At 44.7% G+C, this 144179-nt stretch overlaps 1 protein-coding gene, 2 long non-coding RNA genes and 1 other non-coding gene across 9 annotated transcripts in view; all 4 read left to right on the plus strand.

Moving 5' to 3' along the window:
- The window catches only part of RAB11FIP4 (RAB11 family interacting protein 4), a 211044-nt gene extending 196371 nt beyond the window's left edge, over positions 1-14673 (plus strand). For 4 of the 5 annotated variants that reach the window (XM_028711385.2, XM_028711404.2, XM_028711415.2 and 1 more), the window contains 4 exons: positions 124-261; positions 1334-1492; positions 1682-1825; positions 5200-14673. In XM_028711385.2, the coding sequence (XP_028567218.2) occupies positions 124-261; positions 1334-1492; positions 1682-1825; positions 5200-5316 (558 nt within the window). In that variant the 3' untranslated portion in view covers positions 5317-14673. The remainder of the gene's footprint in view (positions 1-123; positions 262-1333; positions 1493-1681; positions 1826-5199) is intronic. The other variant, XR_013391779.1, reaches the window with a different exon arrangement.
- Positions 14674-25431: 10758 nt separating this feature from the next.
- LOC144326895 (uncharacterized) lies at positions 25432-35760 on the plus strand. Of its 2 annotated transcripts, XR_013391778.1 has the most exons (4): positions 25432-25781; positions 27305-27432; positions 34653-34801; positions 34959-35760. It is a non-coding gene; the product is annotated as an uncharacterized LOC144326895 (long non-coding RNA). The 2 variants fall into 2 exon arrangements; XR_013391777.1 differs by lacking the exon at positions 25432-25781 and having other exon boundaries at positions 26159-27432.
- On the plus strand, positions 27416-27487 carry TRNAT-CGU (transfer RNA threonine (anticodon CGU)). The gene has a single exon. It is a non-coding gene; the product is annotated as a tRNA-Thr (tRNA).
- A 19683-nt stretch (positions 35761-55443) lies between the features above and the next one.
- LOC114592824 (uncharacterized) lies at positions 55444-102253 on the plus strand. Its single transcript, XR_013391780.1, has 2 exons — positions 55444-56557; positions 101187-102253. It is a non-coding gene; the product is annotated as an uncharacterized LOC114592824 (long non-coding RNA).
- Positions 102254-144179: the final 41926 nt, after the last annotated feature.

Below are 144179 nucleotides of genomic sequence, written 5' to 3' on the forward strand. Positions count from 1 at the left end.
CAAGCCTTCTCCCCTCTGAATTGACACCATTCCAGGAGGCCAAAGACAAAATATTTCTCCTGAATATACAGAGTGACTCTTGGGTTGTAGGCAGCTTGTAACTTCTTTCTTCGTTTTCCCCAGGAGAGGCAGCGAATGTCAGACCGATTGGAAGACACCAGTCTGCGGCTCAAGGATGAGATGGATTTGTATAAAAGGATGATGGACAAGCTGAGACAGAACAGGATGGAATTTAACAAGGAGAGGGAGGCTACTCAGGAGGTAGGTAACTATTTTTAATGGGGCAGGGCTAATATTGCCCGTGTGAAGGGGTAAATAAAGACTGGAACTTCTTAAATAGAAATTGGTTGGCATCCAATTTCTGTCTCAGGAGACAATGGAAGTGTGTGCCTTTGGGGATGAAGTCAAACTGTTGGAAGCTTACAGCGTATGCAGAAAGAGATACAGGACAGACATGTTTTGTTGTAGCTAGGGAGAGGAAGGCGTCCAGTTGTGCTACTGCAGATACACCATGGCATTGCTTCTCTCTACACTCCCCCCAGAGGTCCTTTCAAAATTGCTCCTTCAGGTATACTGGGCCGAGGCTGTTTAGGGCTTTAAAGGTTGGCACCAACACTTTGAATTGTGTTCAGAAACGTACTGGGAGCCAATGAAGATCTTTCAGGACTGGTGTTATATGGTCTAGGCAGCCAGTCACCAGTCTAGCTGCCACATTCTGGATTAATTTCCAGTTTCCGAGTCACCTTCAAAGGTAGCCCCACATAGAGCGCATTGCAGTAGTCCAAGCAGGAGATAACTAGAGCATGCACCACTCTGGTGAGACAGTCCGCAGGCAGGTAGGGTCTCAGCCTGTGTACCAGACAGCTGCCCTGGACACAGAATTGACCTGTGCCTCCATGGACAGCTGTGAGTCCAAAATGACTCCCAGGCTGTGCACCTGGTCCTTCAGGGACACAGTTACCCAATTCAGGATCAGGGAGTCCTCCACACCCACCTGCCCCCTGTCCCCCAAGAACAGCACTTCTGTCTTGTCAGGATTCAACCTCAATCCGTCAGCTGCCATCCATCCTCCAACTGCCTCCTCTCCAAAGGCTCAGTTTGAAACAAGCCCAATTCAGACAAGTGAATTGATTCCAGGCGCATGCATGTGGAAAGGGTTCTATCTCTATAGCAGGAAATCAGGAAATGGGTTGTTTTTTTCTGGGTGTGTTGTTGTTTAGTCCTGTCAGGTACATTTTTAAGTTGTCTGTTGGCTGTGTACCGCCAGATTCCGTTCTGTATGTTGGCTCAACAAATTGTACTCTCTGTGTCCTGTTTCTTCCACCCCATACAGCTAATTGAGGATTTGCGGAAGGAGCTGGAACATTTGCAGTTGTACAAGCTAGAATGTGAGCGGCCTGGTCGAGGGAGAAGCTCTTCCTCCAGCTTGAGCGAATTCAATGCGAAGACGAGAGAGGTGGAAATGGAACATGAAATTAAAAGGCTAAAGCAGGTGAGGTGTCCTTGGGGCTGGAGTGAGGGAGAGTTAGAAACCTCCATCCCTCTTTCAGGAGGAGCAGAAGAAAGCAACTTTTTCATTGTTGCAATGCGGAAATATCCACAATGGTATGCTGACTGATGTTTTCATATTCAGCCTGATGCGAAATTTACTTCTTTTCTCCTCTCCTTCCTCTCTTGATAGGAGAATCATAAGCTTCGTGACCAGAACGATGACCTTAACGGGCAGATTCTTAGTCTTAGTCTTTACGAAGCCAAGAACCTTTTTGCGACACAAACGAAAGCCCAGTCGTTGGCCGCTGAAATTGATTCTGCCTCCAGAGATGAGGTAAAGTGTGAAAAAGAAATAGTTTGCAGCTGATTAAGTGAGTGCGCTGGCAGAGCATGTGTGTGCGCATCTACACACACACCACACACACACACACATCTGTCTAGTAATAATAATAATAATAATAATAATAATAATAATAATTTATTTATTTATACTCTGCCCATCTGGCTGGGTTTCCCCAGCCACTCTGGGCGGCTCCCAACAGAATATTAAAAACACGATAAAACATCAAACATTCAAAACTTCCCGAAACAGGGCTGCCTTCATATGTCTTCTAAAAGTCAGATACTGTAGTTGTTTATTTCTTTGACATCTGATGGGAGGGCGTTCCACCGAGCAGGCGCCACTACCGAGCAGGCCCTCTGCCTGGTTCCCTGTCATCTCACTTCTCATGGGGAGGGAACCACCAGAAGGCCCTCGGAGCTGGACCTCAATGTCCGGGCTGAGCGATATTAGTGGTAAGATTGCAAAATCTTGAGCAGACAAGATACTGATAGAATTTTGAAACCAGTTTTCTAAGCACTGCCCAGATTTCTGTGGGAGGCTTGCTTTGAAACATTGGTTGGTGTAATAATAATAATTAAAAAAAACAGGGCCTCCTTATCATGAAAGGTGGGCAGAATTATTCCAAAGCTGTTCACCTAAATTAATAAGCAAGAGGGGCGGTCCTGCCACCTGACCTTACAAATGCACACAAGGGCTGGGACTTGGTGGGAAAAGGTAGAGGAGGGAGATCAGTCTTTAAAGCCGCAACAAAGCGGTGATCAAAAGTGGGCATTTATATCCAGCTTAGGGTCCAGGCAGATGATCTTCTGCTTGGCTTGATTAGCACTTGGTCACTCTTATTCCTTTGGCCGATAGATTGGACCAAAGTGTCCTTTCCCCCTCATTTATGCAGTCAACTGGCTGTTGGAGCAGAGTGTTCTTTCTGCTGGAGGACAGGGGGAGGAAGAGCCTTGCAGCTGCCCCTTCTCTAGCCAACAGACGGGACAGCCTGCTTAGTCTCCCCTTGGTCATTGTATTCTTCCTGGATGGCTGGGGGAGCAGCCTCCTCGTGGTCCCGAGTGCGGAGTGTGCTGCCTTCAGCTCTGTAGTCACTGGGCGATGTAGAATCGTTGAGTTGGGTCATCTAGTCCAACCCCCTGCAAAACTGGAATCCTACCTGCAGCCACCCCCAGGTGGACTCGAACCACCAACCTTCTGCTTAACAGCCAGACACACTGACCCATTTGAATACAGAGTTAGCAGCAACTGACACCAGCGTTGCACAGCCTTTTGCTAGATTCCTTATGGTCCATTGGTACAGATTACCGGTAAATTTATAAAGCAAGAATGCACAATCAATGAGTTTTTGACGAGTCAGAGCAAACTATAAGAATTCCTGGCAACCAGCAGGCATCATTTGGTCTGCTAGGAAATAACCATGATGGACCATGATCTGTCTTCTCCTTTGCTATATAGAGCAACTGTATTAATATTTCTGTACCATGAGGAACCTTTGCTAAACTAAGCTTTGACTTCTAAGAGAAACTGAAATATCTGTAAAGATAAATAAAAAGCTTTTTTTTAAAAAAAAATTAAAAACTTTTTCCAGTTGTATTTTATTCAAGTGAGAATATGATTTGACATTTAGGGAGTTATGGTAAAGGAGCTTTTGCAAGGGGACAGGGATCAAAAGCTGAAGATTTGCGAGATTTCTAAGGCTTATGAACTCCCAGAGTCTCTAAAGGTAAAGTGCAATAGATGATACAGACATGCTGTAGCTGTAGCAAACAAATAGTGTGCTGAAAATAAGAAAATCAAGATAGAATTTTCTTTCCTGTGCATTGCAGTGTCTTCCAAACTTTATTTATGCTGTGGTCTAAACCACTGAGCCTCTTGGGCTTGCCGCTCACAAGGTCGGTGGTTCAAAACCCTACGATGGAGTGAGTTCCCATTGCTCTCTCCCAGCTCCTGCGAACCTAGTAGTTCAAAAGCACACCAGTGCAAGTAGATAAATAGGTACCGCTGTGGTGGGAAGGTAAACAGCGTTTCTGTGCGCTGTGGTTTCCGTCACGGTGTCCTTTTGTGCCAGAAGTGGTTTAGTCATGCTGGCCACATGACCCGGAAAGCTGTCTGTAAACAAACGCCGGCTCCCTCAGCCTGAAAGCAAGATGAACGCCGCAACCCCATAGTCGCCTTTGATTGGACTTAATATGGTTGCTCTTGTCTGTCTGCTGCCTGTGTTAAAGTATCCAAACAGGTAGTTAGCTTCATGTCCTTCTTCATACTATACACATGGTTAAATCAGGGAATCAACTTCCCAAAGATGTAGTGTTCTCTTAGAATGGCAATGGCACCCACCTGAGAGGTTCCGGAGAGTTCCGGCTGGAAAAAAGCCCTGACACTTTCCCTCATCCTCCCACCCTTCAAAAAACAACAAAAAGGTTCCGGGTTGAGGAGGGAGAGGGCGCAGCGCCTCACTTGGAAGGGGAAGCGCTTCACCCTTTAGGGCTTGGACGCTTTGGGAAAGAGGACAGAGCTGGCTTTTGACTAGCCTGTATTAAGTTTCCGTTCATGCCCACCTCGCCACCCCTCAAAACTTTTGTGCCTTTCCGCTACTTTGTGGTCTCCCTTTCTCTGCAAATGCACAGCAAGAAAGAGAGGAACCTGTGGCAGAGCTAGGTAAGGGTTGGTTTGGTTCAGTTCTCATTGGGGGGCAAATACATGGGGGAAATAAGAGTTGGGTTTGGAAATATGAGCCTCAACTGCCTTTTTAACCACCTGACCTGTTTGATTCACTAATAGGTGGGAGTGGGGTGGAGGGGAGAGACCAGGAAATCTCCACACCATCCCCTCCCCTGCCTGGTCTATAAGACGCACCTAGTTTTTAGAAGCGGAATGCAAGGGGAAAAAAATATTTAAAAGGAGCGCTGAGCAGAGCCTGTATGCATCCCAGGCTCTGCTCAGCGCTCCCTTTCACGAGCCACGTGGAGCGTGTGTGCAGCGCTTGCGGGCTTTTCCCCAAGGAGGGAAAAGCCCCCAAGAGCCACACACATGCTCCGCGCGACTCTTGGGGGCTTTTCCAGGAGGTAGGGGAAGGGGCAGAGGGGCTAAGCCAGAAGCTAGAACAGCAAGAGGGAGCGCTGCGCAGCGATCCCTCTCGCTGTTCTGGCTTCTGGGATAGCTGCGCATCCTGCATTCGCTCCATAAGACGCACACGCATCTCCCCTTACTTTTTAGGAGGGAAAAAGTGTGTCTTATAGAGTGAAAAATACGGTAATCTCCATTAAAATAAGCTGGAGGCCAAAGTGTGCCTGATCGCTCAGTAGCTCGGGGTCTTTATGTCATGTCGCAATGGAGGTTTTTGACGTAGTCCTTCCTCGTTTCAGCTCATGGAAGCCCTCAAAGAACAGGAAGAGATCAACTACAGACTGCGCCAATACATGGACAAGATAATCCTCGCCATTTTAGACCACAACCCATCCATCCTGGAAATAAAAAACTGAAGACTTGGAGCAAGGAAGGAGAAGCAAGTAGAGCCTTGCATCTGATGGGATGCTGTTGGATCCAAATATCACGCTGCTACTGTAAATGAACCTATATATATATACATATATATACATACACACACATATACTATATATATATATATATATATATATATATATATATATATATATATATATATATTCTCTCTCGTGTGGATGCACAGGACGTGTTTATATGAGGTTTGGTACACCTTGTCTGTGAATCATAATTTGGCTCGGTCCGTTTTTCCCCATGCACTTTCACTACGACTTGGGGGTGGAGAGGGGGAGAAGAGACTGTTACGGGATTGTAGCGAAATAACCACGTACGTAACTGGATTTGCACTGTTTTTAGATACTGGACACACACACAAGAATGACACTACCTCTAGATGTAAGGAGAAAAAGACAATGTGAGCATATCTAGTGCCCATCCTCCCTACCCCAAACAACGCGCAGTTCCATGTCTTTCCACCCCTTCCTCTTGCCGGAAATGTGTAGCAGGTCCAGGTTCGATTCACAAGCACTGATTGTCTCCCCTTTTTGCCAGTGTTGTGCTACTTAAGCTACAGGAAGGTCAGTGCTGCCAAAAAAGAATGTATGTATGATACAGAAGGGGAAAGAGTATAGAATTTTTATTTTTTAAACACACATTTGCCTCCTCTCTAGAAAAAAAACCACTCAATGCTCAATGTATACATGGTTATGAATCCTCTAGGGCAGCTGATAGTATTACGCAGAGCCATGTGTCCAAGCACGTAATAAGGCTGCGGTTTTGCCAATGTTGTTCTGAGCTTCGCACCTCCAAAGCTGTTTTCTGAAAAAGCTTTTTCTTTCCCTTTTGCATCGAAATTATCATTGGGCTGCATCAAGGGCTGCTACTGGAGATTAGACTGTTTGCTGCACCAGGCAACAAATGCAAGCTGCTGACTTTGGTCACATGAAACTCACTGTGCTTTCCCTGCCTTAGCAGCCGCTGTATTAAAATGTGGGCTTGGCCACCCACTGAAGGCTAGTAAGTTTTCCCAGGGTGGGGTGAGGCTGCGTGCTTTGCAAATAGAAATCAACCAACAGGAGATTTTGTTGCTACGGCTGCTTTAGATCTGGGCAAACCTTTCCCTGCTGATTTGTGCCTATTTACAAAGCCATTCAAGGCGCAAATTAATTTAAGGAATGGGGGCGAACCTACAGATGCTTCATTTAACGGGCATCCAAACCCTTGCAGAAAGACCTGTGACTGCAGTGAACCATGTGCTTCATTGAAGAACATTTTTTAAAAAAAAAAAAAATTCTCTGAAACTTCAGGAGCATCGCTTCTTTATACACAACATTTATCCAGCTTGATGGCTCTTGAGCTCAGCTTTTTTGTGAGTCGCCAGACATGCAGACACTTGTGGTATTGATTCTGGGTGTGATCACTCTGGGAAAATCAGGATTGATCACCTACACCCCTATTGTGTGCCATCTAAAAGCCTTCTCAAGCTCACTCTGGCTTTTCCTTTTCTTTTTTCACTATTTCATGTGGGGTAGGGAACCTGGCACCCTCCAGTTGTCATTGGATTCCATCTCTCGTCAGCCACAGCCAGCATGGCCAATGGTGAGGGATGACGAAGGGTACAGTGTAGCAACATCTGGAGGTTCTCCACCCCTAATTTAAAACCACGGCTTCGCAGCGTGGTCATCCATTCCCCCCCCCCATTCTATATCCAAAGTAAACCCATACAAATGTTACCTTCGGGATGTGGGGAAAATTGGTAGCGAAATAACACCATGTTCCCAGACCATGGGGGCTATCATTTTTGGCTTGTCCAACTCAAAAGATGCCTTGTGACAGCTGCTTCACAGATAACACATTAGCTGCATGGGCGCAGCATGTCTGTTGTTGAATTTGATAATCAGGCACACACATGTATTAGAGGGGTGGGGTTTGAACTCAATCACATGGGTTTCCTGCAATTTCCTACTCAATAGTGGTTTACATGCAGAAAATACAGAGTGTGTAAAAAACATCTGCAAGACTTGGGTGATGCTTGTATCTGTTAGCACCTGTTGCGTATTCATTCCCTAACTGATCACAGCCTTCAGTTCCAAGTCAAAAAACAGACTTGGTGGCGCTGTTTTGTTTTCGTTTTGTTTTAAAAAGGGAAGTTGGGTGTGTAGACTTCTAAGGTCTGTAGCTACCGAAAATAAACTGGAAGACAGAATCTCTTGGGTATTAATCATTTTAAAAACCACTGATCTATATCTAGCAAAAGTGTTTTGCAATAAAACACTCTCAGCCCCTCCGCCCCTCACTTTGATTTCTAGATATAAAATGGTTCTGTGGAAATCATGATCAAAATTCTTCTGTGGTCTCACATTTCATGTCCAAACAAGTATTAGCTTTTTGGGCAACCATACATTTGTCAAACAACGGTATATCTTCTTTTCTTTTGAGAAAGAGATAGGAATGCAATTCATAAACAGAATAGGGGGTGAGCTATCTGAGAGTTAGGAGTCTGCATGCGTTTGACATGCCCATGGTGTTTATTTTACTCTTGTGAAATCGTACGTCTCTCCCTACACCTTGTGAAGCAGCCTTCTTCCTATATTTGATGTCCTCCCAGATGTTTTGAACTACACCTCTCATCATCCTTGACTGCTGGCTATGCTGGCTGAAGATGATGGGAACTGGACGCAAACAACATTTTGGAGGGTTGGGAAAGGCGGCTGAAGAGAAAGGCTTGGAAATGTGTTGACTGCGTCTGTAGAAGATTCATGATCCAAATAACGCACTGGGGTAACTGACACACCTCTAAGAGTAGGGTGGTATTTTGGTGCTTTGGAAAAACTCCCTCGCCTCTTTCCACTGCCACCAATGATCTTCCCTATAGGTTCATTGCATCTGAGACCTGGGTGTGCCCTAGAGTACAGTGGTACCTCGGGTTACATACGCTTCAGGTTACAGACTCTGCTAACCCAGAAATAGTGCCTCAGGTTAAGAACTTTGCTTCAGGATGAGAACAGAAATAGTGCAGTGGCAGCGCAGCAGCAGCAGGAGGCCCCATTAACTAAAGTGGTGCTTCAGGTTAAGAACAGTTTCAGGTTAAGAACGGACCTCCGAAACGAATTAAGTACTTAACCCGAGGTACCACTGTAATCTCTTTTTTTTCTGACGGATTTTATTACAACTACACCCCAGAGCTGTTTGGTATCAAATCTCCTTGATATCAAGCAAATCTTGCCAAACATCCGGGACGAATTCAGCCAGAGTAGTGATACGAAGTAATCTAGAAAACAAACCAGGTTGTCTCCTTTGAAAATATGCCTCTATATTATTATTCGTCTGGATATATCTAAAGGAGATTCAGTCGTTTCCTCTGAAATGGGATGACCAATTAAAATTATTCTATATGAAGCATTCATGTATGCTTCTGTAGCTCCTGCCTTTGGGTTGCCTACAGATTTCTCCCACTTGATGTTGTGATCACATACACCAGCTTTTCTCAACCTGTGGGTCCCCCGATGTTGTTGAACTACAACTCCCATCACCCCTAGCTAACAAAGCCAGAGCTCAGGGATGATGGGAGTTGTAGTCCAACAACATCTGGGGACCCACAGGTTGAGAACCGCTGATATACACCAATAGCAAGCTACCTGAGTCCCCATCCTTATGAAGCCAAAACAGCACCATCTAAACACAAGGGGCAGGGGCAGGCTTGAGGGAACCCCAAAGTTTACAGACATTTACAAAGATCTTTAGGAAGCAAACTCTGAGGAAGAATGTCCAGTGCATCTCAAGTGAGGACTAAGCATGCGCAGAGGGTACTGAATGTTGATTTACGGTCAGGGATGAAAATGGGGAGTTTCTTGGGGAAAGGCATGGCTGACTGGAACCTTGAACAGGAGTGCGCCACGCAGCAGCTTCCTATTGCATGTCCAACATGTAAGGGATCAGTTGCAGTTGATTGAAGAGATGGGGAGGTGGATGAATGGGATGGGAATCGTGAGAGACCAAGAAGAGTATTAGCAGAATCAAAACAGGAAGCCACCGAAATTATCCATAGCACTGGAAAAAGGAACAGGATGGGCCATGGTAATATTGGTGACAACAGAGCAAGAAGCTCTTAAAGTCCAGTGGATATTTATGGTGGTTCCCACCGCAGTGAGAGTAATAATAATGGGATGATAATTATGCCAGCTCTTTTTAATTGCATTGCCGGCTGAACTTCTAAGATCACCTCTCCGTTTGGCACGTGTAACTTTTGAAATGCGCTGACGTTTACTTCCGCCATGCCACTGCTGTCTTTTTAGTTGCGGTCATGGCAGAAAGCAAAAAAAGTTTGCTGAACTACATCTCTTCCCCCCCCACCCCTTTGTGGTGTGTATTATGGGGATTTACAAAATCATAATGGGACGCGGGTGGCGCTGTGGGTAAAAGCCTCAGCGCCTAGGGCTTGCCGATCGAAAGGTCGCCGGTTCGAATCCCCGCGGCGGGGTGCGCTCCCGTTGCTCGGTCCCAGCGCCTGCCAACCTAGCAGTTCGAAAGCACCCCTGGGTGCAAGTAGATAAATAGGGACCGCTTACTAGCGGGAAGGTAAACGGCGTTTCCGTGTGCGGCTCTGGCTTGCCAGAGCAGCGATGTCATGCTGGCCACATGACCCGGAAGTGTCTCCGGACAGCGCTGGCCCCCGGCCTCTTGAGTGAGATGGGCGCACAACCCTAGAGTCTGTCAAGACTGGCCCGTACGGGCAGGGGTACCTTTACCTTTTACAAAATCATTAGCATCGACTGCAACCACTGTTAATATCCTTTTGAAGGCACAAAAGTAATTAGCCACCGTGTGTGGACAGCAAGAAAAGGGGGTTGGTTTAAGTATCACATAATCTTATGACCATTCACCTTTTTAATACATTGGCATTCAAGGGAAGATAAAAGGAATGGTGGAGTATTGCAGGTGTTTGTTAGTTTGAACGTTACCGAAGCTTTCGCCTTTGCAAGTCATTCATTCTAACAACGCATGCAACATTTCTTCTGAGCGGTTTGATGCTTATTCCCCAACATCGCCAGCGATTGGACTTTGATAGCACAGGGTTGCTTGATTTCATTGACATAGCTTTTACAGGATGGAGGTAGAGAGAATCTGAACGTTTGATTCCGTACGGGTTTGAGCAATGGGTCATTTATGCTTTGTTTTCAAAGTTGGAAGAACCAGGCATGTTGAGATTTGTGAGACAAGAGACGGAGAAGTTGGAAAGACACCGAGAGAAAGTGCTGGTTTTGGCCAGGGCAGAAAGCGATAGGTTGGAAACTGCTAGATGAATTCTAGCATCGGGAATGCTGCGTTGCTAGAAGTATGTAAACAAGTTTGGATAAGCATGTGTCGGGGGCAGGCTTGGGTTAGAGCAGGGTCTCCAGCTGTTTTTGGACTACAACTCCCATCATCCTTAGCTAGCAGGACCAGTGGTCAGGGATGATGGGAGTTGTAGTCCAAAAGCAGCTGGAGACCCAAGTTTGGGAACCCCTGGGTTAGAGGATACGTGATTCCTAACAAGGTGATGGATGATTACATATTTGGGTCTTCAGCCCAAATACTTTATATTCCAGGCAATCTTTAAATGAAACTTTGTAAGTGATGTGCCAATGCTGTTGTGTTTGTTTATAGCTATTGATGTATATGATGTTGCACAGAAATACGTTTGGGTTTTTTCCAAGTGGCTATCTGAATTTCTTAAACCGACCATCTTTGTTATATTCTAGTGCCTTTGCCTTAGTGCAGCCGTTTTGAAAGAGTAGATAGAGCAAGGATGGGACACCTTGGACCTTCCAGATGTTGCTGCATCACCTCTGACCATTCCCTGTGTTACAACATCTGGGGGAGACCACAGGTTCCACATCCTTGGGGTGGTGACACCTGAAAAAAGAAAGAGAGAATATTCTTGTTTGTGTGGGAGCTTTAAAAAAAAAAAGTTTGAGATGTGCTAATGTATGTACAAAACACCTGAAAGGCAAATGTTGATAAATGTGGAGTCCAGGAACCATGAGGAGTAATTGGATAATCTGTTGTAATCTGTTCCAGCCCTTTTACCAAGGGAGAGTAGGGTTGGCCAGTGAGTTTTGTCATTCCCCCACCCGCATAGGATGCCTTAGGCCAGGCATGGCCAAACTTGGCCCTCCAGCTGTTTTGGGACTACAACTCCCATCATCCCTAACTAACAGGACCAGTGGTCAGGGATGATGGGAATTGTAGTCCCAAAACAGCTTGGGGGGCCAAGTTTGGCCATGCCTGCCTTAGGCTGTAATCTTACATCTACTTAGCTTAGAGCAGCCTTTCTCAACCTGCGGGTCCCCAGATGTTGTTGAACTACAACTCCCATCACCCCTAGCTAGCAGGGCCAGAGCTCAGGGATGATGGGAGTTGTAGTCCAACAACATCTGGGGACTCCAGGTTGAGAACCGCTGGCTTGGAGAAAGCCCCACTGAATTCAGCTGGACTTACTTCTGAGTAGGCATGTATAGGATTGCACTGTTAGGTAGGATTCCATTTGCTGGCTGACTGTTAACCCGTCAAGTCCCATTCACTTGGCTGTATGTGTGAATTGGCTCGGATTAAGCCCTTGCATATAACTGCACACGCCCACATCAGCACTGTCACATCAAAGGAACGGATCTGTCCAAGAGCCTCTGTTGTCAGAGACCTTTTAAGGTACATTGCTTCTAATCTCAGAGAGGAGAAGCCATAGTTGCCTAGGTCATTTCTCCAATCATTGGCATGAACCAGCTAATCCAAAATGATGGCAAGGGGTTCTCCCTGCCTGGCTTATCAATGTGTGGTGCAATCCATAAACCAGTTTGCAGTGAAGCTGTCAGTATAATCTACTTACAAACCTAAGTATGCAGTCCAGTTGAAAGCCTTGGGCCTCACTACTGGGCCATACCATGACCCAGCTGTGGTCCTGCCATTACTAAAAAATGTTGAGGAGGGAGAAGAACCTGCCCCCACGCAAAAAAAATGGAACGACTTTCCATCATATTTCCAGAGCCTTCATGGGCTTGTTTGACTGAATGGCCTTTTTTTTTTTTTTTGTACTGGGACACCTGTTGTGCCAGTACCAGTTATGCATTTCCCCCCAGTGCCATGCAAAATAGATGAGGTCTTGATTTGATAAGGAAAGGACTCTAGCAGTTGTCAACAAAAGCAAGCTGTCGCATGATCTAGCGTGTTGAAAGAATTCTGCATTTACTTAACCAATGCAGCTGGCTGAAGCTGTCCTTTTTGCTTTTCTCAGACTCTTAATCCTTGTCTTCATCTCCCCAGCCAACCCCAAGTTCCACTGACCTTCAAGGCCTAAGAGCTTGTAAACTGCAAAAAGAATAGCTACACCTGTGAGCAGCAAAAGGTTGCCACTGGTATGACAACAGTTTGCAACCCAGCCAGAGTCTTTGCAACCCAGACACATCCATCATATTGGAATTTCCATGGGAGTCCTGTTGTTGACTTGGTATGAATGTTAAGGATGTCACAGGGTGGTTAAGGCAACAATTCTGGATGGAAGTTGGAACTCTGGAATAAAGGATGTCTAGCAAGTTTTTCCGCAGGAATAATATGCAGCTGTTAAGAACCCCAGGAAGCAATATTAATCTCTAGGGCTGCCATACGTCCAAGGGGAATTTCTGAAAGGCGGTGCTGGACTTTGAAAAATTGCGGAGGGTTTTGGCGTTTTTGTAGAAAATTTGGGGTCTTTCAGGGTGTCCTGGTTTTTACTTTTGGAAATACGAAACCCTCTTCATCTCAGACAAGAGATATTCATGTAATGCATTTGTGTGGCCAAACCAGCTCATTGATATTCCTCTGTCTAATGCATTTTGAATGTGTGTGCGTGCATATAAACTACAAATGTCAAAATGTGAATTTTAAGTATGAATGTTGAATTCTAAAATTCAAAATGCGAATTTTAGTTTTCAAATATTAATGGGGAAACTTGACAGCCGGAAGCCAACCTTGCACCAGAGTTTTGGGACCTGGGCAGCAAAAGTCAAATTGTAGTAATAAGTATTTAAGTCCAAAATCCATAGTTCAGCAGTAAGTCTTTATTAGGTCCAGCCGTAATTTTGTAAAGGAGTAGCAAGTTTTTGAGTTCTTCAGAACTTCTCCATCAGGTAAGTGTTCTGGAGAACTTGAAAGTTTGGCGATAATTTGTGCACCATTTTGTTTGGTCCTGATAAAAGTTTACTGCCAACGACAGATTTGTGAGTTTTCAGTTATGGGCCAGCAGAGCTACCCTTTTTGCTTTGGAAGAATTTTAAGGCATATCATTCGCTTGAAAATTGCTGCCCTTCCAGACCAACCGATTTTGGGGAATCCATCAGATTCTGTCACTGTGCAAACTTCTGGTTCTTGTGAAGATGTGAGCGGTGCGGCACGACTTATGCACTGTGGAGAAGGACCATTCATGCAGCCAAGCACTTCTACAAAAGCCGAGAATGGGAGGGATGCTGCAACACCTCCATTCAACCGACTGGACTCATAACCACGCCTATCATCTGTGTAAATCCCTTGGCTTTTATCACTGCTCACTCTTCCTTGTAAAATTAACATTCTGCCCATCCGAACTAGCAAGACAGGGAAAATAGCTTCGACCTGCGCCGACATGCTAGTATGCTACAAGGCAGTACCTACGTTGCACTTCCAGTATGTTTCAGTACGGATAATATACTGAGAATTACTGTAAACTTTTTATTGTGGGAGCCATTAGTTTTGCTTTGTTGCACAGATTGTACTTACAAGTTAAGGGTTGGGGTTTAAAAAGAAAAAATTGTTTTGCATGACTATAGTTTTTAGTATTTGTGCCTTTAACTTGCCTGTCATGACTGTGTACAGATACCTTTCCCGCCCCCCTTTGATCATCTGTTTGCAACGACTTTTATATATTTTGATGGTCTTTTGTTTGTTTCTGCTCATTCTTATTCCTCCTGGCACCTGCCCCCCGCCCCCCACAAATCTATTGTAAATGTGTATATATAAAATAGAACTGGATTTGTATTTCACGTGCCTCAATAGGATGTAAAAAAAAAAGAAATGATTCATTTTGTACAGATTTTTCTTTAGCACTAATTCTTGTCCTGAGTATTTAGCAACTTAAAAATAACTAGTTGACTGTCTTATTTCTGAATTGTTGTGTTGAATGGAAGGAGTAATTCTCTTGTCTTTTTGAAAAAGCAGTGTGTGCGTGCCACACAAACACAAACACACACACACGTTGTAATCCTTCCTGGTTTGCTGTTATTTATAATGAGTTACATCTATTTTGTCCATTCTTAGAGTCTGGAACAAATTAAATTGATGGCTTACGCAAACATGCTGTTCATTCGCTTTTAAGAAGGGGTTATCATCTTCCTCCTTTCAAATGAACTGGAGTGGACACTTCTGCAGAGATGCTTCCTATTCCATGCCGCTTATTCTCAGCCTTATCCTGTTCCACACACCCCACCTGCAATATGGGGTTGACAACACTCACCTAGCTTGAAAGAATTGCTAATATGTGAAGTGCTCCCGAGAGCTTGATGAGTGCTTGTAGCCCATAGCCTAATATTATGTGGCCTGTAGCACGCAGCAGACCCACCTCTCCGAAAATCTCTTCCACCTCTGTTTTTGCATGTGTGAAAAGAGTCAGGGAGCGGAGGAGATGGGGTAGCACAGAAGGAAGGCGATGGGATGGCACAGGTAATAAGGGGCAGGGAAAGGGAGCGGCACACTGTGTGTGTGTGTGTGTGTGTGTGTGTGTGTGTGTGTGTGTGTGTGAAATATACTCGGAGTCGAGTGTGGATTTCATGCTCTTTATTCAGCTCATAGTGGGAGGAGGAATGAAAGTTCCCCCAAAGTATCTGCTTCATATACATTATTAACACAATGGGCTGCACGTGATTGGCTAATTCCGGAATTCTCCTGTAGGCCAATCAGGTTGTGGATTCACTTCCACCTGGAGCTGGATCGCGTGGCTCCTGCAGACCAATCATACTGCTGCATTGTTCTAGGACCAATCAGACTGCTGCATTCTGAATCCTATTGTTCTAGGACCAGTCAGACTGCTGCATTTTGGATCCTGTTCAACTCAGTACATAACAGAGAGAGAGAGAGAGAGAGAGAGAGAGAGGTGGAGCATCAGAAAGAAAGAGGGATGGTGCGAAAGTATAGAAAATTACTGCTGCAACCTCCACTCACTTTGTCTCTAGCTCTCCCTGCCGCTGGCATGTGGCCCAGGCAGATTATCCCCAAGGAAATGTACCCTTGACAGAAGAATACGACTCCATCAGCATTAATTGCTGCATTAATTCCATCCGCACTTATTGGAACATAAGAAGTTGCCTTATACCCGCTCAGATTACCTATCCAAGCCCATCATTTGCTACTCTGTGGCTGTGGCTTTCCAGAGTCTCAGGTAGAAAGAGGTATTCCCATACCTGAACTTTTTACCTGCAGAGGACAGGAATGAATGAGAGCCCTTCATTACGTTAAGCATAGACTCTGCTCTTGCGCTAAAGGACAGCCCTCTGTTTCCCAAACTTGGGCCTCCAGCTGTTTGGGGACTACAACTCCCATCATCTCCAGCTACCAGGACCAGTGGTCAGGGATGCCCAGTTCGCCCAGCTACAAAGGGATAATATACACAATATGGAAAATGCTACTTCAAGACTCTACAAAATCCCTTTCCCCCAAATCCCTCACCCCAGTTTGCCCAGTTTGGTATTGGGGACACCTGGCTTGACAGTACTGTAAAGATAAAGGGACCCCTGACCGTTAGGTCCAGTCGCGGACGACTCTGGGGTTGCGGCGCTCATCTCGCTTTACTAGCCGAGGAAGCCGGTGTACAGCTTTCAAGTCATGTGGCTAGCATGACTAAGCCACTTCTGGCGAACCAGAGCAGCACACTGAAACACCGTTTACCTTCCCACTGGAGTGGTATCTATTTATCTACTTGCACTTTGATGTGCTATCGAACTACTAGGTGGGCAGGAGCAGGGACCGAGCAATGGGAGCTCACCCCGTACCCGGAATTCGAACCACCAACGTTCTGATCGGCAAGCCCTAGGCTCTGTGGTTTAACCCACAGCACCACCCACGTCCTGCCAGTACTGTAGTACAAGTGAAAAGGATCTAGGGGTCTTAGTAAACCACAAGCTTAACACGAGTCGACAGTGTGAAGCAGCAACCAAAAAAGGCTTATGTGTTCTATCTGGTGGCAAGCCCCACTGGCGTAAAAAGTGTGTCAACGTTTCCGAGCACAATTCAAAGTGTTGGTGCTGACCTTTAAAGCCCTAAACGGCCTCGGTCCAGTATACCTGAAGGAGCGTCTCCACCCCCATCGTTCAGCCCGGACACTGAGATCCAGCACCGAGGGCCTTCTGGCGGTTCCCTCATTGCGAGAAGTAAGGTTACAGGGAACCAGGCAGAGGGCCTTCTCGGTGGTGGCGCCTGCCCTGTGGAACGCCCTCCCAGCAGATGTCAAAGCAATAAACAACTATTTGACTTTTAAAAGTCATCTGAAGGCAGCCCTCTTTAGGGAAGTTTTTAATGTTTGATGCTGTACTGTTTTTAATATTCAGTTGGAAGCCGCCCAGAGTGGCTGGGGAAACCCAGCCAGATGGGCGGGGTATAAATAATAAATTATTATTATTATCAAGTCCAAAGTCCAACAGTCAGGAAACACAGACCAGAGTCAAACCCAAACCACAGTCCTGCAGAGATCCTAGAACAGGCTTCCTCAACCTCGGCCCTCCAGATGCTTTTGGCCTACAACTCCCATTATCCCCAGCTAGCAGGACCAGTGGTCAGGGATGATGGGAGTTGTAGTCTCAAAACATCTGGAGGGCTGAGTTTGAGGAAGCCTGTCCTAGAACATGCAAGCCAAGGCCAATCAGCACGGACCTTGCAGGTGAGCAGAAACAGCACCTCAGCTCTGCTTCCTGTTTGTACTTTGCATGCTGATTGCAGCATCTGGGCTTGATGAAGCAGGTGACCCTCACCTGTCCTGAGCCTACTCTAGCTGAAGAATAACACACCTCATCCCCAAGCTAGCAAGCCCAACCTTTGGCTGTGGGCCCTTGCCTGCCTTAGCCTCCTAGAGTGTACCTCCTGCTGCTCCCTGTGCCTCACAGCCCACCTTGTTCTGGCCTGAGACCAGCAGCTGTGAGTCTTGCCGGATCTTCCCCCTGCCTGGATTAGGGTGGGCTGTCTTCCCGGCCTACCCATGGTGTGCACAGGAAATCGAGTTCACGAGATAATGAAATTCCAAGAGATCTCTCAAGAGAGAAAAACGCAAGGTTTGATGGAGATCTTTTCCAGCGACCTACTTCTCAAAGAACATCACCTCACCTCTGCGGGTCCCGTACAGCTAAGACAACAAATGTTGCTGAGGAGGTAAGAGTTCCTGTGCTCTCATTAGAGTTAGTAAAACACATGTTGGGGAGGGGTGAGCTAAAATAGGAGACGCATTTTGTGTAAAACTTTGCCTCTGGGAAATTGTACCTGCACCACATTCTAGCAAAATAATTCTCTCTCTCCCCTCCCCACCTTACAGAATGAGGGCGGTGAGTATTGCCCTCATTCTGATTTGATTTACAGTGCTATCTCGGGTTACATACGCTTCAGGTTACATACGCTTCAGGTTACAGACTCCGCTAACCCAGAAATAGTGCTTCAGGTTAAGAACTTTGCTTCAGGATGAGAACAGAAATCGTGCTCCGGTGGCGCAGCACAGCGGGAGGCCCCATTAGCTAAAGTGGTGTGTCAGGTTAAGAACAGTTTCAGGTTAAGAACAGACCTCCAGAACGAATTAAGTACTTAACCCGAGGTTGAATTTGACTAAACTGCGGGAGGCGGTGGAAGACAAAAGTGCCTGGCCTGCTCTGGTCCATGGGGTCACGAAGAGTCGGACACGACTAAACAACAACAAACCACTGTATTTGCATCTAACGAAATTGTATAGATCGGAATAGCTATACCATTAAAACTATTCAGACTGAGAGCAGTTGCTTTCTGTCCTCAATTTGATTTGGCTTTGCAGCCAAATTTTTTTAGTTTGGTGACAAGCAGCTGTATGAAAAGCTCTTGATCAAAAGCTGTAAGGTTCCTGATTTTGAACAAGCCTACAGCTGTGTGCATGTAGGCTTCCTGTTTAGACCTTCCGCCAAATGTAGCTGGGAGGCTGAGTCAGCAGGCTCACTGTCACAGGGCATGGTGCCAGAGGGTGTCTCCCCATTCTCTCCTCCACACTTTATCCCTACACCCTGTGAAAAGGGTGGATTCAGAAACGTACTTATTGCATATGCAGCAAAGCTGCAGATCAAGGGAAGAAGAAACCACAAACAGGCTGAAAACACTGCGTGATATAGGTAAGCAACGCAGATTTTACAGTAATTAAAACTCTGTCCATTTTTTCCTCCAATAATTTTAGTGGGTTTCCATTTCACATTGCTCTTCAGCTGTGCTCAGTGACTATCAAGGTCTACTAGCCACAATGGCTATATTTTACAAACAGTGTATGTTTATTTTGCAGTGGTACCCTGGTTCTCAAACTTAATCCGTTCTGGAAGTCCGTTCCAAAACCAAGGTGTGCTTTCCCATAGAAAGTCATGCAAAATGGATTAATCCGTTCCAGACTTTTAAAAACAATGCCTAAAACAGCAATTTAACATGAATTTTACTATCTAACGAGACCACTGATCCATAAAATGGAAGCAATAAACAATGTACTGCAGTCACACAATCAGTAGCTGAACTGGGTTCCACACAGTCACAAAAACAAAACAAAAAGAGCCGCAAAAACAGACCGACCTCAACGTAACACTCATAACGGAAGTGTGTCACTCAAATTAGAAGCGTAATACTCAAAATGGAGCACATTCAGCTTCCGAAAAAAGTTCACAAACTGGAACACTTCTGGGTTTGCAGTGTTCCAAGTTGTTTGAGTACCAAGGCATTTGAGAACCAAGGTACCACTGTACTTTAAAGCCCAGTCTCAAATCTTCCATTCTTGGGCAAGGTGATTGAGCGAGTGGTTGCTGAACAACTCCAGGCACGCCTGGAAGAAGCGGACCATTTGGATCCCTTCCAGTCGGGATTCAGGCCTCATCATGGGACTGAAACTGCCTTGGTCACACTGGTTGATGATCTCTGGCGGGCTCGGGACAACGGTGAGAGCTGTTTCCTAGTTCTGCTGGATCTCTCAGTGGCCTTTGATACCATCAACCATAACATCCTTCTGGACCGTCTTGAGGGGCTGGGAGCTGGGGGCACTGTCATACAGTGGTTCCGCTCCTTCCTCCTGGACCGTGTTCAGAAAGTGGTGGGGGGGATGAGTGTTCAGACCCCTGGGCTCTCACTTGTGGGGTGCCTCAGGGTTCTGTCCTCTCCCCCCTGCTTTTCAACATTTACATGCAGCCACTGGGAGAGATCATCAGGAGGTTTGGGCTGGGTGTTCATCAGTATGCGGATGATACCCAGCTCTACCTCTCTTTTAAATCAGAACCAGTGAAGGCGGTGAAGGTCCTGTGTGAGTGTCTGGAAGCGGTTGGAGGATGGATGGCAGCTAACAGATTGAGGTTGAATCCTGACAAGACAGAAGTACTGTTTTGGGGGGACAGGAGGCGAGAAGGTGTGGAGGATTCCCTGGTCCTGAATGGGGTAACTGTGCCCCTGAAGGACCAGGTGCGCAGCCTGGGAGTCATTTTGGACTCACAGCTGTCCATGGAGGCACAGGTCAAATCTGTATCCAGGGCAGCTGTTTACCAGCTCCATCTGGTACGTAGGCTGAGACCCTATCTGCCTGCAGACTGTCTCGCCAGAGTGGTACATGCTCTGGTTATCTCCCGCTTGGACTACTGCAATGCGCTCTACGTGGGGCTACCTTTGAAGGTGACCCGGAAACTACAACTAATCCAGAATGCGGCAGCTAGACTGGTGACTGGGAGCGGCCGCCGAGACCATAGAACACCGGTCTTGAAAGACCTACATTGGCTCCCAGTACGTTTCTGAGTACAATTCAAAGTGTTGCTGCTGACCTTTAAAGCCCTAAATGGCCTTGGTCCAGTACGGTATATCTGAAGGAGCGTCTCCTCCCCCATCGTTCTGCCCAGACACTGAGGTCCAGCTCCGAGGGCCTTCTGGCGGTTCCCTCACTGCGAGAGGCCAAGTTACAGGGAACCAGGCAGAGGGCCTTCTCGGTAGTGGCACCCGCCCTGTGGAACGCCCTCCCATCAGATGTCAAAGCGATAAACATCTACCTGACATTCAGAAGACATCTGAAGGCAGCCCTGTTCAGGGAAGTTTTTAATATGTGACATTTTAGTGTATCTTTCATCTTTGTTGGAAGCCGCCCAGAGTGGCTGGGGAAACCCAGCCCGATGGGCGGGGTACAAATAATAAATTATTATTATTATATTATTATTATTATTTCCAAATTGCTTAATGTTTTAAAAGCCTCTTAAGTGGTACACACTATATGCTATTTCCAAACAACATCCAGCAAAAGAAAAAACACCACCTAAAACTAACCAAACAGCAGTATATAAACATATAAAGGGGAAGATTTGACGCTTTCTCCCCCACAGACAGTTTTTGATCTGGGCTTCCACTGAAATGAGGCTGCACTTTAAGTAGTATTTTAATCTTGTTTTTAAGTTGTATTTTAATCAATTGTTTTTATACCCGGTGTTAGCCACCCTGAGTCTGGTCTTGGCCAGGGAGTGTGGGGTATAAATAAAATAAAATAAATAATAAATAATATAAACAAAGTAAAACAAAGATTTGAAGGAGTCTTGCACACGCACAAAATTGTGGTATTGGAGGAGACATGGAGGAAAACCAAAGGTTTGGAATACAGTGGTGCCTCGCAAGACGAAATGAATCCGTTCCACGAGTCTCTTCGTCTTGCGGTTTTTTCGTCTTGCGAAGCACGGCTATTAGCGGCTTAGCGGCTATTAGCGGCTTTAAGAAAAAGGAAACAAACTCGCAAGAACTCGCAAGACGTTTCGTCTTGCGAAGCAAGCCCATAGGGAAATTCGTCTTGTGGAACAACTCAAAAAACGGAAAACTCTTTAGTCTAGCGAGTTTTTCGTCTTGAGAGGCATTCGTCTTGTGGGGCACCACTGTAACAATAACTTGGGTCCTGCTTGTAAGTTTCTTGCAGGCATCTGGTTTGCGACTGTGAGAACAGGAACGTGGATCAGATGGGCCTGGGGCCTGATCCTGCAGAGCTCTGTTAGATGTTTCAAAGTGGGAATCTGCTGCGCCAGCGACTGACTTTTCCCAAGATAATAAATTTGGATTGCACGCTTCCCCGCCAAAGTGCCACTGAAAGTAGCAGGGCTCCAACAGCAGCATTAAAACATTAACCTACATAGTTAAAAGACAAGCCGATAGGAATAGCAACACACCTTAACAATATATGTCCTTATCAGGCAAGTAGAATCGATTGCTGTGCTGCTGTTGCCGGTTTTTCATTTTTGCAGAGATTAGGGTAACTACCAACACCCAGCAGATCAGCTTGTGTGAATGTTTTCCTCCCTCTAAAGTAACCTGCCCTTTTGGAGTGTGATTAGATTTGTGTTTAAAATGCTAAAGGTCACTAAGAGGAAGTAAAGTCAATAGTGAAATGTGGCTGAGTGTCACCTGCCCGGACAGACTTCTTATTTTAATTGGCAACATTAGCATTTAAAACATTTCCTCAAACAAGCTGAAAAATGCTGGGCCAATCCCCCTTCTCCTCCATATATTTTGGCTACCCATGCAAGATCGCACCTCTTTATATTTCACATTAATCCGTACGCTCCAATATTTTTCTGATGAAAACAGGACATCCTCTTCCATAATAATTATTAGTATTTGGCTGAGTTGCCTCACATAACTCCATACCCTCCAAAATTTTGCCAGTGAAAATAAGGACGTCCTAAGGAAAAACAGGACAGTCTGGGATCAAATACAAAACCAGGATGGCTTATGTAAATCCAGGGCTGTCTCTGGAAAATAGGGATGCTTGGAGGGTCTGTTAACTGCACATTGCTTTGAGATTATAGCTAGGGGATTATAGCTAAAGGTAAAGGTAAAGGGACCCCTGACCATTAGGTCCAGTCGTGGCCGACTCTGGGGTTGCGGCACTCATCTCGCTTTATTGGCCGAGGGAGCCGGTGTACAGCTTCTGGGTCATGTGGCCAGCATGACTAAGCCGCTTCTGGCGAACCAGAGCAGCACACGGAAACGCCGTTTACCTTCCCGCTGCAGCGGTACCTATTTATCTACTTGCACTTTGACATGCTTGCGAACTGCTAGGTTGGCAGGAGCAGGGACCGAGCAACGGGAGCTCACCCCGTGGCGAGGATTCGAACCACCGACCTTCTGATCGGCAAGCCCAAGGCTCTGTGGTTTAACCCACAGCGCCACCTGCATCCCTGGATTATAGCTAGCTTCACACTGAAATCCTCGGGATGCCAAACAGGCAAGTTCACATATATATTAATAGGGTTTCATAGCTACACAAGTTATTAACTGATGGGATTTGCCTGTTCCCAAAGTCCTGTTACAAATAGGCCCTTTGCCCTGCCTTATGCCCAACACACACACACACAGGCTCTTATGTGTAAGAAATATTTATCCAAGCAGGTCACAGTTTAGGCTTGGCAGCGAGTTCAGAGTTCGAGAGTCATGATCCTGGAGTTCAGGCAAGGCACTCTGAACCGCATGGAAGCTGCAAAGATGTCCCGACAGTTGCCCCTTTTCACCTGCCACACTTTTTTAAAAGAAATGTTTTTACTGAAGATTTTCTTGGGTTACCATAGTACACACAGTGTCTCCGCTTTCAGTTCAGGGAGTTCCTTCTACAGATCATTCATATTTGATGTGAGACACTGTTATAGACAGTATGAAATTGGGGGAGAAAAGAGGTGGGAGGAATGAGGTAGTAAATTTGCATTATTCTACATAGTGTATGTGTAAAGTTTTTGTGTCAGCGTCACATGGGTAGTTTTTGTTGGCAGTGAGAGAGATTTGGGGGGCAGGGATTGGATGGTTGCTTATACAGTAGTACCTCTGGTTACATACGCTTCAGGTTACATATGCTTCAGGTTACAGACTCCGCTAACCCAGAAATAGTGCTTCAGGTTAAGAACTTTGCTTCAGGATGAGAACAGAAATTGTTCTCCCGCGGTGCGGCACAGCACGAGGCCCCATTAGCTAAAGTGGTGCTTCAGGTTAAGAACAGTTTCAGGTTAAGTACGGACCTCCGGAACGAATTAAGTACTTAACCTGAGGTACCATTGTAGTCGACCTGCCCCACTTTTGGGGGGGGGGGTATTGTAAATAAAATCTGCCCTTTTTCCCTTATGGGGTATCCAAGAGCCCGTATAGAGTTCTTATGTGGATTCCCTATTGGTAGGAGAAAATAAGGGACGACTGGACCTAACGGTCAGGGGTCCCTTTACCTTTACCTATGAGAAAATAACAGAGGCCAACCACAGAATATTGCAAAGCAAAGCAGCTAGTAAGCCTGATCTTTATTGATTTTTCACAACTATATTTCTGCCACGTTGTAAAGATGAGAAAGCAAGTGAAAGGGGTTCCTTTCTGAGTTTTGAAAATCGTGATTCATGGATGACTTCTTCAGAACAATCCTCCGCAAAGTATCAATGTGATTCTGGGGATCACGAAATCAATGAGTGCAGTACCACAGCACACACCCCAAAACTTTTCTTTCTCCCCAAATGGCAAGCTTCAATCCTAACAGGGTGACATTTTAGAAGTTAACATCTCTCTGTGTGTTTTTTAATATCATGTTAACAAGTGAGGACAGTAGATGGTGCTCTAAGATCTTTGTTCAATTCTTTAACAGCGACCAGAAAAGAGAGGGAGCTAGCCAGGAACCTAGAATGCTAAAAACTGCCTTTTTAATGAGCGTCACAAGCAACCATGCTGTGTAAGTGGAAGATAATGGATAGTTCTTTGCATCTGCCAAGTACATTATTATTTATTATATGTTTAGATGCCCCTTCAACTTGAGTTCCCAGGAAAAGACTCGGATGAGTTGGTTACCACAGCTGTTCATTGCCTGCATCAGCTCATCCAAGCAAGCCAGTGCTACCAGATCTCTAAGGTGCTACTGGACAATTATATATATATATATATATATATATATATATATATATATGTATATAAACACAAGAGACGCGGGTGGCGCTGTGGGTAAAACCTCAGTGTCTAGGACTTGCCGATCGCATGGTCGGCAGTTCGAATCCCCGTGGTGGGGTGCGCTCCCGTCGTTCAGTCCCAGCACCTGCCAACCTAGCAGTTCGAAAGCACCCCCGGGTGCAAGTAGATAAATAGGGACCGCTTACCAGCGGGAAGGTAAACGGCGTTCCGTGTGCTGCGCTGGCTCGCCAGATGCAGCTTGTCACGCTGGCCACGTGACCCGGAAGTGTCTGTGGACAGCGCTGGCTCCCGGCCTATAGAGTGAGATGAACGCACAACCCTAGAGTCTGTCAAGACTGGCCCGTACGGGCAGGGGTACCTTTAACTTTACCTTTATATCAAACAAAGTAATATTCAATAATCAATCAGAATAGTACACAATAAAATTAACTCTCAAAACATCAGCAAATAATAACAAAGCAGAAATTCACTCAGCAGTTACAAAAACAATTACTAAACTATGATCAATAAAAATAACCGCAAGTGCAATGCACAGAATACCACACAATACATACAAAACCATATGAAAGGGTCAAATTGAGAAACAAAGAGCACTTATACAACTATTTATTTAAAATAGAAATAAAAATGCAATTATTTAAATGCAAATTCAGAAATAATTGAAATGCAGTACATCTCACCACAGTGGGGAAGACTGCAGCCAGCTGATCTCTGTGCTGGCCTGGGCTGCTGGCCAGCTGCTTAAGTGCTGATGGGCAACTTCCAAACCCTCCCTGCGTTCCCTTCTCCTGATTTGTTATCTTTAAAGCAGACTTGGACCAGGCGGCCCTTCGAATAGAGGGCTGTCTTCTGTAAAGTGTGTGTGTGTGTGTGTGCCCCCCCCCTTACTGGGTATCCAGGCCTTCTCTCCGCCTCTGCTTCATATCTCCTTCATATGAAGAGCAGTCAGACTATTATGGTCTTTAGCCCTGTTGCAACACAGGGCAGGTAACCAGAATGATGCTGGCACACCCTGAAATTTGCATTCTGCTCTGCCGCCAGTTAAAAATAGGTCTCTGAGCCAATTGGGGTTGCGGGTGGAGTTCTGGACCAGGGCCTAGGAGACCACAGTTCAGATCCATTCTCAACCATGAAGCGCAGAGCGTGGTTTGGGGCAAATCAGTCTCCTTCTGCCTAAACCTACCTTGTAGAGTTGTCATGAGGATGAAAAGGGAAGGGGGAAAAACAAGACATACGTGTAGCTAGAACTCCTGTGAAGAAAAACGGGGTTTGATTGTAACAGTAAAACCGTGAGTGATGGGGTTGGGGAGAGAATATTTTTTTCACCAGAGAGTTTCTGTAAGTGCTCAGAGGCACTGTATCCTGAGTTGCTATTTCTTTTTCTTTTAAGCACAAGCTGATTCTCATCACAACTCACTCACTCCCATTTGTGGGGAGTCCATTTGCAGAGCTGCACGACTGTCCCATTTCAGAAGACATCTGAAGGGAAGTTTTTAATGTGTGACATTTTTGTGTATTTTTTGTCTTTGTTGGAAGCCGCCCAGAGTGACTGGGGAAACCCAGCCAGCTGGGCAGGGTACAAATAATAAATTATTATTATTATTATTATTATTATTATTATTATTATTATTATTATTATTATTTCCCCAAAATAATGCATTCCTCTTAGCGGAAAGGCCACTTTGAAGATGTTCAGAGGTACTCAGCCTGAGCTAGCAAAATGTATTAAAACTAATAATCTAGTAATCCTTAAACCATAGCTGTCAACTTTCCTCTTTTCTTGCCAGGAATCCCATTTGGAATAAGGGGATTTCCCTTAAAACAAGGGAAACGTTGACAGCTATGCCTTAAACAAAATCCCGATGAAAGCAATATTATCCCCCAAAAAATTCACTTGGGGAGCACGTTTAAAATATTCAAGGGAGGCCCCCAAGTTTCTCAGTTTAAAGAACAAAAGCTCCTGTTAACTATTACAAGGAGAGGCCATCTTTAACCTTCTATTTTTGCGTTAGTTTGGGAAGCGGAGTCTGCGTTTGCCTAGCCCAGCAGCAGCGGTGCAGCCCAGCCAAAATGGCTTCTGGAGCGAACGAGGAATCGGAGCACAGGCACCCTTAATCCGGCGTCTGAGCCGATTTCGCCCCTCGCTTGTTTTCAAGCCGTCAGACCCTTCGGGAACCGCGGACACCCTCTTTTCGCCTCCCGTTGGAGCAGAGCCTTTCATCGCAACGGGAGGCAACAACAGAGCCGTCTGCCTTCCTCCAAGCGGTGCTGGGGTTTTAAAAATGGCTGATTTCCATTTCTTCCCCGCCGAGTCCATCCTGAAACTTTGATGTTGCCCGGATTCGAAATTCCGAGCGCCCAAAAAATAAAAAATAGAGACCTGGCGGGTGCATCTTGCATACCATCTAATCAGCATTGCCCTTCAATACATGAATTGCACAGTAATTTTATTTTTGCATGGGAAGGGGATCAGCATTGCCCCTCAAAACATGAATTGCACGCTGATTTTATTTTTGCATGGGAAGAGAAAGATGCACCGGAGCTGCTCCGCTTTGCACGCCTGTTCGCGTGCAGCCCATTTTTGGAGCAACTGGTGCTCCGCAAGTGCTTGCAAATGAATGGGGAGGCGTGTTGCAATGGGTGGGGTGAGCGTGTGTGTCGAGCTGCGCGTGCATAAAGACCGCGAAGCTCGCCCGCCGAAGGCGCCCGGGCGCGGCGCTTGCAAAAAACCCTTTTCGTTTCGGCAAGGCGATCGAGCCTTGCCCTTTCCTTGCTTTTTTTTTGCAACAGAAGACGCTGGAACGGGGCGCGCGAGGCGGATGGAACGTTCGGCCGCGCAGGCAGCACGCGAACCCGGAACCTCCCTTCCACTGGCTGCTTTTCCCTGCTGCTAGCCCGTCAGGCGCGGTGGCCAAGTGGTAAGGCGTCGGTCTCGTAAACCGAAGATCGCGGGTTCGAACCCCGTCCGTGCCTCGGAATTTGGGACTTTAAGCTGGCGGTCACGGCTTGCAAAACGAGGGCGATGGGAACCGGGAGTCCCTTTCGCGAGCCGCTTTTTGTTTTGCTCGCCTTTCCTTTCCTGGAATTTCCTCCGCTCGCCCCCACTCTCGCTTTTGAAGTGGAGGTGGGAGGGTGAGCGAGGGCGGAGTTGGAAAGGGCTAGCATTGCGGGCTTTGCCACCCTGTTCTCCCTCCCCGCCTTGGCTGCTCCTCCCTGGGGAGGCGCTCAGGCACGCGCGCAAGCGCTCCGATTTGCCCTGCGAGAGCAGCGGGAGCTCGGAGCGAAAGCGGCTGCAAGGCCCCTCCATTGCACGGGGAAGCAGGGCTGCAATAATAATAATAATAATAATAATAATAATAATAATTTTTTATTTATACCCCGCCCATCTGGCTGTGTTTCCCCAGCTTAAGCCCTCCGATTTGCCCAGCGGGAGCTCGGAGCGAAAGCGGCTGCAAGGCCCCTCCATAGCACGGGGAAGCAGGGCTGCAATAATAATAATAATAATAATAATAATAATAATAATAATAATAATAATAATAATAATAATTTATTATTTATACCGCGCCCATCTGGCTGAGTTTCCCCAGCTTAAGCGCTCCGATTTGCCCAGCGGGAGCTCGGAGCGAAAGCGGCTGCAAGGCCCCTCCATTGCACGGGGAAGCAGGGCTGCAATAATAATAATAATTTATTATTTATACCCCGCCCATCTGGCTGAGTTTCCCCAGCCACTCTGGGCGGCTCCCAATCAGTGTACAGTACGGCCCAGGCCAGCACAAAGATCAGCTGGCTGCAGTCTTCCCCACTGTGGTGAAATGTACTGCATTTCAATTATTTCTGAATTTGCATTTAAATAATTCAGGATTTCTATTTCTGTACAAAGGTATCTATCTATCTACAACTGTCTATTTAATGCTGTACTGTTGAGTTTACAACAGTACAGCGTTAAATATTAAAAACTTCCCTAAACAGAAAACTTCCCTGCAAAAGGTTGCTGCAACTGCAAAAGACCGCTGCAGGCGTGCCACGTTCGGAAGGCTAGTTAGGGAGCCGCGTTAGGAGCCTTTGCCGCAGCCCACGCACGGCCGAGCGGGAATGGGAAATGGCGTTGCGGCGGAGGAGAGACCCACGCGCGGAGCCACATGCATGCAAACAGACAGACGAGAGAGGCCATGCAACTCCCTCGAGAGGCGTTGCAATAAAAAAAACAACAACAAAGATCCTGGTGGCACCGGGATCTTTTCTTTAAAAAAAACGCGTGCAGCATTCCCAGCAGAACAAAAAATAAATAATAATAATACTTCAATCGCTGCGTTTGCTGCTTCAGGCTTGGTCTTGCACAGAGAGTGCATGCGACGCAGTGCTTTTGCAAGAAACCAGAGAGAGGAGGGAGAGCGCCCCCCCCCCCTTCCCCGGCTCTGCTCTTGACGTCATGCGGACTTGTTTATCTGACACATGAATTGAATTTATTTGCGGTGGGGGAAATCCTTGGACGTGTGGGGATGGCTCGCTCCTGAGAGGAGGAGGAAAACCTCGCGCAGAGGAGGAGGGCATGAAGTGGGCGGGCGGGTTTTCGCTGAATAGGACCCCGTCCGCCCGCCCCCGCACGATGGGGAGCATCCTCAAGATTAGGATCCTCCCTAGACGGCTCTGCAGTCAGTCGGGAATTTTTCGCCTCACATTCTGCTGGAGCCCTCTTTTGGGGGGCGATGGAAGGGAGGGATGGGGGACTCCCATCCAGGGACTGTTAGTTGTAAGAGACCTTGTTTAGCCTGGGAAAGATGTGGATTAAAAAAATGGTTTCCAAGAGCTGGCCTCTGCATGGATGCTGCAAAAATGGAATCAGGGATTACAGGAAACCCAGCCAGATGGGTGAATAATAATAATTAATAATAAATAATGATAATTATATATATACATATGCCGGCCATCTGATTGGTTTGCCACAGCCACTCTGGGCACCTTCCAACAAATTAAACTCGTTAAGCACAGTTGTTGTTGTTTAGTCGTGTCTGACTCTTCGTGACCCCATGGACCAGAGCACGCCAGGCACTCCTGTCCTCCACTGCCTCCCGCAGTTTGGTCAAACTCATGTTCGGAGCTTCGAGAACACTGTCCAACCATCTCATCCTCTGTCGTCCCCTTCTTCTTATGCCCTCCATCTTTCCCAACATCAGGGTCTTTTCCAGGGAGTCTTCTCTTCTCATGAGGTGGCCAAAGTATTGGAACCTCAGCTTCAGGATCTGTCCTTCCAGTGAGCACTCAGGGCTGATTTCCTTAAGAATGGATACGTTTGATCTTGCAGTCCATGGGACTCTCAAGAGTCTCCTCCAGCACCATAATTCAAAAGCACAGTAAAACATCTCAAACATTAAAAACTTCTCTAAACAGGGCTGCCTTCAGATATCTTCTAAAAGTCAGATAGTAGTTTATTTCTTTGACATACGATAGGAGGGTGTTCCACAGTGCAAGAAAGACTACAGTCGGGATTTGCCGCTTCCGTGCATGCGCGTGACATCATTTTGAGCGAATGCGCGAGCAGCGAAACCTGGAAGTAATGCACTCCGTTACTTCGGGTCGCTGCGGAGCACAACCAAAAAATATTCATCCCGATGCTACTTCAACCCGAGGTATGACTGTACTGAGTAAACCCTTGGTGCTGGATCTCAGTGTCTGGGCTGAACGATGGGGCAGAGACGCTCCTTCAGGTATACAGGTATAAATTTGCATGCCACCCTATACCTGCAGGTTTCAGGGTGGTTCACAAGATAAAATCACAAAGGAAATAATACTAATAAATCATCCCTCGCATGACATTTTTATATTTATTTTAAATTGTACTATTGTCACTCTTATTTCCAATATAATAACATACAATAGAAGAAGCAATAAAAAAATACAGTGGTGCCCCGCAAGACGAATGCCTCGCAAGACGAAAAACCCGCTAGACGAAAGGGTTTTCCGTTTTTGAGTTGCTTCGCAAGACGATTTTCCCTATGGGCTTGCTTCGCAAGACGAAAATGTCTTGCGAGTCTTGCGATTTTTTTTCACTCCCCCCCCTTTTTTCTAAGCTGCTAAGCCGCTAATAGCCTTTTAGCCGCTAAGCCTTTAATAGCCGCTAAACCGCTAATAGCGCTAAGCCGCTAATAGGGTTGCTTCGCAAGACGAAAAAACCGCTAGACGAAGAGACTCGCGGAACGGACTATTTTCGTCTTGCGAGGCACCACTGTACAATTTGACACCATGCAGCATTTAGTGCAGCATGTTACAATTGCTACAACAGGCAGAAGAATCATGGAGGGGTTTGTCAAGACCCTCAGCAATTTCTGAGTGGTCCGTGGGGAAGAAAGTCGCTATTAAAGTCCCATGCAGCTGGGGGGAAAGTTGGCAGCCCTACTGATTTGCAGGACATAATTAGGTGTTATTTCACCCTGGATTTTTTTCTTCCTTAACTTTTCTCTTCCCTAATGAATTGGAAGGGGGCAGGGAAGGGCACTTCCACATGTTGTGGCATGCCCTTAGATCAGTTATGTAGAAATTATGTAACATTTCTTGTAGATGATACAAGCGCCCGATGGGGTTTTCCATTTGACTTGAATGACTGGTTTTCAGAGAGGCAGGGGCTGCCGGTATCCAAACCAAAAGAGGAGGGGGGAAACACAAAATAATTGTGGGCACTGTTGTCAGGGTTGTCTAAAGGCCCAACAACCACATGCTCTATGATGGAGCATCGACCGCTTCTGAACCCATCTCCCCAGTAATGTTTAGGACATGAAACACATGCCAGATGGCTGGGGTAAAGTAAAGGTAAAGGGACCCCTGACCATTAGGTCCAGTCGTGGCCAACTCTGGGGTTGCGGCGCTCATCTTGCTTTATTGGCCGAGGGAGCCGGCGTACAGCTTCCGGGTCATGTGGCCAGCATGACTAAGCCGCTTCTGGCAAACCAGAGCAGCGCACGGAAACGCCGTTTACCTTCCCGCTGGAGCGGTACCTATTTATCTACTTGCACTTTCACGTGCTTTCGAACTGCTAGGTTGGCAGGAGCAGGGACCGGGAAACGGGAGCTCACCCCGTTCTGGGGATTCAAACCGCCGACCTTCTGATCGGCAAGTCCTAGGCTGTGGTTTAACCCACAGCGCCACCCGCATCCCTACAGGCAGGGTATAAATATTATATTAGCCTGATTCTGCCTAAAGCAGAGCACGAACGGTGTCTCCCCCAGCCCCTCCTCACCCCTTTTGTTGCACCTTTCAAACACCAATTCGTACTCTTTTGATGTTACTGGTTGCAGGGAGAGGGGAAACTCCACAAACCCTAGAAATTAATAAATGGTAGGATTTGGATTAATTGGGATATGGATGAAAGTATAAACTGCAGAGCTGTGCCAGCCAGGAAATCCCTGGGCTGGCTTATGCAGACCAACCTAGCTGGCCTAGCAAAGAGCAAATCTGTTAAGACGGGGTCAGCAACCTTTTTCAACCGTGGGCCAGTCCACCAGCCCTCAGACCATGTGGTGGGCCGGACTATATATTTTTTTTGGGGGGGGGGGAGAAATGAACGAATTCCTATGCCCCACAAATAACCCAGAGATGCATTTTAAATAAAAGGACACATTCTACTCATGTAAAAACACGCTGACCGTCCACGGGCCAGATTGAGAAGGCAATTGGGCCGCATCTGGCCCCCAGGCCTTCGTTTGCCTACCCCTGTGTTAAGATGACAAAAGGTGTTGATGGGCCCTTCCAGAGGAATTCTTTGGCCTGGAGAGATGGATGTTGCCATGGTGGTGGTGTGTGTGTTTGAGGTGACTGGGAAAGGGAGTCTTTGAGCAAAAGAGGAGGAGGAGGAAAGACTGGGATCCATCTTGGGCAGGCTGGCCGAAGGCCCTCTTGAAATGACTAGGATGACTGAATGTGTAAATAGGTGAATAAACCATATTTTTAAAAGCTATGGCAGTCTGTCAGCATTTCACTCCTCCGTTGCTGGTTGTGTGATTGCTATATCACGTCTGTGTTTGCTTTCCAGGCTTGGAAAGTGTGAGAACAGAAGCCAGTCTTACCTCTTCCGCTTGTACTGTACTTTTTGTACTTCTTTACTCTCTCTCTCTTTGAGAAGAAGTGAAAGGACGCCATGATTGTTTTTGCCTGTATATATTGCTTAATAAATACTTAGAATGCACACACCTATGTTCCACGTCGTTTCTGCTATACTCTGCTGATAGAGCACGCACATGTCTTTTGATATGTCTCGCTGGTGTGCACCGGGACTGATTTGTGAATGTCCTGGGTTGCGCTTCATCAGGAAGACGCCTGAGTGAGTGCTTGGAACACCATGGGTTCTTGCTGCCACTTGACAGAGGGAGAAAGAGGCACCCAACATTTGTAACAGGGACGCGGGTGGCGCTGTGGGTTAAACCACAGAGCCTAGGACTTGCCGATCAGAAGGTCGGCGGTTCAAATCTCCGCAACGGAGTGAACTCCCGTTGTTCGGTCCCAGCTCCTGCCAACCTAGCAGTTCGAAAGCACGTCAAAGTGCAAGTAGATAAGTAGGTACCAATCCAGCGGGAAGGTAAACGGCGTTTCCGTGTGCTGCTCTGGTTCAGCAGAAGAGGCTTAGTCATGCTGGCCCCATGACCCGAAAGCTGTAAGCCGGCTCCCTCAGCTAATAAAGCGAGATGAGCGCTGCAACCCCAGAGTCGGTCACAACTGGACCTAATGGTCAGGGGTCCCTTCACCTTTACCTTAACATTTGTAACAATATTTCCCGCTCCCCAGTGCTGCCCTAAGAACATCTCTTCACCTATTGGCCCTGCATTCCATGACATTGCTGAGTGTATGATTTTTCTCCAACACATGCACCAGTTTCATTGGCTGCCCTATCGGCCAATGCTGAAAGTGTTTGTGCCGGAAGCGTGTGGGACACCAGTGGGAAACATGCTTTTTCCTTTTAGGTGTGGCAGTATATCCACTTTAAATTAACCGAGCAAGTAAGTCCCACCCCTTTCACCGCTCGTGACTGCGTTTGAGCAAAATCTCACCAGCTCCCTTTTTCATTTTTGTTTACAAGCTAATGTTTAGGCCAAAGGCTGGCCCGCGCTGCATTTCTCTCCATGAAATGCAAACTTGCAGTTCAAAAGGGTGACTCGGCAGACAAACAGATCGACCCAAAGAGCAGGCAGCACAGACTTTCTGGATGGAAGCCCAGAACTTGTCTATGATTTCACGTCAAACGTCTCTAGCCTTTCCCTCCTACTACTCCACTGTTGGCTAATGGACAACAGTTTTGCCTGCAGAACTGAGCACTGAGTAAACTCAAAGCTTGTAGGCTTCCAACAGCAGGCGAGGTGGTGGACATGAATGTAGTCTTAGAAGTAGCCCTGAGATTTTCACAGAATCAAGAAAATGTGATGTAAATGATGTATAGATGGTATATTACACTCATTAAATTAGCTAAAATGTATAAAGTTAGCAATAAATGTTGGAAATGTAAAGAAAAAGAAGGAACATTTTATCACATGTGGTGGGAATGTAACAAAGTGAAAAGCTTCTGGGAAATGATATATAATGAGATGGAAAAAATGTTGAAATTTGCATTTATAAAGAAACCAGAAGCATTTTTACTGGGCATTGTAGGAAGTGATATAAATAGAAAAGAATGTAAGCTGTTTTTATATGCAACAACAGCAGCAAGAATATTATTGGCACAAAAATGGAAGCAAGAAGAATTACCGATGAAAGAAGAGTGGAGGATGCAATTAAGGGACTATGCAGAATTAGATAAACTAACAGGAAGGATTCGAAATCTGCGGGACCAGAAATTCACAGAAGACTGGTGTAAATTTACAGACTATTTGAAAAGTAATTGTGATGATCAGACTACGTTTGTAGGTTTACAAGAAGTTTTGTGAGGTAAATTATTGGAACTATTGCAAAAATGGCTAAAGGGGAGGATGGTTAGTTAGGATAATTGAAGGCAATATGAATTTAAGAAATGCATAATAAGTGGTTAAAACAGTGGATCATCAGAGGTGCTGATGGAAGTCAAAAAAAAAAAGATTGTAGTAGTGGTGAAGTTTTGTGGTATGTATTATAATTTATATGTTAAAATTAATAAAAATTATTATTTATATAAAAAAAGGAGATTTTCACAGAATCATGGAATCGGAGTAGGCCTTGAAGTAGCCTTGAAGTCTACGCTACTGCGCCAGAGGGAGGGTGTACGGAGTTAGTGTCGCCCCCAACAGATGGCTTTCCAGTCTTGGCTTGACATCACCAACCCATCCCTTCCAGGTAACTGGTTCCTTGGATGAACTACTCGTTGATGAAGTGTTACATTCCCGCCCCCCAACCCTCCTGTACTTAAAGCGTTACAGAAATAAGAACTTATATTTTGTGACTACAGATAATAATTGGCTTTATTTCATTTTTACCCCACCCTTCGTTCAAGGGACTCGGAAGAGAAGCATACATGATTGTCACCCCCCCAATTATCCCCATAAGAATCCAGTTAGATTGTAAAAAAAAAAAAAAAACAGAAGCGTTTTTATTAGGGATTGTAGAACAAGACCTGCCAAGAAAAACAAAGAATCTATTTATGTATGCTACAACAGCGGCAGGAATCTTGATAGCACAAGGATGGAAGAATGAGGAAATCCCAACGAAAGAACAGTGGCAAGAAAAATTGATGAGCTATGCAGAGTTGGCTAAATTGACATACAAACTACGTGATAAGGACAGCTGTGACTTTAAGGAAAAATGGGAACTTTTTACTGGATTCCTTGGCAGGTTTTGAATAAACATACACAAATTTATTGGTTGACAACATGATAGACAACGCAAGGATATATATAATTTTATAACATTCAGAGAATAATACAGTGGTGCCTCGCAAGACGAAATTAATTCGTTCCGCAAGTTTTTTCTTCTTGCGAGTTTTTCGTCTTGCGAAGCACGGTTTCCCATAGGAATGCATTGAAAATCAATTAATGCGTTCCTATGGAAACCGCTTGCCAGGCTGGCGGTGCGGAGAAGGGCTTTTCTCCCCACCACAAGCCTTCAGGACAGGTACGGGAACAGAGGGGAAGGCGCGCAGCGCTTCTCCTCTGTTCCCGGGGCTTGCGTGGGAGGAGGGTTTTTCCTCCCCACCGCCAACATTCAGAACAGCATTCTGAATGTTGGCGGTGGGAAGGAAAACCCTTCTCCCACCCCAAGTCTTCAGGACAGCCTTCCGAAGCCGGGCGGCGGGAGGAGGTGTCCCCGCCCCACCACCAGGCTTCGGAGGAGGTTCGAGGACAGTGGGGAAGACGTGCTGCGCTTCCCCGCTGTCCCGGAGATTTCCCTATGGGCTTTCGTCTTGCGAAGGAAGCCCATAGGGAAATTCGTTTTGCGAAGCGCCTCCAAAACGGAAAACCCTTTCGTCCAGCGGGTTTTCCGCCTTGCGAGGCGTTCGTCTTGCGGGGCACCACTGTATGTGAAGAGAAATCAGAGGAGCTGAGGGAAGTCCCTGGTGTGGGGGGGAGATGGAAGGGGGGGAAATAACGTATGTGATTATATGGTTTGATAATTTGTTAGGTTGAAATTGCTTAATAAAAATATTTTTTTTAAAAAAGAATCCAGTTACATAAGTTATGTTGGAGAACATCTGGTCAAATGGATCTGAATTGAGATTTGCCCTGAGTCCAAATCCCTTATACCACACTGGCATTCTGGGAACCTTTGTTTCATTTATTTATTACGTATCCTACCCTTCCTTCATCGAGCTCACGGTGACGTACACGGTTTTCTTCCCATGTTATCTTCACAACAACCTTCTGAGGTGGGTTGCAATGAGAGGACTGACTGGCCCAAGGTCACACAGTGAGCTTCATGACATGTGTGGGGATTTGAACCCAGGTCTCCCAGGTCCTAATCTGGTCTCTAACCACTGCACCACATGTTTCTGACTAAACATGCTTAGGATTCAATAATAATAATAATAATAATAATAATAATAATAATAATAATAATAATAATTTATTATTTATACCCTGCCCATCTGGTTGGGCTTCCCCAGCCACTCTGGGCGGCTTCCAAAAGAATATTAAAATACTGTAATACATCAAGCATTAAAAGCTTCCCTAAAGAGGGCTGCCTTCAGATGTCTTCTAAAAGTCTGGTAGTTGTTGTTCTCTTTGACATCTAGTGGGAGGGCGTTCCACAGGGAGGGCACCACTACCAAGAAGGCCCTCTGCCTGGTTCCCTGTAACTTGGCTTCTCACAGTGAGGGAACCGCCAGAAGGCCCTTGGTGCTGAACCACAGTGTCCGGGTAGAACAATGGGGGTGGAGACGCTCCTTCAGATTACTGACTACATCAGTTGGGACTTAAGTGATTGTACAGAATGAGCCCAAGACATTTTTCTGCCTTGGGCCAAAAAAAAGTCCCCTCTCACCCATTGTTAGTGGTAAAAAATACACTAAACTTATTATTATTATTATTATTATTATTATTATTATTATTATTATTATTTATTTTGTTGTTGTTGTTGTTTTATTTATATCCTGCTCATCTGGACAACGGTATACTCTGAGCCCCTTACACCACATAAAAAACGTATCTCTCTACCCTTTAACAACTCCACCAAAATTTGATGTCTAAGGCAAGCTATCCCATCCTGCCCAACGATAGGGCCGGACATGTTGGCACGGCTGATAATGTGTCCTACTGATTTCAGTGTATGGAGCATGCTCCCAAGCACAATGTGTAGAATCAGATTGCCAACTGATAAGAAGAAGACAATGGCCTGGCCCAATCTTGTTAGTACAGTGGTACCTCTGGTTACGTACTTACCAGTAATTCATTCCGCAGGTCCGTTCTTAACCTGAAAATGTTCTTAACCTGAAGCACCACTTTAGCTAATGGGGCCTCCCGCTGCCGCTGTGCCGCCAGAGCACGATTTCTGTTCTCTTCCTGAAGCAAAGTTCTTAACCTGAGATAATATTTATGGGTTAGCGGAGTCTGTAACCTGAAGCGTATGTAACCTGAGGTACCACTGTACTGTTAATTGGATTGTATACCATTTAATGCCTGAACTGACTTCTAAGCAGTTTACAGAATATAAAAGACAGACACTCAAAAGCAGTTAAAATCCAAGGTTAAACAGCACAGTTAGAGAGTATCATTAAACAAATATACAACCGTCGGGACAAGAGAGCTCAGTCCAGGCCAAGGCATCGAGAAAATGCTGTTGTGGAAAATGCTTTTATGTCTTTAGCGGCAACTTGACGTGCATAAAGCAACAACGGAAGCTTTTTAGGGCAAGGAAACAAGCATTATTGTCGTTCTTGCCTGCACATCAAACTGCAGTAAAAGGCACAGCTACAGGGGCCAGTTGAAAAATTGGAAGCTATCTCTATCAGGCTGTTGATTCAGTTACGGAATTACTTTCTGTGGGGTTCGAGTCATGGGCTAACTTGCTTGTCTGGGCTGTAATCCACTACCCTGAGGAATTTAGTGTGAAGCGTTCCTGAAATATATTCGGAGTCGAGTGTGGATTTCATGCTCTTTATTCAGCTCATAGTAGTGAGGAATGAAAGCTCCCCCAAAATATCTGCTTTATATACATTATTTACACAATGAGTCGCACGTGATTGGCTAATTCTGGGATTCTCCTGTAGGCCAATCAGGTTGCGGATTCACTTCCACCTGGAGCTGGATTGGGTGGCTCCTGGGGACCAATCATACTGCTGCATTGTTCTAGGACCAATCAGACTGCTGCATTCTGAATCCTATTGTTCTAGGACCAATCAGACTGCTGCTTTTTGGATCCTATTCAACTCAGTACATAACAGTTCCCCTACTTGTAATCTCAAAGCAATGTGCCATTAACCACCTGACACCACCCCACTGGCCATTTCCCCCTCCCCTTCTCCCCCCCCCTTTCCCACATCTTCTTCCTAATTGTTTAAACCATGAACCAAGAGCTTAGACATGGATCACTGATAATGAAACATACGTTGTAGATATTTTTCCACATTTATTATGCTATTTTTGTGATGCCCAAATGACTTGAGAAAACTTGGTATACTTATTGGTATAACATTATTCTTGTTTAAAAAACCTAAAATAATAATAATAATAATAATAATAATAATAATAATAATAATAATAATAATAATAATACCAGACCCTCCAAGTGTCCTTATTTTCCAGGGACAGTTCCAGGTTTATAGAAGTCGTCCCAGTTTCTGATTTGATCCTGGAATGTCTCACTTTTCCTTAGGACGTCCCTATTTCCATTGGAGAAATGTTGGAGGGTGTGGAGTTATGCAACCCCCGAGCCAATGAGATAAGTTAACTATACAACCTTTGGAAGACATCTGAAGGCAGCCCTGAATAAGGCTCCCCCCCCCAAAAAAAATATGTTTAACATTTTATTATGTTTTATACAGTATATCTGGGACGCGGGTGGCGCTGTGGGTATAAGCCTCAGTGCCTAGGGCTTGCCGATCGAAAGGTCGGCGGTTCGAATCCCCGCGGCGGGGGGCGCTCCCGTCGTTCGCTCCCAGCGCCTGCCAACCTAGCAGTTCGAAAGCACCCCCGGGTGCAAGTAGATAAATAGGGACCGCTTACTAGCGGGAAGGTAAACGGCGTTCCGTGTGCTGCGCTGGCTCGCCAGATGCAGCTTTGTCACGCTGGCCACGTGACCCGGAAGTGTCTTCAGACAGCGCTGGCCCCCGGCCTCTTAAGTGAGATGGGCGCACAACCCTAGAGTCTGTCAAGACTGGCCCGTACGGGCAGGGGTACCTTTACCTTTACCTTTATACAGTATATCTAGGAATCTGCCCAGAATGGCTGGGGCAACCCTGTCAGATGGGTGGGGTATAAACGATAAAGCTGTTGTTGTTGTTGTTAAATGGAATAGGATGTCCCTATTTTAATCAGAGAAATGTGGGAGGTCATAAGAAGCCTCACTGGTGTTTTGTTTTTTTCATCCAATGCTTGCTGGAAAATGGCTTCAAATTCCAGAGGGGAAGCTGTGTTAATCTATCGCAGCAAACACAGAGAACTGTGGCACCTTAAAGATTAACAGTATTAGGTTGCAATATTATACTGAACTCCCATATCGGGGAGTTTGTCTCATGGCACTGTTATTGTGGCATCAGCTTTCAGGGATGAGAGCCCAGTTGATTGGATGCTTGAAGTATTATATACCACCTTAGGATAATCCTTCAGGCAGCTCCACTCTCGCCCACTACTGGGCAAACACTGTACAGTCGTGTCTTGGTCCTCAAACAGAATGTCCGCTCGACTCCCGGAACCATTTGAAAGTGCGGCTTGCGATTGGCTGCAGGAGCTTCCTGCAGCCAATCGGAAGCCGCACTGGACATTCGGCTTTTGAAAACCTACTCCTGTGAGGTAGGTTAGGTAAAGGTAAAAGGTCCAGTCATAGCCAATTCTGGGGTTGCAGCGCTCATCTCACTTTATTGGCCGAGGGAGCCAATACAGTACAGCTTCCGGGTCATGTGGCCAGCATGACCAAGCTGCTTCTGGCGAACCAGAGCAGCACACAGAAACGCCGTTTACCTTCCCGCCAGAGCGGTACCTATTTATCTACTTGCACTTTGTGCTTTCGAACTGCTAGGTTGGCAGGAGCAGGGACCGAGCAACGGGAGCTCACCCCGTCGCGGGGATTTGAACCGCCGACCTTCTGATCGGCAAGACCTAGGCTCTGTGGTTTAACCCACAGCGCCACCTGCGTCCTGTGAGGTAGGTTAGGCTAAGAGCAAATGGTGCAGTTACCGAGTGAGTTTGATGGATGAGTGAGAATTTGAACCTTAGGGTGGGGGCCCAGGTCCTAGTCCAACATTCTAACCACTGAATGTGGAAAGAGTTTAAAAAAGGGGGGACAATTCTCCCAGCCGAGAGCAGGTATTCAATATCCCCAAATCATTCAGATCCAGGATTTGAGAGAATTTAGAATGACCATACTCAATTAAGTGTCAGGAAGAAATTATCATTCCAAGATGCATAATAACCAGTCAACCTTCCAAGGATTTGTTGTTGTTGTTGTTGTTTAGTCGTTTAGTCGTGTCCGACTCTTCGTGACCCCCTGGACCAGAGTACGCCAGGCACTCCTGTCTTCCACTGCCTCCCACAGTTTGGTCAAACTCATGCTGGTAGCTTCGAGAACACTATCCAACCATCTCGTCCTCTGTCGTCCCCTTCTCCTTGTGCCCTCCATCTTTCCCAGCATCAGGGTCTTTTCCAGGGAGTTTTCTCTTCTCATGAGGTGGCCAAAGTATTGGAGTCTCAGCTTCAGGACCTGTCCTTCCAGTGAGCACTCAGGGCTGATTTCCTTAAGAATGGATAGGTCTGATCTTCTTGCAGTCCATGGGACTCTCAAGAGTCTTCTCCAGCACCAGAATTCAAAAGCAAGGATTCTTATAAACGTGCCCCCTTGTGGGAAGTCGAGGCAGAACTATGGGAAAAAAACTTTACGTTTGCTATCTCCATGTATAAGAAAGAACATTAAGTAAACATAGTTAAAAAAAAAACTAGGTGATGAGGGGGTCGCATACAATTTAACGCACATAAACTGGCGCATGGGATATCCTTAAAATTACCTTTTGGACAGAATCGCCACTTTTGTGGGAAGGACTTCCTGCTGAATTCTTGGTTTCTCATGCAGCTGTTCATTTGTTTATAGTACTTCTTTAAATATTTTAATATTTTAAAATACATTAAACACAAGGCATATGTACATTCAGCAAACAATAAGGAAAAATATGCCAAACGGACGCAATAACATTCGTGGAAATATTGAAATAGATCCCTGTGTCACTTAAGACGAGCTATTCAAAACTTCAACAAAAGAACCCCATTTGACATACATTTTTTTCCTACGTCGATTAAAAAGGCAGTGCTGTGTATGTTTGCTCAGAAAGTAATGCCACCATGTTACTCCCTAGTAAGTACATTTAGGATTGTGATGCAAATCCTAGTCAGACATACGTTGTTAATTTACTGCTTTAGCCATATACTGTATTTTATTAAGCCGTTCTGTCACAGAAGGAACGCTAACAGGTTTCCATTTTAGAGGCTGCTGAGATTCTGGCTGATAACAACTTATTGCCAACTAATTGCATATTTGCTGTATCTACACGATCTTGTGTTACCCAATATGATAAAATGTTCTGTAATGATCTTGCCACATTCAATTACATTTATCTGATGTTTCTTAATTTGCAATGAGCCCCACAATGTATGTTTGAAATCAGCATAATCCAGCCCACATCTCCAGCATTTTGAATTAGTATTCTTTGTACTTCAGCCAGGGACAAACAGCACTTGTGCAAAGTTTCGTAATATTTTTGAGATTTACGCATGAACAAACAACTAGAGTTGAAGTAAAAACAGACTTCCATAGTTTATCAAATAATGAAAATCATTTATAATATAATTTAAAATCAGAGGGTCTATGGAAACCCAGCTAGATGGGCAAGGTAATTTATTATTATTATTAAGAATGTGAAATCTTTCCTATTCTCTAGTAGTCCATAATTAATTAAGACTGCAAACCTATCCCCACTTCCTGGGCAGCAAGCCCCATTTCATTCAATAGGACTTACTTCTGAGTAAGCCTATTATTCTATACTTGCAGTCCCAGTTTCTATACTTTCCCTTTTTTCAATTCTATTCTACTAAGTTTCAACATTTTAAACATATACAGTCAAAACACAATTTCATCTTTTCTCTTGTTTTTATCGACTTCCCACCACGCTTTCCATGGAGATGTTGTTCCTCCTGTCCTGCTGAAACCTATTATATAATATCCTATTAAATATTGCAATATTACAAAATTATAATCGAATTACTTCTCAAATCCTGCTGGCAAGTTCATCATACTATAATATTTATTTAAATAGCCTGAAAAAAGACATCCATTCTATAAAACACTCGTCATTAGATTTGCTGTTAATCTTTCCAGTTCTCCAGTTTCTATACTTTCCCATCATGGAGTGAGGGTGGTAGAAATTGCCTTTTTTAAAAATGGAAACCTTAGTTGTCATGTCATCTGCTTCTTCATTTGCTGGGCGAAACGATGAGTGTGTAGAATATCCAAAGCCCTAGAGGATTTCTTTTCTCTTTTCTTTTATTTTCTCTTTTCTTCTCTTCTCTTCTCTTCTCTTCTCTTCTCTTCTCTTTTTACAAAACAAGGTGGGAGTCCTGGATTGTTTTGCCTATTAGAAAGAAGGACAAAAATCCATAATCATCTGCTGCCATAAATCCCTTGTGTGCAGAGCAAGTGCTGGAAAGGGTGAAATAAGCCTCTGATTTCAGCACAGGATTTCTCTGACTTTTGTGACACATGAGGCCCAGGGAACTTCTGGAATTTGACCTCCTTGGTTTTGCACAAGAGGAAGCAAAGCATGCTTTGGCCTTCTGTGCAGTAGCGACAGAGCTCAAACAAGGCATCAGTTTTAATTCCACTCGAAACGGCTCTTAACAAAGCGTCGGTTGTACGGAGATCCCGAACCCGCCTTCCCTCGCTCACCCGCCTGTTCCCCTGCTGCCTTCCCAAAGGGGCTACTCGTGTCACAATTCCGCATTGGGAAGCTACTGGTCCATCTCGCTCTTTACTGTATACAGTGGTACCTCAGGTTAAGAACTTAATTCGTTCTGGAGGTCCGTTCTTAACCTGAAACTGGGGCAGCGGAGTCTGTAACCTGGGGCAGCGGAGTCTGTAACCTGAAGCATATGTAACCCGAGGTACCACTGTACTGTATACAGTGGTACCTCGGGTTAAGAACTTAATTCGTTCCGGAGGTTCGTTCTTAACCTGAAACTGTTCTTAACCTAAAGCACCACTTTAGCTAATGGGGCCTCCCGCTGCTGCCGCGCTGCCGGAGCACAATTTCTGTTCTCATCCTGAAGCAAAGTTCTTAACCCGAGGTACTATTTCTGGGTTAGCAGAGTCTGTAACCTGAAGTGTATGTAACCTGAAGCGTCTGTAACCTGAAGCGTCTGTAACCTGAAGCATATGTAACACGAGGTACCACTGTACAGTGGTACCTCTGGCTGCAAACGAGATCCGTTCCAGAGGCCCGTTCGCAACATGAAAAGTACGCAACCTGCAGCAGCGCATCTGTGCACATGCGGGTTGTGATATAACCTGAAAGGACGTAACATGAAGCGGATGTAACATGAGGTATGACTGTACAGTCGTACCTTGGTTCTCGAACTTAATCTGTCCCAGGAGCCAGTTCAACTTCTGAAACCGTTTGCAAACCAAGGCGCGGCTTCCGACTGGCTGCAGGAGCTTCCTGCACTCGATCGGGAGCTGCGGAAGCCGCATCGGATGTTCGGCTTCCGAAAAACTTTTGCAGACCGGAACACCTACTTCCGGCTTTGCAGTGTTCGGGAGCCGATTTTTTCAGGAGCCAAGCCGTTCGAGTAGCAGGGTTTTAGGCAGGAAACCTTTCACAACCCTACTTGGAGAAATTGGGGGTTGAACCTGGAAATTTCTGCATGCAAGGCAGATGCTCTACCAATGAGCACCAGCCCTTGCCAAGTTAAAGGTAAAGGTAAAGGGACCCCTGACCATTAGGTTCAGTCGTGGCCGACTCGGGGGTTGGGGCACTCATCTCACTTTATTGGCCGAGGGAGCCGGCGTACAGCTTCCGGGTCATGTGGCCAGCATGACTAAGCCGCTTCTGGCGAACCAGAGCAGCACACAGAAACACCGTTTACCTTCCCGCCAGAGCGGTACCTATTTATCTACTTGCACCTTGACATGCTTTCGAACTGCTAGGTTGGCAGGAGCAGGGACCGAGCAACGGGAGCTCAACCTGTCGCGGGGATTCGAACTGCCGACCTTCTGATTGGCAAGTCCTAGGCTCTGTGGTTTAACCCACAGCGCCACCCACATCCCTAGTTAGTAAGTGTATTCTTTGCCAAGTTATTAAAGGTAAAAAAAAAAAGGTAAGGACCCCTGGACGGTGAAGTCCAGTCAAAGGCGCTTATGGGGTACAGTGCTCATCTCACTTTTCTGTCCACAGACAGCTTACTGGGTCATGTGGCCAGCATGACTAAACCACGTCTGGTGCACGAAGGACTGTGACGAGTGCCAGAGTGCATGGAAATGCTGTTTACCTTCCCATCACAGCGGTACCTATTTATCTACTTGCACTGGTATGCTTTTGAACTGCTAGATTGGCAGAAGGTGGGACAGAGCAATGGGAGCTCACCCATCACATGGATTTGAACCGCTGACCTTCTGATCAGCAAGCCCAAGAGGCTCGGTGATTTAGACCACAGTGCCACAAGCTCTGGCACTGTCAAGAAGGAGGGGCCACATACACATGGTCTTGCTGCTGAGCTCATGATGGGGAAACTGGCCAGAAGACAGGGTGCTTAATGCTTTCCATAGCAAAAAGAAGAAGAATTTCAGCGAGTGTCATTCTCCTTACCATGGCTGCAAGACAGCCAACCTTGCTGAAATTTACCCTCCTGTATATCTGTTGCTTTGAAGGTACGAAGCCTCACTTTCGAACCTGTGTCCCTCCAAATCTTGTTGGACTACAACTCCCATCATCCCTGACCACGTTGGCTGAGGCCGATGCGAGCAGGAAGCCAACAGTCCTTTCTCACATGTCAACATGCTCAGACGCTCCAAGTGCCCCTATTTTCCAGGGACAGTTCTGGATTTACAGAAGCTTTCCTGGTTTCTGATTTGATCCTGATATGCCCCACTTTTCTCTAGGACGTCCATATTTTCATGGGAGAAATGTTGGAGCGTGTGGAGCTATGCCACCCATGAGCCAAGGCGATGATACAACCTTTAGAAGACCTCTGAGGGCAGCCTTGTATAAGGAAGGGTTTTTGTTTGTTTGTTTTTTAAATTTTTAATGTTTTATTATGTTTTTATATATGTTGGAAGCAGCCCAGAATGGCTGAGGCAATCCAGTCAGATGGGCAGGGTGGTTACAACAGGAGGAGGAGGAGGAGGAGGAAGAAGAAGAAGAGTTTTTTTCTAGAAAAATAGGTGCCGGTACTCACCATGAAGTTGTTACAGTAAGTGCCACACTTTTTAACAACAATTTAAATTTATTTATTTTTTAAGTGCCGATACTGCGTGCCCTTGAGTACCCCCTGAAGAAGAAGAAAAGCACTAATGATAATAATAATAAATAATAATGATGGAATAAAGTGGTACCTCGGGTTACAGGCGCTTCAGGTTACAGACTCCACTAACCCAGAAATAGTACCTCGGGTTAAGTACCTCAGGATGAGAACAAAAATCACGCGGCGGCAGTGGGAGCCCCCATTACCTCAGGTTAAGAACAGACCTCCAGAACGAATTACCCTATTTTTCGCTCTATGAGACGCACCTAGTTTTTGGAGGAGGAAAACAAGAAAAAAAATATTCTGAATCTCAGAAGCCAGAACAGCAAGAGGGATCGCTGTGCTGTGAAAGCAGCAATCCCTCTTGCTGTTCTGGCTTCTGGGATAGCTGCACAGCCTGCATTCGCTCCATAAGACACACACACATTTCCCCTTACTTTTTAGGAGGGAAAAAGTGAGTCTTATAGAGCAAAAAATACGGTAAGTTCTTAACCCGAGGTACCACTGTACAATGTTTCTATTTTCAGCAGAGAAATGTTGGAGGGTGTGCTGCTACCTCGTTCTGCTTCGCCATGTGTAGACGAGACCTCGAGGCCCCGACTCAATTCTATGCAGCGTTACTTGGGAGTAAGGTCTACTGAATGCAACGGGACATACCTAGGGATGAAAACCACATGGGGCCGAGCTGTTAATTCTCCCTTTTTCTAAATCAATGGGCTCTCAGAGTGCTTGGCTGTTGCCAGATTGTGCCCTCAGCGAGTACTTCCCTTTCTCCTTGTCCAGCTGCTGCTGTCCACAGGGTGGATTGGCAAAGACAGGTGAAGGATCAGCGCAGGTTCCCTTTGCTGTCACACTTAGACAGCAGGAATCAGGCTTGCGGGAAGGGCCTAGAGATCATGCGATGCCACATTTCTTAATCTGAGGCCCACCGACAAAGCTTGAATCGATTAAGTGGGGCAGCTAATCAGCTAAGCTCTCGTTGCAAATCAAAATTCTTCCCCCAGTTAATCAGTGGGGCTGGCAGCAGGCCAAAGTTCTGGAACTCCTGAGGAACTTGCCACCATGTATATGTTTATGCAAGCTACTCTTATTGTTCAAAAGATTTATATGTTGCCCACGGCCCAGCAGGTTCTGTAGACAATTCTGAGCTGCATGGATCAGTGGCCTCTCTCAGGATAAGCAAGCTTCCTCAGTTTCCAACTCATTTATGGCCAATTCACCAACAGGCCTGGGACACCACTGGTGTTCTGTTGATTTTGGTGGAAAAGATTTTGCCACATGCTTAATTTTCCCATTTAAACCAATAAAATGTAGCAGCCCTTAACACTGGGTGCATTGACCCCAGAATGTTTTAATTATTTTCTTATATTTTTAATGCGATACAATATGATACGATAATCTTTATTGTCATTGTCCCATACAGAACAACGAAACTGAAAATCTACATCAGACATTCAGAAACCAACAAGCCTACTATCCCAGCTATAGATAGATAGATAGATGATAGATGATAGATAGATAGATAGATAGATAGATAGATAGATATAGATAGATATAGATAGATAGATGATAGATTAGATAGATAGATAGATAGATAGATAGATGATAGATAGATAGATAGATAGATGATAGATAGATGATAGATATAGATAGATGATGATAGATAGATGATAGATGATTGATAGATAGATACATAGATAGATAGATAGATGATAGATAGATAGATAGATAGATAGATAGATAGATAGATAGATGATAGATAGATATAGAGATAGATAGATGATAGATAGATATAGAGATAGATGATATAGATAGATGATGATAGATATAGATAGATGATAGATATAGATGATAGATAGATGATAGATAGATGATAGATAGATAGATAGATAGATAGATATAGATATAGATAGATGATAGATAGATAGATGATAGATGATAGATAGATAGAAGATAGATGATAGATGATGATAGATAGATAGATAGATAGATAGATAGATGATAGGTAGGCAGGCAGGCAGGCAGACAGACAGATAGACAGATAGATAGATAGATATAGATAGATGATAAAGGATTTTAAAAACTCAGTGGTATTTTTGACTATCACTTGGGTGATAGTCAATACACATAGCCTTTGGAGTAAGCCCCATTTAATTCAGTGGGGTCTGGACTTACTTTTGAGTAGGATTTTGCTTTTAATAACCCAGTCACTGTTTTTACATGGGTGACTCAACCAACTGCATACCCTCCAACGTTTCTCTGATGAAAATAGGGATGTCCTATTCTATAACAGACTCATAGACTCATAGAATTGTAGAGTAGAAGGGACCCTGCCATCTGCTTTACCAAAGGGTGAGAAGTTCTCTATCTTTATAAATTTCCTGTTTTAGAAGTATCAGTTGCCTATTTTAGAAAAGGATGAATGGGCTAACCAACATCCAACAAAGTAACTCACTTACAAACCCTGTTACTCTTTCCCTCCGCACCTGGAGACAAAGAGAAAGGAATCCCTCTTACCCTGGGCCTGCCTACCTCCATCTTTCTCCCACAGCTTCCAGACAAGACCAAGAGTTCGGGTTTTTAATCTGTTTTATTTAGTTATTAACGGTGCAATCCTATACACCTTTACCCAGCTCCATTCAGTTCCACGGAACTTACTCCCTACTAACAACGTTCACGATTTCAGCCATAAATTGTTTAAAAATGGTACCCCACTTTTCTTAATAAAACAAACTCTAAGCAGAACAGTGGTACCTCGGGTTAAGTACTTAATTCGTTTCGGAGGTCCGTTCTTAACCTGAAACTGTTCTTAACCTGAAGCACCATTTTAGCTAATGGGGCCTCCCGCTGCTGCTGCTGCTGCCGCACCACCACTGCACGATTTCTGTTCTCATCCTGAAGCAAAGTTCTTAACCTGAAGCACTATTTCTGGGTTAGCGGAGTCTGTAACCTGAAGCATATGTAACCTGAAGCGTATGTAACCTGAGGTACCACTGTATAGGGGCTGCTGCTTGTGTTGCTCACCAACCCCACCTACTCATCTCAAGGGCTTTTGACTGGGTGGAATCTATCCCTTAAGCCAGGGATAGAGAACCTGTAACCTTCCAGATGTCTTTGAACTACAACTCCCATCATCCCTGACCATTGACCAAGTTGCCTGGTGTTGCTGGGAGTTGGAGTCCAGGAACATCTAGAGCAGTGTTTCCCAAACTTGAGTCTCCAGCTGTTTTGGGACCACAGTTCCCATCATCCCTGACTACTGGTCCTGCTAGCTAGGGATGATGGGAGTTGTAGTCCCAAAACAACTGGAGACCCAAGTTTTCGAAACACTTATCTAGAGGGCCACAGATGACTCACCTCTGCCTTAAAATGTGGTAATGCCTAGATGAAGGGAAGATGAGTAAACTGTTGGCTTAAATGGTGCGCCATGGAACCAGAACAACATGTGGAAGCCATCTCAGTGTTTTCCTGGACCTTTCCCACTAAGTGTGAGGTATTTCCAATTTGGACTGTCCAAAGATTTTTTTAAAACCCACATTTAAAGGGAGAAAGATCTAGGACAATACTGGGATGGGGGAGAGTCATGTGGACATGAACAGAGAGGCCACACAAAACCACCGTTTGCTCTGTTGTGAATAAGCCCCCCAAATTCATCTCTTCTCTCAGCTGCAAACCCACTGGAGTAGCCAAGTCACAAGCTAGTCCTGCCTCAAGATCTGCAAAATGGGGGTGGCTTTGATTCACAGAGGGACAGTGATGAACTGGGGAAGGGCTTTGCATTGCTTTGCATATGAGACAGAGCTTGATAAATCCTTCAAGCCACTAGTCCTTTCTCATAATATGTCAACAGATACCCAGATCTGTTATACAAATCTTTTGGCAAATGCGTGCAGACTTTCACCTCCTAAATCTGGGTACATTTCTCATTAAAGTCTTATTGACTTAAACCCCCTTTCATTGCCCAAGCACTTAACAATGTCACGCTTGCAAATTACCAAATATATAAAATGCGCAGGGCTTATTTTGGAGACTGGAGCTAATAACGACAGGGAAAAGATGTCACAGGCTCCAAATCCCCAACGGAGAAAATTTGAGTGTGAATAACATGAGCATGTTGAGTTAATCTCCAGGATGTGGGATTACCATGGGATAAAGGGCATTTCCCCACCAGCAGCTGTTCACGTCTGTGCAACGTTATTTGTATATGTAAATTGTTGCTCAAGCCATAATAATTTCAACAGCACACAGAACCGCGTCAACCATGGCCAATGTGTCAATTGTAAGAGCATCTGGCTGAGCGTGTCTGTTCTTCGAAGCAATTGCTGTGAATAGTCACAGCTCAGGATGAGAGACCTATATCTTCACAGTGGGGCAGAATGAAATACACCAAGGACTCCCCCCACACACACTTGTGTTAGTTTGTTCGTTCCAGAATCCTAAGGATATCTGCTCAGAAAAAAGTAAGTGGAGTTAGGTTGCAATCCTAAACCCACATATCCTGGAAGCTTACCCACATAATTCAATAAGACTCACCTCTGAGTAGACATGTTTGTTATACCTGAAGGACCGTCTCCACTCCCATCGTCCATCCCAGACACTGAGGTCCACCTCCGAGGGCCTTCTGACGGTTCCCTCACTGTGAGAAGCAAGGTTACAGGGAACCAGGCAGAGGGCTTTCTTGGTGGTGGTGCCCGCCCTGTGGAACGCTATCCCATCGGATGTCAAGGAAATGAGCAACTATCTGACTTTTAGAAGACATCTGAAAGCAGCCCTGTTTAGGGAAAATTTTAATGTTTGACTTTTTATTATGTTTTTAATATTCTGTTGGGAGCCGCCCAGAGTAGCTGGGGACACCCAGCCAGATGGGCAGGGTATACCGTATTTTTCGCTCTATAAGATGCACCTTTTCCCTCCTAAAAAGTAATGTGTGCGTCTTATGGAGCGAATGCAGGCTGTGCAGCTATCGCTGAAGCCAGAACAGCAAGAGGGATCGTTGCGCAGTGATCCCTCTTGCTGTTCTGGCTTCTGGGATAGCCGCACAAAGCCTCTTTAGGGCAGGTGGAGCATTCCTCCCGCTGCCCTGAAGAGGCTTTGTGTTGCTTTCACTGAAGCCAGAACAGCAAGAGGGATCCCTCTTGCTGTTCTGGCTTCTGGGATTCAGAATATTTTTATTCTTGTTTTCCTCCTCCCAAAACTAGGTGCGTCTTATGTTCTGGTGCATCTTATAGAGCGAAAAATATGGTTAATAATAATAATAATAATAATAATAATAATAATAATAATCGTTGTTGTTAGTTGATTTGTTTGTTGCCTATCCTTTGCCCTAAGGTCTCAGGTCTGTCCCAACTAAAAATCAGGAAGAACTTTCTGACAGTAAGAGCTGTTTGACAGTGGTACGGTCTCCCTCGGGAGGTTGTGGATTCTCCTTCCCCGGATTGGGACAGTTTGGTGTGGCCCAAACTCTACATCCTGACCCGGGTTCAAGATGGGTGGTACTTGGGCAGCAGACCTCCCCGTGGTGCTCCAGATTCCACACACTCAGGTGGCCATGCTCCAGACGGAAGTTCAAGTCCTGCAGACGTCTGCCGCAGCAGCTGCTGCTGGCGAGTTCTGGCTGAAAAAAAGCCCTAAATATACTATTTAGCTCAGAGAGGCTTCCAGCTTGACTTGCACACCTCTCTTTGCCCCATGATGTGGATATCAGGGATGGGCTTGCCCTATCTTGCAAACTCGAAAGATGCAGATAAGAGACAGGGCTCCTTTCCCTTGCTGCAAACTCATTTCAGCCGCAGACTCGTGCAAGCCAACCCACTTTTGACACTGAATTGACATCTGGATGGGAAAGGAGTTCCTGTTGAAGATCTAACCAGAACCTCCCGTCGTCAGATTCCTGGGCTTAGGTGTGTTCCCGGTCCACACCTGTCAAGCTGCTATTTTCAGTAGCTGGCTAATCCATTGTTCCCGGCCCCTGGGTGTCAAGCAAGTTGCTCATGCATTAGCCTTTGGACTGTCAATTTGGCACGAATGACATCTTTTTGGTTTTATTTTTAGAGACGTGACAGTGAAGATGTGTCACAACTTGCTGTGGTTGTGATCGCATCTGAAGTGAATGTGCAATTAATCCTGTCTATCATCACCTCCTCCATGCTCCCCTTTCTCCAGCGATCGTGCATATGCACATGTACCATACCAACAAGCAGAATAAGGTAAAGGTAAAGGTAAAGGACCCCTGACAATTAAGTCCAGTTGTGAACGACTCTGGGGTTGAGGCGCTCATCTCACTTTACTGGCCAAGGGAGTCAGTGTACAGCTTCCGGGTCATGTGGCCAGCATGACTAAGCCGCTTCTGGTGAAACCAGAGCAGCACATGGAAATACCGTTTACCTTCCCGCTAGAGTGGTACCTATTTATCTACTTGCACTTTGACGTGCTTTCGAAGGTTGGCTAGGTTGGCAGGAGCAGGGACCGAGCAACGGGAGCTCATCCCGGGGATTTGAACTGCCGACCTTCTGATCGGCAAGTCCTAGGCTCTGTGGTTTAACCCACAGTGCCACCCGCGTCCCTCTATCACATCCTTATAAGCAGCTTAATCCTGAGGCTACGCCACTACTTGCGAACAATTGTAGCTCTACAGAAGAGCAGTAGGACTCCTGGGCACCCCACTGTCAAGTCCATAGGGATGCAGAGAAAAACATCCTACTGAGTTTTGCCTTCTGTTGTGTATGTTTAAAAGATCTTCTCTTTTTCATTCTCATGCCAATGCCTATCAAGTCTTAACCTTGGCTGGGCTAAGGGCAATAAGATGAAAGTATTTGCACAATGTGGGCATTATCTAGCCTACAAGGTGCAAACATTTCTCTGCTGAAAATAGGGGTGTCCTATTCTATTATTATTATTATTATTATTATTATTATTATTATTATTATTCCCTGCCCATCTGACTGGGTTGCCCCAGCCACTCTGGGTAGCTTCCAACATATATAAAAACATAATAAAACATTGAACAATTTCCCTATACAGCAGGCATAGGCAAACTCCAGATGTTTTGAGACTACAATTCCCATCATCCCTGACCACTGGTCCTGTTACTTAGGGATGATGGGAGTTGTAGTCCCAAAACATCTGGAGGGCTGAGTTTGCCTATGCCTGCTATACAGAGCTGCCTTCAGATGTCTTCTAAAGGTTGTATAGTTACTTTTCTCCTTGGCTTGGGGGTCGTACAACTCCATGCCCTCCAACATTTATCTGATGGAAATAGGAACGTCCTAAGAAAAAGTGGGACATTCTGGGATCAAATCAGAACCGGGACAGCATCATTAAATCCAGGACTGTCCCTGGAAAATAGGGACACTTGGAGGGTCTGTCCCATTCATTTCCACGGAGGAGTAAATTACATGTTTTGATCTCTCCCACTGGAATAAATGGCAGTTTAAAGTACATTGGCTGCAGAGTAGGTTCTCCAGATTCCACTGAACTCTGACCTGGGCTTGGAGCTTCCAATCTCTCAAAACAAACTTTTATTGTAAGCACAACCCAATAATGTGGATTGAGCAAGACGCATTTCCTCGCCACTGTTTTCCTCCAGCCACTTAAGTCTCCCCCACTATTGGCCACTTAAGTCTGCCCCACTGACACTGACACCACAGCCCTATACTAAAATAGATGTTAGCTAACTCAGATCTAAAGACTCCATGTGGATCTAAAGACTCCACTTAAATATGTTTGAAAGAAATCACCCTGTACAACTTTGAAATATGAATTAAACAAAGGAGTTTGAAGAATTGTTGTACCACTGAGCATCACCTTTGTTGTTGTTGTTTAGTCGTTTAGTCGTGTCCGACTCTTCGTGACCCCATGGACCGGAGCACGCCAGGCACTCCTGTCTTCCACTGCCTCCCGCAGTTTGGTCAAACGCATGCTGGTAGCTTCGAGAACACTATCCAACCATCTCGTCCTCTGTCGTCACCTTCTCCTTGTGCCCTCCATCTTTCCCAACATCAGGGTCTTTTCCAGGGAGTCTTCTCTTCTCATGAGGTGGCCAAAGTATTGGAGCTTCAGTTTCAGGATCTGTCCTTCCTGTGAGCACTCAGGGCTGATTTCCTTCAGAATGGATAGGTTTGATCTTCTTGCAGTCCATGGGACTCTCAAGAGTCTCCTCCAGCACCATAATTCAAAAGCATCAATTCTTGTAAATTATAAAATAATTTTTCTTTTCTAAAAGAAAAGAAAAACTCTTTCCAAAACTTACCGACTCCTCCTTGACTGGACAGTCAAGGAGGAGGAGGTAACAGTAGCAATGGTGAGGTGGTCCCAGGATTTTGGCCATTCAATAACCATGGCCCAATGGGAAAATTTATGGAAGATCAATTGGAAATTCACAAACTGTTACATGATTAGAGAGAACTTTCAAAAAATGCAACATCGATGGTATCTAACACCATGTAAACTTTCAAAAATGTATAAAAATGTGTCAAGTAATTGTTGGAGATGCGGAGACTCAGGAACATTCTACCATATGTGGTGGATATGTAGGAAAATACAGGTATTCTGGGAGAGTATACATGCAGAACTGCAAAAAATGCTAAAGATCTCTTTCAATAAAAAACCAGAGGCCTACCTCCTGGGAATAGCAGATTTGGATATTCCACAAAAGAGGAAGGGTATCTTTTTATATGCGACAGCGGCAGCAAGAGTTTTGATCGCAGCAAAATGGAAGAGTAATGAAATCCCCTCTATACAAGATTGGATCCAAAAGCTGACAGAATATGCCGAATTAGTTGGTTTATCAGAAAAGATAAAGAATAAATCAAAACAGGAATTTGTTTCTAAATGGGAGGTTTTTAAAGAATATCTGAAAAATAAATATAGTAGTTTAAATTCTGTTGCAGCATTCAAGGAACTTCAGTAATAGTTGCTAGGTAGATAGAAGAAATTAGATTTATTGAGAATAAGTTTAATTATGAAAATGTGTATTGGCAATAAGTAATATGAATTTGAAATATGGAATAGACGGGAAGTTGGGTCTTTAGTGTTAAGACCAATAGATGTTTTATTGTTTGCCAAGAAAATTATGTGTCTATGGTTATTTTTGTAATTTGTGTGTAATTTTGTATTTGTGTTTTTGTGTGTGTTTTTGTTATTGTATAAATAAAGATTTAAAACAAAAACAAAAATCTTATGAAACTGAAAGTTTTGACAAGTAAACGGTATCCCATGCTTTCAAAAAAAAAAAAAAAAAAAGAATTGCATTTGGGTAGAAACTGTTTCTCAGGCAGCTAGTCCTAGTCTTTATAACCCTGTACCCAGAAGCTGAAAAATATCATTTCCGGGGTGCACACTATCCTGCACTATCTCTGCAGCTTTCTTATGGCACCTGGAAGCATAGATTTGATCCAAGGTGGGAAGAGTGCACCCAATTATTCTCTCCGCAGTCTTTACAACCCTGGACAGCATTGTTTTTTCCCTGGCCATGCAGCGCCCAAACCACACACAGAGACCTTAAGTTAATACAATCTCCACAGTACAATGGTAAAATGCCATCAACAGGTCCTTTGAGAGATTGTTTTTCCGGAGGATTCTCAGAAAATATAACCTCTGCTGCGCTCTCTTCATCAGGTCTTTGCTTTTTTCTCCCCAGGTTAGAATGCAGTAATATATGCAGGCTCTGGGCATGCTTTCACACAACCTTTGTGCACGCCATAAACAAAAGGGGGGGAGGAAGTGTCATATTGCACTCCGGTTCCTGATGTCGTCTGTGCTTTAAAAACATGGTGCATGAATCAATCAATCGCACGATATAGATCGACTTTGCTGCTGCTCAGAGGGCGGGGCACGCGATTCCGAGGAGAACCCTAGATCTCCGCAGCTATAACCACTAGGAGGCAACCTCTCCCCTTTCTTGCGAGCGAAGCGCGGGTGGGGAGGGTGTGTGGAGAGAGAATCACCCTGCTCTTGAATGCTCAGATGGCAGCATTCAAAGGGGGGCGGCCGAGAGGCGAGAGCGAGCGGGGAATACTGGAAACACGAAGGTGGTGTCAAGATTCCGCCCGAGGGAGCGCGGCATTCCGACGCGACGGTCCTGCCGGATTCCTGGCGAGGACCCAGCCGTGCGTCTCGCAGAGCGCAGGGCGTGAGCGCAAAGAGGCGCTCCCTTCTTTTGGATGGTGGGCGAGCGGGCGAGCGGCTCCCCTTTGCAAATGTGCCCGGCGGAATTGCACCATCGGAGCGGGCTCCCTGCAGGGGGTGGGGACCCGAGGGCGCTTCCTTAAACAGGCACCAGAAGGAGCGGGCGGAGGCAGGCCAGGCACGCCGCGATCCTCCTTCCTCCTGGGCGGCTGCTGCCGTCGCTGCTGCTGCTGCTGGATTTGCTGCTGTCGCTGCTGCCGTCGCCCAGCCCTGCCCAGCCCAGCCCAGCTGCAGCTCGGGCTTCTCTGCATGTGTCATCGAACACGTGGGGCTCTTTTTGCGCCGCGGAAACTTTCGAGGGATACTTGCTTCCAACTTGGACTCGCGCACGGCGACATCGGAATGGGGAGGCGCGGGAGGGAGAGAGAGAGAGCTCTTAGATCTACTGCACCGATCCAGACGCCTCTTTCCTGGACGTGATCGCCTCGCTGCCTTCCCTTTCTGCCGGCGCTTGGAATTGCGCTCCCGCGTCTTGAAACCACGTCTGGACGCGCCAACCCGCTTCTTCCTCCCTTGCCCTCTTCTTCACGTGTGGGAAATGTGGCATGCGTGTCTTTGGAAGGAATGGGCTCTGGGTGTTGGGGTTTTGCTGCTGTTGTGAGTTTTTTTAGCCCAAGTGGCGAACCTCGCCCTCCCTGCACCTCCCTCCCTTAGTTCCTTCCTGGGTCCGCTTCATAGTTTCGAGAAGATCTGGAAGGCCATGCTATTGACGGCCAGGAGATCCACTTGGTTTGCTTCCACCACCCCCGGACCTAAGGTAAGCGGCGAGGGCTGGGGTGGAGGGACAAGAGAGCAACTCCGCCAGCGTGTTTTGCGTGCGCGTGTCAACTTTTCAGCTGCGTGCGCTTCGAGACTAGGCGGTCGCTGTCACCGCCCCGTCGGTTCGTTTCTTCGCAGCAGACGGCGATTAGGGAGACCGGGTCCCTTGCGAAGGGTTGGGCGATCAAGCGTGCGCACGTTCCGACGACCGGGGCGTGAGGAGCCGCGATCGAGGACCGGTGTCTCGTCGGAATGCTCAGGGCGTGCTCGGCGAACCCGCCGCGGACGCGGGTCCTCCTTTCAGAATTAAAAGGACACCAACACACGCCCCTCTCGGACTCGTGTCGCAAGAGTGCTCTGCTTTGGAGAGCTGCCCGTGCCAATTCAATTTCGCCCCGAACGCGTTTCCTAAACAGGGAGCTAGCTAGTTAAAAATTAACACGCGTTTGAAACAAACCGAAACGAAAACAGAGTTGACCCCCATAACATCAGGGAGTGGCGCGCGGCTGGAGTTTGACTCAAGTTCTCCAGAAATATCTGGAGTTGGGTCTGTTTGTTTTTCTGGCTTGACTATCTTTAAATCATAAAAAAAAAAAGAACAAAAATGTCCCAAGCCCTCCTGAAGGTGCGTCACGTGTGAACGATCGAGCGGCGGGTGAAATGGGGAGTTTGGGGCTGGGTCTTTGCGGGCGAGATGAGAAGTTTCTGCCTTCAACTGGCCTACAAAGTCCCATTCCTCGGCTCCCAAGTCTGCGCCCTTTTGTGCTGCCAACCTGAGGTCCTCTTCCCTCAGCGGCTGAAAGTTTTAAACGTGGGGAGGTTCCCAATATTACAGGCCGGGGTGAGAGGTGTGGGGTGGGATCTAATGCCTCTTTGCAAACGGCAGATCCCCAAACAAGATCTCCCCTTGCTTCCCCTCCAAAGCTGGCAATGGCTTGGCGGGTGTTTCTTCTCCAACCACCCTAACACGGTTTGGGGCAGGGCATATTGACCAAGGAAACGATCCAGCCACCGTGGAGCACTTTTGAGAGCACTTTGGTTTGAGCGAGAAAGCTAAGCTGTCTGATGGTCAGTGGGCTTCCACTGCGCTTCGTTTTTTACTCTAGTTTTAGCAAATGGCCGTAGCTGTAGTGACCGGGTTCCAAACCAACATTGAAATCAAAGAAAGTATAAGAACAGATGCCAACATTTCAGAGGTTACACTTAAAACGTTTTTAAAAAATATATTAAATTAAACTTGGTCAGAGACCAGACTTGTTTTTTGCCCTGTAATTTGCTATTTAAAATATTAAGTACAGCAACAGAGTGTCGCTGTCAATTGAAAGTTCGACGTTGTTTTCCGCTGAAACTGATTTCGCAGGCCCACAAGAAAAGATATTTATGTCTCCTCAATCTGCAAGTCATGCTAATCAAATCTGGTTTAAGGCCTTCATCTCTTTACCTATGCTTTTTTACTCTCTCTTTTAAAGAAACTCTTCTCCATATATATATATATATATATATATGAAAATAGAGATTAATTACTGCACATGTTGCCTCCATATAGTTCTTTTGGCTAAAAGCACAAATCAGCTGATGATCTGCACTTTTACGCCCAGAAAAATTAGGCCATCGTAACTTTATATACTGCCTGCGACAATGAATATCTTTTTGCTTACATACATATAACGTAAGTATTTTTAAAACGAAAAACCTAAAAAAGTTAAATTGCTTATTTTAAAGATTGTCTTCTTTTTTTTAAGGTTGTCTTTTATCATTTCTATTAAGAACATAAAGACGACTTTTTAAAAATATGCGGCCTGTATTCATAATGATGGTGGCTGTTTCATTTAGGTATGTTTGTGTATCTGGTGCAATTTGGAAAATCTTTTCGCTGAAATGAAGTTACAGGCAACACTTCATTGCTAGGGAGGAAAGGGAAAACCGGAGTCCATGTGTGTTACGCAGAAGTAAGCCTCTCTGAGTTCAGTAGGGAATAAGTAATTGTGCGTACGACAGTAGCATTTAAAAGCCTCTCTCCGAATTTAAACCCTGAAGCAAAAGCTCTAAATCAGCACAATTAATTATTCTTACCATAACTAATGTGGTCATTATGGTATACTTCTCCAAAGTCCCATGACATGTAACTTACGTTATAGCTTGCTCTTTTCTACATAAACAGGTAGATAGATTGATAAATAAATAAATTTCCTCAGCCTGGGAGTATTCCCTCACCCCATCCGCCTCTTCAGTTAAATATTTGAATTTCCTGCAGATTTATTCTAAAACAATCTTGATGATTTTTCATTTTCTCCTATATCTTTATGAGCAATGGGGGAAAATCCTGGCCCAATTCCCCCAGATCTGAACTCGCATGTTCAGATTACGCAACCGATGAAATTTGTAGCCAGCCTTTGCTAATTAGATTTAATCTGGTGCGTTATAAATTCATCCACACCCCAATTCATGAATAAAACAAAATTAATGTTTCCCCAGCTTTTTCAAAACTAGTCCTCCTGTTTGGCCTTTGCTTACCGTGTGTGTGCAGCTGTTAATCTATTGTAGTCCCACATATCTTTGGGTAAATATATATTTTTTCAAGTCTTACGCAGTTCAAGAGAGCCATTTATTATTGTTGTTGTTATTATTATTTGCTAGGAAACGGTTTATAAATGTAAATAATAAATAATATGAACAGGTTAGTTTGCAAAGGCTTTTAAAAACACATTGGAAGCTTGGGATATGATATTAAGAGTGTCCCATCTTCTGCCCCACACCATAAGGCAGAGTTCGAGCCAAAGAGCCATAAACCTACAGAACGTCCTCTTTAATTAAGAGACCACCAATGTGACCTTAAGTGGACACGTTTGGAAGACTAGGCCATTGAAATCACAGCAATTTATTTCCAAGTGACACATTGCCTTTAGGATCAAGGTGCCAGTTTTTGATCCACAGGCTGGAATTTAACGTTCTTGTAACGAAATCATGCCAAACGATTCAAAAGCTCTAGGTTCAGGTAGGCAGCCATTGTTGGTCTGACACAGTCGAAATATATATAAAAAATTGTTCATTAGCACCTTAGAGACCAACTAAGTTTGTTCTTGGTACAGTGGTACCTCAGGTTACATACGCTTCAGGTTACGTACGCTTCAGGTTACACACTCCGCTAACCCAGAAATAGTGCTTCAGGTTAAGAACTTTGCTTCAGGATGAGAACAGAAATCTGACTCCGGCGGCGCAGCAGCAGCAGCTAAAGTGGTGCTTCAGGTTAAGAACAGTTTCAGGTTAAGAACGGACCTCCGGAACGAATTAAGTACTTAACCTGAGGAACCACTGTATAAGCTTTCTTGTGCAGACACACTTCTTCAGATAACAGATTCAAAAGCTGACTTGGATACAATTTCTACACTGTTTGTTTGGGCTTCCAAAGAGCTCCATTTTTTTGCAACTGTTTGTTTCAAGTAACTTCTTCTAAGATACAAACCTTTTACAGTATAACTTGCCATTACAGTGGCACCTCTGGTTACATACGCTTCAGGTTACAGACTCCGCTAACCCAGAAATAGTACCTCGGGTTAAGAACTTTGCTTCAGGATGAGAACAGAAATTGTGCTCCGGCAGCACGGCAGCAGCAGGAGGCCCCATTAGCTAAAGTAGTGCTTCAGGTTAAGAACAGTTTCAGGTTAAGAATGGACCTCTGGAACGAATTAAGTACTTAACCCAAGGTACCACTGTATATCATTACCTTTTTCAGATAAAGAATGCCAAATTGCTTGTAAAAAATTGCCATATACCTGGCAGCTGGATGTGGCAAATACATGCTTGGAAGAAAACCCCCACTTTAGTCAATGGGACTTGATTCTGAGTAAACTGCCACAGAACGGCAGGCGTGAAGCCCAATTCTATGCATTTTTATTCGGAAACTCCCACCGAGTTCTGTAGGGCAAGATGCTGTCAGCTGCATTTAGGCTGCAATTCTAACCCTCTTGCCTTGAAGTAAATGCCCTAAAAATTCAACAGGACTCGAGTAGACATGGTTAAGATTGTGCTATTCTTTTGGAATGAGCCCCACTGAATTTATTCAGAAGTTAATAGGCTGGAATGACATTGAAAACATTGCTAGCTAACATATGTTTTCGTCCAGACCCAGCGATATAGGTTTGTTCTTGTTCAGTTGCCTGTCTTGGACATCACTGGACTGAAAGGCAGCGGGGAAATTTACTTAAATAAATAAAAATATATAAGTTGGATTTTTTAAAAAATCCAACTTATATACCAAAGCTAAAGCCACTCTGTTCCAGAGTGGTCTGGAAATCTGTATCTTATGATGTCCCAGACTTAAATTATTTCACGCAAGTCATCTTACAGACTGCAACCCAAACTTATTTTCAAAGCCGTTATCGGCATACTTTAGCGACATGATAAATCTGGTTGAAATAACGTGTGTTCGCTCAGAGGGTCAATGCGCAGAGTTGCATACCGCAAACTTATTGCAAAGGGGTCGCCTAATATGGCCTATGCAAGGATACATTCCAATGTGTATGAAATGTCGACTATTTCCATTCACAGGCCCCCAGCCTCTCCCTGTTGTATGGACTAGGCATACTGGAAAAGGACAGGGACCTTTGCTGCTGTCTGAAATAGCCAGACAGCCTCGTAGCAAAATCGTAATAATAATTTCAACTTTTAAAAATCTGTTTCTCTTGCTTTCTTTCCCCTGATTTAAGTTTTGTTGCTTAACGCAGAAGTGTTGCAGATGTGCAGAAAGGCGGGGGGGGGGGTGTCAGAGAGAAAACAATACGAACTTTGGACACTTTTGCCGAAACACTTCCAGAAGTGTGGTTTATAAATTCTCTTTAAATCTATAAGATTTAACATTTATTACATTAGGAATTCTGTTTGGTTCATGCTGTGGTCACAGAAAGGGGAAATGTGCCATGGATTGGGCTATTGATCATTATTATTATTTTTACTATTATTATTATTACTCAACAAAATAAGGATGTGATGCAGCACACAGTTACCTGTGTTTAATTTTCTGTTAAAATTGCCTGCACCAAACAGTAGGATCACCAAGGCAAGGTACTGTAAACCACCCTGTGAGGTACATATATTTAATACAGAACACAGTTGTACTTTGGTTGCCAAACGCCTTGGAACTTCTACGTTTCGGCTCCCAAATGATCGAAACCTGGAAGTGAGTGTTCCAGCTTTCGAATGATTTTTGGAAGCCAAACGTCCAGCACGGCTTCCGATTGGCTGCAGGACACTCTTGTGTCCAATCAGAAGCCGCGTCTTGGTTTTCAAACGGTTCCGGAAGTCGAACCGACTCCCGGAATGCATTCTGTTCAAGAACCAAGGTACAAATGTAGAATAACCAATAACTGGGTAGTGCTCCGGGGCTCCGCTCCGCAGAATGAGCAGGAGACATCCTCCTCCCCTCCCACCACATATGAAACAAGTCATTTAGGAACATTACCATCTGAGGAGGGAGAATCCTGACACCCAGAGTCGAAAATTTCCTAAGTGCATGACGGACACCAGACCAGAATTCTGTTTTGTGCAGGTTAAGAATGGACCTCCGGAACAAATTAAGTACGTAACCAGAGGTACCACTGTATTATCTTCAGTGGCATATATATATATATATATATATATATATATATATATATATATGCATAGAACTTGCATTTCCAGAAGAGTCAGGAGAAGTTTTGCCCCACCTATTTATTCGATTTCTGAAAGAAAAATAATGGCATTTCATTCCAGTCCTATTTTTCTCGGAAGCCAGTCCCATTGGTTTTGATGGAATGAACGAAGCATGCTTAGGTTTGCAGCCTTATTTTCATTTCCAGTTTATGAGTCAGTTATAATTTGTATGTGAAAAGTGCCTTTCCTTGAAGTCACCGCAGGAGTCCAGCATTGGAGGGGAGGGGGAGTTGCTTGCTCACTCCATATGTGGCCCATGCTAAACTTTAAAGTACAGTGGTACCTCAGGTTAAGAACTTAATTCGTTCCGGAGGGCCGTTCTTAACCTGAAACTGTTCTTAACCTGAAGCACCACCTTAGCTAATGGGGCCTCCTGCTGCTGGCGCGCCGCCGGAACACAATTTCTGTTCTCATCCTGAAGCAAAGTTCTTAACCCAAGGTACTATTTCTGGGTTAGCGGAGTCTGTAACCTGAAGCGTATGTAACCTGAAGCGTATGTAACTCGAGGTACCACTGTAGCCTCTGGTGTTTATACCTTTCCCACCTATGTTGTTTCCCCAGTAAAGATCCCCCCCCCAAAAAATGTATTAAATAGAAATACCGTATGTAGAATCCTCACTGTGAAAAAAATAACCATATTCATTTGGAGTGAAGTCCCTGAGAATGAGAGGACTTCATGCACATACTATCACTGGATCAGGGCATTTAGGTAGAGGGATGATCGATCGATCGATAGATCTCACACGTACAGACAAACATCATTATAACCACCGCTCCACTCAATGGGAGACTCTCTGATGGTCAAAATTACAGAAGATTTATCTTTCCTCAGACCAGGTTCTCCCGTAGAATAGAAGAGGATCCTCTCCCCTCTCTCAATTATTTCTTTGAAACATTATTTCTTTTCTCCCCTCCAGCCAAAAAGTCTCTCCGGAGCAGCTTACATGAAATCAATAACACGGTCTTGCTCCAGGCTGCTCTTCAGTGTTGGAATCCCTGCCTGGCAGATTTCTCCCTCTATCAGTTTCACACAAGACTCTTAACTGGACTCCAGTGGGTGGGGGTTTTACTTTATTTTATTTTTTAACTTCAGGCAGACAGGACAAAGACTTTGGGAGAGCAGGATTTCTGTTTGAGAGAAAAAAAGTTGTCCCGTTCTTAACATGGATGGCATTGTCTTTTGTCTGCTAACGCTGTTGGGCTCCATTCTTTTTCCGATGAACTGTATGTAAGTTCTGCTTCGAAGTTCTCCGTGTTATTGTTGCCATAGGCATTAAAGTAAAGGGACCCCTGACCATTAGGTCCAGTTGTGACTGACTCTGGGGTTGCGGCGCTCATCTCGCTTTATTGGCTGAGGGAGCCGGCGTACAGCTTCCGGGTCATGTGGCCAGCATGACTAAGCCGCTTCTGGCGAACCAGAGCAGTGCACGGAAACGCCGTTTACCTTCCCGCCAGAGTGGTACCTATTTATCTACTTGCACTTTGTGCTTTCGAACTGCTAGGTTGGCAGGAGCTGGGACCGAGTAACGGGAGCTCACCCAGTTGCGGGGATTTGAACCGCCGACCTTCTGATTGGCAAGTCCTAGGCTCTGTGGTTTAACCCACAGCGCCACCCATAGTCATTGGTTGTAGCTAAAACAGGCTGGTGAACCTAGTGGCACTTTAAAGACTAAGGGTGAGATCCAATGTTGCGCTAGTTGACCCCCCTCCCCTTCATCAACCCCTTGTGACCCCCCCCTATTCTATCGTGAAGGGTGGCCCCCAACTCTTTAGACCAGATTTTGGGAGCGTAAGTCTGTTTTTGTGCAAAGTGAGACACTACAAATGGACATTACCCTAACAAATTTTAATATAGCATGAGCTTTGTGGACTGTGGCCCATTTCATCAGATACAGGTAGGATTATAGTTGTTTGCAAGTATAGTGGTACCTTGGTTCTCAAACGCCTTGGTACTTGAACAACTTGGAACCCAAACACTGCAAACCCGGAAGTAAGTGTTCTGGTTTGTGACACTTTTTTGGAAACCGTACGTGGTCCTTTTTGAGTGCCAAACAACTGTTTTGAGTGGTACACTGAAGTCTGTCTGATTTGCTTTTTATTTTGCATTTTTGTGGCTTTTTTGTGTGACTGTGACTGTGTGGAATGCAGTTCGGCTACTGATTAATTGATTGATTGTGTGATTGCAGTACATTGTTTATTGCTTTCATTTTATGGATCAATGGTCTCGTTAGATAGTAAAATTCATGTTAAATTGCTCTTTTAGGGGGTTGTTTTTACAAGTCTGGAACGGATTAACCTATTTTGCCTTACTTTCTATGGGAAAGCCCGCCTTGGTTTTGGAACGCTTTGGTTTTGGAACGGACTTCCAGAACAGAATAAGTTTGAGAACCAAGGTACCACTGTATGTGGTTGCAGGGAAGGGGGTTGTACAGAGTAAGGTTTGAAGGAAATTAAATACAGAAAAGGACAGAAGGTGACATTTATGTCATTATCAATGGTCTTCACAAAAGCTAGTTGCTGTTGATAACACAGGTATTCTGGCATCGGTATGTCCATTGACACATGCAGTTTGTGATTTAAAAACAAACAAAAGGCAACCTTTGTCACAATTCCGTCCACAAGTGACAGAACTGAACTGCTTGACAAGTTATAGTGCAGTAGCTTCATACAGTAGTTTCATACAGTTTTGCTGTTCCAGTATAGCCATTTTAAGATCTGTTACAGGATGGGAGGCTGAAATGTACGGTTCTGACATATCTTTTGATTCATGACATTTCTTTCTATTTCACACACAATATTCCTTTTGATTCGGATTTCTGGGGATAGTCAAACTATTGTTATTCGTCATGTAGTTTTCCTCGGTATACTTTGATTGCTTGTGGCGCTTTGGCGTTGCCAAGGCCCAAATATTTTTAAGAAGTATTTTTATATCATGGGTTTACATGTGTTCTATATCACAAGCTGACTTGTCTGTGCAGACTGTGAATGTTTGGACAAAAGAGAAGGCTCTTTCTATTAGGCAAGGTTTGCATGGGGAGAAGGTGCCAAAGGAAATCTGTAAACATACAACAGGGGGGCACGTTCCACACACTCTGCAGCAACAGTGCTTGCCATAGCTGAACGGGGGTTAAATTAGCATTTTCTGCAGCCAACCGGCAAAGTGTGAAAGGGAGAAGTGTGTTTCTGAACGACTATTGGACATGCCGATTGTGGCAGATGGGAGACAGAGTTCAACTCAAACTAGAGGGCTATGGGATCCTCAACCCTGCAGCTAGCAATACTAGGCTAGATCTGCTTTCCCCAAGGTGACTGTGTCCTCTGCGTGACATTGGACTCCAATGGGCCTGTCAGCTCCAACCAGCATGGCCGGTGGTCAGAGACAGTTTTAGAAACTCAGATATATAAGCCAGGCACCAAATGTCTCCTTAAACCAAAGTTACAGTCACCAAAATGGAATGTCCAGTTGCCATTTTGGGGTAAGACAACGGGTAAGACGGGTGGCGCTGTGGTCTAAACCACAGAGCCTCTTGGGCTTGCCAGTCAGAAGGTCGGCAGTTTGAATCCCCGCAACGGGGTGAGCTCCTGTTGCTCCTTCCCAGCTCTTGCCAACCTAGCAGTTCGAAAGCACGCCAGCGCAAGTAGATAAATAGGCACCACTGCGGCGGGAAGGTAAACGGAGTTCCCATGCGCTCTGGTATCCATCACAGTGTTCTGTTGTACCAGAAGCGGTTTAGTCATGCTGGCCACATAACCCAGAAAGCTGTCTGTGGACAAACGCCGGCTCCCTCAGCCTAAAAGCGAGATGAGCGCCGCAACCCCATAGTCGCCTTTGACTGGACTTAACCGCCATGGGGTCCTTTACCTTTTTTACCTTTAAGATGGCTCTAAAGTCTTATTTTTCAACTGACTGTGATTGATTCTCAGTTAAGCATCTGGCTAGTTCAGATGACAACCTTGAGTTAGGTTAAGAGCTTTGAGAACTTAAAGGAGAAAAGTTGTTCGACCCAGGGTCCACATATATATTGGCCTATTCCGACATCTTTTTCTTAATGGTGACATGGATCATTCATAACGTGAGAATATTCTTCACAACTGTGAGCAGGGCAGTGGGGTTGGGGACGTGAAGACAAGCGACAACAATTAACTATAATATTGTTCACCGCTCCTGCTCAGGCTGCACGGAAAAAGTACTGTATTTTCTGGCATATAAGACTACTTTTTAACCCAGGAAAATCTTCTCAAAAGTCGGGGGTCGTCTTATATGCCGGCTACAGCAGCAGCTCCTGCAGCAACTCCCCACCAAAGGACAAAACGACAGCAAATTAAATCAGAGGACACCAAGCTCTCAAGATGAAGCAGAAATACGCTTGAAAATTGGCCCCAGAAGCCCCCCCCCCCAATCACTAGCAACAGAATGACCCTAACCGCTCCCAGTAGTAGACCACGTGGCCCAAAATGGCGGCCTCGCGTTGCCCCAGCAACTAGACATGTGGCCGCTGCCTCAGCCCATGCAGCCCCCGCAGTAAAAGGAAAGGAAAGACTCACAACAAAGGCAGGGAACTAACAACAGCATTAAGCGCACCCCCGGCCACTGGGAAGTGGAGCGGATTTCCGAGCCGGACCAGAGACTGGTTTTTTATTATTATTATTATTTGGTGTGCGTTGGAAGAAGGGTAGTGTTATACGGCAAGTATATCCCAAACTCTGTATTTTAACTGGAAAAGTTGGGGGTCGTCTTATATGCCGGAAAATACGGTATTTTGGTTCCTGAAATTCTTTCTGATTGTGCAGATAAAATAGAACTGATAGAATTCTACAGGATGGGTTATTAGTGTGTGAAAACAATTGTGATCTAAGGATGCCCAGATGGTGGAGATTTCAGGTGGCATCCTGGCCCCTGGGCATCTTCACTTGGTTGCAAGTGGCTGATACCCAGGTGCAAAATGTGCTTGACACCTGGCTAATTTTGAACACTGGTCAGAGGATGATGTGAATGCAAGGTCCACCACTATCTTGTGGGCACCAGGTTGGAGAACATTAGGCTACATAGACAAAAGGTCTGGCAAATAGATTCTTGTCTCTATATCATTGAAGCAATCCCCAAGTAAAGTTGGTGTAGCAGTTAATTTGTCTTTGGACTTTACGAGGCAAACACAGATCAGGCCAGGCTTCCTAGATCTGCGTGCAAGAGGGGTTTGCCTGGGCATGTCTCTCACGATTTCTATATTATCTCTGAGAAATATCAGTATAACACCAGCATGCATGCAGCAGTCATGTCTGCCTTGTAAACGGCGGAGCCATTCTGGAGAGATAGCTTCACTTTGGGTTTCCCTATATCCGGAATTAGTGTCGGGGGGTGTGTGTGTGTGAAAAATTGGCAAAATGTCTGGGGTTTTGCCCACAGAACCAGGTGTTTGAGTATCACTCTTTGCCTTTGGGGGGCAATTTCCCCCAAAACGCTCAACAAGTTTTTGGGTGATTTTCCTCACCAAAATAACTTTTGTGTCTGGATTTTTACTTCTTGAAATATGGCGACCCTATTTCAGCATGCTAGATGCAGGCTTTAGAGTCACACAGGGCTCTTCCTCAGGTTGCATGCTTTTGAAAGGGGGAGCTCCAAAAGCAGAGGGGAATGGTGGAGACAGTCCTGCTCAGCTATGCAGCATTCATAGATCGGCAAAGTGTCTTGTAGACTGTATAATGGAGAAGCAGCAGCCTTTGAAAAAAAAAAAGCTATTCGTTGAGTCAATCAAGCCCCATCACCGGGGTTTCATTTAGAATGAAGCACCTTCTGAGATGAATGCCTTTCTGCCTAAGGCTTTAATTGAGACGATGTTTTGCAGGTAGGGGCTGGTTGCAATTTAGGATGGGCACTTTGATGCGTGAGCAGAAAAAAGAGGACGCCGATTTGTCTGAAATTTGAGCATGCTCATTCGTAAGTACAGAAGACACTTCATTAGTAATAACTACTATAATTGAATAGAAATAAGTCTTTTGCTGTGATGCGGTGACCCATGTGTCTGCTCAATCTGCTCTTTACTCCGCTGCTAACTGTGGACGGGTGACATAAAGTCGTCCTCTGCTTCCTCGCTTCTGATGGTTCTGTAAGAGTAGACAGGGACCAAACAGTTCTGCAAATAGAGGACGGTCTCTTGTAAAGTCACAAGCCCCTCAGCCCCAGTTGTGGTTATTTGGCAGGGCTACCGACTGACCAGAAAAGAAAGCCATGCATGGCTTTGTTATTCTGCCTCTTGACAGCGTCTTGATGTGCAGAACTCAGCGGGGGAAGCTTTTCGCAGCGCGGAGACGCACATTATCAGCAACCGGTGTCTGCACATCAAGCTGCTGTTAAAAGCAGAAGCTGCGAGGGCCAGCTGAAAAATGGCCAGCCCTGTGACTCAGTCAGCACCAGTTCAGATATATTAGAAAACTCATTCAGAGATAGCCGTCTGAGCAGAGCCACAAAGCTCTGAGGCAATGCACGAATATTGAGAGGAGTGGAGATCGGTACACAAGACGTGGCCAATATATGGGCCATGGGTAGGCAAACCAAGGCCTGGGGGAATGTGTCCTTTTATTTAAAATGCATCTCTGGGTTATTTGTGGGGCATAGGAATTCATTCCCCCCCCCCCCAAAAAAAAGATAGTCCACCCCACCCCCACACACACAAGGTCTGAGGGACAGTGGACCAGCCCCCTGCTGAAAAAGTTTGCTGACCCCTGGGGCTGTTTGAGCTCCTGCAAAAGCTGCCTTTGGGTGGCGGTGCCCTTTGAAATTTGGCTGCATCAGAACAGAATTATGACCCGCCTCTCCTCCTCTGTGCTTTCAACTACAAAATGTGTCATCCTCCAGGGAATGCAGTCTGCACATGCTCAGAGTGACTTCCTATCATCTGATGAGGCTGCCGTCTTCTGTTTCCAGAACTCCAGCCGTTTAGCTTGAATGCCTCGGCGAATGTGGAATACGGGATAGTTCAGTTGGGTGGAGTATGGTGCTGATAACGCCAAGGTTGCGGGTTCGATGCTCGTATGGGACAGCTGCACATTCCAGCATTGCAGGGGTTGGACTAGATGATCCTTAGGGTCCCTTCCAACTTGACAGTTGCATTTTTCTAAGTTGCCTTGTCCTCTTTGTGATTATAAACAAGCAAACCAACAATGTGCCTGTAAGCTTGTGCAGGGCCTCTTTTCCTTCTGACAAGAAGTAGCTGCTTAGCGCATGATGCATCTGAGCATGTGCAGAGTGCGTCCTCAAGGTACCACGATTCTCTTTACTTTAAATGCATCTTGTGGTGGGGAGGGAAAAAAAGAAATAAAACCACTAACCAAATTTCCCCTGGTTCCTCATCCTCCTGGGCTGGCAATCGGACTAGACAACTGGGAAAATTTAATCAAGATGTTTTATAGATGTTACTTAACACCTGCCATAATAGCTAAAATGTATAAAACAAAAGCAAACCTGTGTTGGAGGGGCGGTAGAGCAGAAGGGACACATACATATCTGGTGGAGCTGTGAAAAAATCAAAAGCTTCTGGGATATAGTATATGATGAACTTTAAAAAAATGTTTAAATATAACTTTGTGGAAAATACAGAAGATTTCCTATTAGGAATAACAGACACAGGTATAGCAAAAGAAGATCGGAAAATATTCCTTTGTGCCACAGGCGCGGCGAGGACCTTAATTGCCAGAAATTGGAAAGAAGAATTTGTGCCAACAAAAAAGGAATGGCAGGATAAATTATTAGATTACAGTGGTACCTCGGGTTACAGACGCTTCAGGTTACAGACGCTTCAGGTTACAGACTCCGCTAACGCAGAAATAGTAACTTGCGTTAAGAACTTTACCTCAGGATGAGAACAGAAATTGCATGGCGGCAGCGGGAGGCCCCATTAGCTAAAGTGGTACCTCAGGTTAAGAACAGTTTCAGGTTAAGAACGGAGCTCCAGAACGAATTAAGTTCTTAACCCAAGGTACCACTGTATACTGAATTGGCCAGATTAACAGAGACAATTAGGGGACAACCCAGACAAGAATTTCAAAAAGGATGGGGGAAATGCAGAGAATACTTTACCAGACAGTGCCCAAAATATATACACCTGGACTTGTTTCGATTAATTTCTACAGGAGACTTTGCGGGTTTTTAAAGACATAATTAGGAAAAATTGTAATAATCACATATTAAAGAGACAGTATTCAAGAAGTAAATAAGGAGGCCATTTCCAGGATAAAGGAAGTCTTTTATTTTTATGTTATGTTTTCTTTGTGTAAGGGGATAGGAGTTTAATTTCGATAATTCAATTGTCAATGGTGGTGGGTTTGTTTGTTTGTTTGTATGTATGACTTCTTGTGGACCATCTTGTAAATAAATTACTAATAGACAACTGGGGTATTGGCCCTACTGGTGTTGAGCTGGAGATTTTGGAGTTGTTGCAGGGCAGAAAGCGAGGCCACAAACATCCCAAACAGCATCCTTTCCCCCTTCCCGTCGTGCAACACCACTTTGGCCTTCTTGGGCAAGCTGGCCGTTCCAGACCAACCCCTTAGGAAATTTCCCTTGCAGGCCCCACTTGTTTGCAAACATGCCCCGCCTTTTCATTTCCCCACTTGTTAAACAGATTCCAGACCTCAGCCCCCTATCTCAGATTAAGCCCTGTCATCTAGCTCATACAACAAGGGATTCTTTCTCTTGAGATAAAGATGCAACCCTGAGTCCTTGGATTGGACCCGGAATGAAATCTAAATACACAAATAACCTTGTGATTCTGCAGTTTTCCCCATTTTAGAGCCCTGACGCAACCCGGTCCTAGTAACAATGTGGCCCCAGTAGCAGAAGGAATTTGTGATATCACTTTCATAATTTTTGACCTGGCAATATGTCTTGATTATTATTTTGTGTGTGTGCTATACAGAAATCACAATGTGGGGAAAACCGTGAAGCCAGCCAATGCTTCTCTCCATTCCTCCTGTTTCTGAGGCATCTGCACCAATCAGAAGTCACGCCTTGGTTTTCGAACATTTCGGAAGTCAAATGGGCTTCCAGAACGGATTGAGTTTGGTGCTTTTGTTTTTGCTATTTATTTTGCATTTTTGAGGCTTTTTCGGTTAATTTGTTTTTGTGAATGTGTGGAACCCAGTTCAGCTACTGATTGATTGATTGATTGTGTGACTGTGGAAATGGATAAAAGCCCCCCATCCAAACAATGACTATCATCATTGCAGGTTAGAAAATAATAATTTTATCATCTACAATACTGTCTTATTTATTTTATAGTACGGTACACTGATTATTGCTTTCAATTTATGGATCAAAGGTCTCGTTAGATAGTAAAATTCATGTTAAATTGCTGTTTTAGGGGTGTTTTTAAAAGTCTGGAATGGATTAATTTGTTTTGCATTACTTTCTATGGGAAAGCGCGCCTTGGTTTTGGAACGCTTTGGTTTTGGAACGGACTTCTGGAATGGATTAAGTTTGAGAACCAAGGTACCACTGTACAGTGGAATTGCAGATGTGGGGAATGCAAAGCCTGTGCAGCTGAACGTTGCTTGTGAAATTGGCCTTCTGTGGTTCTACAGTTTCGGATGCCAGTGGCTCTGGTTGAATTGCGCTCATGTGCCGCAGGCGGGACAAAAGCGCCAATCACCTTTGATGGCGTATCTAAAACAAGCTCCCCAACCCAGTCCTGTTCTGAGCGTCTGATTGGTGGTGCTGCTGATTATTGGCCTGAGGCTATGCGCATCCAGGTAGAAATGAAGAGAAGCAGTGTGAATGAATGCCATTTCCAAATAGATGCATAAGCATTGATTTATTCATGCTTATACGCGGGTGGCGCTGTGGGTAAAACCTCAGTGCCTAGGACTTGCTGATCGTAAGGTTGGCGGTTTGAATCCCCGTGGCGGGGTGAGCTCCCATCGTTCGGTCTCAGCTCCTGCCCACCTAGCAGTTCGAAAGCACCCCTAAGTGCAAGTAGATAAATAGGGACCGCTTTCTAGCGGGAAGGTAAACGGCGTTTCCGTGTGTGGCGCTGCTGCTGGCTCGCCAGAGCAGCTTCGTCTCGCTGGCCACGTGACCCAGAAGTGTCTTCAGACGGCGCCGGCTCCTGGCCTCTTAAGCGAGATGAGCGCGCAACCCTAGAGTCAGACACGACTGGCCCGTACGGGCAGGGGAACCTTTACCTGTTATACTTCCTGACTGGCTCAGTGCAAATGAGTCTCAAAGGGTAACCTCCTCTCATGACTGTTTTCCTAGACGTGGACAAGCTTAGTGTTGGGGAAACGCATGCTTTACTGATGCTCAGTTTTTGCAGAACTGAGTACTCCATTTTGCCATTTTAGCCATTAACAGGTACTATAAAATAAAGGCAACCTGCCCATCCATTGACAGCAGCTTAATATCTAGTCCATACAATGCACGATTACAAATCATCTTCCAGCTTCCCTGGAAAGGGAGATTCATGCAATTCATCTTTGGATCTTGCAAGCAGCCCTGGGCAAGCTGATTTTTTCCCCACGGGGAATTGTATTGTGAAGTAGCCACAACCTAGCTAAAGTTAGCGATTCCTAAAATCCCGAGGCACCACTGTATAGGATTGGTAATATGACCTCCCTACCAATTCACAGCTATACAGTTGTACCTCGGGTTACAGACGCTTCAGATTACAGACGCTTCATGTTACAGACTCCGCTAACCCAGAAGTAGTACCTCGGGTTAAGAACTTTGCTTCAGGATGAGAACAGAAATCACGCAGTGTCGGCACGGCAGCAGCGGGAGGCCCCATTAGCTAAAGTGGTGCTTCAGGTTAAGAACAGTTTCAGATTAAGAACGGACCTCCGGAACGAATTACCGTATTTTTTGCTCTATAACACGCACCCGACCATAACACGCACGTAGTTTTTAGAGGAGGAAAATCCGTAGGCATGCCACCTGTAGGCATTCCCTCCATAACACGCACAGACATTTCCCCTTACTTTCTAGGAGGAAAAAAGTGAGTGTTATGGTGCAAAAAATACGGTAAGTTCTTAACCCGAGATACCACTGTACTTGAATGTTTTCTGCCCCTTAAACAGATGGCACGCTGTTATTTGCACTTCAGGCGGCCTTTATTCAGCAAGCTTGCAATCTTCTTTGCCTTTTGCAGTCCTTAAAGGAGTTTCGCTTTGTTTTCTCCTCAAAACTTGACATAGCTTTTGCTAGTGAACAGGGAGGCAGGCTCCCTTTTAGCAGCCGGGACAGACAGCTGCCACATCATAATGGTAGATTTGGAGGGGGGGGAGTGGGTCAGCTCGTCCTCTTCTCCCCACCTCCAAAACTTAAATGCTGTGAGGTTTTATTGTGCTGCAAAGGTGACATTTCCAACATTCTGAAGGGATTGGTAAATATTTGGCAGACCTGATTCACGGGATGCAGAAGGTGGGGTGGGGTGGGGGAAATGGTTGTATCTTATCTGCGATAAGAGCTGAAACAAAACTATCTGGAGCGATCCAGTGCTCAAATTGGCCACGAGGAACAGGACAGGGGGAGGAGAGGGAGGGGGGAAATCAGGAGACAAAATACTAAGGAACATGGAAGTTTTCCAAACGCAGGAGAGCAATTTGTTGACAGTTGTGTTTGCTGTTTTTAAATCTTTCTTTCTCTCTTTCTTTCTCTCTCTCCTTCCACCCCTCCTCTTTTTAAATGTTAAGTTACCCTTGAGCATTCCTCTGCTAAGTTCTGATTTTTAGAAAACTGAAACAGCAAAGGGTTTGTTAATTTATTTATTTAGCCACAAGGTTTGAAACTGTTCCCCCGAGAAAGGGGGATTTTGGCCTCTTTTGGTATCTTTTGACGACACGGGTAAATCTTGGACCAGTCGCAGCTTCTGGCTGCGAAGCCCTAATTTTTTTAAAAAATGCTTTTGCGTGAAAATAGCTTACAAACGGATTACCTCTTCAACTTTCGAAACAGCTCGGTTTGACAAGACGTTTTAAAAAAGATGCTCTTTATTCCAGGATCTCAAATATGTGTACGGCGTAAGATAATTATGGATGCCTCTCATATTGGGAAACGAAAAAGCAAAACAAAATCCCCATCGACCCCTTAGGTTTTGAAACTTTGTTTTGGAAAACTTCACAGTAGGGATGCTTCCTTGATTGAGCATTCATCCTGATTTGTTTTGAAGGAGATTAGACAAGCGCTGGGTATTTAACAAGCATTTGTTCCCATTTGTTTTGGGGAGGTTAGGCGATGATGCCTGCAAGCAACTTTTCCAGGGTACCGCTCCATCACTTTCACCACTGAGAAAAGTTCAGTACAGTGGTACCTCGCAAGACGAATGCCTCGCAAGACGGAAAACTCACTAGACGAAAGGGTTTTTTGTTTTTTGAGCTGCTTCGCAAGGCGATTTTCCCTATGGGCTTGCTTCGCAAGACGGAAACGTCTTGCAAGTTTGTTTCCTTTTTCTTAACACCGTTAATACAGTTGCGACTTGACTTCGAGGAGCAACTCATAGCACGCGGTGTGGTAGCCTTTTTTGAGGTTTTTGAAGACTTTGGTGATTTTTGAAGCTTTTCCAAAACTTTTCCGACACCGTGCTTCGCAAGATGAAAAAAATCGCAAGACGACAAAACTCGCGGAACGAATTAATTTCGTCTTGCGAGGCACCACTGTATTCTAGGAAGCAGGCTTGTTGCTCAAGACCCCCTGCTATAGACTCTAAACGTGCAACCTGAATTGACCAGTTTGCAAATCTGTTGCAAATCTGAATGTTTTATTGGCAGGGCATGGGTCTGAAGCAATGCTAGGCCAGCTGAACTTTGTGGGTTTCCACCTTTTTAAAGAATAATAATTTTATCTTAAAGTATGAGGCGAGAAAAAGCTTTTCTTCTGTTCCCTCCCCACCAAGCCTTGCTGGTGCTTCTAGTGTCTGTCTGCCTGTTCTTCGCTGTTTCCTCTGGAAATGACGCTGTATCATAGCATTTAATTGTTGTTTTAATGTGCTTTTATTTTATTTCCATTGCATCATTTTACCAGCTTGGTGTCTGCTGCTGCGGGGCTTCTGTGTTTGGAAGGGTGGGGTATTTAATATGGGCAATGCCGGATTTACGTATAAGGTAAACAAGCTATAGCTTAGGGCTATCTTGGCGGCCTCCCAAAAGTATACTTCTTCTTAATTGTATTTCACTATTAATATACTTCTTCTTAATTGTATTTCAGTTCAAGAAATTACTTTGATAAAATACATATTTTGTTATGTGCAAATGGCTTTAGATACCTCTTAGGTACATAAATTACCATATAGCATATATTCAACACACACAAAAAACGACAATTTGTCGCTGACAAGGGACAGCTGGACATATAAAGGGACCCATTACCTTCAGAAGCTTAGGGCCTCATCAAACCTAAATCCGGCCCTGGTTATGGTTGGCATTTACTCTTGGGAGATGCCTTGAAATTAATGGACAAGGTTAGGTTAGGTCCCTTAATTTCATTGGTGCTTCTCTAAATACAACTTAATTGAAAATCACCCTATTCATTTATTAAATTTCTACCCCGCCCTTCCTCGCAAAGGAGCCCAGGCTGGCAAATGCACAAGCGATAAAATGATTACTGTTAACATCTAAAAGCAATAGACACTGGATCTTAGGCAAGTCAATCAAATAATCGGTTATTTTCTGGCGCTCAGCAGCTCGACAATTTTGGGGTCTTCCTGTTAAAAGCTCAACAACTTTTTGGGGTGTGCTGGTTTTTATTTTTTGAAATATGGCAACCCTCGTTTGCCTTCCCACTGCAGTCACCCGCCGTGTGGATTCAAACCGCCAACCTTCTGATTGGCAGGCCCAGGAGGCTCAGCGGTTTAGACCACAGCACCACCCGCTCTCTTATCAGCCAAGGGAATGCAGCCCTGTATAGGGATGTTTTTAATGTTTGATGTTTTATTGTGTTTGATGTATTAATTTGTTGGAAGCCATCCAGAGTGGTTGGGGCAATCCAGTCAGATGGGCAGAATAATAATAATAATAATAATAATAATAATAATAAGGCAATTCTGACCCAGAAACACATGCCATTGCCAGTAGCACCTATGGCACTATTTGAAACTGCATCAATGCTTGGATCTTTTTTTTTTGGGGGGGGGGGTATGTGTTAAAAAATGAAGAGCAAATCTAATAAAAAGCATTGACCGGCTCACATTTAAAGGTATGGATTGTTTAAATTTGCAGCCAAAAAACACTGACTTGATTTTTAAAAGACATGCAGCAAAACCCTCAGCAAATTTACTTGGCCTCAGTAGGGTTTTCTCCCTACTAACTGATGCCAGGAATGTCTAGAAGAACAAAAGGCAGATGTAAATTTATATAATTGTAAAAGTAAATTATGATTAATAATAAAGAAACTGCGACAGTCAATTGATTAACACACACACACACACACACACACACACACTTTGGAAGCTGATGCAGCGCACATTTATGCAAAATGAATCCAGAAAATAGGAGGAGAGAGAATTATTATTATTATTATTGTTATTATTATTATTGGAGAGTAAAGTCATTGGTCAATGATAATTTGTATGTGAGTGGAAGTGTTGCAAGTACAAAATCTTATCCCAATTTCCACTGGTGAAATATTAGGAAGGACAATTAAGTTAACTTATTATAAAATAATATATGTAAACCAACCTAACAGGTTTATGGAAAATGGGTTTTTAATTGTAATGTTTTAGAATAACAAATTCAACGATAATGTCTAACCTTATGCTGCTTTCAAACTGCTATAATAGCATTTCTTTATCTCTGGTTTATTTTGTGCAATAATTAAAATAAAAGTGGGGGGAATGTAATGTAGAAGATGCCCCAAAGTTATAACAGGCCCTGAGAATCCAACATCTCAGATTTTCACAACATTGAAAATGACCGTTCTTGAGCCCAGAGTTAAAAATCTCACTGCTGAAAAATTGTAAATTGGATTAATGAATCCATTAAAGACTTTCTGTAATGTTTCTTAGCTTTAAAAAAAGACAGCAAAAATGCCATTTATCCAAATGCTAGCAATTCAGTTCATCTTCTGTCTTAAAACGAAATTGTAACAGAGTTCAAAAAGTTTTTGGAAGTTCAACAATGAGATTACACAGCTTTAAAATAACACAATGTACCACACATAGGTTAGATTTCAATGTTAATTTTCTCTCCCCATAGAACAAGCTTCCTCTGAATACAGGATTTCAAATTCAGAGGATTTTTAAGATAGAAAAAAAGCTTTATTCAAAGTTAACTACAGGGTTAAATTCAAGTATGCAAGTGCAATAATGAAAGGAATAAATTCCAGAAACTGCTAAACCCTCGGCATTGTTACAGAACTGTGATGGGTTTGCCTTGTGCAGGAACATCTGGAATAATATTGTATATCCACCAAGTGGAATTTTCTTCAAAAAGGGCAACGATAGGCTGAGATTTGAGGGATAAGATACCCTGATTTATTACCCTTTTAAACTGAAGTACTTCAATTTAATCAGATTAAGGGTATATTCTCTAGCCCACACTTGCATTCGTTAGTTTCATTTTTAGCACATTTTCATCACCCGTTTGTATTAACAACCCTGGTGATGCTTAAATAGTTGTGAAAGGGAACAGTAGTGATTCCAGTCTAATTAAAGGTAAGGGTAAAGGTACCCCTGCCCGAACGGCCCAGTCTTGACAGACTCTAGGGTTGTGCGCCCATCTCACTCAAGAGGCCGGGGGCCAGCGCTGTCCGGAGACACTTCCGGGTCACGTGGCCAGCGTGACATCGCTGCTCTGGCGAGCCAGAGCCGCACACGGAAACGCCGTTTACCTTCCCGCTAGTAAGCGGTCCCTATTTATCTACTTGCACCCGGGAGTGCTTTCGAACTGCTAGGTTGGCAGGCGCTGGGACCGAACAATGGGAGCGCACCCCGCCGCGGGGATTCGAACCGCCGACCTTTCGATCGGCAAGCCCTAGGCGCTGAGGTTTTACCCACAGCGCCACCCGCGTCCCAGTCTAATTAAACCTGGCTAAATTAACACAGAGTTCAGGCCATTGTCTGTGTCGTGGCAGGGGAAAAAAGTATTTATTCTTAATTAAGGCTGTGGGATGATCATTCTAGAAGTTAGGGAAAACTTCTTACATGCTATCAAGCATTGCACGATAGCGACGGTCTAATAAAGTGCTCAGGAACGTTATTTTGTGTTATTAAATATGTGTTGCACATTGCCAAGACACCAATTTGGCAGAGAGCGTAACTGACAAGTCTCTGAATCAGAACAAAATTAATTTGCGCATTAAGTCTCTTCGGTAACATCAGTGGATTCCAGGACACGTTCAGACGTGGCAGCCAGAAGGAAGATAGTTCCATGACTCACAATTCAGCATGTCCTAAACCTAAAATTTCACTAATTTCAGCTGCATTGCCCTTTTCCAAATCGTCCACTGGCCTGATGAAAGCACTGATGGAAGAATAATGAAACTTCCCCTAATGGCTGGGGTGTCAACTTGAATAAAATATTGGGAAAGGTGGAAGGTAAGCCCCACCCAGTGCCGGATTTACATTAAGCTAAACAAGCTATAGGTTAGGACCCTACTCTCTTGGGGGGGGGGGCCAAAAAAAAAAACTAAAGGAATGACCGCTCCCCGCTTAAAACGGGGGGCGCCCTTTGCGTGGACGCGTGCAGCCCCTAGATCTGGAGCGGCTCCAACAGCATAGGCTTGGCTTTGCCTTCCCTCAGGTGGGATACCTGGAGGTCTCCGCCTACCTCAGTCAGTTGTCCAATCCCACCTGGGGGAAGCGTTGCCAAGGAGACCAGGCCAGGTAGGGGAGGGATTACCTGCCCACACAATAGAGGGAGGATAACTGGATGTACATTTCCAAAATATAAGATAAAAAACAAATAAAATAAAACCTACATACAGCAACAGTGTTTTTGTATTGTGTAGGCTCCTGTGATGTAAGTAATGGGCCCCGCCTGCTAGCCTGCTCCCTAAAATATCACTGGTTTGCTCATTTCTATATATAGGGTGCCTACATTCTTCATGTGCAAATGGCTTTAGATACCTATTAGGTCCATAAATTACCATATAGCATATATTCAACCCAAAAAAAGCAACAATTTGTTGTTGACAAAGGACAGCTGGATATATACAGTGGTGCCTCGCAAGACGAAATTAATTCGTTCCGCGAGTTTTGTCGTCTTGCGGGTTTTTTTTCGTCTTGCGAAGCACGGTGTCGGGAAAGTTTTAGAAAAGCTTCAAAAATCACCAAAGTCTTTAAAAACCTCAAAAAAGGCTACCACACCGCGTTCTATGAGTTGCTCCTCGAAGTCAAGTCGTAACTGTATTAACGGTGTTAAGAAAAAGGAAACAAACTTGCAAGACGTTTCCGTCTTGCGAAGCAAGCCCATAGGGAAAATCGTCTTGCGAAGCAGCTCAAAAAACAAAAAACCCTTTTGTCTAGCGAGTTTTTTGTCTTGCGAGGCATTCGTCTTGCGAGGTACCACTGCAAAGGGCCCCATTACCTTCAGTAGCTTAGGGCCTCATCAAACCTAAATCTGACCCTGGCCCTGCCCCACAAAATTGATCATGCACACAATTTGAATTTTATTGGGGGCACGACGAAGCCCTCTCAGCCTGTTTCAGAATTGACTCCTGTGGTCTGTAGCAGGGGGCAAGCCCATTTAATTCAATGTCAGGGTAAGCTCTATGCATGCATTCAGGTGGGAGCTAAGCCCTAAAATGTAAAATGTAAATGTAAAATCAGAGTCTACTAGAAGGGATATCGGCTTTTGAATTCGCTCTTTCTTAGCTGGAATCTAGACACATACCAAAACAAAAAAACAAAAAAACAAAACAAACACTGTGAAAATGCTTTTTTTTAAAGGGCTTTGAAAAAAATATTGAATTTGCCATAAGCTCACCACTGCCATCTAGTGTCATATTTCTTTAGTGCACTCAAAACGGCCTTAAAACATTATATTTGCAGCTCTATCCAGTGGTGCCTCGCAAGACGAAAATAATCCGTTCCGCGAGTCTCTTTGTCTAGCGGTTTTTTCGTCTTGCGAAGCAACCCTATTAGCGGCTTAGCGCTATTAGCGATTTAGCGGCTTAGCGGCTATTAAAGGCTTAGCGGCTAAAAGGCTATTAGCGGCTGAGCGGCTTAGAAAAGGGGGGGGGAGTGAAAAAAATCGCAAGACTTGCAAGACGTTTCTGTCTTGCGAAGCAAGCCCATAGGGAAAATCGTCTTGCGAAGCGCATCGAAAAACGGAAAACCCTTTCGTCTAGCGGGTTTTTCGTCTTGCGAGGCATTCGTCTTGCGGGGCACCACTGTAGCTGAGTCATTACCTTCTCTTCCTTAAGAAGAGTATTCACGAGATACAGATTCCAGACTTAGAAGATTTTCTTACAGACAGGTGACATGGTACATTACTGGAATATCTCATTGCCGACTGTAGGTGTGGGATTGAATGTGTGAAGGCCTCTCTCTCAGGGTAGTGTACACACACACACACACACACACACACACACAGGGCATGTCAGAGGAAAATCTCTGCCCTTTGCTTGTCTGTGCTTTGCTTAATTTACACATTTTTGTAAGCAGTTTCTCCCAATGTGCTTTATTTTTGTTTGCTATTTGCACTGCTGTATGTGTAAGGTGGGACGCAGGTGGCGCTGTGGGTTAAACCACGGAGCCTAGGACTTGCCGATCAGAAGGTCGGAGGTTCGAATCCCCGAGACGGGGTGAGCTCCCGTTGCTCAGTCCCTGCTCCTGCCAACCTAGCACTTCGAAAGCACGTCAAAGTGCAAGTAGATAAATAGGTACCACTCGGGCGGGAAGGTAAACGGCATTTCCGTGCGCTGCCTTAGCAAGCCAAACATGGAAACAAATGACGGGTTTTGTCAGGGAACATATTGAGGAGTTTCCCTTTTTGGCTGTTTTCTTTTAGTAATGCAGCATTGTCTATTTTATATTTTCTTAACGGATTGTTTCAGGAGGTCCGGTGGGAACTTCATCACCCCAGATTTAGTAGAGTGGTGCGTTACATTGCTTCCATTTAATATAAAACTGAAGTAAATGGGGGGGGGGACCCTGCTGTATGGGTGTGTTTGTAGGTGGTCGACTGCAAAGAAGGAATAATCTGCTGAAACAAACAGATCGCTTCAGAATTTACTGGAGGGTATTAATATAACTTCTAAAAATGGGGTGTGATCTGCTTCCTTTAACTTTCGAGTTTTCCTTTCTCCTTCCATAGCTGTTGCCTTCCACCAACACCCTGGCTCAGCCTCACGGGCAGCACAGGAAACTAATAATAATAATAATAATAATAATAATAATAATAATAATAATAATAATAAATTTTATTTATACCCCGCCCTCCCCGGCCAGAGCCGGGCTCAGGGCAGCTAACACCAATAAAATCACAGTAAAAACATAATAGGGGAAAAGGAGAGGGGGGGGGTTAAAAAAACCAATTCAAAAAGAGTTAGTGCACCAAAGCTCAATTCCATATTATTTGCAAGAAATTGGGCTGCTTTGTATAATTTTTTGTGAGTTCGGCAGGCGACATCCTGCCATTGATAGACGTATTTGGCCCCTGTTTGTATAACCTGTACGAAAATGTTGCCCTGAAAATGTGACTCAGCCCTGGTAGAATCTCACCAGAATTTGTTAGAATAGAAAAACAACGGAAATATTTCCTCAAGGCCAGCTTTTAGGCAGTAAGTTGTCATTTCAGGGAGATAGTGCAAAACCCCATTCTAAATCCAGTGTACAAGGTTTTGGTTGGGGTTGCGGATACAGGCGATGTAAAACAACATTCTTTTTACTTTATTCTTCTTGGTTGCCTTTTAGTGCAGCGAATTTTGGAGGAATCATGGAATTGTAGAGTTGGATGGGACCCTTGAGGGTCATCTAGTGCAACCCCCTAGACCCCCATCGGACTATAACGTGGGCTGCCATTATGTTTGGAAACACCAAGTGGCCAAGTTATTTTAATGGACTTTGCCACTTTTAGGTCACATCATGGATGGAAGTATTGGTGCCTTCCGGCTGTTGGTTGCAACAGTGAGCAGCTTGTTGTTTCTGGGATTTGAAAGCCTACAAGCAGGGAGTTGAGGCAACAGCTATACCATCACAATTGCCCCGTGTATCTCTATGGTGTTTCTGGTCATGAGGGCTAGAAACTTGGAGAAAGTTCAAAAAGAGTTGCACTTTTTGTTTCCCTCAGTTAAGAGTGGGGTTATGGAAAAAGAGCTGGGGATTGCTACTTCAATGTCTTCTGGACAAAGGACATTGCGGTATTGCACAAGACTTGGACCACTGCAGTAATTTGAACTCTGCAGATAACCTAACAAAAGGCTAAAGGTAAAGGGACCCCTGACCATTAGGTCCAGTCGTGGACGACTCTGGGGTTGTGGCGCTCATCTCACTTTATTGGCCGAGGGAGCCGGCGTACAGCTTCCTGGTGATGTGTCCAGCATGACTAAGCCGCTTCTGGCGAACCAGAGCGGCGCACGGAAACGCCGTTTACCTTCCCGCTGCAGCGGTACCTATTTATCTACTTACACTTTGGCGTGCTTTCGAACTGCTAGGTTGGCAGGAGCTGGGACCGAACAACGGGAGCTCACCCCGTCGCGGGGATTTGAACCGCCAACCTTCTGATCGGAAAGTCCTAGGCTCTGTGGTTTAACCCGCTGCGCCACCCGCGTCCCTAACAAGAGGCTACTTTGGTAGAAATATTTATTGTATATCACAAGAGGTCTTGTGGAAGCAAACATAAGCATTTGGAGAGAGACTCTGGCCACAAGGTTATTCTGCTTTGAAGAGAGATTGTTGATCATATAATAAGCAATTTAGAAATTAGGAGAAACATTAGGCTACAGTGAGCAATCTCTCTGGCAATGTGACACCCCCACCCCCCCCCCCGCTTTCTTGGCGTTTATTTTCTTCCATGACTAAAATGTGCCTTTTCATGAATTTATTGGCAACAAACAACATGTGATTGCTTGGGGGATGGTTGTTTAAGGAGCTGCCACAATTTATCAATTATTTTCATTCACAACAGCCAATTGTATTAAAGGATGCGCCTTATCAGCCTGGGCAGTGTGTATGGAGGTCCTGAGCTGCCCAGACGACAAGACTCTCAGCCTCATTGATGTGGTCTGAAGCAGAGTAATACATTTGGCATGAGCTGGGCTGCAGGAATTGCTGTAAGGAGGTATACAAGGTGCAATCCAAGTTTTAGGAACTCCACTCTGGATGTGTGTAGAGTTTACTCCTTAGGGATACGGGTAGCGCTGTGGTCTAAACCACTGAGCCTCTTGGGGTTGCCGATCAGAAGGTTAGCGGTTCGAATCCGTGTGACAGGGTGAGCTCCTGTTGCTCCGTGCCAGCTCCTGCCAACCTAGCAGTTCGAAAGCACACCAGTGCAAGTAGATAAATAGGTACCACTGTGGCGGGAAGGTAAACAGTGTTTCTGTACACTCTGGCTTCCAACACTGTGTCCTGTTGCACCAGAAGTGGTCTAGTCACACTGGCCACATAACTTGAAAAGCTGCTTGTGGACAAATGCTGGCTTCCACGGCCTGAAACAAGATGAGTGCCACAACCTCATAGTCACCTTTGACTGGATTTAACCGTCCAGGGGTCCTTTACCTTTTTTACTCCTAAGCCTTTTCTTCTCCCAAAGATGTCCCCACAAGGCAGGAGGTACAGATTTTTCCTTGGGGTTTACTCCTGAAACCTTTCTTGAGTTCAGTGGTACCTCAGGTTACATACACTTCAGGTTACATACGCTTCAGGTTACAGACTCTGCTAACCCAGAAATAATACCTCAGGTTAAGAACTTTGCTTCAGGATGAGAACAGAAATCGTGCTCCGGCGGCGCGGCGGTGGCAGGAGGCCCCATTAGCTAAAGTGGTGCTTCAGGTTAAGAACAGTTTCAGGTTAAGAACGGACCTCCGGAACGAATTAAGTACTTAACCCGAGGTACCACTGTATAGGCACGAGGCAGCAGAGGTTTACTATCAGCATTTTCCTTCTCCTAGATGGCCTCACTTCTCAGGTGGATGAGCCCCATCTGCCCTTCACTTCCCTCTACAGCACGTGCAGTAACCACTTTCTTGACCATGGGTAGGCAAACTAAGGCCCAGAGGCCGGATCCGGCCCAATCGCCTTCTAAATCTGGCCTGCAGACGGTCCGGGAATCAGCTTGTTTTTGCATGAGTAGAATGTGCCCTTTTATTTAAACTGCATCTCTGGGGTATTTGTGGCCTCTGCCTGGTGTTTTTACATGAGTAGAATGTGCCCTTTTATTTATAATGCATCTCTGGGTTATTTGTGGGGCATAGCAATTCGTTCATATTTTTTCTTCTTCAAAATATAGTCTGTCCGCCCCGCCCCCCCCCCCAAGGTCTGAGGAACAGTGGAGGGAAGTTTGCTGACCCCTGTTCTTGACGTTTGGATTCATTCTTGGTCTCGTCTGCTCAATCCACCAGAGCCTGTCTTTGCATGCAGATCAAGCTGTTTTTTGTTGCTAAGGTGCAGAAGCGAGAGCCAGTAAAAATGTGGTCTAGTCTTCTGTCTTCCAGAGAACTGAGATCGGCAAAAGAGGGCCTTCTCCCTTAGGAGGAGAGGCATTCTCCCCTGTGAAATCTAAATTTTAGGTTCAGATGTTACTTTAGGACTTCTTCTTTTTAATTTACCCAAGGATTTCACTTGGCTTTGTTGCATGGTGGCAAGCTGGTGTTTATTTTGAATGACATTATCCCGCTTCTTTATAGTCTTGCTCTTACCCTTCTTCTGTTTGCCGTTTTTGCTTTTTCATATTTTGCTACGGTTTTAATCCTGCAGCTGATCTCGTTTTATGAGTTATGTTCAAATGCTTTTTTAATACAATTTTTATTGCTTGATTTGTGCAGGCACGTGGGGATGCACACAGGTGTTCTCTGCCTCGTACAACAACTTGGGAGTTTTAGAAAAGTGGAAAAGGTGATTTCTACATTTTAATAACATAAAAATTCAAGGCAGCCCATTTAGGGCCAGTGCATATCGGAGGAGAAAGAGCCCTGGAGACTTATGGAGCCTTCAGTAATGATCTGTTTCAAATTTTAAACTTGAGCTTCTGCACAGGGATTCCACTTGTAAATTTCCCTGAAAATACACTTCTAAAATTAATAGTTAATGTGTGGGCGGTCAGAATTAGTGGACACAAACTAGGATCAGAATCAAGTTGCACTATTTTTACACGCGGTTTTTTTGTTTGTTTGTTTTTTTTAGATTCAGTTACGATTTACAAATACAAATATAATTTGAATCCTAATTTGAATACATAATATCATGATATATGATTTCATAATGTGCCTTATTACACATTTGGATAATTGGAATTATATCTTTTTTGTACGTGGTACCTCGGGTTAAGTACTTAATTCGTTCCAGAGGTCCGTTCTTAACCTGAAACTGTTCTTAACCTGAAGCACCACTTTAGCTAATGGGGCCTCCTGCTGCCACCGCGCCGCCGGAGCACGATTTCTGTTCTTATCCTGAAGCAAAGTTATTAACCCGAGGTAATATTTCTGGAGTCTGTAACCTGAAGCGTATGTAACCTGAAGCATATGTAACCCGAGGTACCACTGTATTTGCTTTGCTTGGTGCAACACACACACACACACACACACACACACACACACACACAGCCCCTTAAGGGGCAAAGCAGTTCTTTTAGTTTGGTTTCACTTTTCTTTTTGCTGGTAGCAGTGAAGTTAACACCCAGGCAGGAATCAAAAGAAGTTTTGCCTCCCACTGACTGGCTGTTCTGCTGGCTGTTTGTGTGGAATGACTACAAAGAGCCAGTGAAGATTTGCAAAGGCTTTTTGCCTTGTGTTTAAAACTAGGCCGTCTAGTTATGTGGTATCCCCATAAACTTCCCTGCCACCCTTTTACAGGAATCCCAACCCCTTCGCGCAACTGCGAGGTGGCGTTTAAAAAGTGTGGGACCACCACCCGTTAAAGCGTTAACTTCACTTAAGCCCATTTATGTGAGCCGGCCTTAAGCACGTTTCACGACTCTGCGGCTGGGGGATTTGGAAACGCAGCCAGCCATCTGCGGAATAGAAATCTATTAGTGGTTTAAAAGCAATTTTTGCAAAGAGCTCAAATAGAGGGGATGGTTGGAGTTTTGTCTGTTTGAATGTACAACTGACACTATCGTGGAGAAAGGGGGGGTTGACTTGTTTTAAGTAAAATGGGGTTAACTGTCCCTGCCACCAGTTCCGTGGGACATTCACCCTCCCTTAGGAAGGTGAAACAGGAAGATACTTAGTGTTTTTTCGGGGGGGGGGGGGTGTTGAATAATAATACAGTGGTACCTCGGGTTAAGAACTTAATTCATTCTGGAGGTCTGTTCTTAACCTGAAACTGTTCTTAACCTGAGGTACCACTTTAGCTAATGGGGCCTCCTGCTGCTGCCGCCACACCACCACCGCACAATTTCTGTTCTCACCCTGAAGCAAAGTTCTTAACCCGAGGTAATATTTCTGGGTTAGCAGAGTCTGTAACCTGAAGCGTCTGTAACCCGAGGTACCACTGTATTGGGGGGGGGGCAATCTCTTAAATACAGCGGTACCTCAGTTTAAGAACAGTCCTGTTTGCGAACTATTCGGTTTACAAACTCCGCAAAACTGGAAATCGTGTCCTGGTTTGAGAATTTTACCTTGGTCTAAGAACGGAATCCAAACGGTGGGAGGCCTCATTAGGGAAAGCGTGCCTTGGTTTAAGAACGGTTTCGGTTTAAGAACAGACTTCCGGAATGGATTAAGTTTGTACCACTGTAAAAGCTATTGAGCTGGGATAGCTCAGTTGGTAACGCATGAGACTCTGAAGGTCAGGCTTGTGGGTTCAAGCCCCATGTTGGGGAAAAGATACCTGCATTGCAGGGAGTTGGTGGCCCTCGTGGTTCCTTCCAATTCTGCAAATCTATGATTCAATGACTACTTCAGCCGCCTATTGGCATTCCATGGGATCAATGTAATGTCATCAGACCACATAACACCGGTCCTGAAAGGACTCTACATTGGCTCCCAGTACGTTTCCGAGCACAATTCAAAGTGTCGGTGCTGACCTTTAAAGCCCTAAACAGCCTCGGTCCAGTATACCTGAAGGAGCGTCTCCACCCCCATCGTTCTGCCCGGACACTGAGGTCCAGCTGTGAGGACCTTTTGGCAGTTCCCTCCCTGCGAGAAGTGAGGTTACAGGGAACCAGGCAGAGGGCCTTCTCGGTAGTGGCGCCCTGTGGAACGCCCTCCCTTCAGATGTGAAGGAAATAAACAACTATCTGAGTTTTAGAAGACGTCTGAAGGCAGCCCTGTTTAGGGAAGTTTTTAATGTTTGATGTTTTATCACTTTTCCACTATTATATTATTATTGTTGTTGTTGTTGTTGTTGTTGTTGTTCTGTTGGGGACCACCCAGAGAGGCTGGGGAAACCCAGTCAGATGGGTGGGGTATTATTATTATCATTATTATTATTAGCAATAATAATAATACTAAGGTAACACTGTTCCCAGGGACGCTAGGGCTTGCCGATCGAAAGGTCGGCGGTTCGAATCCCCGCGGCGGGGTGCGCTCCCGTTGTTTGGTCCCAGCGCCTGCCAACCTAGCAGTTCGAAAGCACCCCCGGGTGCAAGTAGATAAATAGGGACCGCATACTAGCGGGAAGGTAAACGGCGTTTCCGTGTGCGGCTCTGGCTCGCCAGAGCAGCGGTGTCACGCTGGCCACGTGACCCGGAAGTGTCTCAGGACAGCGCTGGCCCCCGGCCTCTTGAGTGAGATGGGCGCACAACCCTAGAGTCTGTCAAGACTGGCCTGTACGGGCAGGGGTACCTTTACCTTTTTTAACACTGTTCCCAGAGGCATGAGGGAGAGATGGAAGCCCTCTGTTTTTAATTGCAAAAGTGAAGCACCCATGCATACCACAGCCAGTGTTATTTTTCTAGAAAAAAGGAAGTTTCGGAACTCACCACAAACATTTCCCATTGCCTGAACTCTGGCAGTGTGAATGACCTCACTTGGGTGAAATGCCCCTTGCCAGAAGGGGATAAACGGATAAATGTGTGCCAGTGCCTCATTTTGTGTTAAAGACTGGGAGACACACGCGCAGAGAGCCTCTTTCTGTAGGATTGGGCAGTTCTGTGTTTAAACAGAAGGAATGTCTCTCCCATCCTTAATTTGGTCCTTCAATAGCTTTGCTTTTCATTCTGAAGGGCAGGAGGACACAGTGACTTCTCCTGGACAATTAATGGGGCCTGTTTTGTTTAATGTAATCTGAGTCACACAGGTACAGTCTCTCCTTGATTTGTCTTCCCTCTCTCAGTCTGCGAATCCCCCTTGCACATAAATAACGGTGAGATAATCACAAAGGGGCTGAAAGAATTCAACAAGTTGCTATTTGAATGACTGGCTCTGGCATTGTTTTTCAGCTACATGGAAAATCTGTGTGGTGTGTTTGATTAGCCATTCCTTCCAAGTTCAGAGATACACTCTGAAGGATAAAATCAGCCCCAAAGATAGAAATTGCTCCCCCCCCCAAAAAAATATATATATCAATAATTAGGGCTTGAAAGCTTTGCCAATGCTGGGCAAATGTGACTCTATTGAATCTGAAATTTTAAATTCGTTTCAAAGCCTTTGTTGTTGTTGTTTAATTTGTTTAATTTTCTTAGTTTACAAAATACTGCATTATCTCTTTCCTCGGGTTGTAAAGTCTTTTCTATGTTGTTGAAACTACTGTATTTTGTTCTAAAATACTTCTGAAAGAAAACATTTTCCCCCTTAAAAGGTCCAGTTAGGCTTACCAAAAACAAATTTTAGTAACAATTCTCAGTTACATATGGATGTCGAAAGTCTACCGGTAGTTGAAAACGTTGACTTGTTCTACCATCAAAATGCAACTTTTTTTGTTTGTTTTATTTTTACTGTTTAAGTATTTTGTTGCAGAAGCTCCAAATCCAGCAAAACAGGAACAAAATATTACCAAATGGTAGGGATTTATTTCAGAAATCTAAACAGCTTCCACTGTGTGTGTGTGTGTGTGTGTGTGTGTGTGTGTGTGTGTGAATGCAAGTTTCATGGTTGAAAATGTTCAACAACATCTACAGTGTCCATGTGGTTTGCTGAGAATGCCTTGAAACTGAAAGATTACTTCCAAATCACGAGCTGTTCCCCGTTCCCTTTTTTTAAAATTTTCTGTTTGTTTTTAAGCATAGTTCATGGTTTTTCCTGCACCCAAGTGGCCTAAAAATGTGATTTCAAATCTAACATGTTTTATGGAGACAGAGATGAATTCATCGCCTATGATGAAATGGGAAGCATTGGCCAATATTCGAGGAGCACTTGGGTTGGGTGTGATTATTAATTTGGCCTTGAGAACTTGGTTTCAGCCCTCCTTAATGGGAGCCAGAGTTATAGCCTTTCTAGCAGTGATGGCGTTTTGCAGCATCCCAAGCAACTTTAAGTTGGAAGGTTGCTATGGCTCTCCAGACGTCGCTATTTTCAGTGGAGAAATGTTCAAGAGAATGAGTGTGCTCACTTGACTTTCCTTCCAACCAGGAGTTGCAATGCTGCAACGGCTACTTCCTGTTGGTTTGGAAGAAAATGTTGACTGAGGAAGGCCAAGATGACAAGTTGAAGGTTTGGGGAGAGGGTCAGATGAGCATGTGAGGGACATGGGGATGGGGGTAAGCAGCTGCGGAGCATCTCTCACATGCAACAGCTTTCGGAATACACTCGTGCCTCGGAAGTCGGACGGAATCCATTCTGGAAGTCCATTTGACTTCCAAAACATTCGGGAACCAAGGTGCGGCTTCTGATTGGCTGCAGGAAACTCCTGCAGCCAATCGGAAGCCACAATGGACGTTCGGGTTCCAAAGAATGTTTGCAAACCGGAACAGTTGCTTCCGGGTTTGCGGCCTTTGGGAGCCAAAATGTTCATCTCGCAAGACTGATCGACTTCCGAGGTATGACTGTAGTACTGAGGCTAAGCCTGACAACTTGGGCTGGGGACTCTGGTGTAAATGTGTGGACTACCACCCAGCCGAACATGCACGCCGAGTGAAAAACACACCGCTCGCTTCGAATCAAAACAATTCTGGAATCCAAAGCAAACCTCTGGCTTTTGCACAATAAATTCTGGCAACTGGTCTGGAGAGCAGGGGAAAAAATCCACTGGCTGCTTCTCTGTTATCCCCCACCCCGGGCAGGGCTTGTTGGCAAATCAGCTTGTTCATTCTGCCACTAGAAGCTACTCTTTTGCTTAGTGTGAAAATGTTGCTTGCTTGCTTGCTTTACTTTGACAAATCGTGAAGGGATTGTTTGCAGATGTTGCTCCTTTCCCCAAACCCACCCCTAATATGGTTCAGCTCAGGAACTGGGCACTGAAATCCTCCTCCTCTTGCTATGTGTTTGGTGCAACAGCCTCTAGTGCAGTGGTAGCCAACAAGGTGCACGCCAGATGTTGGAGCCATCCCTGACTGCTGGCCATGCAACAACATCTGGGGGGCACCATGTTGGCTGTTCCCGCTCTACTCGCTCCATAAGCTGTGACTGTTGCAGACCAGAGCTAGCCGGGCAACGCTCGTCTTTAGACCAAATGCTGGTTTTAATGTTTCCTTGGAGATGTGCAGTATAATTTTTAAGATGATGAGCCTGATTGAGTTTTTAAAGAACAAATCTGAGACAAGGCTCTATTCATAAAAGATAGTATGTTCTTCCAGAGGATAAATACCATAACTAACTGATTTTGGAATGCCTGCTTCACCACTGCTTCTCAGAATAGACGCAAGAACTCTGAGCAGAATTCTTTCTTTACGTGTGTGCATGCATGTGCACAACCACACTGTTTTGATTATACAGTGGTACCTTGGTTCTCAAACTTAATCCATTCCGGGAGTCCGTTCGACTCCCAAAACCATTCGAAAACCAAGGCATGGCTTCTGATTGGCTGCAGGAGCTTCCTGCACTCAAGCGGAAGTTGTGTCGGATGTTCAGCTTCCGAAAAATGTTCACAAACCGGAACACTTACTTCTGGGTTTGTGGCATTTGGGAGCTGATTTGTTCGACAACTAAGCCATTCAAGAACTAACTGTACCACTGTATTCTATCTTACTAGGGTTGCCATATTTCCAGAGGTAAATATCTGGACAAAAAGAGTTGTTGATCTTTTCTGGGGCGATCGCAAGAAAATATGCTGAGCTTCTTTGAGGCCATCGCCCCTCCCCCAAACTGGGCATTTGCTTAAAATTGTAAATATCCCTCCAGATGGGTGGATAGACTTCTCAAAAGAGGACATGTCCAGGATTTCCCGGACGTATGGCAACCCTGGTCTTCCAGTCAGGTAACTCTTACTCATTCTGTAGTTCCTCCTCCTGTGTATTTTGTAGAGAACAACCTGGATATAGTGTACAGTAGTCAGATATCGGTTTTGTGCCAAAGTGAAAAAAATCAAGCGAGATGCAGCCCTCCAATACACCGCCTGGGATTGCTCTTATTTCTGGAGACTTCCTGGAGTCAATTACAAAGTCTCAAAAGAAGTCAGTGTGAATGAGCAGAGCTGCGCTTGGGTCAGAGAGGCCTGGCTTCAGCTGGATGGCCTAGGACATGGGTAGGCAAACTAAAGCCCGGGGGCCGGGTCCAGCCCAATCGCCTTCTAAATCCGGCCCACAAATGGTCCGGGAATCAGCATGTTTTTACATGAATAGAATGTGTCCTTTTATTTAAAATGCATCTCTGGGTTATTTGTGGGGCATAGGAATTTGTTTATTTTTTTCCTTCAAAATATAGTCTGGCCCCCCACAAGGTCTGAGGGACAGTGGACCGGCCCTCTGCTGAAAAAGCATTGACACCACATCATTAAAATAGATTCCCAAGGCACTGTGCCATTATCAATGAGCTGGACTGCCTCTCCTATAGGAAAAGGCAAAAGAGCTTGGGACTCTTTAATGTACAAATAGACATGGGATATAATCAGAATGTGCCATTTTCATTTTCATTTTGCAAATGTTAGGAATCAGACAGGAGAATAAATCTTGCCTCCAGCTGCAGTGAACCTCGCTGCTAATGGCCAATCCCAGATTTTTTCCATGGCTGCTGGGTGCCTGGATTTTACACCCTTGGCTGTAATAGAAATGCATATTATTATGAAAGATGTGCATAGACTAAAGGTAAAGGTAAAGGGACCCTTGACCATTAGGTCCAGTCGTGACTGACTCTGGGGTTGCGGCGCTCATCTCGCTTTATTGGCCGAGGGAGCTGGTATACAGCTTCCGGGTCATGTGGCCAGCATGACCAAGCCACTTCTGGCGAACCAGAGCAGCGCACAGAAATCCCGCCGGAGCGGTACCTATTTATCTACTTGCACTTTGACGTGCTTTTGAACTGCTAGGTTAGCAGGAGCAGGGACCGAGCAACGGGAGCTCACCCCGTCACGGGGATTCGAACCACCGACCTTCTGATCGGTGCTCTGTGGTTTAACTAGGCTGTGGTTAGTCCTAGGCTCTGTGGTTTAACCCACAGTGCCACCCGCATCTGTGCATAGACTAGATGGAGACAAATATCCTTTTGCTATAGCACCAGTTTACTTGCATGAGACAAGTAGGTTAATGAACAGTAGGTTCAGATCAGACAAAAGGAAGCCCTTTTGCATACTGTATACAATGGGATGGGAGGAACTTTGGCCTTCCAGATGTTGCTACAACTCCCATCCATCCTAACTGTGAGTCATGCTGGTTGGGAGTGGACCAGAGTTGGGGTTCAACATTATCTGGTTTCCTGTCCCTGGAAACAACAGAGAGACCAGGTCCAGGACCCAAAGAACCTCATACCTTGGTGGCAGCTTCTTATGGGTAGAAGGATTCCCAATTTTACATTCCAAGTACAGCCTTTCATGCCGCTTTGAATCCTGCTCTAAAGGACTTCTCAACCCTCAGCAGCTACATTTTGGTAGTTGCGAGGAGCTTCAGTGGGGAGGGAAGGCAAGAACGTCCCATCATGTGCTAGAATTCTTTGGATCCAAGCCATAATGATTCTTTGTTTCGAAAATGTGGTAAAGCTGCAGATTGGGTTGGCTTTTTAAAAAGGGATTGGATACATCTGCAGAGGGTAGGTCTAAGTGGCTTGGTAGTGAAATAGGACCTCTGTGTTCAGAAGAAGTGGAACAGTGGCTGAAAATCACATGATTTTCTGCTTCTAAGCTTCCCAGAAACATCTGGCAAGGGACGGTTGGAAACAATGTGGATTGGATGGTTTCAGACTGATCCAGGAAGCAGTTATGGCCTAATACCCTTTGTGCATTCAGAATGCTACAAAATTGTTTGATAGCAGCTCTTTTTGCAGTTACTGTTTTTACAAGCTAGGGAGACTTGCTTGCCCTCAGTTTTGGGGTCACCACCTATTTTATGGAATTCCTCATGTGTTCAGAACATCCTACCCGGTCCTGTAAATCTGAACCAGGAAACGGTGTTAAGTTTAACCAGGCACGGGCAAACTCGGCCCTCCAGATGTTTTGGGACTACAACTCCCATCATCCCTAGCTAGCAGGACCAGTGGTCCCAAAACATCTGGAGGGCCGAGTTTGCCTAGGCCTGCGTTTAACCAATCTCTAATCTAGGATAGCAAACAATAATTTGATTGCTGGGTTTGTAAGTATTAGTTAAATCTAACAGTTTCCTCGTTGTCACAGGAGAAAGGGGTTTAACAAACCTTAGAGGTACAGTGGAACCTCGTGTTATGTACCGTCTCCCTTGCGAACGCTGCGGGTTATGAGCTCCGCTAACCCGGAAGTAGATGCCCCTTGTTGCGAACTTCGCCCCAGGATGCGAGCGGACATCGCGCACTGGCGGCGTGACAGCAGCGGGAGGTGCCCTTAGCGAAAGTGTACCTCATGTTACGAGCGGTTTTGGGTTACAAACAGACCTCCAGAATGGATTAAGTACCCAGAGATACCACTGTACAGTGGTACCTCGGGTTAAATACGCTTCAGGTTACATACGCTTCCGGTTACAGACTCCGCTAACCCAGAAATATTACCTCGGGTTAAGAACTTTGCTTCAGGATGAGAACAGAAATCGTGCAGCGGCGGCACAGCAACAGCAGGAGGCCCCATTAGCTAAAGTGGTGCTTCAGGTTAAGAACAGTTTCAGGTTAAGAACAGACCTCCAGAACGAATTAAGTTCTTAACCCGAGGTACCACTGTACTGTGTTAGGGTGCAGAAGAGAAATTAGGCAGGGAAGGGAGGCAAGAGTTGGAAGCCTACACACATCAAATGGTTCATTCCTGGTCCACTAAACCATAGTTTGTTGGACTGGGATTCATAGAATCGTAGAATTGGAAGGGACCCTGAGGATCATCTAGTCCAACCCCCTGCAATGCAGGAATATGCAGCTGCCCCAAACGGGGATCGAACCTGCAACCTTGACATTATCAGCATCATGGTCTAACCAACTGAGCTACCCAGGCTGACAATTTGTTTTACTGTATGTCTGATCTGAACCAAAGTTTCATTCTTTATGAATCCGGTTATTCTGGTAGATGACAGCATATTGTATTGCTTCTCTTCATATGGTCTTTTTTTTAAAAAAAGATAATTTTTCGCAGTGCATGGCTCAGGCTGAAGTTCATCAAAATAACTTTGTAGAAAATTTACACCATTATAAATTAATACTGATTTATACAACTATATAACTCTTATTTGCATCTTTCTAGTGGGTATGCAGGGACGGGGGTGGCGCTGTGGGTTAAACCACAGAGCCTAGGACTTGCCGATCAAAAGGTTGGCGGTTCGAATCCCCGCGACTGGGTGAGCTCCCATTGCTCGGTCCCTGCTCCTGACAACCGAGCAGTTCAAAAACACATCTAAGTGCAAGTAGATCAATAGGTACCGCTCCGGCGGGAAGATAAACGGCGTTTCCGTGCGCTGCTCTGGTTCACCAGAAGCAGCTTACTCATGCTGGCCACATGACCTGGAAGCTGTACGCCGGCTCCCTCAGCCAATAAAGCGAGATGAGCGCCGCAACCCCAGAGTCGGCCACGACTGGACCTAATGGTCAGGGGTCCCTTTACCTTTACCTAGTGGGTCTGCACAGCAGTAAAGCATATCTAAACAATTCCATGATTCCTTTGATAATTAAATACTGCTACTACAATCATTTACAAGCATTATACTGCCCTGTCGTGGCACTTTTAAGGACTGTTTTCTCTCTTACCAGAAGCAATATAAGTGAGGAATAGTGGTGATAATCATGGTAGCAGGGGATGTGGTGGGTATTTTAAAAGAATGTGGCCAGGAAAAGAACAATGGGACCCAATAGATGCAATTGCAGCTGTGGCATCCCATTTACTTCAGTATTTGAGTCTAGCCACGTCCTGCCGCTACGCATGCTGTTAAAAGTGTGTGGTGTTTAATGAAGCAAATTAAACCTGATAAAAGCACAGGTGAGCTTGATTAATTTATTCAGATGGTTGCATTGCAGCGATGGGCAAGGCAGGCTTTCCCCGTGTCTCTGACACTAGCTTATATAGTACATATGTAATTGCAATATGCCTGCTTGCAGGAAGGGGGAGGAAAAAATCAATCTGCTCAGAGAACAGTGATTAGCAAATACCCTTGGCTGATTAGTATGCTCTTGAGCAAGAAACAAACAAACAAAAATCTTTAAATTTAACTACAGTTTCACAGCTGATCAGCTGCGTCTTTCGGAACTTGCAACTTGGCAAGCTGAGTGCTCCTTTCACTAGGAAAAAGATCCACTTCTCCACTAAAAAGACCACCACGTTATAGCTAGGGCAACAGTATTTCTGGAAGCTGCAGTTTAAAGCAATCTCTGCTTATAGAAGACAATAGACAGTGGTGGGTGCTTTGACAAATTTCCATCATCATCGTCATTATCATCATCATCATTATTAAAATTTGTATACCACCCTATACCTGCAGGTCTCAGGGAGGTTTGCAAGATAAAATCACAATATAAAACACAAATAATCAACATCAAAATAAAAACATCAAAATAACACCCCACCCCTTCTTCAAGCCGTTGGGCAAGCCGTGCTTAAAAATGTCTAGTTTTAGGGCAGACTGGAGTCAGGAAATCATATATCTTATATCAGATATGAGATAAACAAAGACAAAGAACCCAGATTTGAGGGCTGAGCTAAAATTGCTGCAAACACACCCCCCCCAAATGCCGCTGCTATTTGCAGGTAGCAAAATTGAGGGGGTGTCAGAGAATTCCGGCGGAAGCAAGGAAAGAAATTGCCGATGCTTGCTTATTCATTCCATGTCCAGAAGAGAAATCAATCCAGCAATTATTATTGATATTCACTTGTCAGGGACGGGCAGGGCTCCGAGGAGTGGGTGGATGAGGTCGCAGGGCCAGGGTCTAATGCCGGGGTAGTGATTTGTGGGATTTTGTGTCTCCTGCAAGGCAGAGCTGAAGGTTTTGGGGTGGGGTGTGAGCAGTCAGAGATGCTAGAGATGCGGGACAGTGGAAAGGAGCAGGAGTTGGAGGAAGGATGATGGTGGTGGTGTGTGGTCAGTGGACTAGAGGGACTAGGGTAGTCCTCTATATGTTCCCCTTTGCCAGGCATGGAGAGTCCTCGTCTCCCTTCGGTAACTTCACAGATATGAATTAACGAGCATTTGATATATTTATAGTTCTTTTATTACAGCATCACGTTGCAAGCACAAATACAGTGGTACCTCGGTTTCCGTTCTGGAAGTCCATTCTTAAACCAAAGCCATTCTTAAACTGAGGCACGCTTTCCCTAATGAGGCCTCCTGCCGCCAGTGCCCTTCCACCGTTCGGCTTCCGTTCGTAGACCAAGGTAAAGTTTGCTAACCGGGACACTACTTCCTGTTTTGCGGAGTTCGCATACCAAATAGTTCGTAAACAGGGCTGTTCTTAAACCGAGGTACCACTGTACACAGCTCTCCGCAAGGAGGCCAATTGGCTACTCAAAATTCTCCTCACAGCAACAGCAACCAAGAGATTGCATGTGCAGGAGAAAAGAGAGTAGTGTTTCCTAGGATAGTTCAGTCAGTAGAGCATGTGACTCTTAATCTCAAGGTCTGGGGTTCGAGTCCCACCATGGGCAAAAGATTCCTTCATTACTGGGGGTTGGACTAGATAACTTGTGTGGTCCTTTCCAACTCTATAATTCTATGGTTTTATGATTCTAGTAGTCTACCTGTTTGTTTGCTTACTCCAATATCTGCCAATAGCCCTTGAAATTAACTGGGTCAGGTGGGAATGTGCAATAATTCTTAAAATAAAATAAAAAAGATCTTGAACTTTGCCAAGTTTCCCATGTTGCAGCTCATTGCTAAATTCTGATGCAGGCTGCCAGTTTGCAAAATGGCTGGGTAAATACCAAGCTCGCGGTCTCGTCATTGGCATGCCAAAAGAAAGCAACATCTTTCAACTCTCCTAGCTCCTAGGGACAGGACGGATGGACGAGAGGCAGCAAGAAAAATGAGGGACTTTCAGGGGCAGCTGTGTTTTACTAACCCAGTCATAATGCCCCTAAAAATCCTTATTGTTCTTGCAATGTTCAGCTGTGATCGTCAGCAGAAAGAGGCTTTCAAAGGTGAGTATCCAATTTTGGTGAGAAAATCAAAGCTGGGCACTGGTTGGCCCCAGGACGTCAAAGAGGAGTAGCAATCCTACCTTTAACAGCAAATAAAAGGCAAAAATGTTTCCCTTTAACCATGTCTTTGGCTGATTGAGATCCAATGTGGGGTTTTGGGGGGGGGGATTATTGAGTTGTTTCCATTTTTATTTTGAATAAAATAAAAATGGAATTTCATTTTTGCAATTTCATTTTGTGAACCACCCTGAGACCTCTGGGTATAGAAATTCAATAAAGAAAAAATAAAGAAAGATAATAAAAAGCCTCAAGTTTTGTCTTTATGCTTTGCTGTTCTTGGTGCAAGTTTCCCACCTGCTCCCCAAATTGTTTCTCAAAACCTTTCAATTGTAGACAGATATAATATTGAAAGGAGTCTTCTTCTTCTTCTACTACTACTTCTTCATCTTCGGCGAGCACTCATAGCCGAGTAAGATTGTCTTCCATAAACACGGTTTTAACAATGAGTCCGTAAGTGACTGTGGAGGCCAATTCTGGACCCACACGTCCTTCCACAGTGGGGACATTGGTTCCTGGATGGGAGTTGATCACGGTGTGGATTTGCCAAGCGTGCCTTCCTCTTAGCACATTTTCCCTTGTGTTCTGAGTTCGAGTGTCTTCAAAGTCCATGACACCTTTGGTAAAGGCTGTTCTCCAATTGGAGTGCTCACAAGCCAGTGTTTCCCAGTTGTTGGTGTTTATACTTCATTTCTTAAAATTTGCCTTGTGACAATCTTTAAACCTCTTTTGTTGACCACCAGCATTACGCTTTCCATTTTTAAGTTCGGAATAGTGTAGTTGCTTTGGAAGGCGATAATCAGGCATCCGCACAACATGACCAGTCCAACGAAATTGATGTTGAAGAATCATTTCTTCAACACTGGTGATCTTTGCTTCATCCAGTACACTGATATTAGTTCACCAGTCCCACCCACTCCCCAAATTGTTTCTCAAAACCTTTCAATTGTAGACAGATATACTATTGAAAGGAGTGTGGTCTCACTCGGTAGCATTCTTGTTGCATTTCATGCAAATTAGTCCTTTCCCTCTTTCAGGGTCCAGATTTCTTTTCTTTTCTTCCTAAAACCAGTTTTTAAAGTTTCAATACTCATCTTTGAATATTGATGGTTGGCACGCACTTTGGTACCCAAATCCCCAGAGCAATGTTGCATTTTAAAAAAATGTTTCTGTGTTCTTTATTTAATAAGGCACAGAAGGACCAGAAAAATGTGTACATGTTGCGTTGTGTTTTGTTTTTAAGGCTTGAAGACTGCCAAAAATGTGGGGAGGACCTGGATCAATGGCTGACCAAGGGTTCAGCTTCATTGATGTATAGCTGTCACGCAAATTGGAAAGCTGGGGGAAAGTTCATGTCATAGATGAGGAAGAACCTGCTGTGATTTCTAAATATTACCCCTGCCTTCGCCCTTACCTTCTTTTCTTTTCAGCCAAGCAACACTAAATTCATATTAATTTGGGCTGGTAGAATAAAATGTGACTCTTGGAGATGATAGATAGATAGATGATAGATAGGTAGATGATAGATGATAGATAGATAATAGATAGATAGATAGATGATAGATAGATAGATAGATAGATAGATAGATAGATGATGATAGATAGATGATAGATAGATAGATAGATAGATAGATAGATAGATAGATAGATGATAGATAGATAGATAGATAGATAGATAGATAGATAGATGATAGATAGATAGATAGATAGATAGATAGATAGATAGATAGATAGAGATAGATTTTTTTGTCTTGCGAAGCACGGTGTCGGAAAAGTTTTGGAAAAGCTTCAAAAATCACCAAAGTCTTCAAAAACCTCAAAAAAGGCTACCACACCGCGTGCTGAGTTGCTCCTCGAAGTCAAGTCGCAACTGTATTAACGGTGTTAAGAAAAAGGAAACAAACTTGCAAGACGTTTCCGTCTTGCGAAGCAAGCCCATAGGGAAAATTGTCTTGCGAAGCAACTCAAAAAACCCAAAACCCTTTCGTCTTGCGAGTTTTCCGTCTTGCGAGGCATTCGTCTTGCGAGGTACCACTGTAGATAGATGATAGATAGATAGATAGATGATAGATAGATAGATAGATAGATAGATGATAGATAGATAGATGATAGATAGATAGATAGATAGATAGATAGATAGATAGATAGATAGATAGATAGATAGATGATAGATAGATAGAGAGAGAGAGAGATGATAGATAGATGATAGATCGATAGATAGATAGATAGATGATGATGATAGATGATAGATAGATAGATAGATAGATAGATAGATATAGATAGATGATAGAGATAGATAGATAGATAGATGATAGATAGATGGTAGAGAGAGAGAGAGAGATGATAGATAGATAGATAGATGATAGATAGATGATAGATAGACACACCCCTTTTCATACACATAATGCAGGAGACCACATCTCCCAATTGATTGATTATCATCCTGGATTTCCCCAAAGCTTTTCACAGATTTCAAAAGATTATGATGTGAGACCCCTTTGCTTACCAAGCCTTAAGTTTGCCAAGTGTGCTGCTACTCAAATAGTTACCCTGCTCCTAAGGGGTTCTGAGGCATACTTGGGCTGAATCTACACACGTATATATATAAATGCTGTGAAAATTGTTTTTTTGAAAAAAAGTTTTAAATTATATATGGAATTGCCAGTAGCTCACCAGTGCCACCTAGTGTCACATTTTTATAATGTGCTTAAAACACACTTCAAACATATTTGCAGCTGTATAGTTGAGTTGCAGGAGGTCCATAGGAGAACGGGGGGGGGGGGTATCCCTTCTCCCTCCCCCTTCACATCCATTTCCTCATCAGAAGTCCTTGTGTGCCTCGTAGCTACTGGGGATCGGGATTTGTCACTTGCTCATCATGGAAACACTTAATAAGGTTGCATATATTCAATTTGCATGCTTTCCCCCTGCTTCTGCTAGTCATGAGGAGGGACAATGCCGGACATTGATGCCCTGCCCACTGACTGCTTAGAAATCACATGTCATTTCTTCCCTTGTGGCTTCTGTTTTTTGCCAGGCAGAGTCTGCATACTGTCATGCAATTTTGCAATCTTTGCCTTAGCATTTAAATTGTCAGATTCGTTATCTGGTACCATTTCTGGATTTGCACGGTGGCGATGCATATAGCCTTGTTTATGATGTAATGTTAGCAGGGAAGTCCCGGAAAACGCACATGATTGTGGGACGCTTCCTAGGCTTTTTCCAGAATCTAATCTGTTTTATCCTTTCGTTGGTCCACAGGGCCCGTGAAACACGGTTGTCAATCTGGGAGACTGTGTGGAGCATCGTATCTCAACTTCATGCCAGAGAAGTTACACTGCATGCAAGATGGTCTTTTTTGTATGCCATTGAATGTATATTGGGATTTAATGTCTGAACACTGTGTTTGGGTCCTGCGGTTAGTTGCAATGAGGGAGTATCTGTAACAGAACGAATCCCGTGCTTCGTGGCTCATTCATCATTTAGCTGGCTATTAGCTGGAGATGGGGCATTCCGATTCCTGTTGCCAGCTGACAGATCAAAGCAGCTCTATCCCAGAGGCGTAACGACAGAACACTTCAGAACAGGTACTTTAGATTAGCCTAGAAAGCACTGCTGTCATTGGCCACCACCACAAACTGTTTGTGTATCATCTGATCAGAGAAGCTGCAAGGCTGTTCAGGTTTTTATTTGGGAGAGGGGTATGGGAAGGAGTAGCCCACCATTAATACACAACTGATCTGGGGACGCGGGTGGCGCTGTGGTCTAAACCACTGAGCCTCTTGGGCTTGCCGATCAGAAGGTTGGCGGTTCGAATCCCCGCGATCGAGTGAGCTCCTGTTGCTCTGTCCCAGCTCCTGCCAACCTAGCAGTTCGAAAGCACACCAGTGCAAGTAGATAAATAGGTACCGCTGTGGCATTTCCATGTGTTCTGGCTTCTGTTATGGTGTCCTGTTGCACCAGAAGCGGTTTATTCATGCTGGCCACATGGCCCTGAAAGCTGTCTGTGAACAAACACCAGCTCCCTCGGCCTGAAAGCAAGAAGAGCACCGCAACCCCATAGTCGCCTTTGACTGGACCTAACCATCCAGGGTTCCTTTATCTTTACTATATCTGATTGTCTGATAGGAAAGGGACTTGGGAACCACTTATGCAACATGACTCCCTATCGACTCAGGACACATGTGCAGAAACCGACTTCCTTGCATGCCTGACCACCAGCCATAACAGGGCAATAGTGTTGGCAATTGGCATGTGCCAAATGGCTTGAAAGTACAACTGACAAAATAACTCTTTACTTTTTATTTAAAATAAATTTTATTTATGTACGCCTTTGTCCCTTGCATTTGTACCTTGATGCTCCTCCTAGAAGGTTGGGATCGCATATTTGGGGTCATTCGGTGTGTTTTTTCCCCATCGCAACAACTACCCTGTGAAATAGATTGGGGTTGCCAAGCTTTGGGGGCCGGTGGAGTTTTGAGAGAGCGCACCTCCTCTAGTTTCTTCTCTCGCTGCCCCTCGGTCACTTTCAACCCCCCCATCTCACCCTTCTGACACAGAGAGAAAGAACATGCACACAAACACTGGTCCCATTTGCACGATGCATTTAAAGCACGATCATACCACTTTAAGCAGTCATGGCTTCCCCCAAAGCATTCTGGGAGCTGTAGTTGGTTAAGGGTTAAGGGTGCTAAGAGCTGTTAGGGGACCCCTATTCCCATCATAGTGCTACACTTCCCAGAGTGGTTAATAATAATAATAATAATAATAATAATAATAATAATAATAATATATTATTTATACCCCACCCATCTGGCTGGGCTTCCCCAGCCATTCTGGGCGGCTTCCAAAAAAATATTAGAATACTGTAATACATCAAACATTAAAAGCTTCCCTAAACATTGCTGCCTTCAGATGTCTTCTAAAAGTCTGGTAGTTGTTCTCTTTGACATCTGGTGGGAGGGTGTTCCACAGGGAGGGCGCCACCACCAAGAAGGCCCTCTGCCTGGTTCCCTGTAACTTGTCTTCTTGCAGTGAGGGAACCGCCAGAAGGCCCTTGGTGCTGGACCTCAGTGTCCAGTAGAACGATGGAGGTGGAGATGCTCCTTCAGATATACTGGACCGAGGCCGTTTAGGGCTTTAAAGGTCAGCGCCAACACTTTGAATTGTGCTTGGAAACGTACTGGGAGCCAATGTAGGTCTTTCAGGACCGGTGTTATGTGGTCTCGGTGGCCGCTCCCAGTCACCAGTCTGGCTGCCGCATTCTGGATTAATTGTAGTTTCTGGGTCACCTTCAAAGGTAGCCCCATCTTTGCAGTAGTCCAAGCGGGAGATAACCAGAGCATGCACCACTCTGGCGAGACAGTCCGTAGGCAGATAGGGTCTCAGCCTACGTACCAGATGGAGCTGGTAGACAGCTGCCCTGGACACAGATTTGATCTGTGCCTCCATGGACAGCTGTGAGTCCTAAATGACTCCCAGGCTGCGCACCTGGTCCTTCAGGGGCACAGTTACCCCGTTCAGGACCAGGGAATCCTCCACACCTGCCCGCCTCCTGTCCCCCCAAAACAGTACTTCTGTCTTGTCAGGATTCAACCTCAATCTGTTTAACATTCAATCCCTCTTCGCAGCACTCCTAACAAGTGTGACACAGCATATGACCCAATGGTGGTTTTGAGGGGTTCCCCTGTGAAAATTTTGAGGCTCCATAAGGATCTGTGTTTTTGTGCCATTGCAGCATCAACAATTTTGACAGTGCAGTCTACGGAGACAGAAGTGATCTGTCATTTGATGGTGGAAAGGGGAATCAATGAATCCGCCCCCCCTTATACTCTGTTCTCTCTTCCCAAAAAGGTCCCCACTTCCCGCTCCCCTCTCCCAACCAGTCCATTTCCCTTCCTCCAGCCTCCCAGACCACTCCATTTTCCACAACCTCTTAGTCATTCCACTTTCTGTTCAGCCGCTCGGGTACCAATCTGAGCCTTGAAAAAACACATTGAGCTGAAAGAGAAAATGGGACAGAGCATCATTCTTCCAGTTTCCTTCTTCAGTAGTTTCAAAGGTGGGGAAAGGTAACCACTTTTGCCAACTCATGATGAAAATCCTCAGGCTTTGCAGAGGAAGATCTCAAGAATGGTTCGGAAACTTCAGCAAGGAGGTTTGAGCATATTACACCAATCCTGGTCCGACTGAACTGGCTACCCATTAGTTTCCGGGCCCAATTCAAAATGCTGGTTTTGACCTATAAAGCCTTAAGCGGCTCAGGACCGCAATACCTCAAGGACCGCCTCTTTCCATATGAACCTACCCGGACCCTAAGATCATCTTCTGAGTCCCTTCTTTGTGTGCCTCACCCATGTGAGGTCCAGAGGGTGGCAACACGAAAACGGGGCCTTCTCTGCAGTGGCTCCCCATCTGTGGAATGCTCTCCCCAGGGAAGTTCGCCTTCATTACACACCTTTAGGTGCCTGGCAAAAATGTTCCTTTTTCACAAGACCTTTGGTTGATTCGATTTACATCCTATGCCCTTTTAAAACGTGGAGGTGTTTTTTTTGGGGGGGGGGCTATTGGGTTGTTGTTTTCATTTTTGTTAGGTATTCTGTGGTTTTATATCTTGATTTTATTCTGTGAACCGCCCTGAGACCCTCGGATATAGGGCGGTATATTAATCCAATAAATAAATAAATTAAACATTGCTGCACTCCCATGTGCCCCAGTGGTAAACCTAGAATTGACTGGCTCAGCATGGCGAGATCTGTTGACAAATTCTCAAGACCAAGCCAGAGAGAGAGAAATGAAATAATATACAAAGTTTCTTGGGAGCCTTCCTCACTTGCTTGGGGATTGGGGCGTTGGGGAGGGGGGAAGGAACACCCCCCACCTGACTCTCTGCTGCATGAACCCTATTGTACCTTCAGGGCACCTCCAAATTTCACCCTCAGCCTTCTGACAACACACCATGGGAACTTGGCCTATTGACCAAATGTTCTCACTCTGGAGAGCTTCTCCACCTACTACTGAATGGAAATGTCTTCTCTTGGTACAGAGGTGAGAGCCTGTTTTTCTTGGCAAGGCCAGTGGATATGATTAGCTTTATCTGTGTTTGGATTGTTGTCTTTAACACAGAGGAGAGGGCATTACCTCACCCTGGAGCAGGCTGCAGACCCAAAAGCGATTACGCCAGAATATTTTTAGTGCTCAAAACAGGAAAGGCCTGTTGTGGCTAAAAACATTTTGCGATTCCACACACACCCCCTCCCCGCCGCCCCTTTTCTTTCTCTCTGCATGATCCCATTTTTATCCTCTTGTTCTAAGGCATCATAATGCCACGATGACTAGTTGTTTGGGGCGAGGGGGTTGAAAGAGGAAATGCTTGTGTGCTGGTTTTTATGTGGGAATGATTTTCCTCGGCTTCCTCTTGACAATAAATCATGCACGGCTGTTAAGACGAGGAGGAATTCCTGTCATATCTCCTCTCAATCTAGAGCCTCGAGTTTCTCTCATGGCCTGTGTACTCAAGTCGCTGGTTTTATCTCTGAAGTGTGGATCAGACACAGAAAAAAACAAACAGCAGACCTGGTGCATTCTTCCCTCTTGCAATGTCTCAGTAGCAAGTCCTCTTTTTCAAAAGTGTGCTTTCTTGTACATGGGCCCACCATAGGGTTGCCATATTTCAAAAAGTGAATATCCAGACACAAAAGTTCTTGAGCTTTTTTGGTTTTCTGCCAAAGTTGTTGAGATTTTCTGGCAAAATCTCAAAAAAAAAAGGGATTTTTTGAGCTATTTTTAAAGAACTTCACCAAAATCTAGACTTCCAACATGGGCTGCCATACGTCCAAATTTCTCCTGACGTTTCGGCGACAGCTTCCAGCTGCTGTATTCTGTCTGTGTCTGGGTTATTCCAGACATATGGCAGCCCTAACATACAGTGGTACCTCGCGTTAAGAACTTAATTCGTTCTGGAGGTCCATTCTTAACCTGAAACTATTCTTAACCCGAAGCACCACTTTAGCTAATGGGGCCTCCCGCTGCCGCCATGCCGCTGCCGCACGATTTCTGTTCTCATCCTGAAGCAAAGTTCTTAACCCGAGGTACTATTTCTGGGTTAGCGGAGTCTGTAACCTGAAGCGTCTGTAACCTGAAGCGTCTGTAACCCGAGGTACCACTGTACTATGCAACTTTTGCATATCTCATTCCTCCAGGTTGACTGCAGCTCATATAAACACAATGTCCTCTTTTGCTTTGTGGGCGTCTAAATTCGTTTCAACATGTCAAACCCATAGCCCCCTCCAGGCATTATTAACCCTCTGCTGCTTCTTGGCTCCAGCCCTGCAGTTCCTCCTTTGCCTGCTTCAACCTCCCATCTCCGCGCAGAGATCTAAATGGGAAGTCAGCTCCGCTCCGCTCACATGGTCTTTCCCAGCCAATCAGGAAGCCTGTGTAAGCAAAGGGAGCCTACATCATGTGGAGCCTACATCCGTGTTCACACCATACACTACGATACCACTTTAAACAATAACGTCTTCCCCCATGAATAAGGCAGCATCTCAAATTTGCAAAAATACTAACTTCCTTTCAGAGGCTGTGGGATAATTAAAAGAGGCAAATGCACAAACCACCAAGGTGGGAATGTCAGAGGGACGGGGGTCTGAGGAAAATACAAGGGAAATAAGAGTGGTTCGAAGCAAAAGTGGTACTCCTTATGAAATGATTTGGGAGGCTTCGACAGATTAAAATGGAACCTCCTGTGAAATGATCTGAGAGGCTTTGAAAGTGATGGAGCAGAAACAAGAAGAGAGAATGAAAAGTATAAGAGGTTACTATATATGGTGGCAATGTAAAATTATTTAAAAGGCCTGGGGGAAAACATATAAAGATTTGAAGAGAATGTGGGAAATGAGGGTTGTTTAAAAAAATTGAAGTTATTTTTTTGAGCTGTACAGGACTTGATGGACTTATTGAACGAATGATTTGGTCCCTGTATTTGAGAGTTGGACGCCAGGCCAAGACCTACTAGCCTATATAGAAGGAAGAAACCATCACCAAAGAAGATAAAGAAGATTGGCAAAATAAAATACTGAACTATGCAGGACAAATTAAATAATTTGAAACCCAACAAAGAAAGAGGACTTTGAGCTCAAAGAAGGGACAAATGTTTAATGCATATCTTTTAAGCTTTGTGTATAGATCTCAACATTAGTTTAACTTTTAAAAGTCACTTGATGAAGGTTTTAAAATTGGATTGTTAAGAATATAAGGTTTTGTGCATGAACAAGCACAAAGAATGGGACCAAAAGAAGGAGTGGAGGGAAGTCAAGCGCAAAATTATGGTTTAAAAATTTGTTAATGGTTTTTTTCTTTTTTTGTTATTTTGGAAAATTAATGAAATGTTATCAAAAACAACAACAATAACGGCTTCCCCCAAAGAATTATGGGAGCTGTAGTTTGTTTGGGGTGCTGAGAGTTTTTGTTGTTGTTTAGTCGTTTAGTCATGTCCGACTCTTCATGACCCCATGGACCAGAGCACGCCAGGCACTCCTGTCTTCCACTGCCTCCCGCAGTTTGGTCAAACTCATGCTGGTAGCTTCAAGAACACTATCCAACCACCTCGTCCTCTGTCGTCCCTTGTGCCCTCCATCTTTCCCAACATCAGGGTCTTTTCCAGGGAGTCTTCTCTTCTCATGGTGTGGCCAAAGTATTGGAGCCTCAGCTTCAGGATCTGTCCTTCCAGTGAGCACTCAGGGCTGATTTCCTTCAGAATGGATCGGTTTGATCTTCTTGCAGTCCATGGGACTCTCAAGAGTCTCCTCCAGCACCAGAATTCAAAAGCATCAATTCTTCGGCGATCAGCCTTCTTTATGGTCCAGCTCTCACTTCCATACATCACTACTGGGAAAACCATGGCTTTAACTATACGGACCTTTGTTTGGCAAGGTGATGTCTCTGCTTTTTAAGATGCTGCTGAGAGCTGTTAGGAGCCTCCTATTCCCCTCACAGAGCTACAATTCCCAGAGTTCCTTGAGAAGAAGGATTGTCTTCTAAACTACGGCAGAATTTTAGTCAATATAGCCAACTGCAACACCCACCCACACCCACAACGAATCCCCAGCCCAAAGGTTTGTAGCTGGAGTCAGTCAGGGCCCTGCCCTTCCAGGCCAGGTGGAAAAAGTCATACAGGACAGGGAGTGGGCCTTCCAGGATTCACAGCCAAGGTGGCATGTGCTTGCTAGTTCTTTCTAAGCCACTATCTTGCAGAGGGCTCGTTGAAACACATTTCCTTAGCTGCATGAGGATTTCAGCAATAATTCATAAGGCAGGGCTTTGAGTATTAAGCAACACTTTGCACAAGCACGTCCGTAGGCTGCACACAGTGCTGATTAAATGATACAGAGGTGCCCTAATGTTCAGACCGTCATGTGAAATCATGGCATAGACGCCTTGCTCAAGCCTAGTACCGATTTAATGGTTTCTGTTGAAGGCCGACGGTGAAAGCTGAAGGCGTCAATCTGCATGTCAACTAGCTCACCACCCGATACAACTCGACCCCCGTGATCAAGACTACAGACCCGCCAAGTGTCCCTATTTTCAAGGGACAGTCCTGGATTTACAGAAGCCATCCTGGTTTCTGATTTGATCCTGGAGTGTCCCAGTTTTCCTTAAGATGTCTTTATTTTCATCGGAGAAAAGGTGAAGGGTATGGAACCTCCGAGCCAAGGAGATAAGTAATGAACCAACCTGGGATTTCCAAGTCTGGGATTTCCCAGACATTACCGGGATTTGTATGTCAGAAATAGCATCCGGGTCAAATATCCACAATTGGTAAAAATGTCTTGGAAAACCTGGGTGTATGGCAGAAGTGTTGATTTTTGGGGTGAATTTTCCTTAACAATAGTTCAACAACAAAAGCTCAACAACATCTGTGTCCAGATTTTCACATTTTGAAATATGGCAACCCTATCTGAAGACAGCCCTATGTAGGGAAGTTTTTTATGTTTACTGTTTTATTTTATTTTATCAATATGTTGGAAGCCACCCAGAGTGGCTGGGGCAACTCAGTCAGTTAAGTGGGGTGTAATTGTTGTTGTTGTTGTTGTTGTTGAATAGGACGTCCGTATTTTTACCGGAGAAATGTTGGAGGGTATTAGACTACATAATAAGAAATGCAACAGGTGTGTTCTGCTGTCAATGACTACATGCCAGAAAGTCTTTGCCAAACCCACATTTGCAAATATTTCTTTACTGCATTAACTCACTACATGATTCCCAACTCATTACATCTTCCCCTTTGAAATGTAATATGTGAAGCTTTTTCATTAGAACATTAAAACAAAACAAAAACACCTCACCCTTTCGTTGATTTAAGGGAGAGTAAGGAATGGTGAAGGGGACACGGGTGGTGCTGTGGGTTAAACCACAGAACCTAGGATTTACCGATCAGAAGATCGGCAGTTCGAATCCCCATGACGGGGTGAGCTCCCGTTGCTCGGTCCCTGCTCCTGCCAACCTAGCAGTTCGAAAGCACATCAAAGTGCAAGTAGATAAATAGGTACCGCTCTGGTGGGAAGGTAAATGGCATTTCCGTGCGCTGCTCTGGTTCGCCAGAAGTGGCTTAGTCATGCTGGCCACATGACCCAGAAGCTGTCTGAGGACAAATGTCGGCTCCCTCGGCCAACAAAGTGAGATGAGCACCGCAACCCTAGAGTCGGTCACGACTGGGCCTAATGGTCAGGGGCCCCTTTACCTTTACTAAGGAATGGTGAATGGACTGAAATTTGTCCAGTCCAATCATTGAAGAAAGCAAAATCTGTGGCCTGCGGCCCTTAACAACAATGAAGAGGCAATTTGAATACTGCATCCCCTGCTATGTATTTGAGCACAATGGTTACTGATGACAGTGAAACCCAAATAAAGGCATGAAAACCATTGTTCTCCGATTTGATCAGAAGCCCAGCACTATCGTTCCCTTTAATGACATTTCAGGTTATTCATCCAGTCGAATGGAAAACGTTCACGATGCCACATGATTTTAATTAATCCAGGGAGTGGAACTATCCAAATTTCACAGCAGAGACGGCTGGTTATTTCAAAGGAGCTCTTTATGATGAGGGCTACAGTACATGGTTACATGACAGAGGAAATGGGCTTATTTAGGAAGATTTAATGTCATTAGCAGCTTAGGCACTTCTTTCCTTGAGAGAGGGATGAAATCCCAGATTCTTAATCCTTTGTCACTTAACTGCTGGTGAGCTTCATCTCTTCATTTTTAAATCTGAAGCAGGCGTGGATCCTCCTCAAAACAAAACGGTTAGATTCGGTTCACAAGGTGAGCATGGGAGAAGTGGGCCGGCCCTACCGTTAGACTGGGTAGGATAGCTGCCTCAAGGAGCTGGTTTTGGGTCCTGAGCCACTGGCCAATAGTCCTTCCCCACATGAAGGAAGAATAGCAATGGCAATCAATCGCGGGAGCTGCATGCTCTCTAAGGTAATTCCACCTCTACACCGGATAAATTGTAAATATGCAAAGCACATTTATTGGAGAGTAGATAATACTGCTTGATTGGGGACCAGGTGTTTCCAAAATGTGCTCAGTGACATTAAGAGGCTGCGGCCAACAATCCACTTATTTTGAAGCACAGATAATACTACTCTGGAGCAAACAGGTTGAACATTGCAGCTACAGACTATTATGGACAGGGCTGTCTTTACCCAGGGGTGCAAGGGATGCAGTGCACCCGGGCGTCGAATTCTGGAGGGCGCCAGATGTATTGGCAGTGAAATGCATTGGAGTGAAAGTCCCTGCCTCCCTCCTCTGTCGCTCTGTTACTCCGTAGCGTCAAATACTCCCGACGAGTCAGGAAACAAAGCAGCTATTTCCGTTGTGTCGTTGTTACAGGTGAACTAAATTTGCGGGCGCTGGGCGGATCTTTGCACCCTGGCGGCGCATATGCGAAAGACGGCCCTGATTATGGACTTCAGCAATAGCACCTTCATCCATCTCTATCTGTATGAATATGGTCTCTGGAGGGGGAGGAGGAGGAGGGAGGAGGAATTCCTGAGCAAGGACAATTTTGTGCACTTTGGGTTGGTTTACAAATGCATGTGTGCTATCATCAGCGTAGCCAAGTCGGGTAGGGGGCAGCTGCCCCCCAAATCAAGTAAAACAATAGGACTGAATGCACATAGAGTACAGTTAAATGATTGGGATCAGAGCAATTAAGTCTTTAATTCCCTTCACTTTTTCTAAATTAGCTTTTGCACATTACATATTAATAACTTGGTACCACTGCTATAAAAGAACTTCAAAATTCTTGGCTCTCCAGAACCTCCCTTTTTCTGTGGAAAACAAAATCATACTGTGAACTGAATGTGAGTAGACTTTTCATTAATTATAAGGAAGACTCTTGCGTCTTTATTCTTTTAGGAGGGAATTAAAGGGGTCTTACCAGGAATATAGGGTTAGGGTTAGGGTGGCGCTGTGGGTTAAACTATAGAGCCTAGGACTTGCTGATCAGAAGGTTGGCAGTTTGAATCCCCGCGACGGGGTGAGCTCCCGTTGCTCGGTCCCTGCTCCTGCCAACCTAGCAGTTCGAAAGCACGTCAAAGTGCAAGCAGATAAATAGGTACCGCTCCAGCGGGAAGGTAAACGGCGTTTCCGTGTGCTGGAAGCTGTACGCCGGCTCCCTCGGCCAATAAAGCGAGATGAGCGCCGCAACCCCAGAGTCGGCCACGACTGGACCTCATGGTCAGGGGTCCCTTTACCTTTACCAGGAATATACTGCAATCTGGGCGTGCCAGATTGAATTGCTTAACTAAAGATATTCAAACGAATCCACAACTAGCTTCTTGCTGTGTAAAAGGGGAATAAGCTCTGCTATATGGAACTCACTAGCGTGAGTTAGGAAGGATGATATTTAATCAATATATCCTCGCCTACCATCCACAACATTCCCACATTCAGGAGATTGCACAGAAACTCGAGTGATGGGAAATCTGGATGCTGATGCTGCATACAGGTCCAGCGATGAGTTAAGGTGATCCCTGGCTCAAAGAAAGCCTTGCCTTCCCAAGAGCTCTGTCCTTCAGAGATGTGCAACATGTCATTGCAATGTGATGATACTGTTTCCTGCTTGCTAACAACCCCTAAATATACTTGGAGATGCTGACAATTGATCAGTGGGTGGTGTGTGTTCATCTGTCACCAAGCTTAAGTCTTTGTTCTGCAAATATGACACTCCCAGTGGTGCCAAGCGCACATTGCTACTGAAAAGAGAGATTAATATTTAAGTATGTATCCATGTCCACACAGGGCCGATGGCCAAAATCTTTCCTTTAAACTCTAATCCAGAGGATCTGTCGTGATGGCCCTGATATACGAGCAGACCATTTTGCCTTCCCTTTTTTCTTGTGCGAATTCCCAAACCTCACTCAAAAAGTTAAGTATCATTAGATGGGGCTGGAAGTGTGAGAACGGGGTCACTCCAGGCCACTTTTGATTAGGTATCTGATGCATGCATACCTAACAAATATCAAATCAAATGTGGGGTGTTTTTTAACACCTGAGTCTTAAAGCATCTCTACATTTGCCCCAAGGCGTCTTCACCTTAAAAATGCCCCTTTCCCATGGATTTCTTTGCATTGACAATGCTAAGGCGTTTGTATACAGTTGTACCTCAGCTCCCCAATGCTTGGGAGTCAAACGTTCCGGCTCCCGAATGATCGAAAACCGGAAGTGAGTGTTCCGATTTTTGAACTTTTTGTGGAAGGTGAACGTCCGGCACGCAATCGGAAACCAATCAGAAGCCACACCTTGGTTTCCAAACATTTCAGAAGTCGAATAGACTTCCAGAACGGATTCTGTTTGACTTCCGATGTATGACTGTACTGTTATAGATTTGGGAGGGTGAACCCCCACAAAAAACCCATTAGAAATTAATAAATGGTAGGATTTTTGCTTATTTGGTGTGTGACGGGAGAAATACAAGCTGCAGAGGAATTCCTGGGCTAAGCCTAGGCAAAACGACCTGGCCAAGTTAGGGCCATTAAGAAACAATACAGGCCCACTGAGGGCCACTGGCAATGTGAGAGAATTGTCTTCCCCTCCTTGCCCTGGGGTGTGAACAGAGACTGGGGAGGGGGGCGTTGGAAGGTTGCCAGGGTAATTGGGTGTGACATGATAGGAAAAGAGAGTCTTGAGCAAGGGTTGCTGGGAAGAAAAAGAAGGAAGGATGATTGAAATCCATCTTGGACAGGCTGGCTGCAGGCTAGCCTAGGACTCCAGGGCTGCACTGCTGTGGTGGGGGACAAGCCCCTCTTGAAATGACTGTGCTGTAAGATCTGGACTCCCTCCATTTAGGCTGAAGGTGTAAATATTTGAATGGACCATAATCTCTGCCAATCGCCAGAATAGTTTTTCAGCTCTTTCCTGAAAGGGGGACAACGTGCTTGAAGACTGGGCAGCAAGACAGACAGTGGAGATCAGTGTTCAAACCACATCACTGATAATGACATCGAAGTGCATTGTGAAGCTGAGGTTAGCTGGGCTCACGTGTCACAATGGGAAAACCACAGAGAGTTCTGTTAAAGGAAAAGATGAGTCTGCTATCCGTTAAAGGATAGCAGTGGGTGCATAAGGAACCGAAACTTTGCAAATTCCTGCTGGAAATCATCTGACCTACACCTCTTGGACGAACGTGCAGAACAGAGCTTTCATACCCTCCAACATTTCTCCTATGAAAACAGGGACATCCTATTTTAATTATTATTACCGTATTTTCTCGTGTCTAAGGCGGCATCAAATCTAATGCGCACCTCAATTTTCAGAATCTCAAAGCCAAAAAAAGGCTTTGCTGGCAAATGTAAATGTGCCATCAAATCTAATGTGCACCTTAATTTTCGCATAATTTGGCCAAAAAAGGTGAGCATTAGATTTGAGTAAATATGGTATATTATTATCATTATTATTATTATTATCATATACTCTGGGCAGCTTCCAACATATGAACATAATAAAACATTAAACATTAAAAAAAAAAAACCTTCCCCTATACAGGGCTGCCTTCTTCTAAAGGTTGTATGGTTACTTATCTCCTTGGCTCGGGGGTCACATAACTCCATCCTCTTCAACATTTCTCTGATGAAAATAAGGACATCCTAAGTGGAAGAAGAAGAAGAGGAGGAGGAGGAGTTTGGATTTGGTATTCCACTTTATCACTACCCAAAGGAGTCTCAAAGCAGCTAACATTCTCCTTTCCCTTCCTCCCCCACAACAAACACTCTGTGAGGTGAGTGAGGCTGAGAGACTTCAGAGAAGTGTGACTAGCCCAAGGTCACCCAGCAGCTGCATGTGGAGGAGCAGGGAAGCGAACCCAGTTCACCAGATTACGAGTCCACCGCTCTTAACCACTACACCACCACATTCCAGTATCAAACCAGAAACAGGGATAGCTTCTGTGAATCCAAGACTGTCCCTGGAAAATAGGGACACTTGGAGGGTTTGAGCTTTGCCGTCCATCCCATTTTGCACTTCTCTGTAGGACATTGCTCAGCTGTATGAATGCATCACAACACACATTTCAGCGAGGTATTTTGAGAGAGCACTTATTTAAACTCACATCCCAAACTCTTTGTTTAAATTATATTCATTTGCAGAATTAAGTAGAAACAGAACAGAATGCTGGGTAAGAAACAAGCACCAGTGATGTGGCACAGAAACAGACAGATATGTAGAAACCCATAGCTACCCCAAGTTCCCCAATTCCTCCTCATCTTCCAGATGTTTTCTAGCGGAACAAAACTGTTTTGATTACAAGCACTGAAGCATCTCTGGATTAATCAGAGTATCTCGGCTTTTGGGAAAGTGTAGCTATCTTGGACGGCAAAGCGCTCACCCAGACGGTAATATTTCAGTACAAAGCAGGCAAACGCTGCATCATGTTTTGCACATCTTGCTGCTGTGGCTTTTATCGGATGTCTTAGATTTATCCTACTGGGGAGGAAAAGGAATGTGTGAGAGTGGGCCTTTCTAGCTAAAGCTTTGTGCAAATAATGTTTTGGCATGGAATCGATGGCACGCTCAATTTTGTGGCAAAAGACTAGAAACTGATATTATTATTACTATTTTTCTCATGTTAAAGTCTTTAATAGAGGAACAGAAAAAGAGCAAAATCAGCCTTAGCACGGGTTCTAAAATACGACAAAGGTCATTGAAGGCTCTCTCCTTTACCCAACGATATCTCAAAGGACCTTTTATATACTTTATATTTTAGCCACTACCTATGTCAAACAGCTATTTCCTCAACCTATTTTCAGAGCCTCTTTTTTTAAAAAAACGGGTTGGCACAATGTGCTGCCGCGAAAGGGAAATGCCAGTGGAATAGCTTTCAACTTCAGCCAATCCCCAACAATTCACTGGATGTGTTAAAGTTTCCTTTGAGACCAATGACCGTGTAAGTAACACAGCACGGAACTGCTGTGACTCAGCAAGGCAAAAGGGAGGGTGTGAGAATTACTCACTGGGACGAAAGAGGGTTCGTTGCATTTAGCTATTTATAGGCAAAGGCAGCAAAAGGGCCAATAGGATCCTGTGCTTTCCATCCGTGATTAATCCAGCCTGTAAGATCCCTCTCAGAACCATTTTGCTTCCTGAATCCACAAACTGTGGAGTGTCTTGCATGGAGCTTAGGTGCCAGGCTGCTGGAGCTATATGGTGAGCAGGCACAGACAGAGGGAGGTGGGCAAGGGGCGACCCCAGCATGGCCCAGCCCGGTTCTCCTCTCCATGGATGTCGGAGGAATTTGTCTGTCAAGAGCAGCATTGACCGATCAGGTTCCCCCTTGTGTGGGCAGGCAGGTGTTGGCTCCGGGGTGCCAGCAACCTAAGCTACACCACGGGGTCACAGCATATGAGGAGGTGAAAGTTAACCCCTGTAGGGAAGGGGCTTTCTGTTGTGACGCCCTCCCCTCCCCAAATGCTCCACTCTCACCAATTGGTCTTGGCTTCTATTGGCTCCAGTTGGCTCTAAGCCAAATGTTTGGGGTGTGTGGGATGTGAGGCAGGGGGTTTCTTCAGAGGGTGGAGGGAATTGTGGGAAAGTTGAGCAGAGGCGTGCCTGCCCCCTATCCCAGCCAACGAGTTTAGAATACACCCCCCCCCAATGTAATGCAATGTAGTGAAATTTGCAAATAACTCTTGAGAACTATTATAATCACTTGTCAAACAAATAGATGTGCAGAGGAAGGAATTTCATTGGGGACTGCTTCCCTTTCTCCTCTTGCCATCTGCATATCATTATCATTATTTCGACTACTCGCCCACCCTTCACTATAAGGTGCCAGGTCAGGTTACAGCAATTTAAAAACACAATATTAAAATCAGATGAGGACAAATTACAGTGAAGAGAATAGGGTGTCCAACGATAAAGAGAGAAATGCCTTTTGAAATTCCTTCTTCTACCCTGTTCCTTTGCCTCAAGGTAATTTCTGGGTTCCTTTCCAGCTCTGTAATTCTGTGTTTCTTTATATATATATATATATATATATATATATATATATATATATATATATTTATTAACGTTTCAACAATAAAACAGATTTCACAACACAAAATAGAAAAAGAAAAAACACCATACAAACAACAACAAAACACAATTAAAAAAACCATCATAAAAGACAAAAAAAAAAACGTGAAAAAGAAAGAAGCCATTTTCTTGGATATTATTCTCATAGTCCTCTTTCTGGACTCCCTCACATCTCCCTTTTCTGTGTTCCCTTTTACAAGATCTTGTTCAGCAATACCTCACCTTTTTTCAAATCTTAATTCATATTATACACTTCAACTATTATGCCTCTATTCTTCCCTCCACTTTTTCATATTGTTTAGGTTTGACATAATATTATTCTGACTTCACCTTTGTTCTGTATATCATTTTTGCATAGCTTTTAACTATATCACTAATACCATATTTATCTTTATATCCCGCATCATTCTAACATTCATACAGTTTACAATGCTTTTGCTGTAATTCTGTGTTTCTAAGTCACCCTAATGTCGGCCTCCGATACAGAGTAAATAGTAGCCTCTTTTTTTGGGAACATTAACCGGGAAAAGTAGTGACTCTGTTGTTGCAGCCCTAAGCACACCAACCGGGGAGTAAACCTCATTGGATACAATAGGACTTCCTTCTGAATCAACAAGCAGAAGATTGGATGGCCCATCTCATAAAGACTCGGTTTTTCAGGGCTCATCTGTCAAATGCAGCTGGCGCTATTAATGCCCAACCTGTCTCACTTGGACATGGCCCTGCCCTTGGATTTTATAATAGGAGACTTCTGAATGGGGTTCCTGTTCTCTTGCCAAGAGCAGCACACACCCAGCTCTGCTTAAGAGTTGCAGCTGGGGACCATTAATTTAAAACTCCATCTATGGTGACCAAAGTGGCGAATACCCAACCCACTGAAGGAGAGGGCTGTTTACATGTCACGTTCGACATGTGCCCAACTTTCCTAGGGCTGTGATATCAGTGAGAGGCCCGGCTGCCAGCAGGACTTTCCTCATCATTAAATGCTTTTATAAGTTTACGCAAATGACCCACACCTTCATATCCTCCAACATTTCTTTGATGAAAATAGGGATGTTCTATTATTATTATTATTATTATTATTATTATTATTATTATTATTACTATCCTAGGCCCTATGTGGCCTAGGACCCTTGTACCTATGGGACCGCCTCTCCTGGTATGCCCTGCGGAGGACCTTAAGGTCCACAAATAACAACACTTTGGAGGTCCCGAGCCACAAGGTGGTTAGATTGGTCTCAGCTAGGGCCAGGGCCTTTTCAGTACTGGTCCCGACTTGGTGGAAAGCTATGTCACAAGAGACCAGGGCCCTGTCCTGTGGGATTTGACATCTTTCCGCAGGGCCTGCAGGATGGAGCTGTTCTGCCTGGCCTTTGGTTTGGACTCAGTCTGACCCTTATGTTTCCCTCTCCTTATGGTTTTGATTTATGGGCTACTACTAAAATGAGGCTGCATTTTAAATTGCATTTTAACCTGTATTTTAATTAACTGATTTTTGTTTTTTCCTTCCTATTACCGCACGTTTTATTGTTATTTTATTGGTGTTAGCCGCCCTGAGCCCGGTTCTGGCCGGGGAGGGCACAGTATAAATAAATTATTATTATTATTATTATTATTATTATTATTATTATTATTATTATTATTATTTTCATACCCTGCATATCTGACTGGGTTGCCCCAGCCATTCTGGGCAGCTTCCATCATATAAACATAATAAAACCTTAAACCTTAAACAACTTCCCTATACAGGGCTGCCTTCAGATGTCTTCCAAAGGCTGTATGGTTACTTATTTCCTTGGCTCAGGGGTCGCATAACTCCACACCCTCCAACATTTCCCTGATGAAAATAGGGTTGTCCTAAAGAAAAGCAGGACATTCCGGGATCAAATCAGAAACCAGGGCGGCTTCTGCAAATCCAGGACTGTCCCTGGAAAATAGGGACACTTGGAGGGTCTGCAGCTTTTCAAATGCTCCAGAAGTAATAAAACTTTTTTAAAAAACATGTTCTTTGACCATTGTTCAAGTCATTCTCATTTTACTGGAATTCCGTTATTTTTTTCAAAACGGGGCATCCTTAAAATCCAAACATTCTCAAGGTGAACATTTCATGGAGACTGGCCAAAAGTGCTCTCTTTTCTCTGAATATATTGGGCACACCCAGTGCTATTTTTCTTTTTAAAAAAAAGTTTAGGGGTACTCTCATTCACATACTTATATTGAAAGACTGCCCCTCAATGAGGCCAAACTTAGATTCACAAAATGTTTAGGGGTATGTGTATCCCTGCTTCCCCCCAGAAAAAAACAACAACACTGGGCACACCCAACTGTTTCACATATTTTTATTATTATTATTATTATTATTATTATTATTATTATTATTGATCAGGTAGAGAGATGCCTCTGTACGCCAACATACCAGCCATCATGGAGCCCATAACTACTATGGCTAGTTTGGTTTGCCTGGTCCTGAAGATCAAGCCAGTGGATATGGGAGGCACCGTATTTTTCGCTCTATAAGACGCACCAGACCATAAGACACACCTAGTTTTTGGAGGAGGAAAACAAGAAAAAAAATATTCTGAATCTCAGAAGCCAGAACAACAAGAGGGATCGCTGCGAAGTGAAAGCATCGATCCCTCTTGCTGTTCTGTCTTCTGGGATAGCTGCGCAGCCTGCATTCGCTCCATAAGACGTGCACACATTTCCCCTTACTTTTTTGGGGGGGGGGGAAGTGAGCCTTAAAGAGCAAAAAATACGGTATATAAGGGCCCACAGCAAGTCATGTGCAAATATACGGTGATGTATACACATCCAGCTAAGGGTCAATGGAGAAGGGGCTCCATTAAGCCCTATGGCGACACCACCTTCCCTCGTGCGTGGGAAGATGGAACAGGCCCATTACTTCACATTTCAAAACATTTTCTGCAGAAATGAAGTCTGGTTTGTTGGTTTGTGGTGTCACGAGAAGGGAATCTGTGGAGCTTTGGGAATGAACGCTGTGTTCATTGGCAGCTGGAATATTATTCGCAGCATTGAACTGTGTCGAATTTTGGCAGGTTTTCCGCTGCCAGCCAGGAAGAGGACAACGAGAAGGGGATGACACACTCTGAACCCAAAGTAAATTAAGACAGGGGAGATGTAAAAAAAAATATGGAAGGGCAAGTTTGGCTCTTTTTCCCGTCGCATCCTGCGAAATGCTTGAAAATATTAAAGTGTGTGTGTGTGTTTATTAAGCTCTTTTTCCATGGCTTGTTGGCTTGCATGATTCGCACTAGACCATCTCTTGACCTTGGGCTGTCACATTTTCCCAAATGAGAAATCTCTGCATGAGTGACAAGTCGCCCCTGCTGCAGGAAGCACAAAGCAAGCCCTGTCTCCCAGGTGTCCAGGGCTTTACTGCCGCACGGGCCTGTTTGTTTACTTCATAGCACACCGCCACTTAAAGGGCCAGTGTTCAGTTCATGGAGCAATGCCTGGCTTTGAGAAACGACCCTTCTCCCTTTCCTCCTCCCCCCACAAACTTTGGTGCTGAAATAAAAAAATTAAGGTCTTAGATATATATATATATAAAAGATAAATGTTCGTAACTGCATATATAAACCACATGTCTGAAACCCCACAGAAAAAGTCCTGAAACCATTTTGTCCCTCCCAAATTGACCTCAAATATTTCTCTGCAAGGTCAAAGGAAAATGGAAAAGCCTCCCCATTGTGTTTTCCTTCACAAATCCTGTCTTAAGGGTATGTCTGTGTATGAATAGGATGAGCCTGTGACCTGGCTCAGGAACTTTATCATTACAAAAGACTGGCCAGGCTCCCCAGGGTATCCAATCAAGTGACCATTAACAGGTAACCTGCCAGACAGGAGATAAACAACGCACTCAGATTTCTGTTGTAGACCACCCTTTCTGTGATGTAGGTATGATGTATCTGGGAGGTGGTCTTGAGCTACACCCCTTCTGTGATGTATGTATGATGTTTCTGGGGGTGGTCTTGGACTCCAGGGCGGGCAATTTAAAATGTCTATATAAGGGCAGGCACATCTTTGTTCTGGGTCCTCCTCCTTTCTACTGCATGTGAGGGCAGCACCCTGTTGCGACAGTTCAATAAAGATCAGGCTTATGAGCTGCTTTGCTTCTGAATATTCTCTGGTTGGCCTCTGTTCTTTTCTCCGACTGATGGAGAACCTACAAAGGACTCTATAAGGGCTCTTGTGTTCCCCATAAGGGAATAATGGCAGATTTTTGTTTATTACAGTGCCCTCAAGACATTGTCAGACAGCAACCCCCATCAGTCCCAACCACTGGCCATCCTGCCTAGAGCTTAGGAAAGCTGGAGCCCAACCACATCTGGGGGAAAGACGGATTGGGGAATACTTTGGTATGTTTCGCACACATCCCCAAGAACCCTGGAAGCTTGATTGACCACTCACGGGGGTACAATTCCCAGGATCCTGTGTTTATTTTTGGGTGGGTGCTTTAAATGTATGCTGTGGATGCAGACCAGGCTGTTTTGCTTTTTACTCATTCCAATGAATCATAGAATCATAGAGTTGGAATAGACCACAAGGGCCATCGAGTCCAACCCCCTGCCAAGCAGGAAACACCATCAGAGCACTCCTGACATATGGTTGTCAAGCCTCTGCTTAAAGACCTCCAAAGAAGGAGACTCCACCACACTCCTTGGCAGCAAATTCCACTGTCGAACAGCTCTTACTGTCAGGAAGTTCTTCCTAATGTTTAGGTGGAATCTTCTTTCTTGTAGTTTGGATCCATTGCTCCGTGTCCGCTTCTCTGGAGCAGCAGAAAACAACCTTTCTCCCTCCTCTATATGACATCCTTTTATATATTTGAACATGGCTATCATATCACCCCTTAACCTCCTCTTCTCCGGCCTAAACATGCCCAGCTCCCTTATCCATTCCTCATAAGGCATCGTTTCCAGGCCTTTGACCATTTTGGTTGCCCTCCTCTGGACACGTTCCAGTTTGTCAGTGTCCTTCTTGAACTGTAGTGCCCAGAACTGGACACAGTACTCCAGGTGAGGTCTGACCAGAGCAGAATACAGTGGCACTATTACTTCCCTTGATCTAGATGCTATACTCCTATTGATGCAACCCAGAATTGTATTGGCTTTTTTAGCTGCCGCGTCACACTGTTGGCTCATGTCAAGTTTGTGGTCAACCACGACTCCTAGATCCTTTTCACATGTACTGCTCTCAAGCCAGGTGTCCCCCATCTGGTATTTGTGCCTCTCATTTTTTTTGCCCAAGTGCAATACTTTACATTTCTCCCTGTTAAAGTTCATCTTGTTTGTTTTGGCCCAGTTCTCTAATCTGTCAAGGTCGTTTTGAAGTGTGATCCTGTCCTCTGGGGTATTAGCCACACACACACACACCCCAGTTTGGTGTCATCTGCAAATTTGATCAAGATGCCCTTGAGTCCATCATCCAAGTCATTGATAAAGATGTTGAATAAGACCGGGCCCAAGACAGAACCCTGTGGCACCCCACTAGTCACTCTTCTCCAGGATGAAGAGGAACCATTGATGAGCACCCTTTGGGTTCAGTCAGCCAATGCTGGGTGAAAATATTGCAATTTGTGATTGAACAGAACTCTGGGGATTTTTGTGGTTCAGTCATCTCTGAAACTGCTGGTTTTCTGCGCGATCTTGCCTGTCGCCCTGAATTCTTGTTTTCTTTAAGTGCTGCATGAATTTGTTGCTCTGGATAAGTCTTTAAAATAGAGACTCAACTAAATTACTATAATAAATGGGGGGGGGGAATAAGCTTATTTAAGTAAACAAGGGGAGGGGCAGCAGGGAGAAAGCAACACACAACAAATTTCCCGCTTTCTTGACAACGGTTAAGAGATGGAGACATATTGTACAGTGCTCTTGTTTATTCTTCTGGAATCGGACAGTTCTAAAGAATTGTGTTAAAAGTGTTTCACATGAATACAAGATGGGTGACACCTGGCTTGAGAGCAGTACATGTGAAAAGGATCTAGGAGTCTTGGTTGACCACAAACTTGACATGAGCCAACAGTGTGACGCGGCAGCTAAAAAAGCCAATGCAATTCTGGGCTGCATCAATAGGAGTATAGCATCTAGATCAAGGGAAGTAATAGTGCCACTGTATTCTGCTCTGGTCAGACCTCACCTGGAGTACTGTGTCCAGTTCTGGGCACCACAGTTCAAGAAGGACACTGACAAACTGGAACGTGTCCAGAGGAGGGCAACCAAAATGGTCAAAGGCCTGGAAACGATGCCTTATGAGGAATGGCTAAGGGAGCTGGGCATGTTTAGCCTGGAGAAGAGGAGGTTAAGGGGTGATATGATAGCCATGTTCAAATATATAAAAGGATGTCACATAGAGGAGGGAGAAAGGTTGTTTTCTGCTGCTCCAGAGAAGCGGACACGGAGCAATGGATCCAAACTACAAGAAAGAAGATTCCACCTAAACATTAGGAAGAACTTCCTGACAGTAAGAGCTGTTCGACAGTGGAATTTGCTGCCAAGGAGTGTGGTGGAGTCTCCTTCTTTGGAGGTCTTTAAGCAGAGGCTTGACAAACATATGTCAGGAGTGCTCTGATGGTGTTTCCTGCTTGGCAGGGGTTTGGACTCGATGGCCCTTGTGGTCTATTCCAACTCTATGATTCTATGATTCTATGAATAATAATCCTTATAACAAGCTAGGTCAGTATTATTATTCCCCCCCCCCCCCATTTTACAGATGAAGGGGAGCGGAACTGAGGATTGCCTCTGTGGTCATTTAGTGAATTCACACCGCCGAGGCAACATTTGAACTCCTGATTCACAGTCGAGTCTCTTTGCTGCCATGCCACACCGGCTCACATTCTTCCAAAAAAAAAAAAAAAAGGCAATTAGATGAGCCTTGTGATTATGGAAATCAGAGAGAGTCTATGATTCAACAGCTGTCGGAGAGCACCAAAGTTAGGGGGAAAGACGGTTTGGATGATTGTGAGCTCACACTGGAAGAGGCCGTTTGCCAAGCCTCTGAAGGCCTGTGTTTCAGAGTGAGAAAGCAGGAAGGCCAACCCAGGCCTGTGTGCACAGAATTGCAAAGACACACAGAGAGAGAGCTCAGAGCAAGGCTGCAGAAGTCAAATGGAGATGCAAGACCAAAATCTCAGAAGTTGCGCAAAGGAGCCAGAGGCAGTCACAGACTTGTGCAACGCTCCACATGGGGGAAACGCGGCTACAAATGTGAAACGGCTTATTGTTTTGCCAGTGTTTGCAACCAGGGGCTGCATTTGCAACAGCATCAATTGACTATGCTTGTGTCACCAAAGTGAGGAAAGGGAAGGAATTTTTAACTAGAATGATGAGAGAGAGATATCCCTGCGGGCGACCGTGCGTGTGGAAGATGTTCCCCTGTGCTACTGAGAGCCTTACAACTAGATTAGGGCTGAGGTAAAAAATTTCCCTTTTGAATTATGGTTCTGGAGGAGACTCTTGAGAGTCCCATGGACTGCAAGAAGATCAAACCTATCCATTCTGAAGGAAATCAGCCCTGAGTGCTCACTGGAAGGACAGATCCTGAAGCTGAGGCTCCAATACTTTGGCCGCCTCATGAGAAGAGAAGACTCCCTGGAAAAGACCCTGATGTTGGGGGAAATTGAGGGCACAAGGAGAAGGGGACGACAGAGGATGAGATGGTTGGACAGTGTTCTCGAAGCTACCAGCATAAGTTTGACCAAACTGTGGGAGGCAGTGGAAGACAGGAGTGCCTGGTGTGCTCTGGTCCATGGGGTCACGAAGAGTCGGACACGACTAAACGACTAAACAACAACAAAAAATTCCCAGAAATGCTTTTCTAACCCATTTTTGAACCGATGAAGAATATTACTCTTCCCATGGAAAATATTTGGTGAAACCCCCCACTACACACAGAGTTTTACCATCCGTGATTTGGGGGTCCAAATGTGGATCCAGGTTTCATATTATTTAATAGCATTTTAAGATTGTTGAAAAAAGCAATGGGCTTTGCCTCTATTCCTTCCATAGAAACATAGGGCAAATAGTTAGACAACTGGCCCATCTAGCTTAGTATTGTCTGCACCGGGGTTTCCCAAACTTGGGTCTCCAGCTGTTTTTGGACTACAACTCCCATCATCCCTTGCTAGCAAGACCAGTGGTCAGGGATGATGGGAATTGTAGTCCAAAAGCAGCTGGAGACCCAAATTTGGGAAACACTGGTCTAACACCAGTGGTTCTCATTTTTTCTTCTTCTGGGCCACACTTGCAGGGGGGGGGGGATTGCTTGCGCCACACCAAATTTTTTATCAATAAGAAATACATTGGAAAACAAAAAGAAACAACTCCTAGCAGTGCTTCATGTAAAACATATAACACAAGTACTTTATAATATAATCACTTAGCTTGTTGCTTCCTTCAGTCAACATTAAATGAGCTGAAATTTCTCACAGGAACATTTTTCTGAGGAAAAACTTCTGGAGAATTTCACATCCAGAATTTATTTTTATTTTTTTAAATGCCTCCTCCATTTTCCAACAACAGTGTGGAGACTATTAGGAGGCCATTTTCACTCAGCCCTACTAGGGAGTGTTTAAGGAATGGTTTGTCTCCCCTGCTTTTCAGATTTCTGTTCCAAACATAGTTTATGTATTAGGAAAGATTTAAATATGTTGCAATTGAGGTTTTAAATGTCCACTTGGTTTTGGGCATTGAAATATACTCAGAGTCGCAAAGTGATTTCATGCGCTTTATTCAGCTCATAGTGGTGAGGAGGAATGAATAGAAGTCCCCTCAAAGTATCTGCTTTATATACATTATTTACACAATGGGCTGCACATGATTGGCTAATTCTGGAATTCTACTGTAAGCCAATCAGGTTGTGGATTCACTTCTATCTGGAGCATGATTGGGTAGTTCCTGGCAACCAATCATACTGCTGCATTGTTCTAGGACCAATCAGACTGCTGCATTCTGAATCCTATTGTTCTAGGACCAATCAGACTGCTGCCTTTTGGATCCTATTGTTCTAGGACCAACCAGACTGCTGCAGTTTGGATCCTATTCAACTCAGTACATAACAGGCATGCTTCAGGATTTGGGGTCTTCAAACAAGAAACCATTGCCATATCTCTGAAGTGTGTAACTGAAATCTAGTGTGTTTGTTTGTTTTCTGGCCCCCTCCACCCAAAACCTTTTTGCTTTTGTGTTGTGTCTTGAAAACAAAAACTGTCCTATTAGTTGCTCTGGGAGACTTGCATACCCTCCAACATTTCTCCAATGAAAATAGGGACGTCCCATTCCAGAATGGCCATTTTACTATTTATACCCCACACATCTTACTGGGTTGCCCCAGCCACTCTGGGCAGCTTCCAACATATATAAAAACATAATAAAACATGAAACTTCCCTATACTGTATAGGATTGCCTTCAGGCGTCTCAGGGGTCAAATAACTCCATACCCTCCAACATTTCTCCAATGAAAATAAGGACATCATAAGGAAAAGGGGCACATTCTGGGATCAAATCAGAAACTGGGACGGCTTCTCTAAATCAGGGACGTTCCTGGAAAGTAGGGAGACTTTGAGGGTCTGGACTTGTTCAGCCTAAGCGTGAAGTAAAAGTAGATGTGACAATAGCATACAGGGGACAACAAGCTCAGCAACCTGGGACTACAGCATGCATGTTTAGCCTGCATGTTTTAACACATGCACACCAAGTGAAAATCCTGCTGCTGATTTTTATTTTATTTTTTTACATACCAAAGTCTGGCTTTCCTCATTTCTGGCAGGAGGTTCACATTTCTGGCTTTAACACACCCAACTATTCTGTCAACAGTCCCGGGTCTTGTTGTGTTGTTTTTGTAAGTGCTGCCAAACCTAAATCCTACCCATTTAATGTTACGGGATTTGTATGTTTCAGCTGTAAAAACGTCTTGACTACTGGGAGAAATGGCTCAGGGCAGAGTTCCTTTTGCTGGAGAGTGACGCGCAACCTTATCTCTCCCTTCCCATTTCTTGAGGATGAACCATAATGCCACATTTAATTCATGCACCGAAAAGGCAATGCAGTCATTGTAATGATAATGAAATGGAGAGCAGTCCATTAGTGAAAATTGGTTGTCTACAATAGACAATTCTCATTTCAAGTTTCTGTCAGCATCTTAATCATTCGGATCTGGGGGCCCCCAACCGCCTCCCATCACCGTTTTCCATCAGTCCAATTCAGCTCCCTCTTAATTTACTAGACTGTTTTGGCTTTTCGCTAGTATTAACAGAATCGGAATCAAATCCACCTGAATACAAACACATCTTTTAGATCAATGTTTTGTATAACCTTGATCTTTAGGACGAGGAAAAGGCTAAACTAAATATTATTGAAGCAGGGGAGACCCATAGCAACAGGTGGAAGTGAAGTGGAATTTTTAAATACCGCTTTCATCTTTTTCTCTCACTCCAGGATGAGGTGCTGTATGTTAACGATGTCCTTTAAACCACATTGTAAAAATCAATTAGCAATGAAAGCTTCCACATGCCTGGCAGGTAATTTGTTGGAGATGAACTTCGTTAACGTGCTGGGTAAATATACTTCCACATCTACTGGAGCGTGCTGAGGATCACGGATGTCGTTTACACGAGCCCTTTCTGCAGATTTAACATGGTATTTACCCCTCAAAGGAACACTTCCCAGTGGTAAGTACTGTGCTAAAAGTTGATTTAAGTTGCGTGTTGAGTTCCGCAGTGTCACCCCCCAAAAATTCACACAGCACACGTTAATTTTTGTTTAAGGTTTTTGGCACAATTTTGGCCACAACTTTATTTAAATACAGAAAATGTGAGTGGTTGCTTAGGCATTGGTTATGACTATCTGTCCTTGCCCCCCAAGGACAGAGCTGGCACTTCCGGACACCACCGGAAGCCAGCGTGGGAAACAAGTATTGGGGAGAAATGAGGCTGGGTAAAATACAGTCCAACACCTCTCACCCTCATGTTCCGGTGGGGTCTTGCCCGGCCCAGGTCCGACTCCACGGACAAGGACAAAAGGATGGCAAGCCCCTGGATTCCTTTAACGGAATTCCCATTCGCATCATTTGGAGGGATAGGCACCTTACCCCTCCAATCACCAATTTAACCAATGCCTAACCGCCAACCTTACAAGTTGTGACGATTTGCTACGCAGTAGGCAAAAACCAAGTGGCAAGCCAATCAGCCAAATGGCAAAATTCCTACCAGGCCCCCGCTCAAAGGCGAACGACCCCGTGACAGGCATAGCAAGGTCAAATGAACCCAAGAACCACCCTATAAAAGGGAGGGGGGCGGGTGATCCGATGCAAAACGGCCAAGAGGAAGTCCCCAGGTCTAGCTCCTCAATATATAAACTCTAAACCCCTCCTCTAACTTTGCAACATCCAAATTTCCCCAGCGACCCAGTTAACCCTTTTTCCTACTTGGGTTCCCAAATTTGCCTAGTCATGATGGTGGCCTGCTCCCCAACCGCAACACGTGCTCTCTGCTAGTGAGAACACGCTTTGGCACTTTAACAAACAGAACGGATTTTATGCCCTGCTTAGAATTATTACAGAGCTGTTGTCTGAACTGTTCGGTGCAATGCAGCAAGGTCTGCTTGCGTGGATCAGAATTGTCGGCTCGCATGAAAACGTCGTCTTCAACCACACACTTATCTAGGGGTAAACCCTACTAGATTTAGAGGGGATTTTGTGTGGCGGTGCGTAGGATTACACTGCCAGCCGCAAAATTACCAGAGCAAAATGGCTACTAATTGCACACTTCCTGTTTAGGATGGTTTTGTACAAGGAGCCTGCATTCTAATCAAAACAAATTAATTCCTTTTTTAAAATTGTCACTGCTGTTGGAAAGAAAACAATGACCACTAAAGAAGGATAGAACTTTCTTTATGTATGCCACGACAGCAGCAAGAATACTTATTGCAAAGTATTGGAAGACACAAGATCTACCCACCCTGGAAGAATGGCAGATGAAGGTGATGGACTATATGGAACTGGCGGAAATGACTGGCAGAATCTGAGACCAGGGAGAAGAGTTGGTGGAAGAAGATTGGAAGAAATTTAAAGACTATCTACAGAAATATTGTAAAATTAATGAATGTTAGAATGATGTTGGATAAGAAGTTAAGTGGTTTTTAGCTATAATGCTATAAGGAATATGAAAAAATTGATTATTAACAGGTAAAAATTTAATGTTTCAATATTTTAAGATTAAAGACTAGGATAAACAAAGAGGGAAAGGATTTGCTGAACTAAAAAATTGAATTGGAATACAAAAAAGGGAGGTGTGAGGAGGTCCGGGAAACAAGCAAATGAAAGATAAGTAATGGAAAGATGGAATTGTTTTTTAACTATTTTTATTTTGTATTTTTCTTTTTTCATTTTGTAATACTTTGAAAATCTTAATAAATATCTTTAAAAAAAGAAAATAAAACAATGACCAAAAGAAAATGGAGGGATGGGGGGAAATGAGAAACCAAAAAGCAGATGGATGATTGAACATTATTAGAAAGCTTAGGGGTGTAGCTCTTCTGCAAATCATTATTATTATTATTATTATTTATTAGTATTATTAAATTTCTATACCATCCTATACCTGAAGGTATCAGGGCGGTTCACATCAAATATCAAATACATAAAATCAAAACAAAACCAACAACCCAATAAAAAAACAAACCCAAAACAGCCAGCATTTTTTAAAAGGGTATAGGTAGACCAAGTCAGGCAAAGGCCTGGTTGAAAAGGAAAATTTCAAGGTGTATAGTGAAGGCGCCAGGCGAGCTTCCCTGGGTAGAGCATTCCACAGACAGGGAGCCACTGCAGAGAAGGACCGTTCTTGTGTTGCCACCCTCTGGACCTCTCGAGGAGGATGCACACGAAGGAGGGCCTCAGAAGATGATCTCAGGGTCCAGGTAGGTTCATACCGAAAGAGGCAGTCCTTGAGGTATTGTGGTCCTGAGCCATTTAAGGCTTTATAGGTCAAAACCAGCACTTTGAATTGGGCCCAGAAACTAATGGGTAGCCAGTACAGTTGGACCAGGATTGGTGTAATATACTCAAACCATCTTGCTCTGGTGATCAGCTTGGATGCTGAATTCTGCACCAGCTGAAGTTTCCAAACCGTCTTCAAAGGCAGCCCTATGTATAACGCATTGCAATAATCTAACTGGTGATCCAAGGAAAGTTTATAATTTTCTTATGGACTTTTCATCAGTCTGTACAAAAGTTTACGGGCCAAATTCAGCTGATTAATCTCACTAGTGGAAGCCCTCACAAAAACTTTCCCTCATTGCTGCTCCCCACTGAACAGCCAATGGGCAGGAATAGACCCAGAAGGCCAAATGAAATCAACAGGCTAGCAGTTCCACATCCCTGGTGTATCATACATTTCCCAAACATCTGGTACCAGATCCACACTTTTTTCTGTATGAGAATTTCAGGCACAATGCGCTCTTACGCTTCCATAAGTTTTACATTTAGAGCGATACATCAGTGTTCTCAGTCCCTGTTCAACATTCTCAGCATCTCCTGGCTTTAAGGGAGCCGGACCAGAGCAATGTCTCATACAGATATGCAACAGGCACTATCTATGTTTTAGAAGGGGATTTATTTAAAGATATACAAAAATACACATCCATTACAAAGTATCTTTTTATGATATACCGAGATAAACCAGTGACTTAGTCTATAAGAGAACAAAGTCAGAAGGAAGAAGATGCCAGGAAAAGAGAAACCTAAAGAAAGAGAAAGTGAGAAAAAAGGAAAAGAAAGAAATGAAATAAAGATAAAGAAGGAAATAATAAAAGGACTTCCGGGTCTCTGTCCTGCTGCTACATATGATATTCACTCCATAAGATCCAACCATTCTAGAACCCAGTATTTTTTCAGTCTTCAAATCCGGATATTACAAGATCATTTTCTCTTTCATGCAAAAAAAGTTGGTAAGAATTTTTCAACCCTTAACAAATGTTAGTTGTGATTGTTCTCTAATCAAACATGTTAACTCTGCCACCTCAGCCAAGTCCAATAGTTTTATCAGCCATTCTTCTATAGTGGGGTAGGGTTGTGTCTTTCCATCTTGGTGCATCGAGCAATCTCACCGCTTTAATCATATATTGGAGCAATCTTCCATAATCCTTTTCTAATTGTGCTTCTATTGGCCCCAAAAGAAAGAATAACAGGCATTATCTTCCGAGGGTAGATACCCTGCTGACATCGGGAGCAATTGAATGATCCAGACATGCAGAAGAATTGATCCCATGCAGCAGAGATTGCTGAGGAGGGAGAGGAGGAGGCGAGACCCGAAAGATAAATCATACAGAGCTGCAGCAGGCATCCTCTGGGTGTTTGTGCTTGGACTTAAAGGAACCTCAGTTTATTTTGCTTGCTTGCTTGCTTATTACAGCAGCTGTTCTCACTACAGCACTCTGGTACACAAACTGAGGAGGACTGTGCCAGCCCACAGGCATCTAAATTACATCAATCAGCTGCGATGGGCCATCCAAAACTCAGTGATATACTTCTGACATGACCTTCAGTGCCGAACCAGTTGCCCACTCCACCTGTTGATGACGTTGATCCAGGAGAATGAGAGCCACAAAACAGGTAAGTTGATACCTTCCATTGGCCCAACTTCTGTAAGCTCTTGGGCACCGAGGCTAGACCTCCAAGCACCTCTCCTCAGCGCAGCAACTATTAACACCCCTAATAATAAACAGTCCCAAATACAAGGCTTCTCCACGCACCAGTGTCAGTCCAAGTAGTGGTGAAGTTGTGAGGAAACCATAGGCTTTAAAACTCGGCGAGAAGTGAGGAGAGAGGGGTGAAAGAGAAAGAAAACAATTCCTGTGTGGGGTAATTTATGCCTTCTCTTGCTTTGGATGGGGAGGAACTGGATTCAGTTTACCTTTAAAGGAGAATTTGTCAAATTTGAACCAAAATCCGGCCATCCTTCGCAATGTGCACACCTCCAGATTTTGCATTGCTGTTCTCCAGCCAAAGAACGTATACCAAAATGCATATCCTGAGGTAAAGTGTGCCTAAAAATCCATCTATTATCAGTGAAAACCAATGCATCATATTAGGAACAATTGCTTGGCAAGAGTGTGTGTGTGTTAGGCAAAATGACATGCAAGCATGCATGTATTGTGAGAAATTCACACTAAAGTGCCTGTGGATGTTTGTGAGGACTTTTAAAAAGCAGCAGCTAACTGAACAACAATGTTGTCTTCCCAAGGGTGGGGAGAAGTGTTGTGTTTGCCCGGAAGTGTGGAGAAGTGAATCTATTTTTTTTTTTTTTTTAAGATATTTATTGAAATTTTGGACAGTAAAACAAGCTTCACAATCAAAACAAGAAAAAAAAGAAAAAGCATTATCACAATCAAATAAAAACTGAAAAATACAATACCAGACATAAAAAAGTAGAAGAAAAAAAGACATAGAAAAAACATAAAAATCCATTTTCTTACTTATTATTTTCATAACCCTCCTTCCTGGCTTCCTCACATCTCCCTTTTCTGTGTTCCCTTTTACACAATCGTATTCAGCAGTGCCTTACTCTCTTTCAAATCTTATTCTATGTTATACATTTCAACTATTATGTCTCCAATTTTTCCCTTTATATCATTTTGTTTAAATCTGACATAATGTTATTCTAGCTTTTTCACCCTTATTCTTATAAAATATTTTTTACATATTCCTTTCAGCTTTGTCACTAATGTCATATTATCTTTATATCCTGCATCATTTTAACATTCAAACATTTTGCAATGTTTTTGCAAGTAGTCTTTAAATTTCTTCCAGTCCTCTTCCACTAGCTCTTCTCCCAGGTCTCGGATTCTGCCAGTCATTTCTGCCAATTCCATGTAGTCTATCACTTGCATCTGCCATTCTTCCAGAGTGGGCAAATCTTGTGTCTTCCAGTATGGAGAAGTGAATCTAAGGCTGGAAAAAAGAGAAAGCAATGGAAATTGAAAGCTTGAAACTGAAAGCCCATCCTTAAGGTTGAAACTGATGGAGAAGGATGAGAAGTTAACAGCCTGTGTTGGCTTCTGTCTCCTGGCAGAGGGAATGTGGAGCTTACATGCCACCAGAGCAGCTGTTTATAGCCACACCTCCTCTTACACCTCTGCAATAAGAGCTGCCGCAGCAAAACTTCTTTTCCTTTCCTGTATCGGTAACAGTCCTTTTGATCTGTAGCTGTTTCGGCATCCAAGCCATTGGTGGCCCTCTAAGGATCTGAAGTGTGGTTTGTTTTGCTTTCTTCTAAGAAGCAGGCGAATGCCTTTTTTGATTTACGAGCTTAAGTAGGATTTTATTTTATTTTTTAAGCCTCCAGTTCATCAACAGGAGCAAAGTGTTTGGTTTTGAACTTTTCCAGCCCGGTTTGTTTAGCTTGGGTCTGGAGATGAAGCTGTTGTTGTTCTTAGAGCCAGCCATAAAAACATACGAAAATGCTAGAAATTGCATTAGAATAACGGACAGGGCAGCAGCCGTAAAGCACAGAAACAAACAGAGATGATGCAGCCAAAATGTGTGATATATGTAAAGACCGCTGCCTAGCTCAGGTTTAGCCAGGTGTCCCAAACCAGACTGCTGTCAAAAAGAAAGACTCAAGTGCTTTCTTGTCACTACAATGATCAAATCATTACACACGTTCTGGTGTTAGTGTTTTCATTCACTTAGACAGTGGGTGAGGTGGGGAACCTATGAGTCTCTAGTTGTGCTTGGACTCCAACTCCCATCAGTCCCAGCCAGCAAGGCCAATGGTGAGGGATGATGGGAGCTGTAGGAGGGTCACAGTCTCCCCACACCTGTCTTAGAAACACCATACCTATCATTTTCTAGTATGCGGGTGGCGCTGTGGTCTAAACCACTGAGCCTCTTGGGCTTGCTGATCAGAAGGTTGGCGGTTCGAATCCCCACGACGGAATGATCTCCCATGGCTCTGTCCCAGCTCCTGCCAACCTTGCAGTTCGAAAGCACACCAGTGGAAGTAGATAAATAGGTACCACTGCAGCAGGAAGGTAAACGGCATTTCCGTGCACTCTGGTTTCCATCACGGTGTTCCATTGTGCCAGAAGTGGTTTAGTCATGCTGGCCACATGACCCGGAAAGCTGTCAGTGGACAAACGCCGGCTCCCTTGGCCTGAAAGCGAGATGAGCGCCAGAACCCTATAGTCACCATTGACTGGACTTAACCATCCAGGGGTCCTTTACTTTTTACCTAGTACAATTAACACCTCATAGCATTGCTTCTCTATGCAAGGGGTCCACATCTGGAAGCCCCAAGGTGAAATCCAGCCCTTTCCCCAGTGGTGATATTTGACCGCCTAGGCCATATTTACCAACCCTGGCAACAACAACAAAAAAGTACTGTGAATGAGTAGCCTCTGACAAGGGGTTGGAAACAAGAATTAGGGGTGGGCACTGGAGTCTTAACCCGTGCCTTCAACTCCCTTGACAAATTAGCTGCTTTACCTGTGGTAAAGATGGTGATCTTCAGAACTGCATCCATGGCTGGCCCTATCATGAGGCAGCCGCCTCAGGTGGCAAACATGCAGAGGCAGTGGAGAGGACTCTATATATGTGCTATACAGCCTGTCTTGCTCCCACTCCACTAAGCCACTGCTCTCGGGGCACAACAGGGGATGTTGAAATAAGATGCAATCGTCTGCTGAGCTTTCGTACATGGAACAGGCCTGGGAAGTGGCAACTCCTGACCCTTTGCTTCAGGCAGCAAAAACCCCTGGCTGCATCTGTTCAGGGCAGTGCCAGATCATTCCAACAGATTTCTGGAAAGCCTTTTTCAATTTATCTATTTATGTATTGTGCATTATCTTAACTATATTCATAAGTTGAAAGACAGATAAGAACATCAGGACTCCTTTACTGGATCCCGTCAAGTGCCAAACTGCACAAGTATTAGTGCACTGGGGACAAACGACAGAAGATAATTAAGAGCATCATGACCACCTTAAGAATTTAATATTTGCTTTGACTCCAACATTGGCCGGAGGTATGCCCCTGGAAAAGTCACAAGGAAGGGCATGGTAGCAATGAACACCCTCTGTACTTTGTCCCATGTGTCTGATTATATTAAGGTATACTGCTCTTGAATGTGGAGGTTCTAGCTGTTGTAGTACCATGAGGATCAGTTTGAGGAATCACTGTACAGCATTTGGAAAATGCAAGTAATACTTTCAAGCAGCAAAAGTGGCCAAAGACTGCATTCAATACCTTTTTCAATTCAAGGTGAGTTCTGGGGAGTGGAAACCTGCAATGTGACTGACCACTTTCCATTAGGGCAAGCATGGGGAACCCGAGGGGCCCCCCAAAAAAAGATGTTGTTGAACAACAACTCTCTGCATGCCTGGCTGCTGACCATGCTTGCTGGGGCTGATGAGAGTTGAGGACCAGCAAAACTGGGAAGATCAAAAATGCCCCACACCTGAACTAGGGGAAAGGGTGCTATTCAATGAGCCCACTGTCTAACACCATGGGGACATTAAAGGTAAAGGGACCCCTGACCATTAGGTCCAGTCGTGACCGACTCTGGGGTTGCGAGCTCATCTTGTTCTATAGGCTGAGGGAGCCAGCGTTTGTCCACAGACAGCTTCCGGGTCATGTGGCCAGCATGACTAAGCCGCTTCTGGTGAACCAGAGCAGCACACGGAAATGCCGTTACCTTCCCGCCGGAGCGGTACCTATTTATCTACTTGCACTTTGATGTGCTTTCGAACTGCTAGGTTGGCAGGAGCAGGGACCAAGCAACTGGAGCTCACCCCGTCACGGAGATTCGAACCGCCGACCTTCTGATCGGCAACTCCTAGGCTCTGTGGTTTAACCCACAGTGCCACCCGCGTCCCTAAATGGGGACATTACCTCCTTCTAAATACCCAGAGAAACTTTGTTTAAATGTTCATGATTTCTTATTTTATTTTATTTTGCACCATGAAGGATGGGACACATGCATGGACTACTTAAGGAATTTCTGAGCTATCCTATGCAAAAACAACCTGCCCAAGCTAGAGCCATTAAGAAACAATACAGGGCCACTAAGGACCATTGGCAATACAAGATAATTGCCGTCCCTCCTTGCCTTGACCTGTGAACAGAGACTGGGGATTTGGGAGGTTGCCAGGGTAACTGGCTGTGAGGTGATAGGAAAAGAGAGTCTTTTAGCAAGGTGTGCTGGGAAGAAGAAGGGGAGGAAAAAAGACTGGGATCCATCTTGGGCAGGCTGGCTGAAGGCTGGCTGGGAAAGATGTCTTGGACTTAAGGGCTGTGCGGGACAAGCCCCTCTTAAAATTACCATGTTGTGAGATCTGGACTCCCTCCATGCAAACTGAAGGTGTAAATAGGTGAATAAACCATATTTCCTAAAGTTTTAAAAAAATAAAATACAGGGGGAGTTACGGAATACTCCCATCAGCCTCAGACAGCATGGGCTTTGTAGTCCACAACATCTGGAGAGCACCAGGTTGGCAAAGTCTGCACAGAAAGAAGGGAAGGAGTGACAGGAGCTGATCAAACATCTCACTTGCTTCAATCAGGTCAGTGCAATGGAAAACCAGGCTTATAACACAAACGGAGCACAGGAAGTTGCCTTCTGCCATATCCAACTCTTGGCCCATCTACCTTAGTAGTGTTTACACTGACTGGCAGCTGCACTGCCAAAGTATGCGCCCTGCTACAGAACTACATCCCCTCTCCAGAAATAAACCTGCAGCGACTGCTGTTAAACTCTTACATCTGCTTTCTCCCAAAGAGCCGGTTGCTATATGGAGCAGTTTTCCTCCGCACAAGAAAGCATGTCGAGGAATCTGCTTACAAAGCATTATGTCAGAATAAAGAAAGAATTTCATTTGTAGATGGGGGTTTTTTTTCTCGCTCAGAGAATATCCATGAACAGGAGTCGGCGGAAAGCAAGTCCCCAGTTCTCTAGCGTTCCTGCAAAATACGTATGGATTTTTGCATTCCAGACTAACATTTTCCACATGCATTCCTCAGTGGAGAAAAAAAGAGAGAAAGTTATGCCAAACAGACTCAAATGTCTCCAAAAACACCCTACACCGCACAATGGATGTTCTCTTAACGCAGTCAGTAGCAGAATTCCGATGTGCGACTCTAGGAAATTATGGTAAACAGGATATTGACAGGTCATGGTGTCAAAACATGTCCACATGTTGCTTGGATTCGCATTTACTCTTCTTTCTTTCTTTCTTTCTTTCTTTCTTTCTTTCTTTCTTTCTTTCTTTCTCTCTCTCTCTCTCTCTCTCTCTCAAGGGTTGTTGGCAAAGACCACACACAGAGGTGTGTGTATTTATGGATTCATGACCTCCAAGAAGCCCTGCTATTGTTTACCATTCTGCAAGAAAGCCAGAGAGAGCTATAATGTGATAATAATAGTGAAAGCCTCCTAACATATATATTTCTGGTGTGTCAGCAAAAAGTCAGCAGGGCTCTCCAGCTGGCACCGTCATATGAGTGAGCTACACGGGGAGGCCATGCACACTGGCAGCTTCTGCTGCTGTATAGAAACTCCAGCAAAAGGAGAGAGAGAGAGAGAGAGAGAGAGAGAGAGAGAGAGAGAGAAGTGACGAGCTATGGGGAGAGTGGGATTTGCAACTGAGAGCACTCCAGAGGGCTGCTTATTGCAGGCTCATGCAATAGGGATGGGGGAGGAATTCAGTTCAGTTCAACTGAAAGGCAAACACCCCAAATTCATACTTTCTGAAAACAATTAAATGAACCAAAACTTAGCCAGTCTTTAAAATCCGCACGTCTCTGAATTTTGCGGCAGCTAGACTGGTGGCTGGGAGCGGCAGTCGAGACCACATAACACCGGTCCTGAAAGATCTACATTGGCTCCCAGTACGTTTCCGAGCACAATTCAAAGTGTTGGTGCTGGCCTTTAAAGCCCTAAACAGCCTTGGCCCAGTATACCTCCACCCCCATCGTGCAGCCAGGACACTGAGGTCCAGCTCCGAGGGCCTTCTGGCGGTTCCCTCACTGCGAGAAGTGAGGTTACAGGGAACCAGGCAGAGGGCCTTCTCAGTAGTGGCGCCTGCCCTCTGGAACACCCTCCCAACAGATGTAATGGAAATAAACAACTATCTGACTTTTAGAAGACATCTGAAGGAAGTCCTGTTTAGGGAAGTTTTTAATGTTTGATGTTTTATTGCATTTTTAATATTCTGTTGGGAGCCACCTGGTGTGGTTGGGGAAACTTAGCCAGATGGGCAGGGTATAAATATATTATTATTATTATTATTATTATTATTATTATTATTATTATTATTATTATCTTTTATTTGCAATGCAGTGCTCCAGCCAACTATTGTGTAAAAAGGGGGCAGGATAAACTGAAATAAAGTGTGCATAGGCATGCATATATCAGTGAAAATAACACACCAATAAAAGGATCATATTCAGGGAAAGTGCTTGGCAAAACTGTGTCTATTAGACAAAATTGCATACAGAAATGTCTGTATTAGGATAAATTAAGACTAACCTGATAAATTTCAATTGGAACTTCTTTTTTTTAAAGAAATCCATGAACTAATGTGGAAAGGTAGAAAAATGAATTTTGGATTGGAAAACTGGGAAACTGAATTCGACAGATTCAGCCATTCTTCCTTATGCATTCAAATTTTCTTCCAGCATCTACATGATGTCATTGCCATGCCAACCCACGCCCCTCCCATTTAATCCAGAATTGCACTTTCTGGGGGTGGGGAATCCATAAAGTTTAAAAAGAATATTGCAGAATGTAACCGTATCTTAGGGAGATCTTTCTCTCATAAGACCGAAAAGTCCTACCGTGGCATGAACACCGCTTTAGGAAATTTAAAGCAGGAATAATTTCAAAAATTGCATCTGTGTCTGTCAGCAGTCTGTTTACACTCTCACAGCTCATGGTGGTTCATAAAAGGTTGCTAGCATTTAGCACCTGACGGAGTTTGCATCCCACGCCAAGTCAACTGGGCTTCTCAGCCTCCGCGTGGTTCCTCCGTGACTTGCCTCAACATGAACTTGAGCCACCACTTCTGAATAATTGTATCTAAAAATACCTTCTGGCCACAGCCTGAAGTCCAGGGAGCCATTCCTGGTTTCTACATAGATCTGTGTTTACCGGAGAACAGAAGCTTGGGGGAAAGAGTCCCTGCCATTTGGCTGTTTGTGTTGAGTTACTTTGGGTGCCAATTTGCTTTTTAATATGACTGGATTAGGGACGCGGGTGGCCTAGGACTTGCCGATCGCATGGTCAGCGGTTCGAATCCCCGCAGTGGGGTGAGCTCCCGTCTTTCGGTCCCAGCTCCTGCCCACCTAGCAGTTCGAAAGCACCCCTAAGTGCAAGTAGATAAATAGGTACCGCTTTCTAGCGGGAAGGTAAACGGCGTTTCCGTGTGCTGCGCTGGTGCTGGCTCGCCAGAGCAGCTTCGTCACACTGGCCAAGTGACCCGGAAGTGTCTTCAGACAGCGCTGGCTCCCGGCCTCTTAAGTGAGATGAGCGCACAACCCTAGAGTCAGACACAACTGGCCCGTACGGGTAGGGGTACCTTTACCTTTTATGACTGGATTAATTGAGAGCAGCAGTGAATATGGCCTGGCTAATGCTAAAGCATGTTTTAGCATCTTCTATCTCTCAGGACCAGTTGCAACGAAGGAGGCACACAGTCTTTTTTTAAAAAATGGTTGCTACTTCACTGCAGCCACCATGTCCCTAGTTAAAAGCAGTGGTGGGTGAGAGGAAATCAATAATTAGCACCTCCGCCCAGAAAAAAAGACTGACCCAAAGGCAATTACAATATCATCATCATCATCTCAGGGCAATTCACAGGATAATATAGGCTATTAAAGGGACCAGACTGTTAAGACCAGTCGCAGACGACTCTGGGGTTGCGGCGCTCATCTCTCTTTACCGCAGACAGCTTCCGGGTCATGTGCCCATCATGACTAAGGAAAATGCACAATTTCTGTTCTCATCCTGAAGCAAAGTTCTTAACCCGAGGTAATATTTCTGGGTTAGTGGAGTCCGTAACCTGAAGCGTATGTAACCCGAGGTACCACTGTAAGTCTGTGGAGGGTTTCGCGGCTATTCCCAACCTGCTCCAATAAAAGAAAGAAAGAAAGAAAGAAAGAAAGAAAGAAAGAAAGAAAGAAAGAAAGAAGAAAAACATGCACCCACTTTATAACCAAACAAGTACATGGTTTGGCCCAAAGCCTAAACCTGTTTATCTTCCTCCTTTGTCCCTATCATCTCTCCTTCCTTCTCTTCTTCTATTGTTTCTTTTGATTTCTTTTTTTTTAAACCTTGGGATTGTAAGACCTCAGGGCAGCAATATGTCTTCCCCACCCTTATGCTAGTTTCAAGCACCATCCCCGCTGAGGGTGCTATGTAATTTCGATAATAAACTGTGGGGTGGGGAAAGGCTTTCAGTTTTTTATGATCCTTCCTTTGGGGGATATACCATCGTCCTCCACCACTACTTTTTTTTTTAAAAAAACAAACCTATAAATTAAGTGCTTTGTGTGATATATCTGAACATGTACTTTGGCGCTTATCTGCGCTTCGAATTCTGTTCTACACTTTCCTCTTCCCACCCAAATAATTGCCAGAGGCCCTCCTAACTGCCTGAGCGCTAGGATGTAATTTATCTAGGCCTAGTGCCCTATCAATTTTAATAGCTTTAATTACCCAACTGTCTGCTTTGATTAAACATAAAAACCTTTTAATATAACTCACCACTCCCTCTCAGTATACGCACACAAACAAAAGTGTTAGGCTCCCTGGTTAACCCTACAGTAAAGGGAATCTTAAGCTTTCTGTTCCTGAACCATTCAAGCAGTTCTGTCATAATCCTAGCAGTTTCCTTTCTCTGTCTTTTAATTTTATTTTCATAAAAGTGTCGTGATCTCGGTTGCTTCGCAGACAAATTAATGGCACAAATACTGTAGCTACGAACACAGAGAGTCATTTTTTATCACTTCCAGAAGGAGAAGGAAAGATCTGCCCATTTTGCCAATCTAAAATTCAGTGATCCATATTCTGCAGCAATTTGTGATTTAAAAAAAATAATCAGCATTTTAGTGCAAATTTATGCTAATAAACACATTTTTGACTAACATACACATGTTTACAAGCAATTTCCCTAATATGCATTTTGGTATCTTCTTTCCATGGATATCTTTAGTGTTATGTACACTTTTACCTAATACACTCATTTTTGTAAACATTGGTTGGTTGGAGAACTGCATTACAAAATTCGGTTGAGTGTGAATTTCAACAGAGAGCTGTGCTTTGGTTCATCTATTCAGAATGAGCAAATTTGAATGATTCAGCTTTAAATACAAGCTGAATCAAATTCCTCCCTAACCCCTACTTCCAGATCTTTAACTTAAAAGGATGTAAAAGGCACATCCCTTAATTTCATGATTTCAACAGTGCAATCTTATGTTGTCTTCTCAAAATCCAGCTGGTATCAACATCACAGGAGTTGGGGGTCCTCAGAAAGTTGGCCATCCTAAATGAAAGCAGAGTAGGCAAACTTAACAGACTGATGGCAAGATATAGTCAGTATTATGAATATAAGCACAAATGGTGTGTTCAGTTCAATTGCTGAGTTACCCTTGAGTGAAACACTGGAAGACCAGTGTAAATGATACCGAGCTAGCTGGACTTATGGTTTCACTTGAAGGCAGTGTAGTAGTAGTAGCAGTAATTTATTTATAGCCCACCCATCTGGCTGGGATTCCCCATCTACCCTGGGCAGCTCCCAACAGAATATTAAAAACATGATAAAACATTAAACATTTTTTAAAAATTCCCTAAACAGGGTTGTGTTCTAAAAGTCAGATAGTAGTTGTATTTCCTTGTCATCTGATGGGATGTCACAGGGCGGGTGCCACTACCGAGAAGGCCCTCTGCCTGGTTTCCTGTAACCTCACTTCTTGCAGGGAGGGAACCACCAGAAGGCCCTCAGAGCTGGATCTATGTGTCTGGGCTGAACGATGGGGGTAGAGACGCTCCTTCAGGTATACTGGGCTGAGGCCGTTTAGGGCTTTAAAGGTCAGCACCAACACTTTGAATTGTGCTTGGAAACGTACTGGGAGCCAATGAAGGTTTTTCACGACCGGTGTTATAGGGTCTCAGCGGCCACTCCCAGTCTAGCTGCTGCATTCTGGATTAGTTGTAGTTTCCGGGTCACCTGCAAAGGTAGCCCCACCTAGAGCATATTGCAGTAGTCCAAGCGAGAGATAACCAGAGCATGCACCACTCTGGCGAGACAGTCTGCGGGCAGGTAGGGTCTCAGCCTGCGTACCAGATGGAGCTGGTAAACAGCTGCCCTGGACACAGAATTGACCAGCACCTCCATGGACAGCTGCTGGTCCAAAATGACTCCCAGGCTGCGCACCTGGTCCTTCAGGGGCACAGCTACCCCATTCAGGACCAGGGTGTCCCCCACACCCACCCATCCCCTGTCCCCCCCAAAAAGTACTTCTGTCTTGTCAGAATTCAACCTCAATCTGTTAGTTGCCATCCATCCTCCAACCGCCTCCAGACACTCACACAGTATAGGGATTGAAGGAAGGGAACCATAGAATTGTAAAGTTGGAAGGGACCACAAGGTTCATGTAGTCCAACCAACTGCAATGCAGGACACTTTTGCCCAACACGGGGCTCATACCCCGTCTCATGGTCTACCAGCTGAGTCGTGTGAAACAGAAAATTGTCATGTGAATTTGGATTTCAGTAAATCGTAGCTTCATGTAGCTTCATAGAAGAGTGACTAGTGGGGTGCCACAGGGTTCTGTCTTGGGCCCGGTCTTATTCAACATCTTTATCAACGACTTGGATGATGGACTCAAGGGCATCCTGATCAAATTTGCAGATGACACCAAACTGGGAGGGGTGGCTAACACCCCAGAGGACAGGATCACACTTCAAAACGACCTTGACAGATTAGAGAACTGGGCCAAAACAAACTAGATGAACTTTAACAGGGAGAAATGTAAAGTATTGCACTTGGGCAAAAAAAAATGAGAGGCACAAATACAAGATGGGTGACACCTGGCTTGAGAGCAGTACATGTGAAAAGGATCTAGGAGTCTTGGTTGACCACAAACTTGACACGAGCCAACAGTGTGACGCGGCAGCTAAAAAAGCCAATGCAATTCTGGGCTGCATCAATAGGAGTATAGCATCTAGATCAAGGGAAGTAATAGTGCCACTGTATTCTGCTCTGGTCAGACCTCACCTGGAGTACTGTGTCCAGTTCTGGGCACCACAGTTCAAGAAGGACACTGACAAACTGGAACGTGTCCAGAGGAGGGCAACCAAAATGGTCAAAGGCCTGGAAACGATACCTTATGAGGAACGGCTAAGGGAGCTGGGCATGTTTAGCCTGGAGAAGAGGAGGTTAAGGGGTGATATGATAGCCATGTTCAAATATATAAAAGGATGTCACATAGAGGAGGGAGAAAGGTTGTTTTCTGCTGCTCCAGAGAAGCGGACACGGAGCAATGGATCCAAACTACAAGAAAGAAGATTCCACCTAAACATTAGGAAGAACTTCCTGACAGTAAGAGCTGTTCGACAGTGGAATTTGCTGCCAAGGAGTGTGGTGGAGTCTCCGTCTTTGGAGGTCTTTAAGCAGAGGCTTGACAACCATATGTCAGGAGTGCTCTGATGGTGTTTCCTGCTTGGCAGGGGGTTGGACTCGATGGCCCTTGTGGTCTCTTCCAACTCTATGATTCTATGATTCTATGATTCTATGTCTCAGAAGCGATATTTCACCAGCTCAGAAATTGCCGTGAGAACAGGGCACAGGGATGCCCCTAAATGCCCAGTACACTTCTACAATCTACTCCTCCCTCCCTTCTGAGCTACCTCCTTGCTTATGCTCAGACAGAACGTATCCCCTCCCCATCTCTCTCTTGATATTCAGAAGGCTGGAGCTAAGCACAGTACATCACCCCTCAAGTCTTTCCTAAACCATGCCAGCCACAATCTATTCCACTCTCTCATTAAGAAGGTTGTTAAAGAGTCACTCTCTGGGATGATGAAAACCAAACCGCAGTCTTGCACATTTGACACATTGGGCAAAGGCTGTGTTTGAAGGGAGCGTTTCATCTCCGTTCCAGGGCAGATTCCTGCATATAAATGTTTCATACTTTTCTGTTCTCTTGTGACATCTAATTGCTTTAAAGTGATAATCAATCCTTTTCATAGCACGCCAGTTTCGTCCCTGATCTGGCAAAGAACAAAGTGTCTTGCTTTGTGCACGCTGAGAGGACAAATCTGCTAGGAAGTTCTCCTCGGCGTGTTGCGCCAGAATGAACCAAAATTGCATGCATTGTGATCCCTGTAAAACCAATAGGTCTAATCAAAGGTGCATATGTAAACTTTTCAGGTCTGTGGCTAGTTATTTTTTCCCCCTTGGGGACTGAACATTATCCGGAGTGAAACAGCTATTCCAACAGTTTCCCAGGCAGTAAAATTACATATTTTTCACCAACCACAAGCAAATATTTAGAACACACAATTTTAATTACATTCCTATTCTTATTACTACAGGAAATGATGTGCTATTCATTCATTAAATGGCCCTCACCCAAGCTAGGCTAGAGCTTTGCTTGGCCTGGTACGAAAGCA

This window comes from Podarcis muralis, chromosome 2 (assembly GCF_964188315.1).
Source record: "Podarcis muralis chromosome 2, rPodMur119.hap1.1, whole genome shotgun sequence".
Lineage (NCBI taxonomy): Eukaryota > Metazoa > Chordata > Lepidosauria > Squamata > Lacertidae > Podarcis > Podarcis muralis.